The sequence below is a fragment of the Trichosurus vulpecula genome, chromosome 4, assembly GCF_011100635.1.
Source record: "Trichosurus vulpecula isolate mTriVul1 chromosome 4, mTriVul1.pri, whole genome shotgun sequence".
Taxonomy (NCBI): domain Eukaryota; kingdom Metazoa; phylum Chordata; class Mammalia; order Diprotodontia; family Phalangeridae; genus Trichosurus; species Trichosurus vulpecula.
In genome coordinates this window covers 429,891,588-430,024,659 of record NC_050576.1, presented here as the reverse complement: position 1 = coordinate 430,024,659, position 133,072 = coordinate 429,891,588, and the positions used below count along the sequence as shown (strand labels likewise).

The following is a 133,072-nucleotide window of genomic DNA, read 5'->3' as shown; positions in this document are numbered from 1 at the left end:
GAGTTAGTCCAGATGATCTCAAAGGTTGTTTCTCACTCCAATTCCTATGATCCCATATTTGATAATGACAATGGGCATGTCTGCAGTACTTGAATGTTCATGAAACACTTTACGTAGAGTCTCCTCTTTGGGCCTCCCAGCACTCCTGGTGGGGAGGGGTCACCACAGGTGGCAGCTCCAATTTACAGATGAGGAAATGTAGGCTTGGCAAGGACAGAGGCAGAATTTCAAGCTCCCTCTTGTTTTGCCTGCTATAGACAAAAGCCTAAGACCGGCTGCAAAGTGAGAATGGAGAGAGGGAAAGGTATCTTTGTTTGGGAGCAAGGCTTCCTGGAAGAAGCTACATTTGAGTGGTGGGCAAAACTGTACAAAGATGGGGAAGGCCTTCCTCTTTTGGGGAGTGGTGTGAGCCAAAGTGCAGAAGTGAGAAAGTCTCTGGGGATGCCCAAGAGGTAGGGAGTGGTCCAGTTGGACTTAACTATGGCACAGGAGAGCCGTTTGAGCCAACCCCTCATTTATAGGTGAGGAAATGATGCCCAGAGAGAGCACACAGTCCATGTGGAGTTGGGCCTCACACCCAAGGCTCCTGACTCTCAAGGTCAGTGATCTTCCCTCTGCACATACCCTGAGAAGAAATGGCTGCTCACTCTAGGGTCCTCCAAAGCTACCCTTTCCCACTCACTTATTTTTTCTTTTTATATGTAACTCCACAGATGTTTGGAACTCCTTAGTGCAGGGAAATGAAGCCTGGTGAAGGATCCTAACCCAGTTTTGTTGGGTCTTTGCACTTTAATAGCAAGACAAGTATGTTCCCTTTTAAAAACCTTACTTGAAAGCCCCTATGGGAACTGAAGATCCCCTCCTTGGTCCAGAATAAATACAACTGCGACAGCTGAAGCATAATTGTTCCCTTAGTAGTTTCAACTCCTCCTCCAGGCTGATGTGCCAGTGTAGCCAATGAGACTCAAATGTGGCCTATTTTTACTTAGATTTTCAAAGTGTTTGCTGCTGATATAAAACTAGAGGAGGCCACAGGGGAGGAAAGTGAGATCACTTCTAGTCCTTGAAAAAGTTCTAATGAAGTAGATACACAAATAAATAATCACACAAGGAGCACCGGAGACAGCTCTGACTAGCTCAGGAGGGCCAAATATTAAACTTTCGGTGTGAGCATTTACACCTCAGAAGGTGACAAACACTAAAATCAGGACGCGATTTATTGTTCTGTTGGTTGTCTAGACTAAAGAAAAGTGAAGGAGAAAATATTAATGATGTATTGTAGACCAAACCGAAAAAGCGTTGTGTAAGTACAGTCAGTCTTCAGCATTTTCCTCTTTAACTTTTGAGACTTCAAACATTTGTTTGATTTTATTAGTAACTTAATTTTCGCTTTGGTGTTGACAAGCAGGCACATTTGTGGCACACATTTGTGTACAGTGGTCTCCACAACCTGCTAAATGCAGGTGCTTATCTGTCCTCCGAGGGAGCTCAGTCATTGGCCCAAAGCCCCTTTGACAACCTTTGGGGAATCTGAAGATCAGCTAGCCACCATTTCCCTTGCCTTCCTTCCCGAGGCAATAGCACCGGTCCCCAGGTTCAGGCTTCTGTCTCCCTTTCCCCGATGTCTGGTCCTCTACACATAGATAAGAGTCCCACAAAACCCACCAGGCTTTAATGGTTTCAAAGAGGGTGCCCCATTCCCCCTGGAGTCCAATAGACCTGTTTCCATCCTCCTTTCTGATTGTCCTTCATTTTGTGATCCTTTCCTCTCAACAAAGCTGGCTTGATTTGCCATCTTGTTGGGAGCTCCATGTTTCCTCATGTTGACATTTTGATGCTCTGAACCTCTCTGGATCTGTATTAAGACATACAGATAACAAGCATCAGAGACTGGATTTGAATGAATTCCACTTCCCACTCTTCAGTGCTGACACATTTCCTTATGGTGTCCAATTCTTGTCCAAGGGAGTTGGCTGACTGCTCTCTGGTCTTTATGAACTAGTGCAGCATGCTCTGATGACACAATCTCATGTGGACTTCAGAGCATAGGAAGGGCTGTGGATGCCCTTCCATGAGAGCTTCACAAGGGGTATACTCAATCTGACAGAGAGCTTCCTCTAGTTTTCAAAAAATATTTGCATGGTCAGAAAAAAATGATTTAATTTCTCCTGATCTTTGAGACTTAGACAGTATTGCTAATAAGGAGAAATTCCCCATAATGAATTTCCTTTTTTAAATTAAATTTTATTTTTCAAACAAAGAAAAATCTATTTTCCCCCTTATGCCTCATTTTCTGATTTAAAACAAAACCAAACCCCTGCAACAGGCATGCACAGTCAATGGCCACACCCACATAGGTCTTGGTCTGGACGCTGAGCATGGATTACATTTCCCAGAAGACTGTGGATCTAGATGCAAAGTGCTGACATCACCAGGTGAGGACTTTGACTGATGAGGAGTTTTCTGGAAGAAGGGAAGTTTAAAAATCGCAGAATTTGATTGTTAGTAGGGACCTCAATGGCCATTTGATCCAACCTATACATGAAAGGAATCCTCACTATAACATATGCAAGGGGTCATATATGTGTGCTCAAAATAGTGCTCATAGATTTGTAGATTTTGAATCAGAAGAGATTTTAGAAATCACCGGGTCCAGTCCTTTCATTTTACAGATAAAGAAACTGAAGTCCTGAGAAGTTAGCTTTATTGTAGGGTTCAGTACTGTCTGTTTCATGGAGTTCTTCAGAAGTCTTTTCTGTTAGGCTGGTCATCCTATGAAGCTTCTTTACTCAGCTGCATGATCATCAGAATCTTTCTGGGTCTATTGGGGCTTGGTAACACCGCGTCTTTACCGTTTTACCTCTCTCTTTCCAATGAGAGTCAGTGTCTTAATTCTTCTGTTTCTGTCTTATTTCCTACCCCCACTGAATTATGGCCCTTGACAACCCAGCCCTTCACTAGAAGTCTTTAGGCAAAGGCTGGAAGACCATTTCTCAGAGGTGCTGCTGAGGCAATTCCTGTTCATATATGGATTGGACCAGGTGGTTTCTGAGATCTTTACCAACTTTATGATTCTGTAAAATCAATTTATTCATTTCTGACCTTTCCCTCAAATAGTAAGCTCTCATTTCCAATTCCTTCTTAGCTGTCCACCTACATGTTCCGTAATCATTTCACATTCAATGTCATGCCAAATGACACCAAATGGAGAGGTAACTGGGTGTGGTGGGTCGAATGCTGTCCTTGGAGTCAGAAAGAACTAGGTTCAAATCTCACTTCTAAATACTTGCTGGCTATGAGACCCTGGGCAAGTCTCAATGCCCCTAGGCAAATTTCTGTGAGTAAAAGTTGCAAATCAGGTGTTGACTTCCATCAGGAGAAAGCATTTCCTCCCTAGGAGCTGCCTGTACCAATCAAATCAGCAGTCTGGATTAAAAGAAATGTCAAACTCATTCACAAATTCCTCTTATGGCACATAAATGCTTCTCCCTTCCACTTCCCTTTTCCACCCACATCCAGCCAGGCATCATAGGACCATTCGATTTTGGAGCTGGAAGGAGCCTAGTAGTGCTCAAACCCAAAGTTTGTTTTTTTTTGTAAACCTTAATGTAATGTTCTGAAAAATCACATTTCCCCGAGAACTCCTGAGGTTGCATTTAAGATAGCTGCTAAATTCCCTTCATTTCATTAGTTTCAAGATGAGAGGAATCCCAGTTCACACAGATAGGAAGCAGCAGAGCCATCTTTATACCTTACCTGACCAATCAGTAGAGCTCTTCTGGCCAAAGAGGGGTGACCAAGCTTGGCATAGTGGGCATGGAGTCAGGACTTGGAGTCAGGAAGATGGGTTCAAAGCCCACCTCAAACACTTATTAACTGTGTGACCCTGGGCTTTACCTTCTCTTAACCACTTTGGTCCTTGCTTTCAGTTGCAAAATGAAAAGGTTGGATTCAATAGCCTCTCAGATCCCTTCCAGCTCCAAATCTGTGACCCTGACTCATCGTGTTTGATGAAAAATTACAAAGCCAATGGAAACTATTACAGAGGTCATTGCTTTGAGTAGCATTCATTTTATTTTGCCATTTCCTTCTGTTTTCAGAGTGGGCTCAATGGAGCCCCCAGAAAGTCACGCTGCCTCTATTTCCTCCTCCTTAGACCAGAGTCTATTGTTAGCCTATAATTTGGCCCTCTCATTACGGGGCATCCATCATACTCAATGGTCTTCATTCCTACAGGAAACAATGTGTGGTCAGATGGCTTCCTGTTGGCAAGACATTCACCAGGATCTCTCCAAAGAGATAAAATGGAGGGACAATGAAACACATAGGGCTCATGCAAATAAACATGCAGACATGAACACAGATGCTTGTGGAATTCAGGAGGAATTGAGACAGACATTGGTTGTTGTCATTGTTGGTCTGGGGTAGTCTGATTGATGCTTATCACCTCCAGGTTGTGGGGGAAAGTCCCAAGCCCTTGGCTGGTAGAAGTCAAGCTAAGCCTATCATCACCTTGGGGAGATTTTTCCTAGAGCTGTCCTGGGTATAAGAATAGAGATTTTAAGATTTTTGTGCCTGGATGCAGCCATGAAAAACATACCAGGCATTTTTGTGATTTCATGAAAAAAAGTGAGAGACGGGCCTCTACTTATGTCTTTCTCTAATCTTTCATCTTGGTCTGGGGGTGACCCTGGAGGCCCAAAAGCTAGGGGCTGGTCTGGTGGTTCTTACCACTGTTGGAAAGATTTAAAGTATGTGCTCAACAATGATCTGTATACACAAAACTGTAGCCAGTGGTGGGATATTTGCCCTTTTCTCATCCCTCTCTGGACTGAATTACTGGGGAGGGGGAGCATCCATTTCACTAATTAGACAAGCTCTGCACCTATTTTCACATAAATAAATTAATTTCAATGCAGCCTAGTGGACAGAGCACTGGTCTTGCAGCCAGGAAGATCTGGGTTCCAGACCCACATCTGACACATGTTGACTGTATGATCCTGGTTGGATCCCTTAGCTTCTCCAGAAAGACTTCAAACCCAAACTTTGCAGCAAAGGTGTTGACCTGCATTGGGAGAGGGAGTCTCTTCATCTGGAAATTCCTCATACTGAAGGAACTGTAAGTGTGGATCCTATTCCCTCATTTTGACTCATAAAGAAAGCATCGCAGCAACCTCTGCCTCTCTCTAGGTTTCAGTTAGGATTTTTCTTCTGTTGGTTCTCCTTCACTTTTCCACTTGTATGGTTGGAATCTACCACCACCACCACCACCACCACTGCTATCACCACTACCAATATTACTACTACTACCATCACTACCACTACTGTCACTACCACCACTACCACCACTATCAATACTACTACCACCATCACCACCACTACTGGTATTAATACTACTACTACTAGTAGTCATTTGAGTACTACTACTACTACTAGTCAGTTGATGACTACTACTACCATCACTACTGCTATCATCACCATCATCACCACTACATCACTACTACTGTTACTACTACTAACTGGTATAGATAGTACCACCAGTAGCTGTCAACTGTCTCTGGCTATATTTCTACACTCACTACTCTTATTGCTACTATTACTACCACTATTAGCTGACATTTATCACATTCCCTTAAGGTTTTCAAAGTGCTTTACTAGCATTATCCCACCTTAATTCAATTGCACCTTACTTAAGGTTGCCCAGTGCCTGTATTCCTGACCTTTCCCTTTACCCAATCAAAAGCCAACTTCCTTATGTTCCATTATTTCAAGGCCCCAAGACGAGAACTAGGAAATCTAATAAAGTGATTCAGAGGAACTGTATTAGTGACTGATCATGTTGCTTTTCCATGATCATATGTGTATTTTAAAAGTTGCCTTTGATCCTTTAAACCAGGGGTTCTTAACCTTTTATTTGGTGGCCCAGACCCTGTGGGCAGTCTGTAGAAACCTTTGGACTCCTTTTCGGAATCAAAGGTTAGTAAAAATAAAACTGTAGGTTTTTTTCTGCCTAAATTTCGCAAATTCCCCTGAAATCTGTCTATAGATCCTCTGTGGGTTTGGGATCCTGGGTTAAGAAGACTTTTTTTAAACTGAGTTAGTAATTGTGGCAGGGCCAGTGGGGGAGATACTTTGGGGTTGGGGTAATTTTCCAGTATTCCTTTTATTACCACTCAAGAGACAACTATAAGGCCAGCTGTGTGGGGTGGCTACCATTAGGTGGGGGCGGGGCTTTCTTAGGCTTGTACTTGCTGTTAATGACAAGGTGTGGATCCCATTACTGGGGCCAGATGGGAATATTTGAACCTCTGAGGGAGATGATGGGAGAGTTTTTGCCCTTGCTACCCAGCTTCAGCTTTCAAATGGTCACTTCTAAGATCATAGGCTTAGGTCTGGAACCAGAAGGTCACATACAGGTCCTCTAGTTGAAACTCCTCATTTTACAGAGGAGAAAAGTAAGGAGTTTGTTCACATAGAATACCATTGAGTGACTGTTAATCAAACCTGGCTTTGTATAATGGAGAATTTGTGTTTGTATCCTTTAGGGCTCTCTAGGGTAATGCCAGGATAGGCTGGTAGTGATAGACTTTCTCACGTTGGTGTCTAATATCTGACCAACTTTAAGTGCATACCACTTATATATAAGAACCCAGAACCCAAGCTTTTCCTGAGAATAGACTTGAGATTCTTGACTCCTGGTGTTTTTGGAGAGCTGGTCCTAGAATTTACTTGTTAAAAATAAGGCTAAGTTAAGGGATTAAAGGAAACATTTGAAAAAAAGAAATGGCTGACAGGAATGTCTCAGAAACCTGGGTCTGCCATTCCTTTCAAAGTCTGTCGGTTGAATTAGCAAAGCATGGGAAAATCATGTCCATTCCAATGGTCATTGGGGTATTTATTGTCCCTGAATAAGGCACCACTAGGCTATTTCTTTTACAGGTGATTTTCTATGGCATATCCCAGGGAATCAGAATCACAAGATTTCCAAATTGGAAGAGCTCCCAGAGGCCATCCAGGCTGATTGGAATAGGAATTACCACTACGATGTCCCTGAGGACAGATGGCCACTTAGCTGAAGATATCTAGTGAGGGGGAACCCACTCCCTCCCTGGGCAGGCCCTTTGACTAGCTCTGATTGTTAGTAAATTTTTTTCTGTACATAGAAGCAAAATTTGAATCTGAACCATTATTGTTAGTTCTATCTTCTGGGTCAAAACTGTCACATAATTGATTGAGATATGTAGATCCTGCTGTGTCTCTTTCTTTTCTGACTCCAAGGAGGTATTTGACTGAGGCAAAGCAGGTATCGTTTTTTCATGTAAGATGGGGGCAAAACACTCCAGAAGTTTTCTTATCTTGGTTGCTAACTCTGTCATTCCTCAGGGCCATCCTCTCCTTCTCTTTTTACTTCTCGGTTACTAGTCTCACTCATCACTGTGCATACCTTCAATCCTCATGACCTTTCAAATCTCTCCAAAATAGGAATTACACATGAGTTAAAACAAGTTCAATTCTCTCTATGGTCTAAGAGTGAGGTTTCAAGTTCACATCCCTCAGCTGCATACAGCTTACACAACTGATGTGTGAAACAGATTTAAGGGAAATATACAACAAAATAAATAAAATGCAAACAATCTATATAATATTAATTTGTGTTTTGAGTTGTACACCACTGGTCTTGGATACCAGGAGCCCCAAATGAGGTAAAAACTGGATGAACTAGCAACAGAGAAGGCCAATAATCTCTAATACACTAACTCAAAATCCCCTTCCCTACCTTCTACCATACCCCAACAGTAGAGCCACATAGCCTCACCCGTGGATTTGTAATGGAATCCAACTCTACCCCTCCTACAACTCATCATCAAAGTGAAGGAAGAATAATAAGGAGAAGTAAGAATAATAAGAAAAAAAGGAAAAAAAAGGACTGAAATTACCAAGGCTCTCTAGAAAATTTTTAAAAAGTCAATTAAAGACCTTGAGCATAAGCAGATAAACCAACAGGGAAAATTTTGATAACATCAGGGAACACGGCCTCTAGATCAGGTAAAAGAGTCCAGGTATCTATGAAATAATTCTGTAAGTGAAAGGAAAGCTTAGAATAAATACTTGATGAGCCTCATGGCTCTGTGAGTTTCCAAGCATGGAGCCACAGTAGATGCTCCTGAACATTTGAAGAAGAAGAATAACTAACATTTATATAGTGGTTACTATGTGCCAGGTACTGTGCTAAGCACTTTACAATTATCACCTCATTTGATCTTTGCAACAGCTCTTCGAGGTAGGTGCTATTATCCTCATTTTACACTTGAGGAAACTGAGGTAAATAGAGGTTAGGTAACTTTTACCCAGGGTTGCACAGCTGGTGAGTGTCTGAGGCTGGATTTCAACTCAGGTTCTTCCTCCTTCTAGGCCTGGTACTCTAGCCACTGCACCACTAAAAATTGTGAAAGCAGAATTAGTGCCTGTCCAACAAAAAACTGCAAAATAGATAAATTTGCATCCATGGTGACAAGACTCACCGAAGAAACAAAAGAGAGGATAATGGATTGGGAATGCAAATACATGGGATTGGAGTAAAATCTGGAAAAAAGTAATAACATTAAAAGCAAGCATCATCTCTATACAAGCAAAATATATTGATTATAAAGACTGGATACACAGACAACGTAAAGATTATAGGTCTTCAAGATTAACATAAGTTAGAAAAAAGAAAACTTTAATACCACAATGCAAGAAAATAATACAAGAAAACTACACACAACTTCTGTCCATAGAAAACAAAGTCTCAATCAAATGAATCTAAAGTTCACTTCCAGACAACAAACACCAACAAACAAAACCTATGTTTCAAACTCCAAGCCACATAGTGATTAAATGGAACTATTCCCCTGACAAACAACAAATTCTGCAATTGACTGGTCAGTCAGTAAATCGATAAACAATTATTAAGCACATACTATGTGCTGGGTACTGTGCAAAGTACTGGAGATACAAAAAGAGGCAAAAGACAGTCCCTGTCCTCAAGGAGTTCACAATCTAATCAGAGCATGTGTGTGTGTGTGTGTGTGTGTGTGTGTGTGTGTGTGTGCATGCATGCGCACGTGCACATGGTGTATGTGTAGTATGTATGTGTGTGTTGTATATGTGTGTGGTGTGTGTGACATGTATGTGTGTGTATGTATGGTGTGTGTGGCATGTATGTGTGTGTCTATGGTGTGTGTGTATGTGTGTGTGCAAATGAATTACAAAATGGGACATCATAGAAAAGAGTGAAGAGGAGAAATAAGACAGGCGGGAACAGCTGATGTACTGTAGTTAAATTGAAGAATAGCAATGAAAGGAAAACAACTGCTATCATCTCTCAGAAAGATGGGTGAGGGAGAAAACGGAGGGATTGAAAAGAAGGTTAAGAAATGGGAAAATGTTGTTTCAGTGGTGGGAGTGAGGTGCCATTGATGAAAGCTGCCATAAGAAAAGAAAGCTATTCCATAAAGGGGGTTGGCAACCCTACAGTGGGTATACCAGCAGTGATTCAGTACTCAGAAAGACAAGTCACTGTGCCTGAGGAGAAGGGGAATCAGAACTCTTAGGGGGAAAATGGCCCTCAGAGAGGGGGAGGTCATGGGTCTTGGGAAGACATTTCAACACAAATAGGAAAAAATAACTGAGGGAGGGGCAACAGTCAACAATGAACTACAAAATCAGGGAAATGGAAAGATTCCTACCATGCGGCAATAACCTCTGTGAAGTGGTATTTTAATGAATGAGGCACAACAGAAAAAGGGCGATGAGGCAAAATCTATAAGGCAATAACAGAAACTGTTTGGAAGAGAGAACCTGACATAGGTGCCTTAGAAGCTTCAATTTCAAGAGGAATACAGAGACCAAAGAAGATCCAAATAAGTATGAAAGCTATAAATAAAAAAAATAGAGAAAAAAATAATTTTTAAAAGAGGGAAAGAAATATTTAAAAAATAAATACCAACAAACAAAACAAGTTGAAGGGGAGAAGAGGAAAGGGGATTTTACTTGACTAAATTGAAAGGAGAAAAAGAAGATAAGAAATAAATAATGAAATGAAACCCAGCAAGGCAAAGAACTAACAAGTAAAACTCCCAAACTAGGGAAAAATAGGAGGGGAAGGCTTGAGGGTGAGAGGAAGGGAGATATTAGGAATAGGATTGCCTTAAAATAGATTAAGCTAAAATAAACAAAAAGATATAGTATTGTGTTTATAGATGAAAAGGGAGGGAAAAATCCCAATTTTGGAAAAAAATTAGAGGTAAATGGAGAAAAATATAAACCTAATGCACTAAATTCACTTTAAATGTAAATGAATTAAACAATCCAATAAAATTAAAAAAGTTGACAGATCAGATAATAAAACAAAACACCACAATATGTTGCTTACAAAAAACACACTTGAAGAAACCACCTATGCAGCATAAAAATGAGAGACTGGGAAAACTTTACTATGTATCAGGCTAATCCAAGGAAGCTGAAGTTGCAATCATGTCATCAGACAAAAGCAAACATTCACAATATAAAAAGGGATAAACAAGGAAACTATGTTATTCTGAAAGGAACTCTAAATAATTAATATCAATATTTGCCTTCTATTTTCCAAATGTCTTAGCATTTATATTCATAAAGGAAACACTAACTGAACTACAAGAAGACAGTCAGTAACACAATAGTGGCAAGAGATTTTAATGTCCCTCTCTCAGTTTTGAATAAGTCCATCTGAAATATAAATTAAAGGGAAAATATTGAACGCAACTGATTTCAGGAGATTGGTTGGTTGTTGTCCTTTGTTCTTGAAGGGGGTCAAAGTGATATCACTATGCCAGGTTTCAATGTCTCCAGCTGTGGCTGATCAGCCCAATATGAACTTGGAAAGCTCTACCACAGGTTGGGCACAAACAGTCTGTGTGAACATTTGGGGTGGATACTCCAAATCTGGGCATCCTGCATTTTCTTTGAGCTGTTTCAATTCTGTTTTGTTATTCATAGAGCACAGCACTTTCTCTAATGTGGGCACACCATGGTGAGCAGTCCTGTGCCATTGTCTCCCATGTCACACAATCAATTCCAAAGTTTTTGAGAGAGACCTTGAGAGTGTCCTTGTATTGATTCTTTAGACCACCATGTGAACGCTTGCCCTGTATGAGTCCTCCATAAAATAGTCTTTTTGGTAAGCATTTGTTTTGCATTCAAACAATGTGGCCAACACATTGCAGTTGTGTTCTCTGAAGCGGAGCTTGAATGCTTGGCAGTTTAGTTAGACTAAGGACCTCAGCATCTGGTACCTTATCCTTCCAGGTGATCTTCAGAATCTTTCTGAGACAATTCAGATGGAAGCAATTCAGTTCCTGGCATGGTGCTGGTATACTACCCAGGTTTCACAGGCATACAACAATGAAATCAGCACAATGGCTCTGTAGACCTTCAGTTTGGTAGTCAGTCTAATTCCTCTTCTCTCCCATACTTTCCTTTGGAGCCTCCCAAACACTGAGCTAGCTCTGGTAATGCATGTGTCAACTTCATTATCAATGTGTACATCCTTGGAGAGTATACTACCAAGGTAAGTGAACTTATCCACAGCATTCAAAACTTCTCCATTTGCTGTAACTGATATGGATGGTGTGGTGGTGGCTGATGGAGCACCTGTGTTTCCTTGGTGTTGATTGTTAGGCCAAAACAGTAGGCAAATGGTGGACACTAAATAAATGCTTATTCCCTTTACTTTTCCTGTTTTTACTGTCTTCCTTATTGAGTTATTTGCTTGTGCGATAGGTTTTTAGCTGAGTTTTCTCTCCTGAGACCTTTGGCAGTTTTGATGTTTTCCCTTTTATTCCCCCATTGCTTACTCTCTGACTCCTTTCTTTCTGATAGTGGGTCCACTGGGCACTGAATTTCAAAGAGTTGTCTCAGCCTTCCCCAACATTAAATTCTCACTAGCCTTTTAAAGATAACTTTGATCACATAAAAGTGAAAAGCTTCTGCATAGACAAAATTAATTCACCTAGGATAAGCAGAGGAGGTGTCATTTGGGAAAAAAATCTTTGTATCAAATTTTTCTGATAAGAGTTTGGATAATAACTAACAGATATATGCACACACATATACATTTTTATATATGTATGTGTGTGTATATATACCCCAAACCATCCTTCAATAGATGTGTCAAAGGATAGGAACAAATAGTTCTCAAGAGAGGATTCACTAATCATTAGCAACCTCTCGAAAGAATGCTCCAAATCACTGAACAATCTTGAGATTTTATGACACACCCTACATATTGACAAACATGACAAAAATGAGTATAGTAAGTGCTTGAAGGGTTGTGGGAAGATAAGCATTTTAGTGCATTGTTGGTGGAGCTGTGAATCAATACGGCCATTTTGGAATTATGCAATTAAACTGTCCATACTCTTTTATCCAGAGAGCCCATTTCTCAGCCCATACCCAAGAAGGCCATTGAAAAGAAGAAAAACTGCACATATACCAAGATATTTACAGCAGCATTTTGTGTGACAGCAAAGAATTGGAAACAAAATAGATGCCAATTGATTGGAAAATGGCTAAAGAGATTGTGGTATGAGAATGTAATAGAATATTACTGTGCTATAAGAAATTATGTATGTGATGAATACAGAGGAATACATGGAAAGTTCTCCATGACTGATGCAAAGTGAAGTTAGCAGAACCAAGAAAACAATATATCCAATGATTATAACAATGGAAATGAAAATAACAACCACCAAAAATCAAAGTCAATGCTGCAAAATTATCAACAACAATCATGGCTCAAAAAGAAGAGATACAAGAAAACACAGAACTGTGAGATCCCCGAGTGTTGTACACTGCATATATTGCCAGACTTTTTTACGTATTGATCAGTTTTGCTAGTTTTTTTCTTTTTTTCTTTAAGATATCCTGTTATTATTTGGGATGTTTCTCTGCAGGAGTGGGGTGGGGAAGAGAAATATTGGGGGAATTTATGATGATGTGGAAAAAAGCAAACAAAAACCCATAAACACACATATACACACATACGTATATGTGCACATATGTATATATGTGTCATATAATTTAAAAGAGAGTGGAAAAGATTACTTTGGAAATCCATCAACTTGAAAAGCAAAGCAGGCACCCCCTGAGCAGTTGCTGTTTCTGCCAGAGTAACTCCAGTCTTAGCATCATAGACTTGGAGCTGAAAAGGACCTTAGAGGCAGAGGAGTGCAACCTGCTCATTTGACAGATGAAAGAGTTAAGGAATTTGCTCAGTCACAACAGCTAGTCAGTTTCTGAGGCAAGATCTGAAATCAGGTCTTCTTAATCCCCCAAGTCCAGTACTCTACCCAAAATACCACCCAGTTGTCTCCTTCTTTATTGTTTTGATTAGCTGTTGTTTTCTTGAGAGAGTGAAGCAGACCTGGCATTGACCTTGTTTAGCTTGAAGGAGCCCCTCCCTTGCCGTGGGCTGCAAGGTGCGCTTGACCTCTATCATCACTTCTGACCAAGGTCCTGATCTACCATCTGCTTCCCATCAGGCATCTTTTTCTTGGCACTTACTTATCAATCAATCAATATTTATTAAATGCCTGCTGTGTACTAGGAACTGTACTTAGTGCTGGGGATAGAAAAAGAAGTGAAAGACAATCCCTGGCCTTGCAGAGCTTACAATTGAATGGAGGAGCCAACAAGCAAACAACAAATTTACAAAGCAAGGTATATACAGGATAAATAGGAAGTAATTAACAGAGGAAAGGCACTGCAATAAAGAGGGGGCGGGGCAGGTTTCCAATAAAAGAAGGAATTTTAGTCAGGACTTAAAGGAAGCCAGGAAGTCAGTAGGCAGAGTGGAGGATGGAGAGCATTCCAGGCATGAGGGGAATATCCAAAGAAAATACTAATCATAGCTAATAATTGCTGTAACGTTAAGTTTACAAAGAGTTTTACACATTATCTCTGACCCTCACAACAACTCTGGGAGATAGGTGCTATGATTACCTCCATTTTACAGATGGGGAAACTAAGGCAGGAGCAGTTATGTGACTTAGCTAGGGTCTCACAGTTAGAACATGTCTGAGGCAGGATATGAACTCAGGTTTTCCTGACTCTAGGTCTGGTGAGCTTCCTTTGTACTGCCCAGCCTCTCATGACACTTGAGGTCATGTAGTTTTGGGGCTGGAAGGGACCTTTGAGGTTGCCTAACCCCCTCCTTGTACAGGTGATAGTGCTGAGACCCACAGATCTGAACTACCTTGCCTAAGCTCACATAGGTAAGAAGTAACAAAGGAAGGATTTGAAACGAGGTCCTCGAATTCCAGAGCTCTTTCCTCTGTGTTTATGGAGTGCCTGCTGCACACTGAGCTATGCCAGCTGTAATTCTCAGAAGAGGGAATCTGGGCACATAAAAACAGGCACTAAAGGGTGAGCCACCACCCTTGGAAGGCTAGGACAGAATTCCCAAAGTGGGTGTTCTCCATGATTCTCCCTTTTCCCCACCTCCTAACAAGGCTAGTTCTAGCGGTGACTGAGAGTCTCCAGTGCCTAAGGGTAGAGAAGAAAGCTGCTTTCTTCCACTGGTCAAACTGTGGTGGTCACTTGTCTCTCTTTGGGTTTGCAATGGTACCCTCTGGGAGAACTGGGTTTAGGGAACCAGTGATCTCATCAGGATCAGACCTGTAGCTTCCACCACCCTCCTTCTGTCTCCCCCCCAATCTGAGACCATCAAGGCTGCACTCCTTCAAAAGACAAGGTGCTTTCTGGTTTCTATAAGAATAATAAACTGGCCATGCACTTTGACTTCATTACATCAGAAAGTAAATTAAGCCTGGGCTGTTGATTTTGGACTTTTTACAAAAGAGGTAACTTCTCTCATTTCCTGATTACAAATTGCCCCATGGGTTTAGACTCTGCTCCTTAATGTTTTCCCTCACGTTAAGTAAATTATACTCCCACATTTTACTTGTCTATAAGCCTTGCTTTCCCACGTGTTCCTCTCCTCACCTCAAAAAATTCCGTATGTTCTCAATTCACAGCATGTAAATAAAGTTTCTGTTCAAAGTGGATAAAACATAGGTTTGTACAAAGAGGACAAGAGTGCTGCTGGTTCTGTCCATGGTCAGGACTTGCCAACGCTATCCCCAACAAACCTGAAACTCATGCTTGTTTCTGCAGAGCAAGGAGTTTCACACTTTTTTTTGAGGCCAAGGATCTACTATGTGTTAATTTTAAGACAATCATGAACCTTGATTAAGCTTTAAAGATTTAATGAAAAATCAAACCTAGTTCCTAGCCAGTGATCAATATTAGTAATAAAAATGATGACAAGTTGGAGAATAACCAGTGAAGAAGGGCCTGAAGATCATGACATGAAGATCATCTGGGGAAATAAGCAGGAGCCTTAGAGAACACTCAGTCTAATCCTCTACTTTGCAGAAGAAGAAATTTAGAATGAAGGAGGTTGTGACTTGCTCAAGGTTTCATAGGTAGTCAGCTGGCCCAGTGGACAGAACATTGGACCTGGAGTTAGGGTTGTTGTTGTTCTGTTGTTTTAGTTATGTCTGAGTCTTTGTGACCCCATTTTGGGGTTTTCTTGGCACAGATACTGGAGTGGTTTTTCATTTCCTTCCTCATCTCATTTTCCAGATGAAGAAACGGAGGCAAACAGGGTTAAGTGACTTACCCAGGATCACACAGCTAGTAAGTGTCTGAGGCTGGATTTGAACTTAGGAAGATGAGTCTTCCTGATTCCAAGCTCAGTGTTCTGTCCAGTACACCACAGAAAGACTTGTGTTCAGATCGTGCTTCACTCACTAGCTGCATGCCCTAGGGCAGATGACTTTACCTCTGTTTGTCTCAGTTTCCTCATTTATAAAAAAGGTGATAATAACAGCACTTGCCTTCCAGGGTGTTGCGAGGAGAAAATGAGGTAATAATTGTGAAGGGTTTTGCAAACTTTAAAGCTTTGTATAAATGCTAGCTCTTAGCTATTATTATTAAGCATCAGAGACAGGATTCGAACCCAGTTTCTTTGATTCCAGAGTTAATGCTTGTTTGACTCTACCAAGCTATGATGGCTGTCTCCCAGTATCCCATAATTCTTGTGTGAAAGAGGGATTAGATTTATTCTGCTTGACCAAAGAAGGCAAAATCAGGAAGAAGGGCATTTAGGCTTGGTGTATGGGAAATTATTCTTAACAATTGGAGCTAAAAAAAAATTGGAGCTGTCCAATCAGAGCTGTCCCCAAATGGAATGAGCTCCTTTAGGAAGTTGGATTCCCGTGGAAGCTGGATGACCTACAGTAAATTATTCTTCAGGTGGGGATTAGATCAGAGGCCCCTGAGGTTCTTTCCACCTCTAAAATTCTGTGACTTAGTCTCCTGGGGCCTCAGTTTCCTCATTTGTAAAATTCAAGGGTTGGATTAGGTGAGCTCTCCAATGTAGGATTGATCATAGGTTTAGAATTGAAAGGGATCTTTGATGCCATCTCATTCAACCTTCTCATTTTATAGATGAAGAAACAGGCACCGAGACTGACTTTCTCAATGATCATCTTAAGAGATCTAGATGGTGGAGATGTAGCAATTCATCTGTCAGGGTCACTGTCCACATAGAGAGGCTGCTTAAGCTGCCCCATAACAGCTTGGCAGTTCCTTTCCATTTCTATCTTGGTTCTCTTGTTTGTAAAGTGGGGAGGTTGGCCTGTATTGCTAAATTCTGGCGATGTACAGAAAGAAGGAAAATATTCAAAGTCCAAAGCATTTTTGCAAAATCATATAAAGTAAGCAATTTGCAATGGCAAGTCTGATAGGAAGATTTATATCATGCACCAAGGGTAAGCACGGCATATAGCTGCCTAGGAGCCAAGCTCTCCAAACTTTTAATGGACAGGACCTTGGGGGTGTGTAAGGGTGCTCTGCTTCAGCTCTTCACGAAGAGCCATCCACTCAGTGTGGGCAGAATGGGCAGAACTCCCCCTAGATGGTGGCATGTGAGGGGCGCCAGGTGAGAGCTTCCTGCCTCAGAGTATTAAGAGACAACATGGCATAGCAGAGCAGGAAAGACCTGGGTTCTGGAATGCTGATCAGCTTTGGGGTTTGGGGCCATTCATGTCTTGTCTCCAGCCTCACTTTCCCTTTCTGTAAAATGAGTATAATAATATTCCCAGTTCCTTTGTGCCAGTCAGGCATGAGGATGAAAGGAAACATGTACGAGTGTGCAGTGAGAGGAGTAAGTCGTATTACCTGGGTTTGAGTACTGTCTCCATCATTTGTTACCTATGTGACCTTGGGCAAGTGACTCAGCCTCTCTGGTCTCTACCTTCCTAAAAATCAAAATGATTTGGTTGGACTTCATGACCTCTGAGAGCCATTGCAGGGAGTAGGACGTCATGGGGAAGTCCTCATAACCTATTTTTATATTTTTTATAATCCCCATTTTTACTAACTTTAAATGTGTTACAAAATGTCAGTTATTATTATACTTATTATCATTTCCTTCCTCCTCCCCTCTTTCCCTCCCTTCCTCCCTCCCTCCTTCTTTCCTTCCTTCCTTCTCCTCAAGGGATCAGTCAAGTTGCTCAAAATGCCAACATCACTCACTCTCTTTAGTTAAAAGAGTTAAAGATCAGAAAGCACTTGTTAAGATGTAACTGGCATTTGGGTAGGGAAGCTCATTAAGCCTTTATCACTCAAGACTCTCTTAGCTCCATTTAAATTAAGCGTATTAGCTAGCCAAGAGGAACCCTGAGAGGATGAGACAGGTCAGTTTTCATGGTGGGGAGGAGCCTGGGGAATGCTGCCCCAAACAAGGGAGGACTGAGCCCCAAGACACTTACAGGAGTGCAGTAAGCATGGGATTTGTAGTCATAGGACCTGGGTTCAAATCCTAGGTTCGCTGCCTGTCTGATCTTGGGCAAGGGACAGGCCTAGGTAGTTTTCAAAGTTCCATCAGTTCTAGATCATGATCCTCTGGTCCACTTACTTGTCTCTTTCCCTCAATCCTTTCCCTCATGCCTGAACTCCCCTTGTCCAGAGTGATGTTGACCTCTTTGCCAGTCAGTATCTGCCCCTCTGATGCCCAATGGGACCTGAGCCCTGGAAGGTCAATATATTGCTTTTTCCAGGGATTGGTTTAATTGTTTGTTGTAGAATCCTGGAACAAAAAGGAAAAAAAATCCTGCTTTTCCATGATTCTATCCCTGTTCTTAGCAGGACCTAGAAAGTCCTATATAGGGAACAGTTGGCAGGTTGGTCTGGGTGGGCCATGGAGTAGGTAACAAAGAATCCTGTGTAATCGTCCTAGAAAAGTGGGCTGGGTCCAGATTGAAGGAAGTGAAATGCCTAACATGCGTGCCCTTGTCAGGCAACAGAGATTCACAAGAGTGCCTTGAGCCAAGGAGTGGCGGGCGTGGTCAGTGCTTTCAGTGACAGTGACTGATGACTAACTGCAGGGAGACCAGCCTGGAGGTTCCTCTGATAGTCCAGGAGAGGAGTGAGGACACCATGAGCTAGTGTGGCAGCTGATGGTCCGGCTGTAGCCATGGCGATGATTGGCAAGTGACAGGAGGGATCAGCCGGGTGAGAGAGCGCCCAGTGAAGAACGTTTCTGAGCCTGGATGACTCACCCACCTGAAGAATGGGGTTGCTCTTTACAAAAAAAGGGAAATTTAGGAGGATTCATGGGTGGCTGGGAGATGGGGTGGCTGAGATGCCTGGAAAATATGCAGGTGGAGGTGTCCCTCCAGGCTGTGGGTGGTAAATATAATCTGTATAGTTATCTCTAACTAGACCCATGGAGCTGACAAAATCATCAAGAGACAGAATATTGAGAGGAAAGAGGTCCTAGGAAGGAGCCTCGGGAGGCACCCACACAAGGGGGGCAGGGGACATGGAGGATGATCAGGAACGAAGACTGAGTAGTGTTCAGAGGGGTTGGAAGGAAACCTGAAAGGGGCAGTGTCAGGAAAACCAAAGGAGGTGAGATCATCCAGGAGTGTCAAAAATTACAGAGAAGTCAATAAGTGTGAAGACTGGAAAAGGGATTTAGTGATTACAGACAAGGCTGTTGCTGACCATGGAAAGAGCAATTCTCAGAGAGCAGTGTATGTAGATGGAAGCCAGATCTCAAGAAGCTGAGTTGAGCTGTGTGTTGGAGGTGAAGAAGGGGAGGCAATGAGGCAATGGACATGGGCTTCCTTTTCTAGAAATTTGGCTATGAAAAGGAAGAGAGATATAGGAGAACAATTCAAGGAATGAGTCGGGGCAAATGAAGGTTTTTTTTTTTTTTTGCAGTGAGAGATACCTGATTGTGTTGGCAGGCAGTAGAGAAGGAACCATTTTGGGGGGCGGGGAGAGAGAGAGAGAGAGAGAGAGAGAGAGAGAGAGAGAGAGAGAGAGAGAGAGAGAGAGTTCTGAAGAGAGAAAGAGAAAGAGAAACAAGAGAGAGAGAATTTTTGAAAGAGCAAACTCCCAGAGGAAATGGGATTGGTAAGGTGATGGCACACTGGGATACATCATTTCAGTACTAGAGTATAAGAAGAAAGAATGGTGGATGATACTGAGGGAGTTCGAGGTATAGAATTAGGGGTATGAGAGAGTTCACCGCAGATAGCCTCCATCTTCTTGGTAAAGTATGTGGTAGGGTCCTCTAGTGAGAGGGAAGAGATAAAGGAGGGTGTACTGACCTTAGCTTGGTTGGTGCTCAAACTATTGATGGATCTGACTCTGGACCCATAACCCAGAGCCATAATGATAGCGGGTTAAATAGAGCTTTGTCCCAGTATGGTGATATCTACGGAAAGAGCAGGATGGGGCAATCAAAGCCGTACTTAGGGATTCTTTTTTGTTCAGACAAGCACAGGTTGGGGTGGGGCAGTAGAAGGGGTAGGGAAGAAGACCTTGGGGAGAGATTGGACCAATCTACTGTTGTTGTTTGTCCTTTGTTTTTGAAGAGGACCAATGACATCATGGGTGATGTCTTGGACTTGCTCGTGAATGGGGTTTAAATGGGGCAGAATTGCACAAAGTCATCAGCCTCAGTCTCTCTTCCAGAGTTCTAGAAGTCCAGTGGCAGGACAAAAGTCAGGACAACTGGTGATGTCCTGGAATGCAGTGAGATCTTGGAGTCTTCAATGTCCAAACAAACTCTAAGCACTCCACAAGTGACTGCTTAAGAGGCCGTTGGATCAAATTGTTCTCATCTGCCCATTCCACTGGGGCAAGTCTTCATATGCTTGGGGTAGACACTCCCCTAACTCACTGATTGGTTTCAAGCCTGGGCATTACCCTCAACCGGGTTTAACCCATCTGCCATGATGGTTTAACAGAATGTGGCCATTGCCCATGCTACAGCTTCTTGGAGCCATGGATGAGAGGTGGGTGACAGGTGGACACCAAGGTGGATGAGCAGCCCTCCAATCTACTGCTTAATTAATCAGTCAATCATTTATTTAAACAAACAAACAAATATTTATTAAGGACCTGGGGGTATAGAGGCAAAAGTAAGAGGCTTACTTACATTCTGTCAGGTGAGGCAAGAATTCACCTGGGCTGTGGAAAGCTCATCTCTGGGCCCAAAGTGCTAATCACTTTTATTGAGCCGTGAGTGGCAGAGATGTTTGGGGCCTGTACAGTTGTGCTGGGAAGGGGCATTTTCTGCCCCACCTCAGGAATGTTTATCCTTTTTCATTTCATGGACTCAAGGTGGCATCAGTCTGGTGAAGTCTATGGACCCCTTCTTAGAATAATGCCTTACATACATAAAATACAATAGGTAGGATTATGAAGGCAACCAAGTCTATTGAAATACAATGAACAACATATTTTTAAAAAGTTCACAGAGCCCAGGTTAAGAATTCCTGCCTTAGAGTCAGTCAAGAAGCATTGATTAGGCCTCATCTATGTGCCCATTAGAGGCAGCTAGGTGGTGCCATAGTGCATAGAGTGCTGGCTAGGAGTCAGGAAGACTCATTTTGAGTTCAAATCTAGCTTCAGACACTAGCTGTGTGATCCTGGGCAAGTCACTTAAACTTTTTTGCCTCAGTTTCCTCATCTGTAACATTGAGCTGGCAAAGGAATTGGCCAACTGCTCCAATATCTTTGCTGAGAAAACCCCAGTGGGGTCACAAAGTCTGATACAAGTGAAACAACTGAACTACAACAAGTGTGCCCAGTATGGTGTTAAATGCTGGGAATCTAAAGAGAGGCAAAGGGCAGCTCTTGCTCTTAAGGAGCTCATGGTTTTCCAGTAGTCAATGGCCCCTGGCCCCCAAACCAGAGATGTTGGAGGTGGAAGGGAGGGCTTCAATAGTGGGGAGAGGGTTGGTAATAGCTCTCCCCCTTAGCCCCAGGGCACGTGTAAACCTTCTGCAGCAGACCTGGTGTGGGGCAGGTCCCAAGGGAAGATACAGAGCTTGTGGGCTAGTGCCAACCAAGGCTGGGGCCCTCAGTGAGTATCCCACGGTTCCCCTTCTAGCCTCCCCTCCAATATTCCATCCTCCTTTGGCCTCCCCTACTCTGACTGTGGTGTTAATGCCCTTCTTGCTGAAGCTTCTTTTTAGAAGAGCAGAGCCCAGAGAAGCCACGGGGGCCTGGCTCCTCCCTCGTTGTGATAGGGAGCTGAGTCTTTGAGCTTTTAAAGTTTCTTTGGGATCATTCTTAAGTATTGAGTATTTTTTCCCTTTACAAGAAAAAAAAGCCAGACAGAAAGAAGCTCAGAAAGCAGTGGTGTGCCTGGGGCTTGCTGGGAGCTGAGAGGAAGATGAATAATAATGTTTTCCACACCCCAGAAGCCTCTGCCCTCCCAGAAGTTCAGAAACAGGCCAAGCTGTTGCCACTTTTAGAGAAGACTCTCTAGTAGAGTTACCCTTCCATGTCAATATGGATTGCAAGTGTAATTTGAGGATGCTGAGGCTTTGCTTCAAAAGAGCCATGATCCTTTGCTGTGTAACCAGAAGTAGAAGGAGAGCAAGCAGGCCCTTCTCCATTTCACCACCCTGAGAAATGACTCAGTCTCTCCACACTAGTTACAGCTCTGGTCTTACTTACTGACTGATTGGTTAATTGATTGACTTACAAAGATGATGCTTTGATCCCATGGTTGGGAGATCACATTCTGAGAGTTGCTTATTTTTTTCATCAGTAAAGGTATTGAGAAAGGCAGCTTTCCAGCTGGTGGAGGTACAGGCAGTTATTGACTCCAATGGCGTCTGTGTGTTCTGGCAGGGAAACCACCTTTGGGGAAGATCGTTAACTTCTTCAGAGCAAAAGCCCTCTGAGGACAAGGACTTGGCTCCTTGGCTCTCCCGCAGCTGGCACTGAAGAGTCAGGTTGCAGACGACGCTGTGGCTTTGCTATGTTTTGCATCTGACTGGCCATCTCCTTGCCTCAGGAATTCTGGACGAAGGAAAACCTGGTCAGGGAGAAGAGGGAGGTCTATGCACTTATCAGGCTTCTCTGGAATGAGTCTAACTAGAAACACAGTAATCATTCACTCCTTATCTACCTGTAAAGCTGGGTCCAGAGATAACATTGGCATTGGCCAAGTGGGGATGAAAGTCAACAGGGGAGAGGTGGCTCTGCATGTTTGATTTCCAGGTATTTTCTAGGTAGTGTCCTCGTTTGAAGTTGTGTGAGTGGGTGATCAGGTTTACTTTTAACTTTGGAGATTTTAAGGCCAATGAAGTCCATACCTGAAGATAATCGGTTGGTGAAAGTGGGGACATTCAGCTTAGAGAAGAGAAGGCACGGAGAGGGCAAGATGGTGGTCTTCAAGGGGTTGAAGGGCTATCAGGCAGAAGAGATATTAGACTTAATGTGCTTGGCTCTCCAAAAGCAAAACTAAGATCATCTGGGGATGGTTGTAGGGAGGCAGATTCTAGCTCTTCATATACTTCCTGACAATCAGATCTGTCCTAGAGCAAGTGGAGCAGGCTGATATGAAAAGTGGTGTACTTCCCCTCATATATATGCACACATAACACACATAGACATATATTGTGTACATGCATTTCCCTTCTGCTACCAAAAAGAGGTTGAAGTATCACTTGTGTGCTGCCAGTGGCTGTCTTTTGCAAGTATGAGTTGTATTAGATGGACTCTGGGGTCCCTTGCAGCTCTGAGATCATGGGAGATTTTGGCAAGTAACTCATCAAGCAAAAAGCATTTATTAAGCACCTACTGTATGCCAGGCACTATGCTAAGCTCTGTAGATACAAAGAAAAGCAGAAACTGTCTCTGCCTTCAAGGAGCTCACAGTAAAATGGAGAAGAACATGCAAACAACTATGTATAAATAAATAAATACATATGTGTACACACATATATAGTGCATAGATATCACACACATATTAAATACACACATGTAATGCATATTAGATGCAACATGCCTATACATATACTCACATATAACACACATATATACAGGTGCATATTCACATAACGAATATACATATATTACACATATACATACAACATGACACAATATAATATATACACACATAACACATATACATATACTGCACACACATATACAATACGACACACATATAACACACATACATTCCCACATGTATCATGGTACATATATTATTACAATATATAACACATACGATATATGTACACATAAACAATATACATATACTACACATACATAACACATATACATATATGTACACACGTATATGCATGCAAGGGTTTGTGCAATATAACATACATACATACATACATTATATTCACACATGTATCACACACATAAACCTAAAAGAAAATGGGAGGCAATCTGAAAGGAGAAGGCATTATTCAGTGAGGGACCCAGGAAAGGTCCTTGGCAGAAGGTGGGATTGGAGCTGAGTCTTAGAGGGACCCAGGAAAGCTCAGAAACAGCAGAGACAAGGAAGAAGAGCTTTCGAGCTATGGAAGGGGAGATGGATGTGATGTGTGAGGAACAGCAAACATGTGACATTATGGCTGGATCATGGCATGTATGGAGGGAGTGAAGTGTGAGGTGACTTTCTATTGGGTACTGGAGGAAGTTGAGACAGGGAGACCAACCGGCAGGTTATTCCAATAGTCCAGGTGAGACGTGATGAGGGCTTATAGCAGGGTGGTGGCTTTGTGGATGGATGGAAGAAAAGGTCTACAAGACATGTAGGGATAGAAATGCCAAGATTTGGCAAATGACTGGATTGGTAGACGGAGTGAGAAGGAGGGGTCAAGAGGGATGTTGTGGTTGGGAACATGGGGACCTGGGAGCATGATGGTATCTTGGAGAGAGGAGAGAGCTTGGGGTGTGTTGAGCCAAAGCTGTATAGAGGACATAGAGTTCCATGAGGGCAGACCTGTGTCTCGCAAGGCGTCTGTATATCCCTCCTCCATCCCCTCCCCCGTGGTACTGCGGAGACACAGACAAACTTGCCCCATCTGGAAAAGGACAAGGATGGCAAGGCAGATGTGCTGCCCAACTCCAGTAAATGGCAGTCAGAATTCCACCCATCCAGGTTGAGATGTCTCAGAAGCAATTGGTGATACAAGGTGAGAATGTTCAAGGCTGAGGTGAGAGTGATGCCTTGTCAGTGACCTCTTGGAGGAAAGGTTCAGGAGGAAGACTAAGCGTGTCTGCTGAGATTCTGGACTAATTGGAAAAAGGTTAATTGTTGATGCCTTCAGTTATTCATCAGTGTGAGGTGGCCATTCGTTTGATCAGGGTTGAGACCATCTGCCTTCCATGCAGTAATAACAGGGAATTGGTCTTTCATGCATTAACACTTACAGAACTTTGGGACAACCAGACCTTTCTGAATGGGCATGGGCTACTTAAGGGGGTGGTAGTTTCCCCCTCATTGGAGGTCTTCAAGTTGGAAGACCACTTGTAGGGGGGGGGGAACCTTGTAGTGGGGACTGCTTTGGGCTATGATTGGATGAGTCCCTGATCTTATACTCCTAGAGGTAAGTGTTAGAAAAGATCTAAGCATCCATGTAGGGCAATCTGCTCATTTACACATGAGGAAACTGAGGCCACTGTCAGGTAAGTGATTGGAACTTGTTCAAGGTCCTACGTATCAGAGACAGTACTGGAATCCAGTTGTCTGATTTCAGAGTCAGGACTCTTTCCCTCATCCCTGCCATGTTGCCCAGGAATGTAGGCTGAGGTCCTTTCTAGCACTGTGACACTGATTCTCATGACAAGCCCAGGAAAGATGCTCTAAGGCAGAGGTGTCAGACTCACTGCAGGGCACACACATCCCCCAACACTTCTCGGTGCTTCCTGAACCAGATGGAAATGTTATTGTGAAATGTTTAACAAAATAAATTAAAATGCAATAAAATGTAGATAAGGTTAAAATGTGGTTTTTAAGCCAATGTGTTGCAGCAGCAATCTGTTTCTATTTGAATTTGATTCCACTGCTCTCCAGATGTCCTTACCCTCATTTTACCCCAGAGAGCACCAAGGTGCAAAATGCTGTGTGCCATGGACACCTGACTACAAAGTGCTGGGGACAATGTCTAAACCCCGGTCCGTCCTGACTCAGCCCTGGGTCCTTACCACTACACCATGCTGCCTCTCACTAACAGAGCCAATGACTGGTGATCACCAGGCAATCCCAGACCCTTATCCATCCTGTGCTGGACGCCCCCAGGATGGCTCGCTCTTCTCTTCTACAAAACACCTTGGTGGGGCTTGGCCTTGCTGGACTGTTTGCTTAGCTCCCTGCCAAGCTGAATTTCTTCTTTGTGCTGAAGTCATCCCACTGGGGGCAGACTTTGGAGCATCTCTTCTCCCACCCCCTGCCCCTGGGGACATTGACTTTGGCTGAATTCACTGGGCATCTGGCAATATGCTGACCCTGTTTGCTTTTCCATTTCTACTGTTTGCAGGGGTTTCTTGGAACCAGAGCAGCCAGTCCTTATGCAATACCTCTCCCTAGCCCCCTCCAATGTATAAATGAGCAGGAGCCTCGGAACTCGGCCATCTTTCCAGTGATAGACCTGAGGGGGACCATGAGGTCCTTGGTAGCCTTCATCTGCCTAGCTCAGCTTCTGAGCTATACTCCCGCTTGGAGTGCTCCTCCTCCTCCTCCTCCTCCTCCCCCAGTGAGGGACCCAAACTGTGATGACCCAGATGTAGAACAGGCTGCCTTGGCAGCTGTGCAATATGTCAACAGCAACCACAGGCATGGATACAAGTACACTCTGAATCAGATAGACAAAGTGAGAGTGTACCAACGGGTAAGTGACCCATGGTCTGGGGCTTCCAGTGGGAGGCTGCTCTGGGTGGAGAGAAAGCAGAACTGGACTGGGAGTCAGAGCCTTGGGGTGGAATTCTGACTGCCATTTACTGGAGTTGGGCAGCACATCTGCCTTGCCATCCTTGTCCTTTTCCAGATGGGGCAAGTTTGTCTGTGTCTCCGCAGTACCACGGGGGAGGGGATGGAGGAGGGATATACAGACGCCTTGCGAGACACAGGTCTGCCCTCATGGAACTTATAATCTAGCAGGATCGCTGCATTCAGAGATGTAAGGAATCTTACAGCCTTCAGAATGCAGCCCCTCTCATTTTATTACTTATGACATGATTCTGACCCTGCAGAAATTATAGGGAGCTGAGATTCTGATGCCAAATTGAATGTTCGTTGTTTTCCCCCAACATCCAGACTGCTTCTAAAAGATAGATACCATCAGCATGAGATTTAGAGGAGGGAATTTTGCAGGTAAGCTCTCATACATACACACAAAGACACATTATATATGAGGGAACTGAGGTCTGTAGGAGAAGCTGAGTGACTTACCCAAGGTAATGCATGTCTGTCTAGCAAACATCTGGGTCCAAGACTCTATGAACTCTGCCACCACTCAGCTACAAGGGCTTTGGGGAGTTAATTTACTTGTGGGCTGCAAGCTACTTCTTGGAGAGGAAGTTGAGAAAGGCAAGAAGTATAGATAAACATGGGAAGACCAATACATGCTTAGGAAGAAAGAGAAGATGGAGAGAAAGGGAGATGGAAGGAGGAAGAGGCAAAAGAAGAGAGAAGAGGAAGAAAGAGAGACCATTCTACAGAGCTCTCAGACTTTCTGGTCCTCATGTCATTATTTACTGAGAATTTTTAATCTGTAAACCCCCCTAGTAAGTGTTGTATGACCCTTCAGTGAATCATCAAGCATTCTACCTTGGGCACCAAGGATGTAAGTACCAGAACCATCCCTTGAGTTTGCATTCTGTAGGAGAGACAATACAGGCATTTAAGCGTATGCCAAATAAATACAAGGTAAATACAAAGTAAACACAAGTTGGGGGGTGGGATGGGGGAAGGCAGGCTCAAGGTGGGCCTCATGGGAGGCCAAATTTAAACTGAGCTTTTAAGGAAGTGAGGAATTCTTGACCATGAAAGTGAGTGGGGAGAGTGTGCCCGTCATGGCGGACAGCCAGCACCCAGGTCTGGGGCTGGAAGATGTCATGTGGGAAGCACAGTGAGACAGCCTGTGGGATTAGATTGTGAAGGGAGGGCTGGGATAACAAGGCTGAAAAGAGAGATCAGGGCCAGGTTGTAAAGGGCTCGCAGGTTAAAAGGTCATTTTGATTCTCGAAAAGAGCACTCAGCATGAGAAATGGAAATTTTCCCTTTTCGAGGTTCATTTTTAGGCACCACATTTCTCTCTTTCTCAGAGGCGCTACCTAGTCCTTGCCTAACCAGGCAGGTAAATGCTGGGGCAGTGTTAGCCAAGCATGCCTGGTCGTGCTTATTCATCCTCACTGGTTCCTCCTGCAGAGGCCTTTGGGAGAGGTGTATGTGTTGGAGATGGACTTGCTAGAAACTACCTGCCATGTGCTGGACCCAACCCCACTGAAGAACTGCATTGTGAGGCAGGTGATAGAACACGTGAGTATCCGACGTCTGCCACCAGAGTCTGTGGAAGGTGGGGAGGCAGAGAGGAGCCCATCCACTGTCCCCTGGGAAATCTGGGCTCAGTCACCATTCTTACTTACCTGAGGGTCCATTTTGAGACACTCTCTTCCAAGTGCCACCATCACTACAGGGCCTGTGAGGTCACTACTCAGACCTCCTAGACAGCTCTTGTTAGATCTGGCTTCAGGGTGAGGCAGCTTTCAGGGGTTCTCAAAGCTTCACAACACCTAGGCAGTGTTTTTCTAGGTTCTTATTTCAATAATGGATGGGCACCAGGCTACAGAAGTAAACATTGGAGCCTATTCCTCTTATATCTCTTTTCTCTTTCCCCTTTCTCCTTCCCCTAATTCTCTTCCTCTTTCTCCTTCTTGTCCTCCTCTCCCTCCTTCCTCTCTTTCTTCTTCTTCTTCTTCTTCTTCTTCTTCTTCTTCTTCTTCTTCTTCTTCTTCTTCTTCTTCTTCTTCTTCTTCTTCTTCTTCTTCTTCTTCTTCTTCTTCATTTTCCATCTTCTGTTTCTTCTTCTTTTGTTTCTTCGCCTTCCTTTCTTTCTTTGTTCCTTCCTTCCTTCCTCCTTCCTTTACTTTCTTCCTTCCCTTCCTTCCTTCGTTCCTTCCATTCTTTATTCCTTCCTTCCTCCCTCCCTCCCTTCCTTCCTCCCTCCTCTACTTCCTTCCTTCCTCTCTCCCTTCCTCCCTCCCTTCTTTCCTCTCTCCCTTCCTCCCTCCTTCCCTCCCTCCCTTCCTCCCTTCTTCCTTCCATTCTTCCTTCCTCCCTCCTTTACTTCCTTCCTTCCCTTCGTTCCTTCGTTCCTTTGTTCCTTCGTTCCTTCCTTCCTATGTTCCTTCCTCCCTCCCTCCTTCCTTCCATTCTTCCTTCCTTCCTTCCACCCTCCTTTACTTTCTTCCTTTCCTTCCTTCCTTTCCTTCCTTCCTTCCTTCCTTCCTTCCTTCCTTCCTTCCTTCCTTCCTTCCCCATGTTCCTTCCTTCCTTCCTTCCTTCCTTCCTTCCTTCCTTCCTTCCTTCCTTCCTTCCTTCCTTCCTTCCTTCCTTCTTTCCTTCCTTTCTTCCTTCCTCCCTCCTTTACTTCCTTCCTTCCTCCTTTACTTCCTTCCTTCCCTATGTTCCTTCCTTCCTTCCTTCCTTCCTTCCTTCCTTCCTTCCTTCCTTCCTCCCTCCCTTCCTCCTTTCCTCCCTCCCTCCTTTCCTCCCTCCCTCCTTCCCTCCCTCCCTCCTTTCCTCCCTCCCTCCTTCCCTCCCTCCTTCCTTCTTTCCTTCCATCCTTCCTTCCTTCCTTCGTTCCTTCCTCCTTCCTTCCTTCCTTCCTTCCTTCCTCCCTTCCTTCCTCCCTCCTTTACTTCCTTCCTTCCCTTCATTCCTTTGTTCATTCGTTCCTTCCTTTGTTCATTCCTTCCTTCCTCCCTCCCTCCCTCCTTTCCTCCCTCCTTCCTTCCTTCCATCCTTCCTTCCTTCCTTCTCTCCTTCCTTCTTTCCATTCTTCCTTCCTTCCTTCCATCCTTCATCCTTCCTTCTATCTTTCCATCCTTCCTTCCTCCTTTACTTCCTTCCTTCCCTATGTTCCTTCCTTCCTTCCTTCCTTCCTTCCTTTGTTCCTTCCTTCCTCCCTCCCTCCCTCCTTTCCTCCCTCCCTCCTTTCCTCCCTCCCTCCTTTCCTCCCTCCCTCCTTCCCTCCCTCCTTCCTTCTTTCCTTCCATCCTTCCTTCCTTCCTTTGTTCCTTCCTCCTTCCTTCCTTCCTTCCTTCCTTCCTTCCTTCCTTCCTTCCTTCCTCCCTCCTTTACTTCCTTCCTTCCCTTCCTTCCTTTGTTCATTCGTTCCTTCCTTTGTTCATTCCTTCCTTCCTCCCTCCCTCCCTCCTTTCCTCCCTCCTTCCTTCCTTCCATCCTTCCTTCCTTCCTTCTCTCCTTCCTTCTTTCCATTCTTCCTTCCTTCCTTCCATCCTTCATCCTTCCTTCTATCTTTCCATCCTTCCTTCCTCCTTTACTTCCTTCCTTCCCTATGTTCCTTCCTTCCTTCCTTCCTTTGTTCCTTCCTTCCTCCCTCCCTCCCTCCTTTCCTCCCTCCCTCCTTTCCTCCCTCCCTCCTTCCCTCCCTCCTTCCTTCTTTCCTTCCATCCTTCCTTCCTTCCTTTGTTCCTTCCTCCTTCCTTCCTTCCTTCCTCCCTCCTTTACTTCCTTCCTTCCCTTCATTCCTTTGTTCATTCGTTCCTTCCTTTGTTCATTCCTTCCTTCCTCCCTCCCTCCTTTCCTCCCTCCTTCCTTCCTTCCATCCTTCCTTCCTTCCTTCTCTCCTTCCTTCTTTCCATTCTTCCTTCCTTCCTTCCATCCTTCATCCTTCCTTCTATCTTTCCATCCTTCCTTCCTTCCTTCCTTCCTTCCTTCCTTCCTTCCTTCCTTCCCTCCTTCCTTCTGAGATAACAGTGAAATCCTTGGAGTCCTCCCAGCTCCTCTGCTTTTCTCCTTGAGGTAAAGTCTGAGTCTGCCATACTTAAATTTCCTGAAGCTGAAGATTTTCAAACTTTGGCCAATTGTTTGGCAAGTATCCAAAGGCTGAATAACATTCATAAGAAGTAGGAGAAAGAAGAAATACCAAAGTATAACAATGATTTTTAGTTTTATGCAAGAAAGGTCTTATCTTTCCCTAGGCTGTGGAAGGAGACTGTGATGTCAGTGTGCTGAAACTGGACAACCAGTTTGTGGTATCGAATGCCAAGTGTGAGTCCAGTCCAGGTATGGTTCTAGAGACCAGTGATGGAGAATGAGGCCAGAAAATATTTCTGGTAAAGTTGCTTCACTATTAATGAATACAACCCCCAGCCCTTTAAAAAAAACTATGGAAAAAGTCCTGGGATGAGGTCTTTCCGTACTTAAATTTCCTGGAGCTGGAGATTTTCAAACTTTGGCCAATTGTTTGGCAAGTATCCAAAGGCTGAATAACATTCATAAGAAGTAGGAGAAAGAAGAAATACCAAAGTCTAACAATGATTTTTAGTTTTATGCAATTTTAGTTTTCAAAGGCTTTGAAAAATCTTTACATAATGGTAGTGGCTAGAATAAAAGCAGCAGTTCTAACACCAGTTAGTGAAAAGCTGAAATGACGTTATAAAGTCATTGAGCTGCAATGGGATTTCAGAATCCCCTTGTCTCAGAATCCTAGAAAGAGATCTGAGAGATCATTGAGTCCATTCTTCTCGCTTACAGATGAGGAAACTGAGGGCAGAGTCACACAGCTTGGTGTATAAGACTGCTTGATCTGAGTCTTGAAGGGAGCTGAGGATGCTAGGAGGTGGAGGGAAGGGAGGACCCCAAGCACCTCCAAGCTATAACAAGGAGCCCCGGGGAGGTTCTTCACCATTTCAGAACTAACTGGCCAGCATAGAAGAGAACCAAAGGGATGGCTGGCCATGAAGCACAGTTTCTTCTCTTTTCTGATAGACTCAGCGGAAGATGTGCGGAAAGTCTGCCCGAACTGTGCCCTGCTGGTACCCTTGAATGACACCAAGGTGCTTCACGCAGTTGATGCTGCTCTGGCTGCCTTCAATGCCCAGAACCACAGCAGTTATTTCAAACTGCTGGAGATCTCCAGGGCTCAGATTGCAGTAAGATTGGCTGGGTTCCAGTATAGGCTTGGGTGGGGGGCGGGAGCACGACACAGGTATTGGCCAAATCTTGGTGAACACTGACACCTTCTGGTTCTAGTAATAGAGACATTACTATATGTCTACAGTAATATCACAGTGTCTATAATATAGTGTAATATAGTGAAACACAAATGTGATATTTATATATTCTATAAATGTATTATACAAAGTTATGTAAATAATTACCATATTATAATGTAGCATTATTATATATTATACTATGTATAAGATGTCACTGCATGTATGCATGTTTATAGCAGATCTGGGGGGCCTAGAGGAATGAAGAAAGGATGGGGGGGTGACTCAGGTGGGCGCTGGCAGGGAGGAAGGGGCTTCAGTGAGAGAGAGAAAAAGACTTGTGGCAGATAGAGAGCCACAAGGATCTAAGGCACCCAATCCAATCCAATCCAATCCGATCCAGTCCATATTCATTATGCACCTACTTTATGCTAAGTGCTGGGATAGGCACCTTGTTGAGCTGGGTACAGGAGGGCACAAAAGGAGACAATCCTTCCCCTCAGGGAGGAGGCATTCTATGTGTGTGTGTGGGTCACATAGACTATTATTTGAGGAGCATGGAGAGGGTCCCACCAACCGTGGGGATCCTTCTGTTCTGGAAGATGTCTGATTACTTAGGCTGTAAGTCAATCCAGCCAAAGATCCTATATCAACCCCCTCATTATACAGAGGCGGAAACTGAGACCCAGGAGGTAAAAGTCACATGTGGCAAGTGTCCCAAGTGGGAGGCAGACCCAGATCCTCTGACTCCGAGTCAATGCTTTTGCCATTGGGCCTCCCTTCCACCTCTACTTGCTTTCTTAAAGTGTGCGTGGGATTGACTTTTAAATTGTCAGAGTTACTAGTTAGTGATACCTCCCAAATATTTCTGTTATTTTATTAACAGAAATTATTATTATTATTATACCATTATTATAAATGATTATTATGGGTATTTCCTTTTAATAGACAGGCTTAGGACAGGAATTAAGATTTTATTGGTAAAGGAGACCTCTCCTCTCCTCTCCCCTCCCCTCCCTTCCCCTCCTTCCTCCTCTCCCTCTCCTCCTCATTCCCCTCCTTCTCTCTCCTCTCTCTCCTTCTCTCTTCTTTCTCTCTTCTTTCCCCCTTCTCTGTCTGTCAGTCTCTCTATAATCTGTCTTATGCACCTCGTTATTCATATATGTTCTTTCTCATTACATGATGAGCTCTTCAGGAGCAGGGACTGTTTTTTGCCCCTCTTTGTATCCCCAGTGCCTAGTACACAGTAGGTGCTTAATCAATGCTTGTTGTGTATCAGAGGTAGGAGCTTAATCTGCCATTGCACTGCTCAGACTGGCTTTCTGTCCATGGTGCTGTCTGTGTTGCCTCTTCTTTATTACTTATATTATTTGGTGTTAATAATACATTATTAATATTAATTTAATTCTTTAATTCTCTGTGAAACAACACTTGGGTGTCCATCAGTGTTTGTCTTTTCCCCATCATTGCCCAACAGCTTGGCACAGGTGGGTCTTGGGAGATGTGGGCCCAAGTCAGACTAGCTGACTTTGGGCAAGTCACAGCCACCTTGACTCTTAAAGGAAGGATGTGAGACTTAGGCCTCTCTTCTCCCCTTATCAGTCTGCAAAATAAGGCCAGGAAATGGCTTGTCAGGCATTTGTACAGCCCAGAAAAGCCCAGAAAAAGGAAGGGGCTGGTTTTAGCCCCTTTAGCCAAGAATTAGGACTCCCTCCTGGATTCCCTGCCATTCCCTTCTCTACTTTGGCCCACTGTGCAGTGGAAAGAGCTCTGAGCTTGGAATTACTCTTCTGCTCCAAGCCTCAGTTTGCCTGTCTGTGAAATGGGAAGGATAACATTTGCACCCTCAAGGTCATTGCAGGAAGAACCGTGGTTATGGAAGTCATTGTGATGGCTTTGTGGGTGTTTTCATCTCTCTCTGTCACTGCCTTTAGCCTCTCCAGTCTTCTGTCTATGTGGAGTTTGTGGTTGTACCCACTGACTGTGCGCCGAAAGACATGGCTGATCCAGCAGCCTGTAACCTGCTGGCGGACCAGGTAAAGAAAACCCAGTGGGGCTGGCTGGAGCCATGGGCATCCCTAGGCCCAGCCTGAGGCACCATGGCAGCAGTGAAGTACTCCTGCCAGGCTTCAGTATTTCTAGGAGCTGGGATTTCACATTGGTTCCTATTGCTTCTCACCTCCTTCCCCCAAATCATCCCCCAGCAGCCATTTTGCTGATAAGCCCCTTCCATTACCAGGCTGGCTCTTAGGAAACACCCTCAGCCAGTGGATCCCAGAGTCCCGGGGTGGGAAGGGTCCTCTTCCGTGAGGGGAGGGGCGCACTCAGCCCACTGGCTGCCCAAGCCGCTTTGGTGTTTTAGAGAGGATTCTTGTTCCCACTCTAAGCGTGGGAGCCCTTGAAGTCAGAGCTGGCACTTACTACTACATACTCAGCTTTCTCAATTCTAAAATGAGGGGTGTAGACTGACTGACCCTTGAGGTTCCTTTCACCCTTTATGACCCATGGCTTGCCACTTGAACCCTGGGCCTCATTCTGCCTGTTCTGTTGGATGAGGAGGTTGGACCAGCTGTGGTCCCTTTCAGCCCTAGGGCTAAAATCCCAAGGCGTTCCTGCTAGGCCCAGCCAGCTGGGGGTCAGAATTGAGCATTGCCACCCAGAGCACCCAAGGTCCATGGAGACAGGAAAGAGGAAGACAGAAAAGAACAAAACCGTCTCTGATGTTGGCAAAATGGAGGAGACCACTTTTTGCCTCCACCTGGGTATGAAATTGGGGAGGAGTCCCAGGGAGGCTGACAGAGAGACTGGCTTCCTTTCACCAGTGACATCCTTCCTCTTCTTTTGGAAAACAGTACGGCTTCTGCAAGGCAACACTGACTGAGAAAGACGGTGGGGAAGATGTCGCTGCCTCCTGTACCGTCTTTGGAGCCGCGGTATGGACTTTATCTTTCTCCTCACTTGTAACACATTGAGAGTTGCCTTCAGATTCTTCCACATGTTCCTTGCAATGATGAGGATGCAGATTTTGTTAACTTCTCCCTGGAAGGATCTGGGAAATGGGGATGTGATGCAACACCTATCCATGTGCTTATCTCCAGGTTGACCTGGTGTGCTGAGCTCGCTTAAGCTGCTGCTCCTCATACTAGGAACCCAGCTGGCCCAGACACAGACCCCTTTCCTTTGGTGTGACTCTTAATGGTTGACTTCTTCTTCTTTAGCCACAGGGTCACAGGCTTTCACACTTGGGAATCTTAGTGCTGGGTCTGTTGTTTTTTGGAGAGAGTGAGGAGGGTCACACAATGATTGAGTGTCTGTGACCATGATTCATACTCAGGTCTTCCTGACTCCAAGTCTACCACTCGATCTGCAAGGTCATGTAGCAGCCTCTCCTGGAATGTTAGCTTTAGTTTTTGGTGTCTAGAACACCCAGAAGCTTAAACGATTTGCCCAGGAAGGCCAGACCTTCTTGACCATCCATTACAACGCACTGCCTCTCTCATGGGGTTACCATGAAACTTAAAGTAATGCACATGCAGTAATCTGTGCACCTCAAGCCAGCTCCTCCTGGACTTGTTGTCATCGACCCATCTCGACCCATGAAGAAACCCTGATTCTGGTGTTTCTTGACTCCCTTGGGAAGTCAGGTGTCATTTGGGTACCCATTTCCCAGAGGAGAGCTGCCTGGTCATTCATTTTCTAGATGCCCCAGGCTACCCTCCAGGCTTGTTTTAATCACTGACATCTATTTGATGTTTGAGGGAGGGAAGGATCATCCTGGGTTCTGCCCCACATCTGGAATGGCCCCCACAACCAGCATGATCATGGCATGCTTTTATTTTCCAGCCTGGACCCCAACCTGATGGAGCAGGATCCACTGTGGGACCCACTGTGGCTGCCGGACCCACTGAGGCTGCCAGACCTGTAGTGGCTACTGGACCCCCTGTAGTTGCTGGACCTGCCAGACCCCCTGTATTTCCTGCAAAACCCATTTTAAGCCATTTGTCCCATCATGACCTTAGGCATTCCATTGTTGGGGCGGGCTCCTTCGAATCTGCCTCTGGGGAACATGGCCTGGCACCAGGTCCTAAGCCTGGTGTACCAGGTCCTGGACTTGGTGTGCCAGGTCCTGGGCTTGCTGCACCAGCAATCCCTCTGTGTCCAGGAAGGATCAGGTATTTCAAGGTCTAACCTTATTCTCAGTTCTGGAATTAAGCCATTACCTGACAAGTGTTCCTATCTTTATAACTATAGCAGAGGATAGGAAACAGGGCCGCTATTTTGTCAAAGCTGGGGCATGGGGTGGGAGCTCAAGAAGGAAATGTCTTTCTTTGGTATTTCTCCTAACTCAGGATGTGGGTCAAAGAAAAGGAGAATTCCTAAAATCTCCCCTCCCACCACCTTACAAGATAGAAGGGGAGGAAGGAAGGGTCACATGGGATGGGCAAAGCTAGCTGCTCCCACATTCTGGTCAAAGATCCTAGTGCCCTGACTTAACACTCAACAGACACGAGATGGCAGTCACTGTATGCTCTGCCTTCTGGCTTGATCTGTCACAACAAAAAGAAATGTGATTTGAGAGGTGCTATTGCCAACCTTGTGGCTTCCTGTTAAGAAACCTACCTTAATAAACAAAGCTTCTGAAAGGAGGGTGCTTGTTATTATTACTGGACTGTCTGTCTGGGGCTGTAATGGTGAGACCTCTCACCTGGGGCAAAAATGGGAATGGTGGGGGATTTGTGTTGACAGCGAAGAGGACTGGAGGGACTGTAGTAGAGCAGAGGACAGTATACAGTGGGTGGCCTGTCCTCCAGCTATACCAGGGAAAGTAGCATGCAGGAGAAGGATGCCACAGGGATGAGATATTGGGGGGGGTATGGAGAGGTCTGTGGTACTGTCTGGGCTGAAAGAAGGCTGCAAGGTCTCAGCTGGGAAGAAAACATGTATCCCCCTGTGTTGTCACAGGCCTGAGCCAACTCCTTGGTCACTCCGCATTAGTTATAGCTCTTTCTCCATTGTTTTCAGTTATAATACCCCTAAATTGGAAATGAAAAGAAACCCATGTCTAAGCTTGCAAAGAATTGGCTCCATGACGTGGTAGAAAATGACAGTTCCTCTCTTTAATCTGGATTGGTTGATGTCTTGGTACCTATTTTTGGGTCTGAAGCTTGGGGTTCTAGTCCAGCCCTTCCCTCTTATAGGTGTATATTAGGAAGGCAGAATTTATGATTTCAAAGAGAATCTCATATGTGCCTAAAAGGTCCGGAACCACAGGATATAAGGAATTCTCTAGGCAGAAGGCAGGAGAACTAAAGCATGTATTTACACTCCACAGTAACAAGCCCACAAACCAGCATCCCCATTTTGATATTTTCATCAAAAGCTTCCAGGCCCAATAAGTCCGCCTTATAAGAGTAACCAGGAGGCCACAGAGAAGCGAGATGGTATAAGGCAAAATCGTATACATGCTTTCCCTCTACGGTAAGAAGATTACCCACTAGCCTCCAGTCAGCTCTGCTACCGGCAGCTCAGCTTCGGCTGTAGGTGTCTCTGGCTCCAACCGGGAAAGGAAAGGAGGATCTTCAAGCCATCCTCTCCCCTCTTATAGAGTTTTTGACATCATCAAGCGCCGCCTGAACGACCAGGGCCGATTGGTTCTTGACTTGGCCCTTCCCCCTAGCGTAGACCACGTTAACACACTTCCCCTCAGCCAGCCCCACGACTCATCACACAGGAAGCTCTGGTCCTGCCCCGGAAGAGCAAGCCCCAGCGTCCAGGGAAGCTCAACGAGGCAAGTTGAGTCATTCAAAGAAAACAAAGTCCATTCTGGCTACAAGGTGGAGAAGAGCTAATTCTCAGAGATCCAGGGCAATTGGGACCAGGTTGTGAAGGGTTTTCCAAGACCAATCAAAGAGTTTCTATTTGACTTTAGAAGTAATAGGGAGAGGGACAGCTAGGCAGCACAGTGAATAGAGTATGGGCCCTGAAATCAAGAGCACCTGAGTTCAAGGCAAGTGCCTAGCTGTGTGACCCTGGGCAAGTCACTTAAACCTGATGCTTCAAAAAAAGTAATAGGTTACCACTGGCTTTTATTAAAGGATGGGGTCAGATTTAGGCTTTAGAAGTATCAATATGGCAGCTTGGTGGTGGCTGGATTGTGGAGAGAAGAGACCAGAGACAGGAACACCAATTAGATGACTACTCCAATCGTCCAGGTGGGAAGTAATGAGGGTTAAAAGTGTTAGGGTGGTAGCCACGTGGGTGAAGAGAAGTTATTGCGTAGGAGCACATGAATCCTGGGCCTTCTGTTGCCCTTGTGCCCATGGTGCAAATCATGAAGGGAGGAAACAATGGTGGCTGACAGAGCCAACCCAACTGGTCACCATGTTGCTCAGAAATCTGGGGATTTAAAACTTCTCCTTTGCCCTGGGCACCACCTTTAACAGGCCAGGCTGGACAGGAGCTGACCATAGCTAGAGAGTGTTTAGAAGCATTGTGCTTCTTCATTCACTGAAGGATGGCTTCAAGAATTGAGGGCTGTTGGGCTAGATTCTTCCTGAGTTCCCTCCAGCTTTAAGTCCCATGAATCTCTTACTGGGGCCAAATTACCAGGACTCTGAGTCTGCTCTTAAGAAAGCATCTTAACCTGAGGAGGCCAGCGTGCAGCTGAGGTCCAACCTAAACTGGATCATACAGGTTGTCTCAAGGGCTAGGATGGTGGGCAGCCCTCCCTTGCTTCCCAAGCTCAGATTTTCTCTTCCTGGCTCTGCACCTCACCCTGCTGGGAGCCAATTATAATAATACTAATAGTTGGAATTTATCTGGCATGTTTATCACAAAAGTTTACAAAAGCATTTTACTTACTCATTGGAACCTCATAACAACCCTGGGAAGTAGGTGCTATTGTTATAATACCTATTTTACAGATAAAGAAACTGAGTCACAGAGTCATAAGATTCCCAGTAGCATCTGGTCCAGCCTGTACCTTTTCACAACAAGAATCCTTTCCACAGCAGGGTTTACAAGTGGTCATCCAGCCTGTTACGGAATAGTGCATCCCATGAGGGCAACAAACCCACCACCACCCCAGGCAGCCATTCCATTTTTCAATGACTCTGATAATGAAGAATTTTTTCCTGACATTGCATCTAAATCTGACTCTCTGTTGTTCCTCATTCTTGTTTATTAGATTGGGAAACTTAGTTTGACAGAAGCTAAGTGACTTTCCCCAGGTGGAAGACAGGTGGCAGAGGAAAGATTTCAAGCCAGGTCCTCTGCCTCCTTCAGCACTCTCATCACTATAGCATGCTGCTTCCTGCTGCTCATCTCTAGGTTTAAATTGAGTAATATCATGTAACCTTCAACATTTTGGCTTCTTTAATAAAGGAAAGGGACAAGGAATTGACTTTTCATTAATTCATCCATTCATGGAGGATTTACTAAACGGCTAATGTGTGCCCAGCATTGTACAGAATGTTGGGGATATAAGACAAAGATAAATCATTCTTTGACTTGAAGGAGTTTAAGGTCTGTGGTAGAGAGGGAGGTGGGGTCCATGTCCACATTGACATTTAATGAGCCTGTGGTGCATGCCCAGATCACATGTGGGAGATACCAGGTCTCCTGTCTCATGAAAGCAGATCCCCAACATTTCTCCTGTGGATGCCTCCATCTTGGGCAGTCTGGACATAGGGCAAAGCCCCGTAACACTAGTAAATACAAAATATGTGCGGGTCAAAATGGAGCGATCGAGAAAGTACTAACAACTGGGGAACAAGGAAAAGCTTCTGTAGGGGTGACATGAAATCACTTTTGAAGGGAGCAGTTCTGAAGGGGAAGGTGATAGGAGGGTAGATTCCATGCATATGGCATGGCAGCCCATCCATGAGTTTAGGGTCAGAGTCAGAGTCAGAAGTAGAGTCAGAGCTGGCATTAGAGTCAGAATTAGGGTTAGGGTTAGAGCAAGATGGAATATTATGGGTGAGAACTTTCCAGAAGACCTGACTGGCTGAAATAGAATCCATGAAGGGACTAAGGTATATAAAGTATGGCACAATAGACTAGAGCCAGACTGTAAAGACATTTGGAGTCTGCATTTTATCCAAGAGGCAATAGGGAGCCACCACAGCTTCTTGAGTGAGGGAGTGATTTAGTCTGACTTGGGCTTTAAGAATTTCACTTTGTCAGCTGGTCAGGTGGATGAAAGATGGGACTGAGGTGAGATTGGAGAGCAAAGATGAGGTTGCTACAATTGTCCAGGTGAGAGCTAATGAGGGATTGAGCTGGAGTGCTGTCTGTGAGGAGGGATAGAGTGTAGGATCCTAGATTTAAAGCCAGAAGGCATCTCACAGGCCATCTAGTGCACCCCCCCCCCCCATTTTACAGGGGGGGAAACAGGCTTAGAAGGTAAGTGACTTGCTCAATATCACCCAAGTGATCTTGGCAGAACTAAGATTTTTATAAGACTCAGGGACTGATGGCAGAGGCAGGGGGAGCAGGGAGAGGAAGAGGGAAGAGTTGAGGATTGCCCCAAGGGACCTAGACCTCACCCGAAAGCCCTGACCTACTTAAGTGTTGAAAGCCTAGGCCACGTTTGGGTGTCCAGGCACTTTCAGCATTCGTGGTGTGGACACGCCAAATCAATCAAGTTCTCCAGAAGTGTACACCTGCTCTTCCACCTGGCCATGCACTTGGCCAAATATGACTTTGGAGCATATGTGGTGACGAATAGGGAATGGAACAGACCTCCATGAATGGACCATAGGTTTGCTGAGGTTCTGGCCTTCAATAAAATAAATTGTGCTAGAGACCCAGATTAGCCTCAATGTTTACTAGCCTTTGGCTATCTGAGTCCGGAAAGCCTTGCCTAAGCAGGAGAGGGGCAAGATCAAAGCGGAGTGGGTGTCTATTAGTTTTTCTCAGAGAGTTAATGCATAATAACTCATTTGTGTCATGGCTTCACTTGAGAACATCAAACAAGCCTGATGCCAAATTGACTAACCAGAGTCAATGTGTGGAGGGGAACTGACCCTGAACTGGGTGTCAGGAGGCTTGCCTATCATGGCTTGTGTGACCCTGGGCAAGTCACTGACCTTTCTGGGCCTCCTCTAAGGTCCCTTCTAGGTGGGGTGGGGGAGTGAGCAGAGGAAGAGGAAGGGAAGAAGAAGAACAAAGTAAAAAGTGCATGGCAGAGAATAAAAGAACACTTATAAGGAAGCAAAGAAAAGATGGACAGCTCTGAACACAATGAGTAGTATTTATTATATAGGCTTTCTTGAAATGGAAATTTCTTGTTGTAAATTTTGAATCTCTCTTATGTTCTGCTGTGCACATGGCATGCTTTCCCCCACCCCTTTTCTTATTTTGTATTTCAGTTTAAGTATTTAAGTTCATGATGTGTTTCCTTTTCTTTTCTTCTTATGCATTTAAGTTTTTATGTTTATATTTAAAATACATTAAAAAAATAAGATCCCTTCTGGGGCTAGGATCTGGTTACAGGGAATCTTCTGAGGGCATGGCCACAACACAGTTTGATCTGATGGCTTGCTTCCATAGCAGAAATGGGCCCTTCCAATCACACCCAATGTTTTTCCCTTAAATCACTCATGACCTCTCCCTTTGGCTACTGCATTAGCCTCTTCACTGGCCTCCCTGCCTCAAGTCTCACCCCTTTCCAATCCCTCTTCCATGTGGCTGCCAAATTAATTTCCTAAAATACAAGTATGATCATGCCACATTTCTGCTCAAGAAGGTCTAGGCTCAAGCAGAAGTGAGTTCCCCAGCTTTTGGCCCTCTCTCACCAGCTTTCTTCCTCCAGCTCCAATAGCTTCCTGCTCTGTAACCATGACAGAGCAGGCCATCTCCTTCACCAAGGACTTCCTGGCTGGTGGCATCTCCAAGACTGTGGTGGCCCCATCAGAGAGTTAAACAACTATTGCAGCATGCAAGTGAACAAATTGCTTCAGATTAGCAGTACAATGGCATGATGGATGGTGTAGCCCAAATTCCAAGGAAACAAGGGGTTCTTTCCTTCTAGCGGGATCACTTAGCAAATGTCATCAGATATTTCCCCACCCAGGCCCTTAACTTTGCCTTTAAGGATAAGTAAAAGCAGGTGTTTTGGGGAGGAGCAGACAAGCACACATAGTTTGGGAGGTGTTTTGCTGGCAGTCTTGCTTCTGGCAGTGCAGCTGGAGCCACTTCTCTCTCCTTTTTCTACCCCTTGGATTTTACAAGAACCCACTCGTCCGCTGATGTTGGAAAATCTGGCACTGAGAGAATTCAAAGGCCTGGGAGACTGCCTTGTGAAAATCACCAATCTGATGGAATTCGTGGCTTGTATCAAGGTTTCAATGTCTCAGCATGGGGTGTCATCATCCATAGAGCTTACTTACTTTGGAATCTATGATACAGCAAAAGGTGTGCTCCCACATTCGAAGAATACTCATATTCTGATAAGTTGGAAGCTTGCGCAATCAATGACTGCTGTAGCAGCTGTGGTCTCCTATCCCTCTGATACAATAAGGAGGCAAATGATGATGCAGTCTGCGCGAAAAGGAGTTGGTATCATGTACACTGGGACAATTGACTTCTGGAAGAAGACTGCTAAAGATGAAGGTGGCAAAGCTTTCTTCAAGGGTGCCTTGTCCAATGTTCTTAGATGTGCCATCAGTGGCGTGAGTATATGATGAAGTAATTGACACAAAAAGACACAAACTTGGGGCTAGGTGAGTCGTACAGTCTGGCTATAGACTGATTTTAGTGGGGACGATGACAATCTTTTACACAGGTTAATTGCTGAGTCATCCTGACTTCTCAGAAAAGTACAATGAAGTAATGAATTAATATAGCAAAAGTTTTTTGTCTCCTTGTTCCTGGGAATGGACACTATTTTCCCTCAATATTAACCAAATAGAAACATTTCTGTTCTTTTCCATGCGGGTAACAGCTGCAAAGGTGGTTTTTCTCTGCTACATCTTCTTATCCTTAGATAGTGTTTGCCTCGCATAGACCTATCCTCAATTGACCCTGCCTTGCAGAGGTCTAAGAAGCCTAAACACTAACCAGGATATAAGTGGCTCCCCACATCTCCCCCTTTTGATTCTGTAAATTCAAGTGGCTTGAATATAGCTTTCATTATCCTAAGGACACAAGGTAGACAAAAATTTACTATGGCCAAACACAGCGTATAAGGTAGTGTATGGAAAATAGTCAAAAATACATTATTAAATGGGTTAAGTTTTTTGAAAGTATTGCTAATTGTTTTTGCTACCCCCTCTGGATCAATATCAGGAAGAGGGGCGTTTTACTATTTCAGAATTCCAATCAATCCTTCCTTTTTCTTTTGTAGACACCTCACCATCATAGATACATCTGAATTTTTCCCCTTAACCATCACCCCTTTAAGTAAATATGGGAAGGATTGATCAACACATTGATAAATCAAAGGTAGAAGTCCCCTTTATGAATGTAGATACAGAGACTCAAAAGGAATAAAAATGCAATTGTCTCTTTAAGATTCAAAAAGTCCTTTCTTATACAGCTGTATGGCAGGGAGCATTGCCAATGAAGTCCTCTGGTCCTTGGTATTTGTTCCAGTCATCTCCAGGGCAGCATCTCAGCATTTTCTTCTTCTTCTTGTCTTCTTGTAAGAACCAGCTTTCTGTCCATTCACCTATAATAGTGATCTCAGCACAATTTTAAATTATCATTTCTAATCCTTATAACCTTGATCATTTTTACAAACTCAAAATTGGAACCGTAGCCAACTGTCATATTTAAGAAATTTACATCAGGATTTTCAATAGTGGTGGCCGCTTGAACTGTGGCGAAGGGAGCCCGGGGCCGCGGCCTGGGCAGTAGCGGGACCCGCGGCTGCTGCTGCTTCCCTCGTCCGAGCGGGCCTGTGTGTGGCCCAGAGCCTCTGCAGCACCTGGAGCTGAGCGCGGGGCCGGGCCCAGCAGGCCGGCCATGCTGGGCCACCTGCAGAGCCGCAGCTCCCCAGGCTGCCCCGGGTAGCCACCCCCAACGAGAACCACGAGAACGTGCACCCAGACGAGCGCAGCAGCCTCAAGCCCGCCCAGACACGCACCGTGCTGGGTGTGCTGTGGGCCAACGTGCAGGCCCCAGGCCCTGGACACAGCCTGGGCCCGGCGGCCACCTTGGTGCTGCAAAAGTCCAAGAGCCGCAAGGTGGCTGTGCCCCTCCACAATGTCCAGGTCCAGGAGGAGCAGGCTCCCATCCCTCCCTGGAACGCCACCAGCAAGCAGCCGGCTTTTACCATTCACGGGGATGAGCCCGAGGCGGACAATGGCAAGAAGCCCCCCGGCCCTAGGAAGGAGGACTCGGAGGACTCGGTGCTGGGCTTCCACTCAGCCGTGTCCCTGCAGGACGCCAGGAAGCCTCTGGTATCCCTCAACTACCTGATGGACGGCAGCTTTGAATCTCCCCTTACTATGGACATGTCAGTGGTACTGGAACTGGAAGAAAAGCCACCAAATGTCAACGAAGTCCCCGACTGCCATGAAGACATCTATCCGTACCTTAGGGAAATGGAGGTTAAGTGTAAGCCCAAGGTGGGCTACATGAAGAAGCAGCCCGACATTACCAACAGCATGCAAGCCATCCTGGTGGACTGGCTGGTGGAGGTGGGGGAGGAGTATAAGCTCCGGAATGAGACTGTGAACTACACTGATAGGTTCCTGTCCTCCATGTTGGTGCTTTGGGGGAAGCTTCAGCTGGTTGGGACTGCTGCCATGCTCCTGGCCTCAAAGTTTGAAGAGATCTACCCTCCAGAAGTGGCAGAGTTCGTGTACATCACAGATGACATGCACACCAAGAAGCCGGTCCTGAGAATGGAGCACCTGGTGCTCAAAGTGCTGGCCTTCGACCTGGCTGCACCAACACTCAACCAGTTTCTCACTCAGTATTTCCTACATCAGCAGCATGCCAATTCTAAAGTGGAAAGTTTAGCGATATTTCTGGGAGAGCTGAGTTTAATTGATGCTGACCCATACCTGAAATACTTACCATCAGTTACTGCAGGAGCTGCCTTTCGTATAGACCTGTACACGATCACTGGCAAAAGCTGGCCTGAGTCATTAACCCAACAAACAGGATACACCTTGGAAAGTCTTAAACCATGTCTAATGGACCTCCACCAGACCTACCTCAGGGCACCGCAGCATGTGCAGCAGTCTATATGAGAAAAATACAAGACAGCAAAGTACCGTGGTGTATCCCTCATCAACCCTCCAGAGACACTAAACTTAAAGTGAGTGAGAGACTGGGAGCTGTAACTCCAGCCCAAGCTGTGCTGTACAGTTTTTATTGTGGGCCCAGGTTTCTTCACAAAGAATCACTTCACAAAGGACAAGTTGTGGTCTATTACAGATTACGAAGTACTTTTTTTGATTTTTATGATTTTAAATGTAAATCTTTTCTTTGTGCTGCATATTTAGCTGCAGATGTAAGTGGTGTTGTTTATGCATAGTGAGTATTAATCAAGACCGTACTTTAGGATAAGAATTTGGCGGCCTCGATGGTTTGCCTCTAACAAGTGAAAACTGAGGTCAGAACCTGGCTCACTCGCGGGAGTGTTTGGACATGAACGGTGTGGTGCAGGAGAGCCCAGTAGAAGTATTTTCCAGGATAAAGTTTAGAACATTGGCAGCCCTCCCTGTCTTGGCTATTATCTGTTTTCCTAAGATTGGAGTGGCTCGGGAGAGCATCAGCACCTGAACTCACTTGGACAGACTCCTCCATGGCGGGGGGACTTTGGTGTTTGGGTAGAGAATGGTGTTTCTGGAGTGAGTCCCTGCAGGTGGGCTGTGCGTGTGCCATCTGTCAGTGCTGGGGCTCTATCTCACCTGCTGCCCTCGTGGTGTAAGACAGAATGAGATTTTAAACAGAAACCATGTGTAGCGCTTCTTCTTGATGATGCCTGCCACCCGTGGACCCCAACAACCCAGAGGGAGCTGCTGATGGGCAGAAAGGCCTTTCCCAGGCTGGTCCCTACACATGGAAATGCCTAAGCCTTTTTTGCAGGCTTAGTGATGTTGACAAAGCCAAACAGAAGGGAGGAAACTCCAAGTCATCCTTCCTATTACTAATGGATTGGATAGCTAGCAACAAGCAGGACACAGGGCCTGACTACGAATTAGTGTGTGTGAGAGAAACAGGCTCCATTTTTTGGGTAAAGAAATATTCTAAGAGATTAAGTGATGACTCAGAGGCCCCACTCCAGGGAGGTCTCCTGGGCCACAGCTCTATCCGGCTAGACCATGCTGCCTGCCTCTCTGGGCCTTCCCCTCAACTGTCTGCAATCACAAGTAGGTTCAACCTCTCAAATTAATCCAATGACACGAGATATTTTCTAGATATTTTATTTCAAATCAAGAAAAAATACGTGTAAAAATACGCAACAGTCCTAAATGTACTTTCCAATAGTGTATTTTGGAAGCTTTAGTTAGCAGGCTTCTTTTTCTTCTTTCTAATGGCTTTTTTTACTTAAGACTTTGTCCTGTTTGGAGTTGGCCTATATTCTGCAAACAAATAAAATCAAAGCCTAAAACACGCATCTCAGATTATGGACACATATTTGTAGAAGTTTCCTTTAGTAGATGTTCACTCAAGCAAAAATAACATTTAGTGAGAAGAGAAGAGGGTTAGGGTTAGAGGCCTCTGCTCTGCAGGGTGGGAGGCTTGGAAGACAGACTGGTGCTTCTTCCAGGCCTCTCTGAGAAGTGCATCTCTGTGTCAACAGAGCAGGAACAAATCATGGCCTGAGATAATCGCTAGTATTGGCAGACCCCACCTAGACTTCACACTCGACAGAGGAAAATTATTCGCCTTTAAATAATGATGGAAAAATCTTTGGTCAGGGCCACAGGCTACCATATGACTTTACATCAGGCAAGGCTGTCTTCCCCATTCCAAGCACCCTGCTCTGAACCTGTCAGGTACAACAAAGCTCTCTCCTTCTGATCTTCATATGCTTTTGTCATATGGTACACATTTTAAGAAGGCCCAGACAGCCTTTCCTGAACAATTCATTATAATCAGTATGAAAAGGAATCTTTGGCCATCTGCTGAGATTAAAGTGAGGTTTATACTTCTGCCTATGCATTTAAAAACCCTACATTTGGAGAAGAGATATTGAAACATAGTATCAAGAGTTGAATTATCATTTCCATTAACATTAATAACTGTTGAAATAAATCCGAAATCCTTCGGTTACCTTGTTTTGTTTGGATTTTCTCCTGGTTCTAAAATAATGATTTCATCTTCTTCACTATCTGACAGAACTATAGGAGTATCTTTAAGAAACATAAAAAAACACATGTTAAATTAGGCAAAAATGTACAGACAAGATAATGCTATAGTTTCTATCACTAGGTAAACTTAATATATTTTTGTTTTAATAAAAGTGTAATTCAGAATAACTGCAAGCCCCCAAAAGGTTCAGCTGCTGAGTCAATGTCAGTAGATGGCTATCATTAGAGGACACTGGGTGAAGGCCAACTCTACCATGTTGTATTTTATTTCCTGTAAGGGGCTTTATGTACATAGCAGGTCTGAAATAAATGTTTTCTGTATGGATTATTCAAAAGCTGTAATATATAGATTTCATTAAATGGATTACTGAAAAAAAAAGATATTCACATCAGAAGCCAGTGTCTTACACTTTACATTCATCCATTATTAATTTCCTCACCAGGAGGATGAGATGTCACTTAAGGAATTAATAACAGGCTTTGGTGTATACATAAAGACATTAATTAGTTAATTTTTAGTACAATGCATATAGAATCTTAACCTTTTAGTCATGCCATGTTTCTTTGATGGTATTTACAAAATAAACCACAAAACACTCTTCTTTTTAGCATTAGTAATTGTAGCAAAATTTTAGACAAGAAAAGAAAGTATATACTGGGAATACTGGGAAACTCAAAGTGTCTCTTCTTCAGACCTATGCATTTTCTAAATTTGCCTTAGTACCAACTAGCTTAATAAATGTCTTATCTTAAACATCAAATTAGGAGTAACACATTTCACTTAAATCTAAGGGGAAAAAATTCCCGTTTTCTTTCTTATCTGTCTTCACATTCCAAATTTGGCCAGAATTGGACTGAAGGGAGAAAGAAAGCATTTTCTTATTTCAACAACTTTAACATGTATTTTAATTTTTTGCAGTACCAAATAACAAAATAACATTCTCACATTGCTTAAGGACCATTTCCAAAGCAAGCCCTAAGTGGCTCACATGCATTTCCACTCTTGTTCATAAAGGTTTACTAAGTTGGTGCAAAATTCCTTAAGTAAAACAAGTCCCAGAGTATTATAATAAACAAAATTTCTAGTTATTGCAGAATTCTTAGATTTCATAAAGTTTTAGTCAAAAAGGTGTTGTAATGGAATCTCACACTGATAGCAGTAAGAGACTGATAACAGGAAAAATACTACTGCTCCTAGAATCATTTTAAACAAAGGGAACATCTTAAGCTGAGTCTTAAGCAGTTTGCATAAATTTCTGCACATGTTCTAGTTCCAGATAAAAATAATATTAGATTGCCTAGTAAAATAACACAAAAGAGCTCATATCTTATACTGACTACTTGCTCTGATCACAGAAATTTGCTATAGAAGGAAAAGGCAGGGACATGTGACATACCCAATATGATAGGATAAAACATCCCTGCTTTGTTTAAACTCAGATATACTTACAGTTTTTCAATCATGCAGTATCTGTTCCATGACTAAACTCAGGAATAGTCAGGTGGGAAACATTCCTTTCCAAAAGAGCACAATGGGGAAATTGATCCAGGAGGATCCCATCCTAGGTTGAGGCTAAGATTGTCCCCTTGGCTTTTTTCAAATGCAGACCTCCACCTGTTAACAATACAGGATCGTATTCCTTCTGAGTAGCTTGTGGGATTTCTCTCAGATATGGATTTAATGCAGATAACTATGCCCAAATTCAAACTCAAAACAAAATTAGTTATGTTCCCAAGTGCCTTTTACCTTAAACAGCAAGTCTCACTAATCACAGTTTAGAGCCAGATACAGTTGCTTTTACTTCCATGGAGCTGCAATAAGCAATAAAGATTGGGCTTACCAAGCATAGAGGCTTTTCTCCTCTTCCCACAGTTACAGAGTTGGGTTGTGGACTCAGGGGTGACCAAGTCAGGGATTTTGGAAAGGGGATTAAGGACCAGGGAAGCTGTAGAGTCCAGCACCTAAATTTAAGGTCCTAGGAGTCATGGAGGAGGATTCCTGAGGAACCTTTGCTTCCTACTAGAGGTTGCTGGGTTTTGGGAAACTTGGAGCAAAAATTCCAGGTTCTGGTGGTGTGGGAGCAAGGATTTGGGGGCTTGAGAGGAGAGGTTCCTCTGCTTGCCTAGAGGTGTGGGCTTCAGGGTGCTCAGGGGTCCAGGGCTGTTGTCAGTGGGGTATTAGAGGGCCAGGGAGATTACATTGTGTACAAAATGTGTGGTATATAAATAGGATGTTATTTTTGACGATAAAGTTGTTGTAAAGTAGAGGACAGGGATTAGAGCTTTTGTTGTGACTTGTATTTTAATTTTTGCAGTTTCAATGTTATTATAATTTAATTTTTATTGAGATTTTTAGGCAAAAAAACCCTATCAAAATAAAGGGCCTAAAAATAAGAAAAAGCAGCTAGTAAACGAGGCAATTATTTTGAAAGGAGCCAACTCTCTATTGTATATTCGCAGCTGAATCCCTCTTTAAACTTTCCAAGTAGCAAACTTTAGGAAAATGACAGCAAGCTAGAAATATATATCTATTGAGATAATTCCTATTCTTAGAAGTATTTTTGGGGTGGAGCCAAGATGGTGGCAGGAAAGTAGGGACTAGCATGAGCTCCCTTGCTGAGTCCCTCCAAAAACCTATAAAAATGGCTCTGAACCAATTCTAGAACTGCAGAACCCACAAAACAGCAGAGGGAAGCAGAGCTCCAGCCCAGGACAGCCTGGATGGTCTCTGGGTGAGGTCTATCCCACATGGAGCTGGGAGCTAGGAGCTGGGAGTGGAGTGGAGCAGAGCCCAGTGTGAGCAGCGCGGACCAACCAGACCAGGAGCCGGGCGGAGCATGACCTAGCACCCTGAATCAGTGAGCTGCGGCAGTTACCAGACATGTCAACCCACAAACACCAAAGACAGTGGAGAAGGTTAGTGGGAAAAGCTGCGGGACTGGAAAGAGTTCGCGGTTGGGCTACCGGCCTCGGGGGCAGCGGAGGCGGGGCAGCTACAGCTGCAGTTGCTTCCAGCCCCAGGCCCACCTGGTGGGAGGAATTAAGTGGTGGATCAGAGCAGGAGTGCACAGCCTGCTGAAGATTGAAGCCCAGTCCGGGTTGGGGGTTCTTGGGGAAGGAGTAGTGCTGGTGTGGCAGAGCTGGCACATCCCCCTCTCCCCCCAAATGTGGAACATAGAACTCTCTAGTCTACAAGCAGTCATACCCCGCTGAAAAACTCAAGGGTCAAGTTAGTTGGTTGGGAATATGGCCAGGCAGCGAAAACGCACCCAGACTCAGTCTCAGACTTTGGATTCTTTCTTTGGTGACAAAGAAGACCAAAACATACAGACAGAAAAAGTTAACAAAGTCAAAGAGCCTACAACAGAAGCCTCCAAAAGAACATGAACTGGTCCCAGGCCATGGAAGAGCTCAAAAAGGATTTGGAAAAGCAAGTTAGAGAAGTAGAGGAAAAATTGGGAAGACAAATGAGAAGGATGTGAGAAAACTATGAAAAACAAGTCAATGACTTGCTAAAGAAGACCCCCCAAAATGCTGAAACATACACTGAAGAAAACAACACCTTAAAAATAGACTAACTCAAATGGCAAAAGAAAAGCCAATGAGGAGAAGAACTCCCTGAAAGGCAGAATTAGCCAAATGGAAAAGGAGGTCCAAAAGACCACTGAAGAAAATACTACCTTAAAAATGAGATTGGAGCAAGTGGAAGCTAGTGACTTTATGAGAAATCAAGATATTATAAAACAGAACCAAAGGAATGAAAAAATGGAAGACAATGTGAAATATCTCCTTGGAAAAACCACTGACCTGGAAAATAGATGCAGGAGAGATAATTTAAAAATTATTGGACTACCTGAAAGCCATGAGCAAAAAAAGAACCTAGATATCATCTTTCAAGAAATTATCAAGGGGAACTGCCCTGATATTCTAGAGCCACAGGGCAAAATAGAAATTGAAAGAATCCTTCAATCGCCTCCTCAAATAGATCCCAAAAAGAAATCTCCTAGGAATATTGTTGCCAAATTCCAGAGCTCCCAGATTAAGGAGAAAATACTGCAAGTAGCCAGAAAGAAACAATTTGAGTATTGTCGAAACCCAATCAGAATAACCCAAGATCTGGCAGCTTCTACATTAAGAGATCGAAGGGCTTGGAATACGATATTCAGGAGGTCAATGGAGCTAGAATTAAAACCTAGAATCACCTACCCAGCAAAACTGAGTATCATGCTCCAAGGCAAAATATGGACTTTCAATAAAATAGAGGACTTTCAAGCTTTCTCAGTGAAAAGACCAGAGCTGAATAGAAAATTTGACTTTCAAACACAAGAATCAAGAGAAGCATGAAAAGGTAATCAAGAAAAAGAACACGAAAAAGAAATTGCAAGTGACTTACTAAAGTTGAACTGTTTTGTTTACATTCCTACATGGAAAGATGACGTGTCTGATTCATGAGACCTCAGTATTAGGGTAGCTGAAGGGAATATGGATATATATATATATATATATATATATATATATATATATATATATATATATATATGTTTATGTATATATATGTGAATATATGTGTGTATATATATATATATATATATACATATATATATATATATATATACATATATATATATATATATATATATATATAGAGAGAGAGAGAGAGAGAGAGAGAGAGAGAGAGAGAGAGAGAGAGGACACAGGGTGAGTTGAAGATGAAGGGAAGATACCTAAAAGAAATAAAATCAAATTAAGGGATGAGAGAGGAATATATTGAGAAAGGGAGAGATAGAATGGGGTGGATTATCTCGCCTAAAGGTGGCAAGAGGAAGCAGTTCTGTGGGAGGAGGGGAGAGGCAGGTGAGGGGGGAATGAGTGAATCTTGCTCTCATCAGATTTGGCCTGAGGAGGGAATATCATACATACTCAATTGGGTATCTTACTTCACAGGAAAGAAGAGGGAAGAAGATAAAAAAAGGGGGGGATGATGGAGGGGAGGGCAGACAGGGGTGGAGGTAATCAAAAACAAACACTTTTGAAAGGGGACAGGGTCAAAGGAGAAAATTCAATAAAGGGGGATGGGTTGGGAAAGAGCAAAATATAGTGGGTCTTTCACAACATGAGTATTGTGGAAGGGTTATACGTAATGATACACATGTGGCCTGTGTTGAATTGCTTGACTTCTTAGGGAGGGTGGGTGGGAAGGGAGGAGTGGGGAGAATTTGGAACTCAAAGTTTTAAAAACAGATATTCAAAAACAACAAAAAAAGTTTTTGCATGCAACTAGAAAATAAGATACACAGGCAATGGGGTGCAGAAATTTATCTTGCCCTACAAGAAAGGAAGGGAAAAGGGGATGGGAGGGGAGTGGGGTGACAGAAGGGAGGACCGACTGGGGAACAGGGCAACAAGAATATATGCCATCTTGGAGTGGGGGGGAGGGTAGAAATGGGAAGAAAATTTGTAATTCAAACTCTTGTGAAAACCAATGCTGAAAACTAAATATGTTAAATAAATAAATTAAATTTAAAAAAAAAGAAGTATTTTTGTTTCTCAGGAATATAGTAAGTAACTGTCTTTCAGGTAAAATATGTTCAGATTGGTTCTCATTCTCTGCTTTTATTTCTGTTTTGGAAGCTTTAAGCCACTGTTTTCAAACTCAAATGGGAATGAGGGTCACTAAATTGTACATAAAGATCTCTAGCTGTATATTGAAAAACTACTTATTAATTCTATTGATTTATTTAATACCTTTATGTTATTAAATATTTTCTGATTCTATTTATAGGATCATTACTTAAAGTTCTTAATTCCAAAAATTGGGAAATCATAATTGCAATGCCTTGTAGAACACCTTCTAGATTTTTTGAAGTCCTTTTTCCAGTTTTCTATTTATACTAGTCTCATGGTGATTCTTATTCACCACATATGAAACAAAACATCTTTGTATATACTTCTGACATTGAGCTGGAATTCTTAACCCCACCCAAGGAGTCTACAGATAGATTGGAGGGGGATATAGAAAAATATACATCTTTTGTCATTTAAACTGATTTTTCTTCACATTCTTATGTGTATTATTATTTTGAGAAAGGTTTCATGTTTCACCAAATTATCTATGGTTAACAGAATCTGCTAAAGAATTTTTAGGTGCTCTAACTTCTATTGCAGCCCTGGCTCAGTCAGAGACAGGATGACAGAGTGAAAGATCTTAATGGTTCTAATTTTTACTCAAGTAAACTTTACTTCTGTGTTCACTCCCTAAAAACGTTTTGAAAGTGAGAACTTTGAATCTTCCACCCAGTGGTGCCTTGTCCCTTCTCTCCAATACTGGGAAACTCGAAGTGTCTCTTCTTCAGATCTATGCATTTTCTCAATTTGCCTTAGTACCAAGTAGCTTAATAAATGACTTATCTTAAACATCAAATTAGGAGTAACACATTTCACTTAAATCTAAGGGGAAAAGATTCCCGTTTTCTTTCTTATCTCTCTTCATATTCCAAATTTGGCCAGAACTGGGTTGAAGGGAGAAAGAAAGTATCTTCTTATTTCAACAACTTTAACAACAAAAAGAAGAGTCAGATAACACACTCTCTTCACACAGAAACACATAACACAAAACAGATACAGACAGGAAATGACAGGATGCACAAAGAAGCTTTATAGAAATCCACTGCACAAATTAGACATTGCTGGCATTTTTCTTTTCTCGTCTTTCCCTTTCTACTTTGGTAACTCCCAGTGAGCTAGTGTTTGGCTCTCCTTTTGTTGGGAGCTTTTGCCATGCTGTCTTAGATGCAGTAGCTATTTGCTGATAAGCCTGCAATTCCCAATCTAACTGATTTGATCCTTCAATATAGTAACCTGTACCAGTCAGCATTTCAAAAGAAACATTTACTTGAGGGACAAGATTTCAGCGCTCTTGGTCAGTACATAAATTGTAGTAATTCATTTTCTACAACAAATAATGCCCACCTTCTAATGCTGTTTTACCCAGAGTATACAAATCATACAGGCATAATGCCTGAGCAGCAAAAGTGTCAATGATAGGTCACACACAGGGAGTGGTGGGCCCGTATGTTGCAGCTGTATGTTTTAACTCCTTCATGATTTTAAAATCTAAGACTTGATGAATTCTTCTATTCTGGTCTGAGTTATCAGGATTCTCTGTTTCAAGGACAGGGAGTGCTTGTAAAAATTCCAAAGGGACATCACCTCCCCTTTCTACTGCTTTAAGCACTGCCTTTTGCAGTGATGATTTCTTCTTACTATATTGATACATAGGTGGAGCCGTGGGAACATGTGGAGTATGAGGGGGAAGCATTTGAACCTGACAAGCTTGATAGATTCTGTAGGCAATTCCACCCCCATCTTCATCTCTGACTCTGAGTCTTTACCTAGTCCTACTCCAATATCATGCTTAATTGTTCTTTGTTCCATAGTAACTTCTCTTTCTGGAGTAAGATATGTTTTTAAGATGTTCCATATGGAAAAGGCTGACACTGGGAAGTGTTCTGGTCCATCTTCCCTTAATCTTTCACTCATTTGTTTTCCGATAATCTCCCATCTTTCTAAATCAATTGCACCTTCTTGTTTTTGCTCTTCTGCTATGCAAAAATCTCTTTCTGTTACAATTTTTTTTAATACTTGCAGATACAGATCCCTATCCTTAAATTGCATCTGCCTCATATTTAAATCTCTACATTTCTAAATCTCTAAACCTCTACAACCCCCCCCCCCCCAGTAAGCCTAGTGGAGTAATCCTTGTACTTCTCATTTGAATATGCTCTGGAGCCTGTATTGGTAAGATGTCACTTCATCTCCATCAAGTCCCCGACCTGTGGTCCCTGTTCTGAGTGCCAACTGTGCCATCAGTGGCGTGAGTATATGATGAAGTAATTGACACAAAAAGACACAAACTTGGGGCTAGGTGAGTCGTACAGTCTGGCTATAGACTGATTTTAATGGGGGCAATGGCAATCTTTTATACAGGTTAATTGCTGAATCATCCTGACTTCTCAGAAAAGTACAATGAAGTAATGAATTAATATAGAAAGTTTTTTGTCTCCTTGTTCCTGGGAATGAGACACTATTTTCCCTCAATGCTAACCAAATTGAACCATTTCTGTTCTTTCCCATGTGGGTAACAGCTGCAAAGGCAGGTTTTCTCTGCCACACCACATCTTCTTATCCTTAGATAGCATTTGCCTTGCATAGACTTATCCTCATTTGACCCCGCCTTGCAGAGGTCTAAGAGGCCTAAACACTAACCAGGATATATCTGGCTCCCCACACTTAGAGGCACAGGTAGAGCTTTTGTGCTTGTCCTGTATGATGAATTGAGGAAAGTAATCTAAGTACATCCTAAGGAACCAGTGAGTATAGATCATGTAGAATAATTAGCCATACTTAGCATTTTAGACCACTGACCTTCAAGAAATTCCTGTTGTCTTTTTATCCAGGCCAGATCATGTTTGTAGGGGAGCCAGGAAAACTCTTAGGAAAAGGGACTCATTTATTGTGATCTGTTATTCACGCAGTAGAACTAATAATGAACCCGTATATTGATTCTATTGGTTTGGGGGAAATAACAGCTACTGTGGGTCCAAGGGAGCAGATCAGCTTAGACCAGCTAGTTCAAATGCTCTTTTGTAGGACCAGAAATTTGTGTTTAAGTGTTTAAAAAATCTTGTCTCCCATTTGTACTTAAGCACTGTTGACTATATACAGTTGTGATGATCTGTGATGGGCATTCTGCTGCCAAACAACGAATACACAGAAGACTCAACAAAAAAGGTCTAGGCTCATTGTTCTTCCAGGATAAAATCCAAACTCTTCCTTTAGCATTTAAAGCTCTTATATTCTGACTCTAACCTATTTTCAGACTGAATATGCATTAATCCTCTTCATATAAGCTAGTTTTTAGACAAATTGGCATTCTAGGCTTTGAGTGTACAAAAAAAGATTGATAGTCTTGCCCTCAAAAACATATAGGGGTGTGATGGCCAGGAGGACAGGAGAGTCACAGGTATGGGGAGTAGAGTCACAGGGCAATTGATAGGCATATGTTCCTTCCAGAAGTAGTAGCATGGATTTGATTACTGTACAAAGAACGAGAGGTGGAAAGTGGGAGAATGTGCTTGTGGAGGTGTGACAGCCAGATGGCCAGAGAGCATCAGTGGGGTGGAGGGCTCATCAGTGTGATGAACTGTGGGGTGGTAGACTTAGCAGGAATATCAGGATCGAGCAGCCCCGGGTGGGGGCTGGAAGGCCTGCTGGTCTGAGGAGGAGGGAAGAGCATAGCATCATGGCAAGGACATGGTGGGAGAGGATTAGAACAATCCTGTTGGGTGGATGCATTGAAATGATGAAGATGATGGGCCCGACTTCTGATTGCATTGGCATAGGAAGCCTCCAACCCACAGAAAAAAGAGAAAGGGAAATCAGTAGATTTGGGGAGTATGGGTGAGTGGGGGCCCACTTTGATTATGGCAAGAATTTCTGCTTTACAGCGTGAACCTAGGTACAGTCAGGGCAGTGGAGGATACAGAACAGGGTACCTTCATCTCCTTAAATTTGGGACAAAGTTAGCATATGTCACTCTTTGATAATAATAGACACTAATAAAAATAACAGGACACTATAGTCAGTCAGTGAATTAATATTTATTAAGCACCTACTATTCGCTAGGTACTGCACTAGTAAACATAATCACATCACCCTCTAATAATAAGAAGACACTAATAATTATCATCACAAGAACCTATCACCCTCTGATACTAATAGGACACACATTAAAACATATGAGGGGACGGTGTGGGAAATAGAGAGGACACAGGGAAAGGGCCAGACTATGAGTTCATGGCCAGGAACTTGGATCAGATGGCTTGCTTTGACTCCTTGGGTAATCGCTTTGGAAATGGTTGGGAAAACAAAGCTGATTAATCAGTGATCTGAAGGGGAGATTAGTCAGAAATATGAGGTGGAAACAAACTCTGCCCTACCCCCACCTTGCTAAGGTGTGTGTCAATCATTGATTCAGTTATCTTCTGCAGGTTTCAAGGTAACACGATTGTGGCTTCAGTCAGCCCGTTCAACCTGGATTCTGCGGTATAAAAAGGCTTAGAGAGGAAATCGCCATCTACCTTGGCCTCCCCTTGCAGCAGATGGATGCAGCCAGTCTGACAGAATGACCGGAATCTCTCTCTTCCTGGGCCTCTTGGTCCTAGTGCCCAGTTGCTGGAGTGATTCCATCCCTGCTGCTCCCCTCCTCCTTCCCCGCAGCTGTAATGACTCTCAAGTGCTGTCCGTGGCAGGCTTGGCTTTGCAAGGCATCAATGATGACCGGAAGGAAGGTTATGTGTTCAGCCTCAATCGCGTGGCTGATGTCCAAGAACAACATCAGGTAAACGATACTGTTGTTTGGTGGTGGCAGTGATGGTGGTGGGGACAGCAGGGATGTTATTTATCCTCACACACTCTATGTTACAGCCACAGTGACTTGCCTGTCTTCCCTGCATTGGCCATGCATGTCCCACCTCCATGATTTTGCAAGGCTGCTTCACCTGCCTGCCATGCACTCCCTCCTTAACCTTGCCTCTTGGAATCCTTGGCTTTTTTCAAGGCTCAGTTCAGCTGCCCCCTTCAGTAGACAGTAAGCCTTTGAGGATCCCTGTACTGATGAGTATTTCTTCCTTTTGTTGTTGTTGGTCCAGACTTGTGATTTTATTGGTGTGAGGAATTCCCTGGGTAGGAGCCTCCCTTCATCCACACAAATCAGCAAGTCCTAGTCTTAGGAAGTCTCCTAAAGGCACTAAGATTTGAGGACTTGAACCCAGGTCATCCTGGCCATTCAGGTCGGTCATCACTCCTGTCCCTACACCATGCTGCTTTGCAGCTGATGTTCATTTCTCTGCTTCCATGTTGCATCCCAAGCAGAAGGGAAGTTTCTTAAGGGCAGAGTTTGTTACTCCTGCAACGATAACCTACAGCACCTAGCCTGATATCATGCACATAATAGGTTTTTTAACTGAATTGGTCTGTCTGAGACTTACTGCTCCCAGAGGGGAAAACGAGGAGCAGTGAGGGAAATCTTCAAGGCAGCATTTCAGCTGAATGTGAGGAGTGATCCAGAAGTGGAATGAGATACTGAGGAGATAGTGAGTCCCTTTCACTGGAAGGGCTCCAGAAAAGACTGAAAGAGCAATTGTTGGGATGTCCCAGAGGGCCTCCTGTTCAGGTACAGACTAGAGTCAATGACCCTGGAGGTCTCAGGCAGCTCTGAAGTGTCAGATTCCTTTGGGGCAGGTTCTGAATCTATCTGGGATGCTTCAGCATTATAACAGACACTCTGTGAAATGGATTCAAGTTGCTGAAGCTTCCTGAAGAAACCTGGGAGAAGGCTTTGCTCATCTCCATGGACAACCTGAGCTGACTTAGCTATACAATGGCCAGCATCAAATTAGCTGTGAAATTTTTGTAGCCCAGTATAAAGAGAGGTAAGCTTTGTTTTGCCCAGTCCATTCACCTGCCAGCATTTATTTATCACCTTCAATGTGCCAACTGAAATGCAAAGATAAAATTGAAATAGTATCTGTCCTCAAGGAGCTTACATTCTAATTGAAGGAAACAACACATATATGTATATAAATAAATGGAGACAGAATGACTACAAGGTAATGTGGATGAGGAGACTAGTGGGAAGGGATTGCAGAAGTGGAGGGGGGAAAATCAGGAAGCCTTGATATAGAAGGTGGTGTTTGAGGTGAGTTTTGAAGGAAACCAGTTGACCTAAGATATGAATAGAATCACCAATCATTTGATAACATAACTCTCAAATAATATTAATGTTTTGAAGGTCAAATGTTGACCCTCTCCCCTCCTGTCCAATTTGCTCCCCTTCCTCTCCTCCTCCCTCATCATACCCATCCAAGCTAGAAAAGTTTCAAGGACAGGGCTGGTATGGACTCTGGTATGGTCTGCCTGTGGGCCAGCACAATGAATAAATGAATATGAACATGAATGAAATGAATATGAACAAACATTTATTAGGTACCTAGTATTTGCTGGGCATGGTGAGAGTTTCTGGGGATTCACAAGTGTGAGGTTAATAAGGAATAAGATCTTCCCTGTCTATCAATAGACCTCATGTGGAGCCCATTAAGGGAAACTTGCTTGTTTGTAGGAAGGCTTTACATACCTTTTGTTAATTTCCAATTAGGCACTAAGCCCGAAGAGTATATATTCTGAGACATGAGCTTTTGCTTTGGGGGCTTGCTTGTGAGAAAGATGTTGTGATTCCCTGGTCGAGATTCTGAGTGGCCATATGTTCAGAGTTTTCTGACTCCTCAGAGGTAAAGGCTCTCTCGATTCAATGGTGGATGTAAAGCTTTGATTCAGGCAGCAGAGTCCTGTCTGCTGGTCTTTTTTTCTCTTCTCTGTATTTTTTTCTGTTTAATTAAAGAAGATTGTTGACCCCTGGCACAGCTGTCTTTCCTTAGTAAAGCAGATGGAAGACCGTGCACTAGCAGCCATCCTGGATATGCCAGTGTGGATGTTGTTACAGCAAGCAAAAGTCAAACAGTCCCTGCCTTTAAGGAGCTTATATTCTGTAAATGAATTGGGTGATGCTCCTTCCCAGCTTGGCCCCAGGGTGATGGATATTTTGGTCAGGTGACTACAACTCTCAAAGATCATCTACTAAGTTGTAGAGTGGCTGTGAACTGTGTCAGTGGAGGGGAGATGCCCAAAGATCAAATCAGGTATGCTTGAGGGAGATGGAGGATTATTGTGGGACTGACCTCAGTGTCCATCTGCTTCAACCCAGACCTGTGCTGACATCCCTTTTGCAACATCCCCCACAAATGATTCTCTGTCTGAAGAATACAAAGCAGGGAGAATGGCAGCAAAGAACAGATCCAGAATGAAGGAGAAACCAGCACCTACCAAGAAAGCCCAGTCTGCCCCGGGAAGATCTAATTATGAAGAAGCTTTTCCTGACACCAAGCCCAAATGGGACTCTCTTCAACTTGCACCTGTTGGTCTTGGTTCTGCTCTCTGAAGCCAAGCAGAATAAGTCAAATCCCCTTTCCATGTGATAGACCTTTAGGTACCTGAAGACACTTATAATTCCCATTCTGAATCTTCTCTTGTCTAGGTTAAACATCTCCAATTCCATTGCTCAGAGGATGTTGCCATCTGGCCTGCACAGGTTCTGATGAAAAATTGAGACCTTATCTGACACCCCAGGGAGAGGGAGCCTCAGTGGAGCAACTAAGGAATGGGATATATCTGAAAGGCACCCTAAATCCAGCAGAAACGAAAGAGAGGTCTATACTTTGGTTATGAGGTGGAAATAAATTCCCAATTCGGTGGGTTCCTTTATAATTTTGATGCTGGAGGGTAAAGCCCAGCCACTTATCATAGGGGTCTCATACAGGCATAGTGTATCTTTCAAGGCCTTTCCGCCTTTCATGGTCTGTGGAAGCTCAAAGCCGCAGATGTGAGGATGCCCTACTTTTTGCAAATTCCTTATTTAATTCCTTTGTTCATTCAACAAACATTTATTAAGCACCAACTGTGTGCAAAGAATCACATTGGACACATATTGAAAACAAAAAGGCACAGTTCCTGCCTTCATGGGGTTTCCAATCTAAGGTATTTGGAGGAGGAAAATAATACGTACTCGGAGTAACAGAAGACAAAGCAAGGACTAATAGGAGCAAAGAAAGATCCAGAGAATCCTACTGGTACCTAAGGGGAGAGAGAACACTCACTTTTAGGAACAGGAATCATGCAAGTTTCATGGAGGATGTAGTACTTGAGCTAGGTTGTAAAATAGAATGTAAGCTCCTTGAGGGCAGAGACTGCTGTGTCCTCAGCACCTAATACAGTGTCTGGCTCATAGTGAGCACTTGCTAATTGGCTTATTGATTAAGTCTAGTCTTTAAGCAAGAGAAGAATTAAGGTAAGGGTAAGGAGGAAGTGCCACACAGAGGGAAGGGCCTGTGTGAAGGCAGGAGATGTCAAGTTCAACTTGGGAAACAGCTAGGAGTCCCCAGCATCGCTGTTGCTAGCATTTATGTTTCACTTTAAGGTTTGCAAACCTTACGTAAATTTTCTCATTTACATATCATATAATAATGATGGTGATGATATAGCATTTTAAGATTTGCATAATGCTTTACATATGTTAATCTCATTTGACAACCATAGAGCACATGAGAAAAAGTAGTGTGAGATGAGGCTAGAAAGGCAGTTTCAGCCTCTAACACTCCTCCTTGGCTTAATCGGGGTAGGCCGCTTGGGTGGGAAACCTTTATTCTTGGGAAATGGCGGTCAATGACAGTGTTGCCTCCTTACGGAACGTGGCTGGAGGGAGCCTTTCATTTGTATCCCATTCCTTGGCTGCTCCACTGAATGAAGCCTGTAAAGCATCCCTCTTCCTCCCCAGGCCCCACCATCTCTTCTGATCCTAGCACCATATTACCTGCCGGGGGTGGGCCACGCAGGAAGCAGCTCTTTTTCTCCATCTCCTCTGCACAGACAGGTTCAAGCTCCATGTACTATTTGACCCTGGATGTATTAGAGACAGACTGCCATGTGCTCAGCCGGAAAAGATGGAAGGATTGTGCCACCAGGATCCTGCATGAAACAGTAAGTGTTTATTCTCAATGTATTCAGAGAGAGAAGGGGGGGCATCCAAAGGAAAATGATTCTCTGAGTTTTATTTTAAAGCCATGTGCTCTAGCAGAAAGAACACTGAGTTGGGTGAGCTCTACCACTCACTTGCTATGTGGCCTTGGATAAGGCACTTTCTCTGGCTCTCAGTTTTCTCGTCTGTAGACTGGGGGTGGGTGGGTGGGGGGTGAACTGGATGGGCTCTGTAAATATGGGAATGCTTCAATCAGTATTTCCCTTCTCACTTAGATGCATGCCAATGGATATCCCATTGTTCCACAGTATATTCAATGCTCATTCCATGTTACCGAGAAATATTCCATACTGATTTCTTTGGGTGTGGAGAAAAATCTCCTTACAGATCTTGCCTTCTCATTATATCCCCCATTAGCATGTGTGAAGCCTCTTGGGATAGAACTGTGGAATGAGGCATGGCTCCATCTTGTTTTCTCTGCAACTATAGTAATGCTCTTCCTTATCTCATTGAATATTTTCTCCTAATTTGATCCTAGGTTTACGGCCAGTGCAAAGCCATATTTTACACTAACTTGCCAAAAAGAATTCTACACCTGCCTGTCTATAATTGCACTGTTCGCCCAGGTAAGATGCTTTTTCGTCATCTGTTGTATTTGTTTTCAAGTTTTATTTTTTTACCCTACAAATCATTTCCTGAAAAACAAAAACAAATTCCTCCTTCCCAATGCTCTGTCTTCCATTTAGCTGCCTAACCATGTTACTCCTCTATTCAACAAACTCCAGTGATTTCCTTTTACTTGCTGGATCAAACCTAAAATCCTGCTTAACTCTGAAAGACCTTCATAACCTGGCACTTTCCTACCTTTTCTGTCTTCCCACACCTCCCTGTGACACTGGCCTCTCTACTGCTCCTGGCACAGGATACTTCTAATTTCATGCCTGGCTCTTTCTCCCTCCTCATCTCTGGCTTCCAGCTTCCCTGGTTTCCTTCTTCTCCCTTTCTGAAAGAAGGCTTTTGGGTTCTCCTGGATCTTAGTACCTTCCCCCTGAGATTATCTTCAATTCATTCTGTATGTCTTTTTTTGTGTATGGTTGTTTACATGTTGCCTTGAAGGTAAGAGCCTTGAGATGAGGGACAACACTCTTCCTTTGTATTTCTAGGGCTTATCATGGTGCCTGGCACGTAGTAGGCACTTAATAAATGCTTGTTGACTTGATTTGAACCAGAGGACTTGTCTAACTCAAAGGAAGATTCCTCAGTCCAGCAGATCAAAGGTTCATGATCACCCCCTGCTACCCTATTGTGACTGACAAACCTAGAACATTCTCATTATTTTTAACATTCCTCTCCCATGGCTCCTCACCTCTGCACAAAGAGGAAAGAAATAGCTTTTGTCATCTGCTCTCTGAGACTCAGAGCTGTGCTTATATACTGAATCGTTTTATCTTTGGTCATTGGTTGATTGTTGTCCTCCATTCTTGAAGAGAACCCAAATGGCATCAAGGCTTGGTGAAGGAAGGAATGATAACATGGACCATAATCCCAATAGTCTGCATAGGTATAGTGCTATGCTTGCACACCTGTCATGGCTAAGGAGAATTAGCTTTGCTCTTAGGAGCAAAGGGTAAAGATTGTGAGTCTTCCCTTCTCCAGGTTCTTCAACCAGTCATGTTATGACACCCAACGCCATGCCCTTTGCTATGGTAGCTGTCCTCTTCTGGATGTTCTCCCACTTACTGACCTCCTTCCTAAACTGCCATGCTCAGAAATGTCCACAGTACTGCAGCTGAGGGGTGAGGAGGGCAGAGTACAGAGGGACTATAGCTTCTCTCTTCCTGGGATCAAAGCCCTCCTCATGTGGTCACAGAGGGCATTTTCCTTTCTGATCTTGCTACTTCACACTGCTGACTATACCAAGCTCCCAGGCCATGAAATTCCTTAGATTTCCTGCCCTGCCTAGAACTGCTGATTAACCATGCCTTCCTACCCCTCTATGTCCTTGTAAAATTGACTTTTTAAACCCAAATGTTAAACTTTTTGTTGCTCTCCACTGAATGTCATCTTACTTAGTTTAGCCAAATGCTCCAGGCTGTCAAGTTGCTCTTGGATCCTGACCGTCATCCACCAAACTGGCCATCCCTCCGAGCTTTGGCGCATCTGAAAAATTGGACAAGCACTCCTTCTTTGCTTTTGCTTACATCTCTGACCAAAAACTTATCTGCATCTTTATTGGATCCCTCAGTAGACTATAAGCTCCCTGAGGGCAAGTGTAGCCTTTGCATCCACATTATCTGGGGAGCAGGAGCTGGGGCCTTCAACTGCAAAGTTCTGCAGATTGTGGTTTTGCACATACTAGAAACTTAACATATTTCTTGAATTGGAAAAAAGACATTAGTGTGTTGAAAATTCCCTGGCTACATGATATAGTACAACATGATGTGTGACTCCATGATTTTGAAATCACAAAAAGCTTATCTTTTCCCTATTTGTTAAAAAAATCAGTTTCTAGAAGGAAGATAGTTAGAATGTGCCCTGATTGCCCCTCACCCAGCAGCACTGACAACTCAGATCCTCAGGTTTCTCGAGCTGTTAGTGAATCTCTGGAAAAAATCAACAAGGAGGTTGCAGTGGGGAAGAAGTTTTATCTCTTCCAAGTCACCCGAGCTTCTTCTCAGGTAAGTGCCCTTTATCTACTATTCGAAGTGCCCTTTATCTATTATTCTAAGGTTAGAGGGAAGAGAGAGGTCTCTGTCTTTGCGCCCTGGGGTCATTTATTATCTCTGTAGTTTGTATGTGCAGTCTTGCTTTATGGATTAGCTTGTGGGGGTCTACTTAATTCAATGACCCCATACTCACTAGCCTTTCTCTAACAGTACAGCAAAATAGTTACACAACCACCAAATGGCAAAGCCACCCCAAGGGACCTGGGGAGCTCATCTAGGCTTTGCCTCCAGAAGGAGGAAGTCTACTTGAATGGCCTCTAAGGGGTCTTGTAGGTGTCCAATTTCATGAGGATTCCAGGCATGAGTCAAATGTCCCCTAGGAGGTGCTCCAGTGTGATGGAGCAGTGTTTCTCACAGGCAGATCTTTTGAAGGAGTAACAGATTTCAGAACTGTGGAGAACCTGGGAGGGCAGTGAGCTCTATCTCAGAGGTCACAGACTGAATAGATGGCAAAGCCAGGATTTGAACCCAGGTCTTCTGATGGTTTCTTCTATACCACAATGCCTTTAGTTCCACTGACATTCTTTCTTCTCCCCTTCTTCCTCCTCTCCATCTTACTTCCTCTGTACATTTTCCCTTTCCCGTTCTCTTTTCCTCTTCCTCCCCCCAGTGGGTGTTTGGCCCTGCCTACTTGGTGGAATACTTAGTCACTGAGGCACCTTGCACCAAATCCCTGCCTGACTCTGAAGAATGTTTGCAGCCACCTGCTGACTCCAAGGTAAGTTCCTTCCCAGGCACTCTGGATCTTTTCCTGTATGAAGTTTAATGAACAATTGTCTTAGTCAAGAAAAATAATCACCTTTTTAATGACTTGGAGCCCTCTGGGAATTTACATTGTCTGCTGGGATGGCCTGCACGATCTAAGAGATAATGGAGTCTAGGAAACAAACTTTTATGAAGTGTTTACTATGTGCCAGACTCTATGCTCTATGTTAAAAATACAAATATAAACAGAATGAAAAATAGTCCCTGCCCTCAAGGAACTTACACTCTAATGGGGAAAGACAACACATCAAAAGGTCAGGGTGGGAGAAAAGGAAGGTGCCAGGGTCAGGGCATGGTAGAGAAAGTCAGAGAGGAGAGTATGGTGTAGCCTCCAGAGCACTGGAATCATGACTGGTGTGGGCACCCTTCTTGGGAAGGACCAGCCAATCAAAGGAAGAGGCCTAAGTGGGGGAGGGTACGTCCAGTGGGGGAGCTTCAGGGATGTAGTGAGCTTCCAGGGTGGAGAGTTTCTGGGACAAGTCTAGAAGGAGATTCAAGAGAGTAGCTTGGAGAAAAAGGAAGACCATCAATCCATGCAAGGGTAGGGATGTGCTAGTAGGACCAGACAAGAGCCATCCCCATTCTCCCCCACTGTGGGCACAATCCTCCCTAATGCTGGCCTTTTTTTCCTCTTTTTCAGCCTGTAGGGATCTGCAAAGGTTCTCTGAGTAGCATTGGAGAAATCAAGCACGTTTCTGGGAACTGTGAATTCTTCCAAAGCCAGGTATTTTTCAGTCCAGTTGTTTGTGTCTTCCCCAAACAGTGGGGAGATGGCCATCTACCCTCCCCTGCTCCTTGCTCGTCACATCCATCCCCTTTCCCCCTTCCTTCTTTGCTTAAGCTCTCACTGAGCTGAAGGGGAGACAGTTCTGGCTGCCCCCCCCCCAGATAAAACCCCTGCCACTCATCTAGGTAGACAGTAGATGCCCTGCCCCTGCTGTTCTTAGCAGAAGGAACACTAGGCTAGTCCATTTGTACTAATCCTGGCACTGCCATCTCTTAACTTGGGCAGGCCACTTAATCTCTCAAAGTCTCAGTTTCCTTTTGGGTGAGATTGAGATCTAAGTCCCTACTCACCCTCCCTCCCTGCCCAGCAGGACACAGTCTGAGCAAGGGCTCAGGTAAGGCCTGTTAAAACACTGTCCAACAGCTGCTGTTTGCAGGACACTTGACCTCTAACAGCCCTGTGCTGAAGGGATCAGGAGCATGTGGGTCTGGGGGGCTCCGGAATGAGGATTTTCCTCATATAAGGAATTCTGGGGGAGGAAACTCCCTTCAACAAGACAGATCAGCCCGTGCGTGCCGCTCACTGTCCAGGAGTGTCCTGACTCTACTAGTGGCTGAGGCCACTGAGACGTTTAGAGCCTTGCCCAAGGACATGAAGTCAGTATGTGTCAGACCCAGATTATTCTAATGATGAACTTGGCTCTCTGTCCATGACACCACAAATACCTTTAGGATATTGGTGCCCCCATTTTACAGATGAAGAAATTGAGAGATTAAGTGAGTGACTTGACCATGGTCACATAGCTAGTAAGTGTCACAGGCAGAATTGGAACCCAGGGCTCTCCTGACTCCATGTTTAGCCCATCAGGCACTGACTACAGCACTCAGTACCCTGACAAGTCATTCATTTTTAGAGTATTATATTATAGGTTTGCTAGATTCTTTACATGGACTATCTCTTTTGCTTCTCTCAATTACCTTGGGAGAGAGGTTTATGCTGTGAGAGCTGTCTGTCATTCATGTCTCTCAGGAAGGGATGTGCAGAGTTGGCCTGTTGGGTACCCCTCAGCTTAGAGACAGTCACCCTCCCTTTCTTCATACATTTGGGATGTGAAGAAACTCTTTTTATCTTTCAGTTTTCAAAGGTTTTTTTCTGGAAGACCTGAGAGCATCCTCTTGAAGTCTTCCTTTAAAAGAGAGCTAAGTAGCTTAGTGGAGGGCAGTGAGTTCTGGGATGCTCAGGAGCAACCTACTAGTGAAATAACAGTGAGCTGTGTGTGTTACTCTGCAGCCAACACCGGCCCCTGGGAGCCAACCCCCCGAACACCAGGATCCACAGCAGCTGCCCCTCCCTGCCACTGCTGCGCCCCTAGAAGAGAGGCCTAAAGGATCTGTCCAGTTTTTGTCTGAGTTGGTTGATGAGAACGAAAAGAAACCCTTTGTGGACTTCCCTGTGCATATCGACTTGACTACTGAGCCCCAGGGAGAAGTCCTCCACCTCCCATCCCGCTTCATGTTGGAGAAAGAGGAGATGCCAATTGTCCTTCCTTTCCCCAAAAGGTCAAGATCCAATGAGTGTCCAGGACCAGCTGAGAATTCTGATCCCCTGATTCTCCCACCATGAAAGTCACACACATGCATGCACATGTGCACACACACACACACACACACACACACACACACCACACACTTGGTGGACATCTGGTGCCATGGATTGGGGTGGAGAGATGGAGAAGAAAGATAGAGAGTATCTAGCATTCCACAATTCCATCTTGGCTATAATAAAGTTTGTCCTTTTTTTGCCTCTCCTTAATCTGAGATTATTTTGGTAAACTTTCTGGTCATGATGAATTAACATGAAAAATACTTAATGAGTGTGTCCACTAATTTCAGAGAGTTATAGTGGAGAGTGGAGTGTGGAATACAAAGAAATATAAGACATGGTCCCTGATCTCAATGAATTTATAGTCTAGCAGGGAGGCACTCAATGCTACTTCTATGAACCAGTGATATTTTCACTGGGGATGTTCCCTCCAGTGGTTCTTTTCAGAACCTACCCACATCCTTTCATCTTGTATTACTCTAGTCAATGCCCTCCTATCTAAACTCAGTAGAGGGCCTCCATGCTTGCAGGCCTTCTTCCAAGGATCTTGACATCACCTGGGTACCATGTTGTGCCTTTTGGTTAATGCTCTTCCTTATTTCATTGAATCTTTTCTCCTAATCGTGCATTGCGTTCACAAAGCTCTTTGTAATACTTCCTACAGCTCCTTGCTGGTAATGTGCTTCTGTCCATTTACACCTGCCATAGAACTCTCCATTGCCCTTTGGTTGAATGATGACTATAATTCTTTCGAGCAGAAGTTACAGCCATACAACATCATTGGAAGAATATTAGTGTCCATAGGAAAGGGCTTTGTTTCAGGGAGAAGCAACAGGGATCGTTAAAAAAGTTGAGAAATTCCCAAATGCAATCCATTTGGGAAAGGGAGGTACAGATAACAGCCAGTCAAGTCAATGAGCATTTATTACATCCTTACTATGCACCTAGGCACTGTGCTAAATGCTTGGGATACAAAGAAAGGCAAAAACATGGTCCCCCGCTCAAGGAGATGACAGTCCAGCTGGAGAGGTGATGTGCCAAGAACTACGTACAAATAAGCTACAGACAAGAGAAAAAGGAGACAAGCAGTAGAAGGGAGGTACTATATTGGGAAAGTTTCCTGTAGAAGGTGAGACTTTAGCTGAGGAAGAGAGAGATAAAATAAATGCTTAAATAAAAAAAAAGAAAGGCATGAAGTCAGGGGGGAGTATTGTGTGAGAGGAATGAGCAGTTCAGCATAGCTGGATTGTAGAGTGGGGGCGGGGAGTCAAAGGTAAGAAGACTGGAAAGATAGGGAGGGGCTGAGTTGGGAAGAGCTTTCGAAGACAAACAGGGCAGCTTGCATTTGATCCTGGAAGTAATAGCTGACTGAGGTGATGAAACGTATGAATGTGAAAAGTTAACTACTCATATAAGGGAAGAAGAGTGGAGAGTTCAGGGGATGCCTCAAAGTGGTAGCCAACTCCTCGAATGTGCCAACAGAATGGTCAGTGACAGAGTGTCTGAAGAGGAGATGGAGGCAGGCACTGGATCAGCTCCTGAAGACCTGAGGGTAGAGGAGGGATCTGAGCTGAAACTCAGGGGAGATCCTGTGCAGCAATGCACTCACACAGTCAGACATGAACTCAAGTACTAATCAAATCCCATCTGAGCCCTGCAAACAATGGAAGAGGCCAAGAACCCACTGGCCATCGATCTCCCTGTTAATTACATAGGCACAACACATAAAACACTGCCCCAGCCAAGACTGTTTGACAGTTGTTTGGTTGATAATGTAACAAGTGCCACCCTTGACACTCCAGGGATGATGTAAACAGTCTTTCCCCCAAAACTTTAGTCTCCTATTGCCAAATTGCCTGCTAGATGTTTCAAACTGGATGTTCCAGGGACTTTTCAAATTCAACATGTCTAAAATGAAACTCATGATCTTCCCCAAGGCCTCCTCCCCTCCTGTCAAACTTTCCTATTTCTGTCCAAAACACCACAATCATTCCTGTCTCCCAAGTCTGTAACCTCAGCATTTCCCTGGAATATTTGCTCTTCTTTCAATCAGTGTGAAGTCTGGTTGTCTCTATCTTTATTCTCCTCACATAACTACCCTCTTCGTCCTGGTCCTTACTGATTCTTGTCTCAATGATTGCATCAGCTTCCTATGGTCTCCCCATGTCAAGCTTCTACTCACTCCAGCCCATCCTCTGGCAGCTCCAGTGCCTTCCTTCCCAAACTACCTTGTATTTAATGACATGATGTACTTGCATTTACTGACTTTATGTTTATGCTGCATGCACTTTTAATGTTGCTTATTGCCTCCTTCAATAACATACAACCTTCTGATGAACAGAGAGTTTCATTATTTGTATTTGGATCCCCGATGCCCAATGTAGTGTCATGACATCCAGAAAGACTTTCATTAATACCTGTTAATTGACTGATGATGAGGGGTATTTGGAGGTAATCATAATTAGGTAAATGTTGCTGGAACCCAGGTCTTCCTGATGCTGAGGGTGACTTTCTATCCATGACTTCATATTCTTTCTCTAAAGCTTTTAAGACTGCTTCACACAATGAACGATTTAGTACTTCTTTGTGTATAATACTTAGTACTTCTTTGTGTATAATTCCAAATTGCTTTCCAGAATGGTTGAACCCATTCTCAGGTTCACTAACTATGCATCACTGTTTCTGTTTTCCCACATCTTTCCCTCAATCCCAACATTTATCATCTTTTTTGTTATTTGTTGCCACTCTCTCTCTTTCTCTCTCTCTCTCTCTCTCTCTCTCTCTCTCTCTCTCTCTCTGAGGCAGAACCCTAGAATGGCTTTAAACTCCATTTCCCTATAACTAACAATTTGGAGCATTTTTTTTCTTCATATGACTATATGACAGCTACATATGACTATAGACAGCTTGGGTTTCTTCTCTTAAGAACTGACTGCTCATATCCTTAGATATCACATCATTTGAGCAATAGCTCCTATTAATGAGTCATTTCCTCATATATCTTAGAAATAAGACATTGTCAGAGAAATTTGCTGCAGAGATTTTGTTCCTAGTTAATCAATTTCCTTTTATTCTTAGCTTTATTGGATTCAGTTGTGCCAATATTATGCCATAATATTATGTAATCAAAATAGTCTCCATTGTCTTCTGTGATCCCTTCTATCTCTCATGAAATTTTTTTAAACTAAAGATCTAATAGGTAATTTCTTCCTTGTTTTCTTTGTGTCTTTTATATCTAGGTCATGTATCCATTTGAAACTTATTTTGGTATAAGGTACAAGATGTTGGTCTAAATCTAATTTCTTCTAAATTGCTTTTCGATCTACCTAGCAGTTTTTTTTGTTTATCCAAGAGTGAGTCCTTATCTAAGTAGCTGGGATCTTTGAACTTTTTTTAAACTTCAGAGAACTAGATTTGTTTCCCTATGCTGGTTAGCTAATAATCTATTCCACTGATCGATCTATTTTTTGTTGTTCAGTCATGTCTGACTTTTCATGACCCCATTCAGGGTTTTCTTGGCAAAGATACTGGGGTGGTTTGCTATTTCCTCCTTTAGCTCATTTTACAGATGAGAAACTGAGGCAAACAGGGTTAAGTGACTTGCCCAAGGTCACACAGCTAGTAAGTGTCTGATACTGGATTTGAACTCAGGAAGAGGAGTATTCCTAATGCCAGGCTTGGAGCTCTGTCCACTGTACCACCTAGCTGTCTGACTATTTTATTAACCAGTACCAAAATATTTTGGGATTACTGCTTTGAAGTACAGTTTAAGATCCCGCACTGTTAGGTATTTTTGTTCTACTTTTTTCATTATTTTCGTTGAGATTCTTTACATCTTGACCTCACTATGAATTTTGATATTTCTTCTAGTTCTCTAAAGCAATTTGTTCATAGTTTGATTAGCGTGGCATTGAATAAGATAAGTAACATTGACATTTTTATTATATTGACTCATCCCACCCATGAGCAGTTAATATTTGCCCCATTATTTCGGCCGGTATTTCTATAAACAGTGGTTTGTAGTTGTATTTATAGAGTTCTTGTGGGGATCTTGGCAGGTATTTTATGCCTCCAGTAGTAATTTTAAATGGAACTCCTCTCTTTTCTTTTTGGTTGTCGTTGGAATTACGTGGAAATGCTGATGTTTTGTGTGGGTTTATTTTATATCCTGCAAGTTTACTGAAGCTATTTATTATTTAATTAATTTTAATTGTCTCTTTAGGGTTCTGGTGCTTCAGCAGCACAGCAATCATTAAGCTTATCACCTGGGAAACAGGTGCCACCTCCCACCCCAAGCCCAAGGGCAGCTTCTCCAACAGCATTCGAAGGCACTTTGCTTGCTATTTGCCTTGCCAATAGCAATGGCTATTTATGAGTCTCCCGTAAAATATAAGACAGAGGATTAAGCAAAGCTTTAGGGATAGATGACCTTTGTGTTTTATTGCCAGGGCTAGGAGACAGAGGAAGAAGAGGAGGAGTGGAGGAAAAGGAGGAGGAAGAGGAGGAGGAGGAGGAGGAAGAGGGGGAGAAAGAAGAGGAGGAGGAGGAAAAGACGGAGATAGAAGAGGAGAAGGAGGAGGAGGAAGAGGGAGAGGAAGAAGAGGAGGAGTAGGAGCAAGAGGGGGAGAAAGAAGAGCAGGAGGAAGAAGGGAAGGAGGAGGAGAAGGAAGAGAAGGAGGAAGAAAAGGAAGAGGACGAGGAAGAAGAGGAGAAGGAAGAGTAGGAAGTCGTGTTTGAGTTCTCATCTTAAGCCTATTCAAATAACTTTTCTTAGAACAAGAATTGTCCTTGACAGGATGCCTAGTTCTATATCATAAAGCAGGTCATTGAACACACCTACCTCAAGTGCCAGCTGTTTAGCTTGGCATGGAAAGCCCTTCAACAACTGACTCCGGTAGCTCTCAAGGTTTAAATAGCATTCTAGCCAAACTGCCTTCTTTGCTGCTGCCCATCTCCTCTCCCTGGCTTCGCAGAGGCTGAACCTCATGCCTGGAATTCCCTCTCCCTCATCTCTACCGCTTAGCATCTTTAGCTTTTTTCAAGGTTTAGCTCATGGGTCAACCCCAATGGTGAGGTTATGCCAGACTGTGTGCCAGACACCGCGGCAAGCCCTTCATAGATGGCTCATCTGATCAATACGGCAATACTGAGTACATCCTATTATTAGTCCCATTTTACAGATGAGGAAACTGAGGCAAACAGAGGTTGAGTGACTTGCCCAGGATCACACAGCTAGTAAGTGTCTGAGGCTGGATTTGAACTCAGGTCTCCCTGACTCCAGGTCCTCTTCACTGCGGTGCTCCCTACCCTCTGTATTTTCCTTAGCTGTTAGTACCTTCCTCAAATAATGCGTCCTTACTTCAATGTGTGTGTGGCAATGCCAATCAAATCCGAGCCCTTTGAAGGCAGACTCTTTGTCTCATCTTTGAACCCCTCATTCCCAGCACATGGTAAGACCTCCATAATTGGTGGCTGAATTGAATTGGATCAGATACCTCTGCCTCTCTCCTACTTCAGGACCCTCTCTAATCAAGTTCTTACACTTCTCCCTATCACAGGCACCAAAAAGTGCACGACTGTCCCAGCTTTAATGTGATAAAGCAGAATCCAAGCACCTCATTGAGAGGGCTGGGGACATCTCCTGAGCCCTGCATCCACCCAGATCTTACAGCTTTGGACACTCATCAGGTTGATCAGACCCTCTGGTGACTCTCAAAGGCTGGCTACAGATCACCAGTGTGCCATGAAATTTGGGATGTTATTTTAATTCAGATAAAAAATCTAAACAATTTCACTTAATATTTTACTTTCCCAACGTATGCCACAAGCACAGTAGTCATAAATAATACTTACGTATTGCACATACACACAAACATAAACATGTATCAGGCCCAGCCGTCACAAGGGCTTCCACAAACACAACAAACGGTTCACGTGAAAGGGTAGCAGTGCACGCGTGAACTCCCAGCTCTCTGTGGTGTTGCCAATGCTGATGGTCATGCCATGAGCAGATAAGATCTGAGAAGCCCGCTGTGCCCTCTACACTCATGTTTATCCTATAAGGGGCCCTGTGAGTGAGCAGATCCAGTTGCTTAATGATTTTTGTTTTGCTTTTTTAAGATTCCCTCTCTAACACTATCTACGACAAGTGTATAAATTAAAGCCATGAAATAATTTCACCCGAACACTGACAATGGGTCTCCATTTTTGCCTCCAAAAATAACTAATCATTTACTAGCTCTCCACAATCTTAACCAGGGGTCAAAGTGATATCCAAGATTATATAACTGAAATGTACAAAAGTGTCCCTTTTATAGGAATCCACCGGATTTGTTTTTAATTCTAAGAGAGGGTCTCATAAATTCCGCTGGACACCCCCGCACTGATGAGTCTCCACTTTTGCTTCCAAAATAACTAATCATTTACTGGCTCTCCCCTATCTTAACCAGGGTTCAAGGTGACATCTGGATTATGCAACTGAAATGTACAAAAGTGTCCCTTTTGGTAGGAATCCACTGGATTTGTTTTTGTTGTAAGAGATTGTCATATAAATTCTGCCTGACATCTCTTGCCCGTGTGGCCCATAGCAAGAGGAGGGTTTCCATGCTTTGACACGATGCGGGCGCCAGTGATCCTGCTGCTCCTCCTGGCCTCAGCAGTGCCTTCATTCTCATTGAGTCCTGCAGACTGTGAGGCAGCTGGGCCCAAGGCTGTGGAAGTCCTGAATCTGATCAACGAAAGGCGAAGGGAAGGCTACCAATTCCAGCTGTTGAGGGTTGCCGATGCCCACACTGATGTTCACGAAGAGGTGAGGAATGGTCCTAAAGACAAAGCAGAGAAAGCTGGGAACTGAGCCGTTCTCAGTTATGCATCCTGGAGGGTGGTGTGTGTGTGTGTGTGTGTGTCTGTGTGTGTGTCTGTGTCTGTGTGTCTGTGTGTGTGTGTCTGTGTGTCTGTGTGTCTGTGTGTGTGTGTCTGTGTGTGTGTGTGTCTGTGTGTGTGTGTGTCTGTGTGTCTGTGTGTGTGTCTGTGTGTCTGTCTGTGTGTGTCTGTGTGTGTGTCTGCGTGTGTGTGTATCTGTGTCTGTGTGTGTGTCTGTGTGTCTGTGTCTGTGTCTGTGTGTGTGTGTCTGTGTCTGTGTGTGTGTCTGTGTGTCTGTGTCTGTGTGTGTGTGTGTGTGTGTGTCTGTGTGTGTGTGTGTGTCTGTGTGTCTGTGTGTCTGTGTGTGTGGGGAGGGTGGAAGAGTGGCTTTGACCACTGAGTAACACCATTTCTTCCAATTCAGTTACTTGAGGAATGGTGATTGCATTTAGCCTAGTAAAGGGGCGCAAAGACCGGACCCACTGGCCCCAGCCTCGTTGATACAGAGGACTTCTAGGTGAGGAAACTGAGTCACCCAGAAAGGTCACGATGGAACGCAAAGAATATCTTGGTAGTGCCATTGCCCGTGGTGTCAGACCTAGTTGCCTTCTCACATTATCTAGATTCAGATCATTGTAGTCATGAGTTCTGTGGGCTCAGTTTCTTGGCCTTCCATCACTTTCTACAAACAAGGAGCTGATAGCTCTCAAGCTAGAACATACCTCAGAAGCCTTTTACATCAACTCCTTCATTTTACAGGTGGGGAAACTGAGGCCCAGAGAGCTCTTTCCATGTTTCTCTGAGTTCTTCACATTTGCTTTTTCCTAATGGTGCAGAAATATTACGTTATATTCATTGTCTCTAATTGATTGTTTCTTGTGCTTTGCTACTGTAAAAAGTACAGCTGAGAAGATTTGGTTAAGTGTGGGGCCTTTATTCTGTCCTTGACCTTTATGTATATGCTCTGATGGGATGGCTAGATCAAAGGGCAGGGATGATTTAGTAACTTTTCGGCTTTCAAATCATTGTTTGTTATCAACATTTGTTTAAATATTAGTCAATCAATGTTTATTGCAGGTCAGCATTTATACTAGTAAAATAATATTTGTGTAGTATTTTAAGGTTTATGTTGTAGACGTAATTTCCTTTGTGCCTCATAATAATTATCCCTAGAAGGGTATTGGTGTTGGCTAATGGTATTATGATCCTGATTTTCTGGATGAGGGAATGGAGGCTCAGAGAAAATAAATTATTTGTCAGAATCAAATAGATAGTAAGTGTAAAAAATGTGGCTCAAACTCAGGTCTTTCTCCCTCTAAATCTAGTTCTCTTTACATGATACCAGGGGTTCTTAACCTGGGGTGACAGGACCCCACCTCACCCTCCACCACCTCCACGGATACATCTTTTTTTCCTTTAAATATTTTTATTTGTTTTTCTTTATTTTTAGATTACAACACTCAGTTCCACAAGTTTTTGAGTTCCAAATTTTCTCCCCCTCCCCCTCCTCTTCTCTTCCCCCCAAGACAGCATGTAATCCAATATAGGTTCTACATATACCTTCACATTAAACTTATTTACACAATAATGAAGTTGTAAAGAAGAATTATAACCAATGGAATGAATTATGAGAAAGAAGAAACAAAACCAAAAAAGAAGGAAAAAAGAGAGCAAATAGTTTGCCTCAATCTGCATTCAGACTCCATAATTCTTTCTCTGGATGTGCATAGCTTTTTCCATCATGAGTCCTTTGGAGCTGTCTTTGAACCTTGCATTGCTGATAAGAGCCAAGTCTATCAAAGTTAATCATCACAAATACTGTGTGTCTGTAACCGTGTATAATGTTCTCCTGGTTCTGCTGCCCTCACTCAGTATCAGCAGTATCAGATCATGTCTTTCCAGGTTACTATGAATTCCATCTGCTCCTCATTTCTTATAGCACAATAATATTCCATTACCTCCATATATCACACCTTGTTTAGCCATTCCCCGATTGATGGGCATCCCCTCAATTTCCAATTCTCTGCCCCCACAAAAGAGCTGCTATAAATATTTTTATAAATATTTATATATATATAATATATAATATTATATATATATATAATATAAATAAATATAAATATAAAAAGGAAATAAATATCCCTTTCCCACTTGTGTCATCTCTTTGGGATACAGACCTAGAAGTGATATCGCTAGGTTAAAGGGTACGCACATTTTTATAGCTCTTTGGGCATAGTTCCAAATTGCTCTCCAGAATGGCTGGATCAGTTCACAACTCCATCAACAACGCAACAGTGCTCCTATTTTCCCATATCTTCTCCAACATTTATGATTTTCTTGTTTTATCATGTTAGCCAGTCTGACAGGAGAGATGTGGTGCATAAGAGTTGTTTTGATTTGCATTTCTCTAATCAATAGTGATTTAGAGCATTTTTTTCATATGACTAAAGATATCTTTAATTTCTTCCTCTGAAAACTGTCTGTTCATATCCTTTGACTATTTATCAATTAGGGAATGACTGGTATTCCTATAAATTTGATTCACATGCATACATCTTGGAGTCTGTGAATTTGGGTGGAAGATAAATGACATGTTTATTTTCATTAATCTTTGGTTTCTTTTGTAATCCTAAGACTTTCATGCATTTAAGATCTCAATTTTAAGAAGGGTTCCATAAGAAAGGACTCACCAGGCTGCTAAAGAGGTGCATGACTAAAAAGGGGAGGAATTCCTCCCCTATATAGTGCTGATTTGAAGGAAAGGCCTTGGCATCTAGAGGTTTGGGTGGAGGCCTGGGGGTGGCCCAAGTTCAGGCCCAGGCAGGCCCTGGGAAAGTGTGATGGAGCAAAACCCCACGATAAGCCACTGACTCCCTCATTGCATCTTGTGCAGTTCTCCCTTTATTTTGGAGGAGGAGTTCTTAACCTGGGGTCCTCAGAGCCCCTGAAGATTTTAGGGAGTCTGTGAACTCAGAGGGGAGAAATGGCATCTTTATTTTCACTAACTTCTAGCAAATGTAATCTTTTCTTTAATTATGAATGTGGGCATTAAGCAGCATCCTGAAAAGGCCTCCATCAGGCTACCAACGGGTCCATGACACAAACATGGTTAAGAACCCTATGGTAGAATCTTTTCTAAGGCTCTGGCACAAAGGAGCACAAAGGAGTGAATCTGAGAAGGCACACGGCCCCCAGGAGTAAGAAACTGGGTAGCAGACATGAGTTTTCTCCCATTATCACAAAGTGAGCCTCGTTTTCTTTAACAGTAAAATGGCCATAATCCTACTTTACTACCCATCGCCCAAGGTTATTTGTAGGGAAGGTTTCTGTAATCTTTAACAGTCCTATATAGCAGGTTGTACACAATAGATTTGCAGTTTCATGTGCAATCATTTTTTTTATTGTACCATGTTATGGAAATGCTTGTTTTATTCCATAAATTGAAAGTGAAATAAAAAAATTAAAACTCTATATAAATATCAGTGATTTTCCAGGAGAATATAAACTCCTTGAGGGAAGGGATTTTTAAAATCATCTGTAGAGCCCCAGTGTCTTGAATAATACTTGGTACACAGTAAGCACTTAATAAGTGCTTGTTGATTGACTGTCTCCCCTAATAAAATGCAAGCTTCTTGAGTACAGGGACTGTTTGATTTTTGTCTTTGTTTCTCTAGTACCTAGCACATCCTCTGGCATACAGTATACACTAGGTGCTTGATAAATGCTTATTGATTGATTAATTGTCTCCTCTGATAAAATATAAGCTTCTTCAGGGCAAGGACTATTTCAGTCTCTTGTCTTTTTATTCCCAGTGCTTTTTCTACTGTCTAGCACATAGTAGGCACTTAATAAATGCTTGTGGGATTGGATCCAATTGAATTTGTTAAAAGGTGCACTTTCTCATCTCTCCTCAGGAATCTGCAGTTGTCCACTATTTGGTCCTGGATGTGATAGAATCAGATTGCTCTGTCCTGTCTAGGAAACCTGTGGAGGATTGCCAATCAAAAGATGACAGATGGGTCACTGAAATTGTAAGTAGACAAGGTTGATACTTATCATCCTCACCTTTTGAGGGCACTCAAACATTCCCTGGCAGTCTCTTTTGCCTAATAATGTATGAGAACAACAGAGAAAAAAGCCCTGGTGATCCCTCTGGTCCTTCTTCTTTGTCTCCCCATGGGTTGGATGGAAAGTCCTCCATTCAACATGGGGCAATCAGCTCCTAGACCTTCCACCATGTCAAGCTCCTAGAGGGAAGAGGGAGAAAGAAGTAGCAGTCCCAGGTCCCAGGTCCCAGGTACCAGGTCCCTCCATTTCAGCCACAGCCTGGATTCCACTGGCCTAAGAGCTTCTGAGGCTGCCCACCTTGCCCCAAGCACCCCACGGTCCACAAGTCTTAGTGCCAAGACTATCCTCTGTCACTTGGGAAGTCCATCATGTAATGATTTCAACCATAGATTCATAAGGGAGGACCATGGTCCTCTTCTCAAGGCTGCATTCAAGGGTATCCTGGAGCCAGCTCCCAGCTTGGGAAAGCCCATTGTTAAATATCCAGGGGAATCATTTACACCTTGGAAATTGACAAATGCTACAAATCAGGTATTGATTGATTGTTTTGATTGTCTAGACTTTAAAGAAGTGATGGAGAAAATGTTAATAATGTTGTTTAAACTTAGAAGTGTGTTTTTGGAGACCTAGTTGTTAAATATTTATGAGCACACCCCTCACTGTGTACACCCATCAACACAAGTTCATTCCTTTAAATTTGAAATTTTATTTTCAGAAAGAAAAACAGTTGTGTTCAGGCTAAACTTCCTTTTGAAAATGTTTGAGGCTGCAGCTTGTACCTTCTGTGTGACTCCTTATAACCAGTGATGTTTAACAACTAGCTCTACCCCACCTCCAAATATACACAGGACACACTTTTAAATTTAGGCTGACTTATTAACATTTTCTGCATCATTTTCTTAAGTCTAGATAATTAATGAAACAATAAATTAAGCCTTGATTTGTAGGGATTTCTGAGGTAAATGCTCACAATGAAAATTTAACAATCAGATCTCAACATCCAGTTCAAACTGGCTCCCTCACACACCCTGTCCAGAGGCAGCTGGATGGCTCAGTCAGGAAGGCAGCTGGGCCTAGATACAGGAAGCCCTGAATTCAAATTCAGCCTCAGACACTTACTAGCTGAGTGACCTCGATTAAGGCAATTAACTACTGTTTGCCTCAGTTTCCAGTGATGATAATAACATCCACCTCTCAGGATTATTGTGAAGATCAAAGAAGATTGCATTTTTAAGGTGCTTAGCACAGTTCTGTGCACATAGTAGGTGCTTAATAAATAAACCATTGTTCCCTCCCTCCCTAATAGCTCTCAAGAAATCTTTCAGGTTTGTAGTAACCTTGGGAGATCTGTTCCGACCTCACAGGAAGTTTAGATGTAGTAATAGCTGTCGTGTGTTTTATATATTTTGTCTCACTTGATCCTCACAACAACCTGGAAGATATGGGGCTACTGTTTTCCCCATTTTACAGATGAGGAAACTGAGGCTGAGTCCAGGGTTGCCCAGCTAAGGAAGGCATAGAAGAGAGCCCTAATGGGGCCATTTTGACTTAAAGCCTAACCAGGGAAGTGACTCCTTTCCAGGGTCACAGGGAGCACCCTATCTTTGCCTCTAATCCTGAAGAAGGCAGGACACCCAAGGAAACAAATAGTGATTTTTTCCTTCTTCCAGGTCATTGGGAGATGCAAAGTGGTGGCTGTCACCCACCCAAATACCTCTTGTGAGCCGGAGCTGACTAAGGTGTTTGAGTTCAACTGCACAACAAGCTCCGGTATGTGCTGGGGGCTCCCTGGTGTGCAGGGGGTGGATGGGATTCAGTGTGATCTCAGGCTTCCCCCTGATCTCCATGCTCTGGATGGAGAAGGAAGAGGGGAATGAACCTCTCCCACAAAGAAAAGCTCGGATGGAGGAAAAGCTGAATGAATGACTAGACAAACTACACACACACACACAGACACAGACACAGACACACACACACACACACAGACATACACACACATGCACAAGCACCTTCACTAAAAAGATAAAAACCAACCCCAAACTTGCTGCTGGATTCCTTCAAGTCAGAAAATCTTCTCTAACTGAGATTCAGTTAACAAAAATTGGATAGCTAGCCAACAATTTGCATTAAAGACAATAGGTTAAAGGCTGGCTAGAAAGTCCAGTCTCCTCACCTTAAAGGTGAGGAAATGAGGCCCACAGAGATTCCATGACATAGTCAGACAGCCAGCATAGATCACAGAGAGGATTCAAACCCAGACCTTCCTGTTTCCAAGTCCAGTGCTCTATCCACCACACCCCCTGCCTCTCCATTATAGGATCCTCCTTTCACTTTCTCTTCTGGTCAGGCACAACCAGGTTCATGGTCATTCTCTTCCCATCACAAGTCTAGGAAAAGCCACGGCAGCCAACACATATGTTGTATACGTAGATATGAGTATTGTCTTTTTTAAACTAACAAGATGCTTCTGAACTCATTTTTAAATTTCCCTGTGATTATCTGTAAATTACAAAGGCATGTTCTTCCAGGAGGTGATGACCTGATGGCACCACAAGATCATGAGGAGGCCCTGTTTCTTTCCTAGGAGCTCCCACTTTCTGTTTCAGATAGGCTTCTTGGGACCACTCTGGGCAGGGCTTAGTCTATTCTCACCAGTGGCTCTCACAGCCAGGAACCTAACCATCCCTCCAACAACCTCCTGGCTCCCAGGAGCCAGTGGGGTCCTGTGCTCTCAAAGTCTCCCATTGGCCTGCTCCTCCAGATTCCAACTCTGTTTGTCTTCACTCTTCAGCTGTCTCCTCTGAAAGCACTGGGGTCACTCTTTGAGACCCTTTCTATGTCTTTCATGCTTTCTTTGAAATCTAGTCATGAAAACTGGACACACTAATAAGGACCATCGACCAATCAATAAGCATTTATTGAGTGCTTTCTGTGTTCCAGGCCCTTGGGCACAAAGACAAAAGTGAAACAGTACCTGCCTCAGGGAGCTTACAACCTATCTAGGACAAAAGTGCATATAGGAGTATGTACAAAATAGACGCAACGTGATTTATGGGCAGGATCAGAAAAGGCCTCGTAGAAGATGTGCTGTTTGATCTGAGTCTTGAAGAACCTAGAGATACTAAGGAAGGGAGGGCATACCAGGCATGGGGAACAGTGAGTACAAAGGCATGGAGGAGGGAGGCAAAATGTCATGCAGGAGCAGCAGTAAGGAGGCCAGTTTGGCTGGATCATCGAGAATGGCAAGTGCACGGTGTAATGATTTTAGAAAAGTGTTTTGGGGCCAGGTTGTGAAGAACTTTGAATGCCACAGGAATTTGTATTTGATCCTAGAGATAATAGGAAAGCACCAGAGTTTATTGGTGAGGGGAGCAGAATAGTTAGCTTATGCTTTAGGAGAGGAGAGTCCTGAGGAGGCCACGGAAGTGAGCCAGAGAGGGAGGGGGACTGACGGAGAGAGCAGCACAATGGACAGCTCCTGGCCTTTGTCTGATGGCATCTTCTAATACAGTTCAGATTTGTGATTGTTGGGTTAAGAGAAAGGAGGCTGTGAGTCAAAATCACCAAGATGCAGGGGCGGAGGGGAGGGGGGAAGAGAGAGACAGAGACAGGGAGAGAGACAGAGAGAGAGACACAGAGAAACAGAGAGAGACAGAGACAGAGAGACACAGAGAGAGAGACAGAGAGACAGAGAGAGAGACAAAGGCAGAGACAGAGAGGGACAGTCGGACAGAGACAGACAGGCAGACAAACAGAGATATGGAAAGAGACAGAGAGTGACAGAGAAAGAGAGACAGAGGTTAGAGATGTTGGGTGCCAGGCGCAGGATCCCTGAAAAATAGGTTCAGCAGTGGACATAGCTCTGCGTGTTTCCACGGACTTTCAGAGTGGAATCTAATACCAGGAAATGTCATTGTTCAGAGTGATCATCCAGCGGTGGCCTTTGCAAAGCAGGAGGGGCCAGAGACCTTGGATGATGTGAAGAGCCACTCTAGTTCCTTCCACTGGGTCAGCCCAGGTTTCTGGGTTAGGGAATGGCAGGAGTCTGTGTCCTATTGGCTTCTTCACAGTCGTGTAAGATTGCTGTTTCTGACTTAACGGTGACTTAACACTCCCAGTTACCTGAGTGAGACCATCCTCTTCCCCCTCCCTTGGGTTTAGCTCTTGTGATAGAAACTGTAGGCACCTAGACGTGCAAGGGGGTACATTTAGACCATTCAATGACCATTTGGTAAATATTACCCTTGATTCCATCTTTGCTGTTGGAGGTATTGCCTCTCCCTCCTGCCCCCAAGCCCTCCCTGACACTGACATCATCCTCACCCTCTTCTTAATCTCAGAATTCAGGAAGACTTGAGTTCAAATCTACCCTTAGACAATTACTAGCTGTGTGACCCTAGGCACGTCACTTAACCTCAATCTGCCTCAGTTTTCTCAACTGTAAAATGGGTCTGATAATAGCATCTATGTCCCAGAGTGGTTGTGAGGATCAAATAGGTAATTGCAAAGCATTCCACACAGTTCCTGGCACACAGCAGGTGCTGCATAAATGCTTCCCCCTTTAATCTACTGGCCGCTTTCCTGATGCCAATGAACACGTCCTTGCCTGCCTCATCTTTAGACCCTGACTCGATCCAGTCATCCCTGCTGGTTGTCACGCTGTGCCTCTGCTCCCCTTATGCGTTAAGCTCCTTGGAAAGGCTGTCTGTAATCACTGCCTCTCTTCTCCTCTGCCTCTCTTCTCAGCCCTGCAGTCTGGCTCCAGATCTCATGATTCAGCTGAAGTGGATGTCTCCAAAGTTTGCACATGATCTCTTGCTTGCCAAACCAATGACCTTTTCCATCCTCATTCATCTTGACCTCTCTGCAGTCATGGACACTCCCCTCTTGGATACTCACTCCTCTAGGCTTTCATGAGACTGCTCTCTCTCCTGGTTCTGCTCCTACCTCTCTGATCACTCCTCCATGTCTTTGCAGAATCTTCTTCCACGTCATGCCTGCAAACTTTGGGTGTCCCCCAAGACTCTATTCTAGCCTCTCTTTTTTCTCCCTCTATAATGTCTAAGTTGGTAAAATCATTAGCTTGCACAAGTTCAATGATCATATCTATGCAGATGATTCCCCAAATTTATAGATTCAGCTCTCCTGAGTTGCCCAAATATGATCTACCTTTTGGACATCTCAGGTTGGATGTCCCATAGGCATCTCACATGCAATGTGTCCAAAACAGGCTTCTAAGCCAAACCTTCCTCTCTTCTAAATTTTCTTACCACTGTTGAAGGCACTTGCTTGCCTTCAGGGTGTCATGGGAGAGGCACACACATCTCACTATGGCTGTCCTACCCAGTGGAGAATTCAAAAATGATTATCTATTGTTTTTATATCACCTGTATGTATCTATCCCTCTCTTCCGCCTGGAGAACCACCCCTAATTACAAAAAATAAAGGTTGAGAAAGTAAGTGAAATTAACAACCAGATCGATCTATACATGCTGCTCTCCACCTGCTTAGGGGCTCCCCTACTTCTGCAAAGAAGAGAGGGAGGTGTTTTTCATACTTTTTTTCAGGACCAAGCTTGGTTATTCTATAATTCCATTTCTATTTTTGTGGTTATTCTTTCTATTTACATTGTTGGGCTCCTTCTTATTTTCACAGTTTCTTCCGCACTGTCTGACCCCGCAGCTGGGCCTGTGATTATTGACTACTTTGAAAATCCAGAACAATATAAGCAGCAGGCAGAGAAAGCCCTCAAGCAGTACCAGGAGGGTGATGCCAATACCACCTCTTTCCAGGTGGTCAAAGTCGAGAGAGCTATAGAAGTGGTGAGTCTGCAAGGAGCCTCTGAATAAAACTCCGGTGTTGAGAGGGACCAAAGGGTAGGGTGCAAAATCGGTAGATGTAATATCTTCTATGTAGGTGTGGCCTGCTAGAAGAATACAGATGACACAAAGCTGGGAGAAAAATCTAAAATGCTGGTTAACAGTCAGAATCCCAAAAGATAGACAGGCTAGGAATATGGGTGCAGATACAATGAGATGAAATATAATAGGGTTACATGGGAGAGACTTGGATTTAAAAAATTAACTTCAAAAGTACAAGATGGTAGCAGGGAGCAGAGAAAGATCAAGGCTAAAAATTCTATAGAATAGATATGGGGGGCAGCTAGGTGGCCCAGTGAGTAGAGCACAGGCCTTGGAGTCAGGAGGACCTGAATTCAAATCCAGCCTCAGATACTTGACACACTAGCTGTGTGACCTTGGGCATGTCACTTAACCCCAATTGCCCTGCCTTCCCCTCTCCAAAAAAAAAAAAGAATAGATATGGGATCCCAGTGGACCACAAGATCAATGTGGGCTACCATTGCTACATTGGAGCCCCTCCCATTAAATTAATTTTAGGATGTATTCAGAGAGTGTCCAGGACAAAGCAGTATTACTGATCTCTCTGTCCTCTGCCCTGGGCACATTTGGAGCACTGGGTTTAGGAAGCTGGAGCATGTCTGAGTAAGGACGAGGAAATCGAGGACAAAGATGGGTTGAAGGAGCTGGGGATGTTTAGTTTGGAGAAGAGAAAGCTCAAGGGATATATGAGAGCTGTTTCTAAAAGCGCGAATGGCTGCCACACTCAGCAGCAATAAGTGGGGCCCGGAAAAGGAGGCTTCTTAATCATTTAAATGTGTAAAAGTGGGATGGGCTCTCCTTACTCAAAGGCTTCAAGTAGAGGCGGATGACCAATTGTTGGAGATCTTGGAGAAGGGATCCTTGGTTAGGGATGGGCTGGCTGAATAGCCACGAAGGTCCCAGACCAGCCCTGGGTGAGCTCTCAGGAATGTACCTTTAAATTGGGACCCGGTGCAGGCATTCAGTCAGTCAAGAAGCATTGGGCAGTTCACATGAAGGAATTACCTTATTGGCAAACATTTTAATGCCGAGAACCAAGGAAGAGGAGGGGGATCTGGAAAGGGAAGAGGACGGAGCCAGGGGTCCATGTGGCCCCGCATTCCGAAGAGACACGGGTGTGTCTGTAATTTATGGGTCCTAGATACGGATTTGAAGGATGGGTTACTAAGCCACCTCGGTTTGCTTTCCTGGAGCTCACGCGGTGTCTCCCTTTTAGAGGGGAGGAGAAAGAACGGCTTTGTACCTGGATTTCAGCATAATGAACCACTCTGCAGAAGCCCCGCCTCCGCCCCCGCCCCCGCCTCATCACTTCTTCGGGCTACTCGACCAGCCTCCGCCTCCGCCTCCGCCTCCTCACTTTTTCTGGAGCTGTCCGGTAAGTGGATGAGAAGTCTTTACACCGGAAGAGAAGGGGACCTCCAGCTCTGCCCCTCCCTCTTCCTTCCCATTTCCCAGTTACTCAGAAACAATTTGCTTTTCTAAATTGTGTCAACGGTCTGTCTTGGTGGGAGTAGAACTCTTTTGTTGTCATCGCAAAAGGGAACTCCCAGGTGAGGAAGTTCCCTTCGCCGACGCAGGTCAGCCTTTTCTCTGCCACTTACATTTCAAAAGAGCTGCCTAATGCCTTGGGAAGAACAATGACTTGCCAGGGTCACACAGTCAATATGTGTCAGGGGTGAAACTCGAACCCAGATCTGTCTTCCATGGTGCCTCTCATTTGCATATAGTATGTACTTGTTGGATTGAGAATGCAAGTGTGTTTGCATGTATGTGTACGCACAGGTGGGATGCACGGGTGTGCACTCTGTGGTGGTGTGTGCGCACGTGTGTTCTTGTGGGAGTGCTGTAGATGACCATGTTTTTATGCATGTCTCTGGCCTTGCTCGAATGTGTGTGTGTGTGTGTGTGTGTGTGTGTGTGTGTGTGTGAGAGAGAGAGAGAGAGAGAGAGAGAGAGAGAGAGAGAGAGGCGTGGGGCATGAGAAAGGAAGGAGAGAGAGAGGCAGAGAAGAGGAGAGAGGGAGAGACAGAGACAGAGATAGAGAGACAGAGACAGACACAAAGAGAGAGACAGAGAGGAGGAAGAGAGAGAGGGAGAGATCTATTTGCCTGACATCAGTTAACCCATCGTCAAAAATTTATTAAGCACCCACTATGTGCCAGGCACTGTGCTGGGAGCTGAGGATACACAGACAAAAATAGAGCAGTCCCTGCCCTCACAGAGCTTTGATTTTATTGGGGAGACATGTACATCTTAAAGTGCATATATATGAATAAATGTACGTATGTGAGTGCGTCTATGATGTGTGTGTGTGTGTGTGTGTGTATATGTGTGTGTGTGTGTGTGTGTGTGTGTGTGTGTGTGTCTTTAGGGATGGATTGAGGTAATGTAGTGAATACAGCACCAGAAAGGGAGTCAAGACCGCCTGAGTTTGAATCCCACTTCAGACTCTCATAAGCTGTGTGACCCTGGGCAAGTCACTTAACTGGTTTGCCTCAGTTTCCTCATTTATAAAATGGAGATGATGATAATCACACCTACCTCTTTGGGTTGTTGTGAGCTTCAAATGAGATAATTTTGTAAAATGCTATACAGAACTTAAAACAATATATGCATGTGTATATATACATATACACACATGTATATACATATACACATATATACATATACACACATAAAATAAGATTACACACATATTATACATATAATGTACATAACATAAATCTATTCATATCCATCTGAGTTATATCATTTTGATATCATCGATACCCAATGCCATCAATCGAGACCTTGTGACTGCAGCTGATTCTGCTTCCTTGCTCTGGGAAGCTTTTCTTGGTGCACAGTTAGGACACCACATCTTGTTTCTAGAGCACTCTAGTTTCACAGATTTGTTCCCCAAAGTTCTGATTCTCAGTTTCCGCCTTTGAGGTGAGCAGCCAGGAATACCAGTCAGCTGCTACTTGGAAGCCTACTCAACTACCTGTGTGCCCAAGACCTCTGCTATATTTGTTCAGGGAGTTCTGCTTTCCTGGAGGGGAGCAGGGGCCAGAGGAAGGTCAAGTAGGAGCAGAGAAGGCACTGACTCAGGACCACTGACCCCTTTCTGGTAACATGCAGCCCTAATGAGAGAGGACTTAGAGGCACCCAAGAGAGCTGATGTATAGTCCCATATAGTCCCAATATAGCCATGTATAGTCCCAGCCATTGAAGGAAAAGGAACCTCTTCAGGGGCCTTCCTCCCTGGGCCACAACCAGCCAGAGGAAGCAACCAAGTTCCCCACTGCCTCTTCACCCTGGCTGGTGGCCAACACAGTTCCAGTCTTCCATGTGGGAAAACTGAATCATGAGACGGTCGTTGAGTCTTTTTGGTTCTGCCTCAGTGGTCAGGCAGGCAATAGGCATTAATTAAGCACTTACTATATGCCAGGCACTGAGTATAACACTGGTGAAGAAGCAAAAGAAAGTCCCTGCCCTGGAAAAGCTTCCATTTTAATTGGAAGACAACATACCAGTGAGGGTAGAGAGGAAGGGGCAGCCCTCTCCATGCCTAAGCTCAGTGCCTAGTGTAACCCTGGGCTATGGCTGATTTCTCAGAGGAGCCAGAAGAGCCCTGACCAGACTTATTCTGGCTCCCCTCAGATTCCCATGCTGACCCCAACCCTGCCCCAGGCTCCCCTAGCTCCTGGACTCCTTGGGGGTGCCATTCTAGCTTGAGAACTAGAAACAAAAAGCATGGATAACACACCTGTTGGGTACTAGCCATGGTGCTAAGCTAAATGCTTATTGAAACACAGGACTAGAACATGTTCAAAGCTCCATTTTCCCCAGGCTGGTGGCTGGTTCCCCTCAGGCTCCCCGTTGTCAGCACACTGTCCCTCGCTTTGCTTCATTTAATGTAGCTACCCTCACTTTTCTGTAGATGGCTTCTTCCCTAGACCTTTCCCTGTAGAATGGAAGCTCCTCAAGGGCAGAACTTGTTAGATTTTTGTCTTTGTGTATGTATATATGTTATGCGCCAAAGAATGGAAACTCCCTGAAGGTAGGGGTTGTTTCATTTTGATCTTTGTATCTCCAATGCCTAACACAAAGTAATGCTTGTTACATTGAACTGAAGGGCAAAGAGCTGGAAAGGGACTTCACTTGACCAGTCCCCTCCTTATTTTACAGATGATTGAAAATGCAACCCAAGGTCACTCAGCCAACTAAAGGCAGAGATGGGGATGGAACCCTGACCTCCCCTATCTTCCATCCCCTGCCACCTTCCCATCTATTCAGGTGTTCTTACCAATACCAAGGACCACCCACTTAGAGCAGGAAGAGACCTTGGAAGCCACCCAATTGAGTCCCTTCACTTTATAAGACACTGAGGGACAAAAGGGCAATGTGACTTACCGAGGGTCATGCAGCTAACACATCTCACTGTCAGTGAGATTACCTTGTGTTTCTAGGCTGTGATCATCTCAGATCACTGGACAAAAGTCAGATTGCCATGTATATACCCACTCACACTCTCACACCCACTCACACACTTACATGTCATCACACACACACACTCACACTCTCACACACACTCACACTTTCATAGTACAGTCACACACTCTCACATATACTCACACACTCATATACACACTCTCATAAACACCTGTTCTCTCTCACATACACTCACACATTCACAATACTCACACATTCATACACTCAAACACACTCATTCCCCCTACTCATCCACACATACTTATATTCACTCTCATAGTACACTCACAAATACTCTCACATTCACACTCTCACAGATACTTGCATTCACACACACACTCACACACATATACATCCACACACAGTCTCCTGCCAGCAGACACCTACCCAAGACTCATCCCCAAAGTCATAGGTTTCCTCTCGTTTGCAGGTCTTTGGATTTTGTCGGGCAAAATTTGTATATAATGTGGAGAATTCTGACTTGAACAACCCAGATGATCTGACTGTAAACTGTGAAATTTTCAATGAGGAGGTAAGTACCTTGCCTTAAATTGTCTTTGTCCAAGACAGGATCATGCCAGTAGGATTTTAATGCACTTCTCAGACCCCAGTCTCCTTCTGTGTCCATTACTGGAAAGATGGGATGGTGCCAAGGTGGAGCACCTTGAGAGGCAGACAAAGGTGTTAGAACTTGACTCAGGAGGTAATAGGGAGCCAATGAAAATTGGTGAGCAGGGGTGGGACATGACCAGAATTAAACACAACAAGAATTAATTTAGCAACAACTCTGAATGACTGATTGGACAAGGGAGAGAGAGGAGATGGCAAGACCTTGTGGGAGGCCAATGGAGGATGCATATTAGTGGGTGGTAGGGGGATAGTCACGAAGAGGTGAAGGGGGTCCTATGATCCTAGATCTAGAGATGGAAGGAGCCTCAGGGGTCACCTAGAGTGGCCACCCCTTTATTTTGTAGATGAAGGAATTGAGGCCCAGAGACATTAAGTGTCCAGTAGGTAGCAGAGCATGGATTCCCCACCAGATTCTCTGTCTCCATCTCCAGGGTCAGTTCCACCACCTCTGGTGGAATGGACAGGACATGGTGACTGTTTGGAAGTGAGACAGAGAGGAGAGGGTGTGGATAGTGGGGCCATTGACAGAAAGGGTGAAGGATAGCAGGGCTGGTGGAGGCTGAGGCCCCTTACCTGCCATCCATGTGGGAAGGTTAGCCTGGAGCTCAGAGAGAGGTCAGGACTGGAGATGCAGCTTTGGGGGATGTCTGCATGAGGGAGCTTGTGGAAGTGGCTTTCTTTTTTCTGGACATTCCTGTGATCTGTCTGGCATTTTGTTGTCCATCTTCCTTTCCTGGGAGAGGCACCCACTGAGTTCTCCCAAACTAGGCCATCCTTGGCCTCTGTTTCTTGAAGGAGCCAACCTTCATTTTCCTGTCACCATTTTAATAGGATCACAATAACTCCAAAACCTTTCCAATGAACACAGGAGCTTGGGCCTGCTGCTTCTCTCTGGGCCTCAGGTTCAGTCTCTGTGAAAGGTGGAATTGGATGAAGTCATCCAGAAGGATTCTTCCAGTTCTCAATCCAAATCTTCAGCTAATGGATCCTTCACCCAAGGGCTCGACTATTTCTAGAGCTTTACAACCAACTAGCATTTATTAACCACTTACTGTTTGCCAGGCACTGTAGTAAGTCCTGGAAATATAGGGAAAGAGCAAAAACAGCCCTTTCCCTCAAGGAGAACATCCTAAGCGGGGAGGAGGAAGCATTGGTGTTTCCCATATATGATTTCTAAAAGTTTGGGTTTTCACTAATCAATTTTATTTTTTGCTACATAGTGGGGAATCCCAAACTTAATATGCAAATTTATGCAAAAAGACAAAAATAATATGCAAACTGGTATTTTTATTTTTGAACTAATGCTGCTAGTACTTAAAAAATACTCTTGCCATGGTCGGACACTAGAGGTATGTGAGGGGCAACTCCCTAGAAAATGCCCTTGGCCTAGGAGAGGCATCTAAATGTGCTCAGGGGAAGGGAATGAGGCATCTCTATCCTGGTGACCTCATGGTTCCCACCTCATGGAGTTTTAAGGGTTCTGAGTTCTGATGGGAACCAAGGTATAGACCAGTGCCTGACTTCTCCCTTTGCATTATGGGACTGAGCATCCTCCCTTCACACACTCTATATTCCAACCAAATCAGCCCACTAGCTGGTCTTGGGGGTCAACATTGACCTCCTGTCCCCCACACCTGGAATGCTTTCTATTCTTACTTCCACCCATCCTTCAAGGCTGAGCAGGAGTGATCTCCTACATGAGGCCTCTCCTGATTCCTGGCAATTTCCCTCACTCTTCTTTCATGTATAAGTTGGACTAGATGGCCATTGATGTCCTGAGAGTCTGGGAAATGCTTATTGAATTAAAGGGAATGGAATAGAGTTGAAATGATCATCTCTGTGTCCTTTCCTACTAGGACTCCAGAAATTTCAGCAGTGGAAGATGGCACCATTGGCATCATCGTCATTTTGGTAGGCATGGGCACCATCCTCCTAGAGGCCCACATCCAGCACATGGACCTTTGGATCATGGATTCCGAGGGCATCCTCACCATCACCATTCACATGAGAACAGAGGGCCACCTCCAACCCACCCACCTTTGGAAGAGAGAGAGCCTAAAGGGGGGCCACAGGAGGGACTCCTTTCTAGTCCTGATAATTCTCCTGTCAGAGATGAACCAGATCTACCTCATCCTCAAGGAACCCATCCCCCAGTTGGCCATGGTGATCACCATAGGCATGGTCCCCAAAAGCCATGTCCTGCTGGCCCCGGTCCACATAAGCATGGTCCTCATGGTCCTCATGGTCCTCATGGTCCTCACGGTCCTCATGGTCCTCACGGTCCTCATGGTCCTCATGGTCCTCATGGTCGTGGTCCTCATGGTCGTGGTCCTCATGGTCATGGTCATCATCGTCATGGTCCCCATCACCATGGTCCCCATGGCCGTGGTCCATGTAGGCATGGGCCTCCACCTGGAGACTTAGAAGAACAAGATGTTCACAGACTTCCTCCATTGAAGAAGGGTGAAGTCCTTCCTTTGCCTGAAATCAGCCTTCCTGGTCAATGTAATTGTCCACACTCAAGAAACCGACATCCTCCAAAGCCAGAATTTCAGCCCTTCCCACAGACATCTTCAGAGTCTTGTCCAGGGAACCTCAAGTATGAATATCCACAACTTTTGCCATTTTTTGGAAAATAAAGATTTAAAGTGATCATCTGATTTCACAATGGAAAAAGCCACAAGATTTGTGTGCCAAAGCTGAGTCAGAAATAAAAGAGAATCAGTGTAAAATTCTAGTATTGTGATTTCCTTTTTGATACTCTCAGTGATGCGAAAAGGAGGGAGACCGGAAAGAGTCCTAGACTTGGTGGTGGAAGGATTTACAGAAATACCTCCTCTGACACTAGCTATGTGTAAATTATTTAGGTGAATTATTTAGGACCATAGGACTATAGCAGGAGTGTCCAGTGGCCATGTCCAACCACCTCATTTTATAACTGAGGAAGCTGTGATGTTAAAAAAGTTAGAGAGATATAGTTTCTGGGCAATTAATAGTTTTATTAATCATGCTAGTATATAATTAATGAAAGGGGTCAGTGGCTCTTTCAAATGGTAAAAACCTCTCAAGGAGCCCACTCAAGGCTTATATGCCCTTCGAAGAAGGGGTATTCCTGAGAGTGGCAACTCTGATTGGTTGAAAATTAATTCGAATGAATATTCTAATGAGAGGCGGACCTATTCTAATGAAGGGATGTGACTCTGATCACTCTTGCTCCCAGACCATCCCCAGCCCTGAGCAATTTAGACAGAATATCAAGCTCTCCTTAGAACTAAGTAGAACACAAGGCTGGAAATCAGCTTCGATTCAATTCTTTGTAAAGTTCTGTTAGTTGAGTGGGATAACAGTTCCAAGATTTCACCTCACCATCTGCCCAGACCTTCAGAGAACTAAGCTTTGACTCAGTTTCAATATGAGAAAGGGAAAAAATCCTGGATCCCCCCAATATTGACAGTCGGTTATTTAATAATCATTTCTCTGGGGAAGATTGTGACTTTCCCAAGGTTCCATAAGTAGTAAATGTCAGAGGAGGGATTTGAACCCAGGTCCTCTGACTTGGGAGTCAGTACTTTTTCCATCATACCCACTCAGTTTCCTTATCTGGATGAAGTCCCTTCCATAGCTCCAAAGCCTGTGACCTTGGTTAGGTATCTGAGGTTCCATTGCCAGCACTTGCCTAATCTCTGGGCCTCTGCTCAGGTTTGATAATATCCAAGACTCATGGGATCACAGGATCTAGTCCAATCTCCTCATTTCCTGAGGCTCAGTGATTTAAATGTCCTGCCCCAGGTCTCACACAGGCGATGAGTTAACAGAGCTGGGATTTTATACTCTGTCCTCTGAATATGAATTGATTGCACTTTTCTGGGCACATTACTAACCCCAACCAGCCCAACCTGAGCCAATGGCAATAGGGAGCCAACGAAGATTTTTTTGAGCAAAGAAGTGACATTCTAAATGCATGTATTAGCTACACGAATCTAATTGCAGTTGATTAGGTGGCTTGGAGGGCAAAGAAGCCAGAAACAATGAGACAAGTTAGGGGAATCCCACCGCTTCAAAGTGATGGCAGCAAGAAGGAAAGGGGGTAGAAGTAAGAGAGATGGTGAAGAAGGAAGTGATAAGACTTAAGGACCATCTGTGTGGTTGATGAGGGAGAGGGAGGACTCCAAGGTAGTTCAGGTTTTAAGCTGAAGCACCACGGAGTATGGTGGTACCATTAACAATAATACAGAAGTCAAGAAGGTGAATGGGTTTAGGGGTAAAGAGGACAAATCTTGTCTTAGATTAGCCAAGGTGGAGGTGATACTAGGACATTCATGTGGAAGCGTACAACAGGGAGATGGGCAGAGACATAACTAGGGTGGGGTGCCTGGGACTTTCATCGAATCATTAATCTCAAAGTGGAAGGGGCCTTATTGATATTAGGATCATAGATCTAGTGATGACAATATAATAATAAGAGCTAACATTTATATAGCACCTACTGTATGCCAGGCATTGTAAATGCTTTACAAATAGGATCTCATTTGATCCTCAGAACAACTGTGAGAGGCTAGTGTGGCTGTTATTCCCATTTCACAGTCCAGGAAACTGAGGCAAAGAGAGGGTAAGTGGCATGCCCAGGGTTATATAGCTAATAAACATCTGAGACTGGATTTGAATATTTGAGGCTGGACTTGAACTCAGGTCTTCCTAAGGCAGCTAGGTCATGCAGTGGATAGAGTGCTGGACTTGGAGTCAGGAAAACCTGAGCTCAAATCTAGCCTCAATTTCCTTATCTATAAAATGAGCCGGAGAAGGAAATGGCAAACCACTTCAGTGTCTTTGCCAGGAAAACCCCAAGTGGGGTCATAAAGAGTCAATACAACAACAACATCTTGACTCAGGCCCAGCACTTGAATTCGATGGTCTCCGGTCCAGCTCGAGGTCTAGGACTCCACGATTCTAAATAACTTCATCTCCCCAGGCTTCAGTTTCCTCATCTGTAAAATCCACATCATCCAGCTTTGGCCCTTGAGTCTATGACACGTGATTCTATGATTCATTCAGCGCCAATGCAGAGAATGACGCGGAGAGAGGAAAAGTGAGAGACAAGGAAACCATTGCAATGGTCCAGGTGAAGGTGACCTGAGGGGGTGGCAGTAGGTGCGGCAAGGAGAGGCTGAGGGGGAAAGATGTGACCAGAGAGAGCTGACGACTGAATGGATGGGGGAATCACACACGGGTTCAAAGGATGCAGGGAAAAAACATGAGGTTTGGGGTGCAGAAGAGCTAGGAGTCCAGCCCAGCTCAGCAGCTTCCGAACAATGTCTGCCACCTCCCTGGGCCTCAGTTTCTTTATCTGTAAACTGAAGGGTTTGAACTAGATGTCCTCTAAGGCCTCTCTTCCAGGTCTATACCTGTATAACTAAGAAAGGGTTGTGCTGGGTAAATTCTAGAATCCTTTCCAGTTGTAAACCCTGAGATCCTGTGACTTCCATGACGATGGGGCTGTTCTGACATCTTCTGACTGGAGCTGGGGTAGAAAATGAAACTTTCCTGGTCTTTGAGCATAAGAAGAGGCAGTGGGAGGGAGAGGGAGTTCAGGTTCGGCCTGAACTCATTTGGAGAGTAGCTGCTTTAGTCATATGGAGAATTAGTTGTTAATTTGTTTCAGTCAAGTCCAACGCTTCATTACCTCATTTGGTTTTTTTTTTTGGCAGTGATACTGGTGGTTTGCTATTTCCTTCTTCAGTTCATTTTAAAGGTGAAGAAACTGAGGCAAACAGGGTGAAGTAATTTGCCAGCATCACATGGCTAGATGTTTCCGAGGCCAAATTTGAATTTAAGAAGATGAATGAGTCTTCCTTACTCCAGGCCCAGCACTCTATCCACTGCACCACCTAGCTGCCATGGATGGAAAAAGTAATAAGATGGCTTGGTAGTCCTAGCTACTTGTGAATATCCACATGAACCCTCAGACTCTTTTGGCTTGTAGATGGGAAACCCATTTAGCTTGTTGGCAGTTTCCTCATCCTGGGAACTAATTTGGCCCTGAACCAACCCAGAAGCTTACTTCTGGATTGGGGCAGCCATAATGGGTTCTGCTCTTTTCTTTAGCAAGCCCCTACCATGGACAAGGCAGCTGTGGCATTCTGGATAGAGAGATGACTTTAGAGCCAGGAAGATCTAGGTTTACCTCTTGCCTCTGACAGTGGCTATACAACTATGAAGAGGTTATCTAACCTCCTAATAATCTATTCTAGGCAATTTCCTAAGGATGTAGAGAAGGTGCCTTTCCCAATGTCTAACCCTATCAGAACCCAACAGTGCCACCTGCATTGGTGGAGGGAGTTTCCCTGTCTGAGAGACCCCTATACCAGTGAAAGATTGGCTTCCTAACATTATGTGCAAGGCCTGAGGGACAAAAGGCAGAAACAAAAATAGCTCCTGCTCTCAAGGAGTTTACATTCTATTGGGAGAATATAAGACAAATAAAGACAAGGTAATTTGAGGAGAGAAACAAGAAATGGCATCTCAGATGAGCTTTGAAGATTAAGAACTTGAAAGGTGACATTGAGGAAGGGGTGAATTCTAGGTAGAGGGGATGACTTACCCCAGGCTGGAGCTACAATGTTGGATTCAGTGAAAAGTACAGTTTGGGTGGAACAGGAAGTGTGAAGAATGTCATTAGAAACAAGGGCTGGAAAGGTCAGCAGAAGCCAGATTGTGGAAGGGCTGCACACCCAAGTTGCTCAATTGGTGGCTTGTCCTAGAGACAACAGGAAGCCACCAAAGAGTACTTGAGCGAAGAACAATATGTAGTATGTATTAGAAAGAAGATTTTTTTGGCAAAACGAGAAAGGTGGGGGAAAGACACAAAGAGAGACAGAGAGAGAGGAGATAAAGAGGAGAAAGAGCGAAGAGTGGGGGGGGGGGGGAGAGAGAGAGAGAGAGAGAGAGAGAGAGAGAGAGAGAGAGAGAGAGAGAGAGAGAGAGAGAGAGAAAGAGAGAGAGAGAGAGAGAGAGAGAGAAAGTGCTTACTTTGTTGAATTTGTTAACTAGATTTGTAAACTAAATTTTAAAGGAAGAAAGTGAGATCAGAGCAGGGATGATGACGAAATGGGCAAGCAAGTAGGGTTGCAGTGACATGAGGTTGTGATGAGGATGGAGAATGTGTTTAGGAGGAGGAGGCACAAGAAAAGACAGAAGGCAGGAGCTTATGGAGAGATAAAGAAATTTCATTCTATTGGACCATAGAAATTTAACACCTGCAGGTGATAATGATATTAAGGCTAAGCCTTTCTAGTAATCGATGACAACTTGAAACTAAGAGATGCCCATTAATTGAAGAGTGGCTGAACAGTTCTCATATTTCATATTTCAATGTAATGCAATATTGTTATTTTGTTTAAAAATGACAAAAGGGAGGATTTCAGAGAAATATGGTAATACTTGTACGACTTGATAATACAAATGAAATGAGAATAAAGAGAACAATTGTACAATAACAACATTATAAAGATAAAACTTTCAAAAACTTAAGAATTCTGATTTATGTAATGACCAACTGTTAAAGCAATCAGCAAATGAGAAGATCTCCCCAACTCTTTGGCCATTTGAATAGGCTTCAGGTGAGGCTCCAGGTGGGGCCCGTGAAGGGAGGTCTGATTATATCTTCCCTCCCAAGTAGGCCCAAAACCCCTAGTGGGCGCCTGGGTTCTGGTCACTCAGAGCCAATAGTGGGTGCCTGGGTTCTGGTCACTCAGAGCCAATAGTGGGCGCCTGGGTTCTGGTCACTCAGATGTCGTTCTAGTCGATTGGATGACGTCTAACAACTATATGAAAAGAGAGAACGCAGCTTGGAGATAGAGAAATGGTGGAGGCAGGAGAAGGAGGAGAGGTAGAAGCAGCAGCAGCAGTGGTGGCAGCAGCAGAAGTCGAAGAAGAAGAAGTAGCTGAAGCAGCAGGCACTGCTGAGAGCAGGACTGACCCGCCTGCAGATAGGAGAGTGCTGAGCAAGGGCTGGAGGCCAGTGGGTAATCTTCTTACTGGAGGACCCTAGCATTGGGGGGAAGCACGATTATGATTTGGCTTACTGTCATAATATTTTTCTGTAACCTCCTGCTTACTACTGTGAGGCGGACTTGTTGGGCCTGGAAGCTTTTGGGCAGGATATCGAGTTGGGGACATCAGTCCGTGGGTCTGTTCCTTTGGAGCTTGAATAAATGCTTTAATTCCTCTGCCTTCTACTTAGAGAATTCCTTATATCCTGAGATTCTGAACCATTCAGGCATTTGTATGATTTTCTTTGAAGTCATGAATTCTGCCTTCATGTTACACCAACCATGACTCATCATCATGGTTTATTATCAGAAAATTGATCATGATTCAAGCTACCTACCTCCTGGCATAGAAGTGATGTACTAAAAATGTGGAATAAAACATATGTTTTTGGACATGGCTAAGGTAGGAACTCATTTTGATTGACTAGTTCATCAGAAAATAAGCATTTATTATATACCCATTATATAGTAGGTACTTTGCTAAACACTGGGTAAAAAAATTCAAAAAATGGTCTCTGCCCTCAAGGATCTTAAAATTTAATTGGGAAGACAACATGCAAACAACTAGTATAAACAAGATATCTATCTGTCTGTTTGTCTATCTAAATATATATGAAAAATTGAGGGTAATCTCAGAGGGAAGATGCTATGATTAATAAGAACTGGGAAAGGCTGCTTGCAGAAGGTGTACTTTAGCTGAGACTTGAAGGAATCCAGGGAAGATAGGAGTCAGAGATGAGGAGAGAGAGCATTATAGTCATTGCAAACAGCCAGTGAAAATGTCAAGAATCTGTTCATAAGGAGTCTTGATCGAGAAACATGAAGAAGCCAGTGTCACTGGATCACAGAGTACATGGAGGGAAGCCTGACAAGATAGGAAAAAAATCAGGTAATGAAGGACTTCAAAAGTCAAACAAAGGATTTTATATTTATTCCTGGGGGTAATTGGGAGCCACTGGAATTTATTGAACAGGGGAGTGCTATAGTTAGATGTACATTTTAGGAAGTTCAATTTCGTAGCTCTAACAAATATTACTATGAATATTAATTCTGAGTCTTTTTCTTTCCTTTTTTTTCCAAAGGGAAGATGGGAGGCAGGAGCTGGGGATGGGGTAAGAAAGAAAGAAAAAAGAAAGAAAGAAGGCAGGAAGAAAGTTGAAACACTGATGGGAGGAGTGAAAGAAACATTTAAGAAAGAAAGGAAGGAAAGAAAAGAGATACATCAAAGAAAGGGGAAAAAAGAAAGGAAAGAAGAAAGTATTGAGATCCTTTTTGTTTGTTTTTTGTTTTTCTTTTTGGTTAGATTATCTAACCAAAAAAAAGGCCCAGGATTATCTAGGTCTGAGGGGTAAATTGAGGTCCCTTGCTATTATAGTTTTACTATTTCCTCATATAACTCATAAATTTTCCCTTAAAAATTTAGATGTTATGCTATTTGGAATATATGTGTTTAGTACTGATATTAATTTATTGTCTATGGTACCTTCTGGCAAAACATAATTTTCCTGTTCATCTCTTATAACTACGTCTATTCTACTTTTACTTTGAGATTAGGATCACTTCCTCTGTCATTTTTTTTTAACTTTAACTGAAGCATAACTAGATTCTTCTCTGGCACCTTATTTTAAATTTCTGTGTACTTTTCTGTCTCAAGTGTTGTTTTTTCTAAACAATATATTTTGAATTACTGTTCTAAACCATTTTACTATCCTCTTCCATTTTATGAATAAGTTCATCCCATTCACATTAAGGGTAATGATTGTTAATTGTGCATTTTCTTCTATTGCTAGTGCTATTCTCTTAAATTTTCCTTCTCTTTTTTTCCTGCCCCCTCTTTAAGCATCTATTTTGCTTCTGACAATAGACTCCCTTAATCTACCCTCCCTCTTATCTCATACCTTTTCCCGTGATCCCTTTCCCTCCCATTTCCCTGTTGGCTAAGATGTATTTCTCTCTCTCTCTGTCTCTCTCTCTCTCTGTCTCTTTGTGCACATTCTTCCCTCCTTCAACCAGCCCAGGTGAGAGTGATGTTCAAGTGTCTCCCACTCCCTGCTCCCACTACTCCATCTCCTTTTTTGTATAAATATTTCTTAGCATACCCCATTTACATAAGATACTTTCCTTCATTCTCTCCCCTTTCTCCCTCTCCTCATGCATTCCTCTTCTCCAACATTTCCATTTTCCTTTTGATATCATCCAAACATACCAGAATTACACCCAAGTACTCTGTCTAATTAGACTCTTTTTATGATCTCTGGTGACGATAAAGTTCTGAGGGGCTCCATGTATCATCTCCACAAATAAGAATGTAAACAATTTAATACCATTTAGTCCTTTATGATTGCTCGCTCATATTTACCTACACTTCTTATGCTTCTTTTGAGTCATGTGTCTGAATGTCAGATTTTCTGCTCAGATCTGGCTTTTTCATCGGTAATTCTTAGAAATCCTCTATTTCATTAAAGATTTTTTCTCTTATAGGATTATACTCAGCTTTGCTGGATAGGTCAATCTTGACTGTAATCCTAGATTCTTTGCCTTTTGGAATATCATATTCCAATCCATTCTTCAAAATGGCAGCTGCTTAATTTTTGCTTTATCCTTTGCAAGTTGTTGATTGTGACTCCTCAGCTCTTGAATTCTTTCTTTCTGGTTGCTTGTAGTGTTTATTCCTTGACATAGGAGCCCTGGATTTTTGGCTATAATATTCCCTGGATTTTGGATTTTGGGGTTTCTTTCAGGTGGTAATTCAGGGGAATTATTTCAATTTTATTTTCCCTCTGGTTCTAAGAGATCTGGGCAGTTTTGTTTTATAATTTTTGAAACATGAGATCTAGGCTCCTTTTTTTAACTTCGTTCCTGACTTTCAGGTAGTCCCATGATTTTTAAATTATTTCTCCTCAATCTGTTTTCCAGGTCTTTCCTATGAGAGATTTCACAGTTTCCTCTATATTTCTCATTTTTTGACTTTGTTTTATTATTTTTAAAATTTTTCACGGAGTTATTAGCTTCTGTTTGGCCAATTCCAGTTTTCAAGGAGTTATTTTCTTCATTAAGGTTTTGTACCTCTTTTCCCAAGCTGTTCTTTTTTCATGTTTTTCTTCCTTAGCTCTTGCTCCCCCCCCCCATTTTTTCTTCTACCACTTTAATTTTGTTTTAAAAATAATTTTTAGCTCTTTCTTGAACTCTTCTAGGATACTCTGCTTTGTAGATGTTTCTGAGTTATTCTCTTCTTCTAGGTTTGTGTCTTGAATTTCCATGTTGCCATAATAGCTCTTAATGGTGATATTTTATTTTTGTTCTAGCCTCACCTCTTGACTTTGGGCTTCATGTTAGTGTGAGGCTCTGCATAATTCTTGGAGGGATGTCTGGTCTATGCTTCTGTACTTTTACATTCTTATGGTGTTTTTGCAGCTCAGGCCAGGGGCTTGAAAGCTTTCAGAAATTCCCAAATGGGGTGATACAGAGGATGGTGTGTTCACTGACCTGCTTGTCTGAGCTCTGCAAATTCCTGACCCAGGCTTGGTCTGCCAGCTTGTCCTTGGTTGTGAGTTCCAGTGGATTGCTGCTGGACTCAGTCACTATTAGCCTGCTGGAAGACTCTGCAGGTTCAGAGACTGAACTGCTAACTCCCCTTTGGTCAGGGACTCCTGCCTTAGTTATTACAATGCAGGTTTATCAGGAGTCAGAGCTGCCAGATGACACCTATTTCTGTATCCAGCACTAGTTCAGAGATAGTCATAACCTTGGATCTTTCTGCTGGGGGGTTTCATGCCCCTGTGCTCCGTCTCACCCCTTTTCTAGTCCCTGAGTGGTAGAGTGATCTACTCCTGGTCAATGTCCATAGAACTCTCTCTTCCTTAGTCACCCAGGGCTGGAAAAATGACTCATTATGACTTTTTCTTGACTTCCCCAAAACAGAATTGGTCTCATGCATTTTCTAGATAGTTGTGGAGAAGAGAGTGGAAAGCTAGGTTCTAGTGCTTCGCATTCCACCATTTTGACTCCCAGCAGTTCCATTTCCACAGTCCTTTTCTTCACCATTCAGTAAGACAGAAACAGAGAATACAAACATTCCTGTGTGCATGATCCCAGGACTGGTTCCACATTGGTCAGTACCCTATTACATGTTTACTAATGATTCCTTACAATAGGTTCTAGAATTTTGCCGAGAATCAACATCAAACTCCCTGTCCTAGAGTTTGTAGAAATCAGTTTCTCATGTTTACCATTCTCTCCAGTACTGTCTGTCCTCCCCAACTCTCCATGATCTTTCAAGGACCACTGAACAATTCCACCTGCTGCATAGACCTGAACAGGTTGTGATGTCACAGAGTCTCAGAACCTCATAGATAGAAAGGGAAGGCACCTAAGGGCCATATAGTTCAGCCTATGCCTGAGCAACAAAAATAATAATGAGCATCTGTATAATTCCTTAAGGTTTATAAAGCACTCTCCCTACATTAACTCATTTAATTCTCACATAGCTCTAGGAGGTATGGGCTATAAGTATCATCATCCCCAATTTGCAGATGAGATAACTGAGGAATCTTGCCTAAAACATTCTTTTTTTTTGGCAGGGCAATTGAGATTAAGTGACTTGCCCAAGGTCACACAGCGTGTCAAGTGTCTGAGGCCAGATTTGAACTCAGGCCCTCCTGACTCCAGGGCTGATGCTCTACTCACTGCACCACCTAGCTACCCCTAAAATATTCTTGATGAGTAGTCATTCAGCCTCTTCTGGAGAGTGCCAGTGAGGAGGAATCTAACCCCCAAGGCAGACATTTCCAATTTGGAACATCTGTAGAAGAGATAGAAATAAAGGTAGATAGATAGAGCATTATAGTTCTTTTATAGATGATAAGACTAAGATTCAGAGGGGTTTAGTGATTTACTCATGGTCACATAGCTAGCGTCAGCAGCAGTATTTGAACCCAGGTATCCCCTGACTTCAGGTTCAGTTCTCATTCCACTATACCTGTTGTCTTGTAGGGAATGTCAACCTGATTCTGTTGGAGTAAATATCTCTTGCTGTTCAAAGGCATAAAAAGAGAAAATGAGCACCCTGGCTCACATATGACTCAAGATTCTGCTTACTTCCATTTTCCAATCCCAGGAGATTCAGCAACTCAATGGGTTACTTATTAATTGTTAATGGGTTTTTTTGTTGTTGTTTTGTATTTTCTTCCTACACTTGGAGTTTAAGAAACCTGATTACTGCAGGGTGGTGGTGGTGGTGGCGGTGGTGGTGGATTTTAGCAAACAGATGGAAATTTTGGGGGAAGGAGTTTAGTTAATAGGTAATCCATTAAATTGGTATACCTCATCTCTCCCCCAAACTAAGCACACCATCCCCCCATTTCCCAGACCTCAGAAATATTCCATCACAATGACCAATGGCAGAAGGTAGGGGCTGGGTCTGAAGGTGTATAGGATAGGCACAGAAGAAGTAGTGGATTGTAGATGCTTCTACAGCCAAGCTAAGCTAGTGACTAAATGGGAAGAGTGGAGGCTTAGCAGGATCTCACTGTTTTATTATCTCATGGGAGTTTTCAAGACTGGTCTGCTCTGGACTGGGGTAGGGAAGGAAGGTCAGCTCTGTCTCAGTGAGGAGCCAGTGAGTTGGTTTCTTCAATGTGTTCATCTGGTGTCCCTTTAGAGGCTACATCACAGTATATCTGACTTTTGGGGGAGAAGAGGGCACCCTAGGTAGGAGCAGTAGCCCTAGGCCCAGTGGCAGGCTGGGATTGAGGGGCAGAGGTTTCCCACAACGGGCTTGTGGAAAGAATAGGCCTTTGATGGGGACAGAGAAGACAGTGCTTGTGCCTTAAGTGCTGCTGACCTTGTGTTTGCAATCCTGGTGACATTGGTTAGCCCTCCAGGTTGTATTCTCCACATTATCAAACTTTTATGAGGCCCAGACCCGAGGGGTTAGGAAAGAAAGCTGGGTTGAATATATGGATCCTAGGCAGGGGAAAATGCTGTAGGTAAGGATGTGGACAGCAGGGTGGACAAGGAAGGGGCCAGAGCCAGATCAGCAGTCCTTGTGGGAGGGCTATGCCTTTCTGGGAGGTCATGCCTCCACCTCCTGCTGACCTTCATTTCCTTGATGTTTGGCCCTCCCAAGCTAGTTAACCTTTATGGGGATGGAGTGGCCAGGTAGCACCTGGAAGGGCCTGGAGACTTCATCCCTGCTTAGCAGCTATCATGAGTCATGCCATCAGAGGTTGCCACTATGGAAGGGGGATCCTTCTATAACCCCCAAGGTGGACCAAATTGAGCCAAGTTGGCTGGAAGCCCAGAGGCCTGAGTCTTACTTGCTATTATGACCCTCATCTTGGGCCTCTAGAAAAGGATGGGGCTGGACCAGTGAGCCTCTAAGGCCCATTCCGTGAGATTTGGGATCTATTTAACTCTGTCCCAGGTCAGCATCCGTTTCAGTAAGAGTTCAATGAACCTGCCTGTGTGACCTTGGACAAATCACTTCCTGTCTCTGGTGCCTCAATTTCCTCTTTTGTAAGACTGAGAACAGGCACTAGGCGATCCCCAAGGTCCCCTCCATCTTGGATATGAGATCTAGGGGACAGAGTGTGACTTCAAGATCTCTTTTCATCCCCTCCCCCAGTAGTATCCATCTGTTCATTAAAAGGGCTGATTTTCCACCACTGAAAGTACTAAGACTTCTTGGGTGTCAAATATGAGGGAAAAAGGGTTTGCAAAATTCAATCCAAATCACCTCTTTTGACCCTCACAATAATGCGATGAAGTAGACCCTCAGCACCAGTGTCTAAGGAAGGACTGAAGTTCAAGACGCTAAACTCAACATCTTAAGCAGGTCAGTTTAAACCAGAAGTAGCCAAATGGCCCCGGAGTGGGGGGAGGAGGGGGAACTCTCCCAGAACCAGCCACAGGTCACCCTGGACTCACTCTTTCATGCCTCTGGGAGGTGTCTGCTTCCTCCTCTCCCGAACTAAAGGGGATGTTTATGTTGTTTGTCCCAGATGCCCAAATGCCCAATGACGTCTTTCCCCGGTCTCACCCTGCCCCCTTCGCCTCCAGGGCCTGCAGTATGGAGGGGGCAGCAGCAGCAAGAATGGATCTTTCTGTCTCCCTTGTGTCCCTTCTTATAGTGAAGCTCCTCAGTGCTGCCTGAGGTGTCCTCTGCGGGAGGATATACTCCAGGTGACTAGTTCATGGGCAGCTCTGCTATGCCCCAGTGGCAAGTGTGGCTGACCTGGGGCTACACACTGGGGAGGTCCCACCTCTGAGATGGCTTTCTTTTATTCCCTCCTAAGTCAATGACCTCCTAGGTCACTGAACCAGAACATTCCCAAAGCTGCCAAGATGTTTTTCCAAGAGGCTTTCTGGGAACTGGCCCCAACTTAGTGGGGAGTTAGCAGAGCCCGGTCCCTGAGGCAGGACAACAACCTCTGTGTTGCAATGATTTCATCATAAACTGTTTGGCTAAACTGAGGGTGGGGGGTGGAGCTGGCAGGGAGTGGGTGGGGGTGTTCATGCTCTCTGAATACGGCAAACTGTGCAGCACCAGGAATCTAGCCATGCCATCTGAGCAGAGCAACGAGGCTACTCTTTTGTGGTGATTAAAAAAAAAGCCAACAGAAAAGACCAGTGGAAGAAGCAGAGGTAGAGAAAGACACACAGAGAGAACGGGAGAAGAAAGAAGATTGGGGTTGGAGAGGATTTAGAGTCAGTCTTTGGAGCCTGGTGACAGCTCCCTCGGCAGCCAGAGAGGTGGTAAGCAGCTCAGAATGAAGCTAGCTGTGGTCCTTCTGCTTGTGACCAGCCAGCTGAATGTCCAGGTTGAGTCCCAGGGGAAGGATGTTGCCTGCGAAGATAATGATGTCTTCCAAGCTGTGGATGTAGCACTGACGAACTACAATAACCAAAAGTCATCTGGCCCCCAGTTTGCCTTGTACCGAATAATGACAGCCTCGTTGACGGTGAGTGACCTTTGTGGCCACTTCCTGGGCTCTGTTTGCTGATTGTCCTGTGCTGGTAAGACAATGCCCAGGGACTCAGTTAATGTCCCTCTGTGGCACCTCCATGCCATAGTGCTCCTCCAATGTCCAACCCACCCATGGCCTCCACACCCACTCTGTTTTCTGTTTTGGGCATTACCATCCTTGGGGCACCCAAGTTTAGAAGCTGGGAGTACCCTTTAGCTCCTTCTCTCTCTCTCCCTCCACATAGGTAAGCTGTTGCTAAGTCTTCTTGATTTCGCCTCCATTTCTTGGATCCATCTCTTTCTTTCCACTGGCTACCAGCCTCTCAGACTGACTGTTGTCAAAATTGGAATCCTGACTTTCATTTGCTCTCCTCTCCTGTCCGTCCTCTACCCTGCTACCAAAATTACTTTTTTCTTTTAAAAATATTTTATTGTACTACTTTGTACTTTTAAAAGTAACCGTGGCTCACACTGAAGTAATGGTTTACAATTTGCAAAGTGCTTTTCTTATTTATTTTTTTACTTTATTTTATTTTTAGTTTTCAACATTCACTTCCGTAAGATTTTGAGTTCTAAATTTTCTCCACCTCCTTCCTCTCCTCACTCCCCAATATGGCATGCAATCTGATATAGGCTCTACATATACATTCATATTAAACATATTTTCACATTAGCCATGTTGTAAAGAAGAATTCTAACCAATGGGAGGAACTATGAGAAAGAAGAAACAAAAAAGACAGAAAATAGTATGCTTCCATGTGCATTCAGACTCCCAAGTTCTTTTTCTGGATGTGGATAGCACTTTCCGTCATGATTCTTTTGGAGTTGTCTGAGATCCTTGCATTGCTGAAAAGAGCTAAGTCTATCAAAGTTAGTCTTTGCATAATGTTGCTGTTATCATGTATAATGTTCTCCTGGTTCTGCTCACTTCACTCAGCATCGGTTCATGTAAGTCTTTCCAGGTTTTTCTGAAGTCCACCTGCTCATCATTTCTTATCTTCTACAAAAATTCTGGTCTGCAAACACAGGTCTGATCATGGCACTTCCTACCTGAAAGAGTTTTACTACCTTCTACTTGCCTCTAGGATGAAATAGAAACTCTTCTGACTGGCATGAAAGCCTCCTCACAATCTAGCTCCAGCCTACCTTTCCAAGTAGATTGAATATTATTCATTTTTCTACCCTCAGTGGTCTAGCCAAACTGTCCTAGTTGGCTGTTTACCTGAGCTTGGCATATCATATGTTTAATTGGGAATTTAAATTTGTCCTTTTTCTAGTTTTTCTTTTAATTTGCATGCCCAATTCATCGATCTGCTCTTTCTCTCTTTTATTGGTGTACGCAGTTACAGACATCATTTTTCCAAGCACTTCTTTGGCTGCGTCTCACAGATTTGGGGATGTTGGCTTATTGTTGTCATTCTCTTTAATGAAATTGATTGTTTCTATGATTTATTCTTTGACTATTCTTTACACTTTTCTTGAAAAATGTAAGAAGGCTTGTTGTGACAGATTCATGTTTCTCTATCCCAATAGGTACTTGCCATATTTTATAAAATGTCTAGATAAGAGCTGGAAGGAATCTTTGAGGGCATCTATTTCAAAGTCTCTTCCATGTGATGCATGACCCAAAGAGGGGAGGTGACTTTCCCAAAGTCACACAGAGGCAAGATTGGAACCCAGTTCCTTTGACTCAAGGTCAATTCAATTACGAACAAAACAACAAAAAACTTTTAAGAATCTCTTATGTGTAAAGCATTGCCCAAGTACTGGGGATTCAAATAAAAAACCAACAATCCTTGGCCTTGCCGAGATTGTATTTTTCTAGAGAAGCAATTCAGATGCCTTTCACATCTCTTCCTTGGGGCCAAGCTTTATCATTTGAATTTATCAATGCTCAGTTTCAATTGTTTTGTTGTTTAATAATTTTTTTGGTATAAAAATACTTCCTGACCTTGTTTCCATTAGGTTAGATGATGTTAGTTAACTGAATGAAAAAGGAAGAAGCTTCTGAACTAATCTCATAAAAAGAAAAGCAGCTCAACTTAGTCACGCCAATTTCATGTACCCCAGGATGTAGTTTTCTTGGACAAATATGAACATGATGTCAGAGGAGAAACAACTAATGGCTGCTGTGAGCTTCTTCAGGATAGCAAAACCGTGAGTCAACTCAATTAAAAAACAAAGAGCTAAATCATGGTTTTGGCACTACCTTTCCTTATGAGCATACCTCAGGTGTGTCTACCAGCTTTTAGTTGCCAGTCCATTGTCATAGCATCTATAGGTAAATCCTTGGCTAGCCATTGTTTGACAAGTCATGCGCTAAGGGATGGAACCAAATTGATGCTTCATTCGTGTTGGCAAAGGGACAGAACCAGTGATTTGTCCCATGTCATGCAGCCAGACTGTGGGAAAGTTACACTCGAGTTACAGAGTCACAGCTTGTTAGGACTGAAAGGGGACATAGGGACATCTAGAGTCACTCTATCATTTAGAGATGAAACTGATGTCTGGGAGAGGGGAAGATTGTTTCTTGACGCCACAGAACTAAAAAAGGGATAGTGTGGATGTTGGAATCCTGATGGAGTCCTGATTCTCTGTCCAAGGTCTTCTCATCACTCCAGATAGCTTTTTAAAAAGACATTAAAATATTTTTAGAATGTACCCCCCTCCCCAATGCTTTATCAGAGACTACATCTTCATAGTCACCCAAATGACTGAGACATGGAGAGAATCCGAGGTCCTACTTTGTTTATCAATCACTGATTTATTTTTTTAATTAAAAATTATTTTTCTAAATGGCAAATACTTCATTTCTTTCCTTCTCATTTCTCTCACTACTAGAGGAAAAATAAAAAGAAAAACAAGCCAAATAATAGCATGAGACTTTTCAATCAAATGTGATCAGGGGAATTGATTGCAGAGGCAGGATTCATAAGGTGGTGGCTTAGGGACTACAAATGAGGGAGCATGTTGTAACGAAATGAGTGCTGTGCTGTGACTGAGGAGTACTGGAGTTCCAGACATTGATCAAATAATCCCTTTTCTTTTCTGGACCTCAGCTCCCCACCTACTAAATGAGATGGTTGAATTACCTGATTTCTAATTCAGTTAAACCAACTTTTATTAGGTGGTTACTGTGGGCCAGGGACTGTGCAAGGTGAGGGGGATCCAAAGTCAGAAATTAAAGGGGCCCTGCTCTCCAGGACCTTATATTACATTGAGGGGAAACGATGTGGGGACAGGTAAGCACAACACAAGAAGAACCAAGGAGAGTAGTGTATTGAGGGATTGGCATGAAGGTCTCCTGTTCCATGAATCTAAGACCAGCCAAGACCCTGAACCAGACTATTCAATCAGACTTGCAGCAGATGTGTGGTGAGACCCTCCTAACGAAGCTCTGGGATTGGGGGCTCTCCCACCTTTGGCCTTTTGTTCCACCCCAACACATTGTCCATTTGACATTTTCTTTAGGACTCCAGTGAGAACACCTTTGCAATAACCTATGAAGTCCGAGAGAGCAACTGCATGATCGAAACAGGCAAAAACTGGAAAGAATGTAGCTACAAAGATTCTGCAAATCGGGTAAAATTGTTTTACTCTCTATTCATCTTCTTTTCCCTTTGCAATTTACACTTTGGTGAGAGAAGGGAAGAAAACTCTTCTGCTTGGTCTTACAGGACTCAACAGAAGGAGGACTGACTCAAAAAGTATTCTGGTGTCTATTTTCAAAGTTAAATGGATGTTTTTCTCTGTGATCAAATGAATATGATGGCTTTTGCTTTATGCCATGACTTTAGGCAGGGATGAAGGGTAAGTGATGAAGGAGTCCATGATGTGGAAGGCAGGATATTGAGTCTAATCTCAGGCCGGGAAATTGGTGGCTGCTGCTGAAAGGCCTGATGAGGGCACTAGCTTCTTTCCCTTGCTGAGAATATCTGTAATACTTAGAGCAAAGCCAGAAAGTAGGACTTGGGACTAGATTTCTTGCTGGCCTACTATATCGTGGTTCAATGGTGGCACAGTGGATAGAGTGGCAGGCCTGGAGTCAGGAAGACTCATCTTCCTGAGTTCAAATCCAGCCTCAGACGCTTGCTGTATGACTCCAGGCAAGTCTTTTAACCCCGTTTGTCTCAGTTTCCTCATGTGTAAAATGAGCTGGAGAAGGAAATGGCAAACCACTTAAGTATGATGTTTTTAGTCTTGCATTTCAATACTTGGAGGATCCCTAATTCCATTCATGTGGGTCCTCTCCCCACTAATTTCCTAGAAGGTCTTGAGTGACTGAGCTTGAAAAATGAATCACTTTGTGGCCAATCTAAGCATCAACAGATAAGGAGGATGATAGACTATCAGTCCAGCAAAACCACAAGTCTATCACTGGGTCTCTATTTGCCATCTTAGCAAGCTTTGCCAGAGGCTGAGTCCCACTGGCATATGTATAAGAACCCCAAATTACTAAGCCATTAGTAATCTTAAGATCCAACGGAGAAGCAAGAGGAGAGTCTAACAGGTACAGTCCTAAGGTAGCCCATATCTGGTAAAGGAGAAATACTTCCACAGCTGGGAAGAATCATGCTCAGGAATTCACCATTTATAGTAGGTTTCATTTAATGCCTCCCCATGATAGATCAGGACAAGTCCGGTTCAAGGCTCCATTGTACATCCTTGACTTAAGTCAGTTATCATCTCTATACAGATGAGTCCCAGTTCCAGTCTCTCCTCCGAGCTACAGTCCTGTATCACTGATTACCTATTGGACATTTCGAGCTGGTTTTCCCACCTCAGACTCAGCATGTCTTTAAACCAAACTCATCAGCTCTTCCTTAGAGCCTTCCTTATTTCTGTCTAAGACATCAGTCTCCGGGCTTTATAACTTTGGCATTATCCTTCACTCCTCATTGATCCCGGCCCAAGTTGCCAGACCTTGTTTCTCACTCTCCAACATCTTTTCCATCTGATCCCTCATCTCTGCTCACTCGGTTGCCCCCTTCATTCAGAGCTTCCTTATTTCTGGCCTAAATGATACTTCTTAATTGGCCATCCTGCCTGAAGGCTCTCACCACTCCAGTTCATCTGATACATTGCTTTCAGTCATCTTCCTTAAGTCCAAATGTGACCATGTCACTCCCTCATTCAAGACATAGACAGAAGATTCTTCTCAATTAAGTGGGTTTCTGAATCTGTGGCTGAAGATTCATGGTCCCTTCTTTGTGTTTAGGAGCAGGGAGAATGCACGGCCATAGTGAAGAGTCAGAATGGAAAAGAATTCAACATCATTGAACAGAATTGCCACATCATTCCAGGTATGTGATTAGCCCAACTATTCCACACAGGGCCAATATCACTCTTCCTTATGTGGTTCTACACTAGTGGAGTGCATAGAGGCAACTAGGTGGAACAATGGATAGAGCGCTAGACCTGGAGTCAGGAAGACTCAACATCCTGAGTTCAAATCTGGCCTCAGATACTTACTAGCTGTGTGACCTTGGACAAGTCACTTTATCCTGTTTGCTTCAGTTTCTTCATTTGTAAAATGAGTTAGAGAAGGAAATGGCAAACTACTCCAGTATCTGCCAAGAAAACCCCAAATGTGGTTGTGAAGAGTACAACATGACTGAATGACTGCACAACAACATTGCTACGCACTATGCTAAGTGCTGGAGAAACAAAGAAAGCAAAAGAAGGTCCATGTTATTAAGGAGCTCACAGACTAATGGGAGAGATAATGTGAAAATAAATAAGTGCAAATAAGCTATATGTAGGATAAACTTCAAATAATTAACAAAGGGAAGTAACAAGAATTAAGAGGAAAAGGGAAAGACTTTCTGTAGAAGGTGAAATTTTAGCCGGGACTTGCAGGAATCTAGGGAAGCCAGGAGAGAGAGAGGAGAAGGGAGAATATGCCAGGCACAGGGGACAGCCAGTGGAAATGCCAGAGCTAGCTAGATCAAGATGGCAAAGACATAGGAAACACTTTTGCCCAGATCACCCAGCACACCTTTGTACCATTTAGAAAATGCACCAGATCAAATTCAGATCAGGAAAGTCAAGAAAGTATTACAGTAAATCATTTTTCAGCCCAGAAAAGCTTAGACAAACAGAAAAGTCTGCAGACACTGGAGCTGAATCTGGCCAGCAGCAAAGTCGGGCAGCAGCAGCAAGAAGCATTCCAGCACCCGGAACTGAAAGGGAGCTGATACAAAGCACCAGGGCAAAAAGCACTGGGACAGAGAGAAATCCCAGAGGATCCATCAATTTCCACTGGGAACAAGTACAGGTGACATCTGGCAACTGTCAATCATCACCCAGAACTGGGTCGCAGATGCGGAACAAAGATTAGTGGTCATAGGCAAGTAAGCAGAGCCCTTTCTGTGTAGAAAACAGTAATTTTCAGAAACTTAGTTGTGTGGCTCTAAGCCCAGAAGCAGAGCAGGGATTTAGTTCTAACCGTTAGCCCTGAGCATAAACCTGCATCGAAATAACTAAGGCAGAAGACCAAGACCAAAGGGGAGCCCCCAGTTCATTCATTCTGGATCTCCAGAACCTCTCAGTGGGTCGAGTCCAGCAGCAGTCCATTGAAACTCAGTGAATTTAAGTTTGGGATGTATGGGTGTTCAAGGGGGACTAGCACCTCTGGTGTGAGGCCTTGCCAAGCCCTTTTTAGGGCTGATCACCCACCTTTGGTATCCACCTGGCACTCAACTTTCACCTGTGGCTCCAAGAAGCTGTAGCATGCTCAGTGGCCACACCCAATACACATTCCCAGCAGATGGACTTGAAGGTAACCAAATGGGCCACAAACATGTTGGCAAGCTGGGGAAGGGTGTCTACCCCAAGCATGTTGGGCTTTATTTCTTCCCCCAATAAGGCAGCTTCTAATTTTATTTATTATTCATTTTTTCTTTTTTTTTTGTTAATCTCTTCTTCGATTTTCAGGATTTCTATTGTTTGTGTTCAATTGGGTTTTTAATAAAATGTTAAATTTCTAGAATTTTATTTAATTGCATGCCCAATTTGTTAATCTATGTCTCCCTTTTATTGATGAAAGTGTTTAAAGAAAAAAAAATCCCCCAAGTACTGTTTTTATTGTACCTTGCAATTTTGGTATATTATCTCATTATTGTCATTATCTTTAATGAAGTTATTGATTGTTTATATAATTTTTGACCCACTCAATCTTTAGGATTATTATTTAATCTCCAATTGGTTTTTAATCTTTGCCTCAAAGGTCCTTTATTAAATATATTTTTATTATATATGGCCTATCAGCGGTGAAAATAATATTTTTGCTTTTCTGCATTTGTTTGTGAAGTTTTTATGTACTAATATATGGACAATTTTTTTTGTGAAAGTGCCATGAACAACTGAGAGATAATTATACTCTTTTCTATTTCTATTCAACATTCTCCAGAGGTTTATTATACCTAAATTTTCTGAAATTCAGTTCAGGGTCTTCATTTCTTTTTTGTTTAATTTTGGTTAGATTTATCTAGCTTCATGAAAAGCAAATTGAGGTCCCAAACTATTATAGTTTTGCTCTCTATTTCTTCCTATAACTCACTTAATTTATTCTTTAAAATGTAATTGCTGTGCCATTTGGTGCATGTATTTTTAGTATTGATTAGTATTTATTAATTATTATTATTTAGTATTCATTATCTATTATGTCTTTGAGCAAAAATGCAGTTTCCTTGTTTATCTCTTTTAATTAGGTCTACTTTTGCTATTACTTGGCCCAAAATCATGATGGCTTCTCTGCTTTTTTACTTCAAGTGAAGCATAAAAGAATCTTCTCCAGACTATTAATTTAACTTTATTTATATTATTTCTATTGCAAATGTTTTTTTTTTGTAAACAACACATTATTGGTTCTAGTTTTTAATTTATTCTGCTATCCTTTTCCATTTTTAAATCAGTTGATGCCATTCACACTCATAGTTATGATCATTAATTTTATACTTCCTTCTATCCTATTCTCTTATTTTTTCCTTCTCATTTTCTATCTCCTTTTTCAGAATTTCTTTTGCTAACAATTACTCCCTCCCTTAATTTACCATCTCTCCTATTTTCCCACTTTCCCTTAACCCTTTTCCTTCCTGTTTCTCTGTTGGATGAAATGCATTTCTGTACCCAACTCTCATCTCTCATTCTCTCTCTCTCTCTCTCTCTCTCTCTCTCTCTCTCTCTCTCTCTCTCTCTCTCTCTTCTTTCCTTCTTTGGCCAGCTAAGATGAGAGTGATGTTTAAACATCTCCCACTCCTCATTACTACTCCATTGCTCTCAGTTCCATACAACCCTCTTTTACTTATTGATGTTAGTTAATATTAAATTTCTACTTTGGTCTGTGCTTCTAAGAGATCTGGGCAGTTTTAAGATTTCTTGAAATACGTCTTTTTTATTCATGGCTTTCAGGTGGTGTAATGATTCTTAAATTATCTCTTCTTAATCTCTTTTTCAGTTCACTTGTTTTTGCTATGAGATACTTTACCTTTTCTGCTATGTTTTCAGTTTTTTAAAACTTTGTTTTAGTATTTCTTTGTATCTCCTGGAGCTATTAGCTTCTATTTTATCAATTCTAATTTTCAGGGAGTTTTTTTTCCATTGGTCACATTTCATATTTCTTATTCCAAGCTATTAACTGTCTTTCCGTATTTTTCTTCAATAGGCCTCATTTATTTTCCCATTTTCCCCTTTAGCACTGTCATTTGGTTTTAAAAATAATTTTTAGCTCTTTTTAAAAACTCTTGTCTTATGTCTTCTAGGAATTCTGGTTGGACTTGCATCCAAGCTATATTCTTCTTTGAAGCTTTGCTTGTATACATTTTGGAATCAGTCTTCTTTTGATTCCCTTTTGCCATAAAACCTCTTTATGGTGTGATTCTCTCTTTTTTATTTTGCTCATTATTCCAATACACTTTCTGACTATGAACTTTATTTTGGCGCAAGGATCTGTACACTTCTGGGGGGCCAAGAATGAGATAAGTTTTTTTTTTTGGTGTGCGGGTCCCTCTTCTTCTTTCTTGGGGCTTTTGAGGGTTGTGCTCTTTCAAGATCTTATAGATGGTTCAGACTGAGAACCTTCAGTCTTTCAGTGTTCACAGAATAGTATGAACCAGGGCACTTTAAAAAATTGCCCTTGCTCTGCAAGTTTCAGGACCAGATTTAGGACTAAACAACATGCCTGTGATCTTGTTCCTGGATGGAAGTTCTAGTAGTTCCAGTAGACTACTGCTAGACTCAGCCACTGCCATCAACTAGGAAACTCAGCAAGTTCAGAGGGACAGAAATGAGGAGTCCCTTTTAGTCTGGGATTCCTGCCCTGATTATTCTTTTACAGACTCTTCTGGAGGCTAGAATTTAGTCTGTGCTCTGCTCCTGGGGTAAGAGCCTGCCACTACTCCTCTCTACCACCCCTAGGCACAGATCCCCTATTCAGTCTTCCTAGGATCTGTGATAGGATAACCAGACCTGGATAGAGAATGACATATCTGCCAATTGGTACCTGCTCCCTCATTTTTAACTAGTTTGTGAAGTCCCTGGGACTTCTTTCTGTCCCTGTACCTTCTGCCCGAGTCTTCATAGTCTCGGTCCTCTTTCAGTCCCTAGTTACTAGGATGTTCTATATGCTATGTTCCTGGCCAGATCCACAAACCTTTTTATCTCTCTAGGCTGACCTGGGCTGTGGTTTTTTCATTTTTTATTTCCCAGTTGGAACTTGCTTTGGTACTCTTTCTAGATCTTTGTGGAGAAAGTGTGTTGGAGGAGTCAGGATGCAGTATCTTCCTGGTACTCCACCATCTTAACTACCCTTTTTTGACTGACTCCTGACTGTTAATTATACCTCTTCCCATGTGTCTGAAAGCCAGAAGCTGACAGTGGTTTCTTACTAACTTTGTTAAGGTTAAGTCTCTTGTATTTCTCTCCTCTTTCAATAAAGCTCATGACATAGCGGTGGAAGTTCATAGCTCATGCCTTGGATGTTTCAATCTCATATCAACCAACAATTCAGATTTGGAAGCAATTTTGGAACATGCTCTTCAATCTTTCAATGAAAAATCTAAGCACGAGCACCTCTTTGCCCTTAAAGAAGTTGTGAGTGCCTCGAGACAGGTTTGGATGTTGTTTACTTCTTCACTTCATACAGTTTTTATGCATATATTTTAATAAAATATTTCATTAAAATTAATGATAAGTGGATAGTAAATTAACAATGAAATATTTTATAATTTATGTGTGTGAATATATACACACAACATACACATGTATATGTGTACACACATGCATATATCTGTATTATATTAATTGTGAAACTGATATATGCTCTAGATAAAATATGTACCTGTAAGTCTATACATAAAATATGTGATATGTGTCTAAACATGTAATCTGCGCCCTTAAATGGAGGGGCAGCATAACATAGTGAATATACAGCCAGGATTGGTGCTAGAACAATTTGAGTTTGAGTCCTGCCCCTGACTCATCCTGACTGGGTGAGTCACTTAACTTCTCAGTGACTCAGGCAAGTCCCTAAGGTAGAGAGAAGGGGCTGATCTGTATGTTCTTTAACAACCTATGCCTAGACTGGTAGAAGAGTAGGATGTTGATTGAGTCAATCAATCAACTCACTCCACTCCAACTTAAAGTAAGCTAGAAGGTACCTATACCTTAGGTTTTGTGTTTGTGTAGATATCAATAGGATAAGGATATGTATATATACACACGTATATATATGCACATGTCTACAAATGTATGTGCATGTGTAACAATGTTATACAAATTTAATATTTCAATAATATGCTAATTTAATATTTTAATAATATCTAAATTTAAGATTTTCAAAGCATTTTATGTATGTTATCTCATTCAGTCCTCACAGCTACCCGGGGATGTAAGTGCTATTATTACCCCCATTTGGGGCATATGAGGAAAGGGAGGCTGAGAGAGTCTAAGTGACTGGACCAGGGTCACACAGCTGCTAAGTATCTTAGGAGGCAAAATTTGAACTCAGGTCCTCCTGATTTCAAGTCCCATCTTCTATTCACTGAGCCACCTTTTAAAGATCTTGGAGGTTGTCTCCATGTCATAGATGCATGGATCGCTGCATTTCCCTTTCATGTCTTAAAAGAAAAACCACTTCAGGGGTATTTGTAAGCAGCCACCTACCCTGTGGTATCCCCGGTACCTAGCTCAGTACCTACCTCCTAGTAGACACTTAACAACGTATTTGTTGATTGATTTCACCAAGAACCGGGCAGAAAGGCATTCTTTGCTTTGATACAGACAAGGAGATGAAAATCAAATGTGAGGTTCATGGAACCAAGTGATTTTTGGAGGCCTGTCCGCACCTTGGGTGTGGTGGCGACAATGCCTTCTTTGAACGTGTTTCAGGAAAGAGAAGAGAGAGAGATAATCATTTGAGAAGTTTCAAGGCAACCTCCTGCCGAGAAACAGTGGAAAATTTGCAGAGGGCCCCCCTGCTTGGGTCTAGGTGGAGCTGAATGGTCTCCATCTCTGGCCCTTTAGTCTCTGAGATTCCAGGATTTTGTGAAAGGCTCACTGGCCTTATGAGTAAGTGACAGTGTGGGCAGGGGCAAAGACACAGCACTCGAGTGCTGAAGTTTCCTTCACAGGGGTAGGCTTACGCTGTCCCAATTGCCCAACAAGAGCCCAGAGATGCTTCAAATATCAATTTTGTCTTTATACTAAAGAATCAAAGAGCAGGATATCCAGGAGGGACCTCAGCAGCCAAGAAGTCCAACCCATATACAAAGGGAGTCCCCATTGTAGTGTATCCTGTAGGTGGTCTTTGAATTTCTGTTTATATTGATTAATTGACTTATTTATCAATTCAGCGTGTCTTCACTGGATCCTCAAATGTCCACAATGCAGCAGGGTTATAATAAGGTACCTGGCACACAGTAGGAGCTTGGTAAATGCATGTTGGCTGCCTGACTTTTCTCAAGATGACCTTCTGAAACAGAAGGTACAAGAGGTATTGTCCCTAGAATCCTTTTGTATGTACTGGATCCTTGGGCAGTCAGGAGGGTGAAGTCTATGGATCCTTTCTCAGAAGGGATCTCATCCTTTATGTAAAGGCATAAAGTCAAATGCACAGAATTACAAAGAAACCAGTTACATTGAAACACAGTTGTAAAAATGTTTTTTTAAAAAAAGTTTACAGACCCTTGGGTTAGCAGCTTCTGCTACAATATAAAGAAGGAGACAGACTCGGTCGGAGGCCAAGTAGCTTGGAACATGCTAACTCAGGCCATGCAAACTAGACCCATGAGTTGTACCAGGTCTCCTGACTCTATGGCCAGGGCCACTTCCCCTAACTCTGACCCAGAGAGACTCTCTCTGATGAATGCTATTCGAATCCTAGTCAATGAGCTATCACAGGGTAGTCAGGACTCTTGTTGCTTCCTCCCTCCTTCCCCACCCCATCTCAAGCAGGTGAGACCCAAGTCACAAAGTGTCAACTCCCTAAGACAAAGTAACAAGAATGACCATCAGCTGTGTTGTGTGCTGGGATGCTCTATCGCTTGCTAGCTGTGTGACTCTGGGCCAGTGACTTAACCTCTCTGGGCCTCAGTTGTCTCATATGTAAAATGAAAAGGGAGGATTAGATGACTATAAAGGCTCCCTCCTGCTCCGAGCTTTGACCCTGTGATTAAAGTAAGTGAGGGCCAGTGAGTTGTTTTCATCCCCAGTTGCTGGGAAGGGAGAACTTCCAGGTCCTTCTTCTGCTGCAAGTTCATGGAATACTCCATTTCAGCCTTGATCCCATCCCTCCTCTGCCCAAAATCCTTCTCAAGCTTCCTGCTACATCTGGAATGCAATCCAGCCTCCCAGACTTGCCAGCCTTGTCTCACATCACCCCCTTTGCCCACATATCCTGTGTACCAGTCAAAGTGCCAGCCTTGTCTCACATCACCCCCTTTGCCCACATATCCTGTGTACCAGTCAAAGTGCCAGCCTTGTCTCACATCACCCCCTTCGCCCACATATCCTGTGTACCAGTCAAAGTGCCAGCCTTGTCTCACATCACTCCCTTCGCCCACATATCCTGTGTACCAGTCAAAGTGTCAGCCTTGTCTCACATCACCCCCTTCGCCCACATATCCTGTGTACCAGTCAAAGTGCCAGCCTTGTCTCACATCACCCCCTTCGCTCACATATCCTGTGTACCAGTCAAAGTGCCTGTCCAACTGGCCCCCTTCTTGCTTCAAGTGCTAAATTCTCTCACTTCCAAGTCCTTGTTCACCCTGATCCCTGGCTCTGGAATTCCTTTCCCTCCCCGAATCCTCCCTAGACTTCAAGCTTTGAGACCCGGTTCAAATGCCTCTTCCTCCATGGAGCTTTTCCCCATTCTCTGTCCTTCCTCTCCCCTCCCCCATCACGTACTTTTAGAATCTCTTATCCTGCCCTATTTACTTTTCCAATGATTGGTGCAAGGGCTGTGTCCCCTTGACTAAAGTGCTAGGCCATGAGGGCAGGGATGGTGACATTGCTTTGTGTATCTCCTGGTGCATCACCAGTACTATGCATATAACAGGCATTTAAGAGAGACAGTGTCGCCTAGTAAAGAGAGAGTCAGCCATGGAGTGCCTATAGCACTTGAAGGTTTAAGTGATTCATCCAGGATGACAGCCAGTAATGGTGAGAGTCAGGACTTGAACCCATCTTCCTGACTTCATGGAGTAGGTGCCCAGCTGCACTGCGCAGAGGTTTTCTTTGCTCCTTACCAATGAATTCAGAGGTCTAGTCCAGAAAAAAGAGAGGGTAGTGGAAAGAGCACTGGCTTGAATCTCAGGAGGCCTGGGTTCAAATCCTGACACTCATAAACTGCATGGCCATGGGCAAATAGTTTACCTCTCTGTGCCTCTGTTTCCCCATCCACAAGATGGGAATGCTAACTGGCAGCACCTTCCACACAGGGTCATTGTGAGGAAAGTGTTTTGTGAACTGAGGTGTTTTGTAGAAATCTGAGTAATTAGTCTAATAGATAGGATGCAATACAAATCCAGTAACAAACAATTCAGCTTAAATTCATCCTAGATTCAAGGCTCCTTCATTATGGAACTCAGCTGAATAACACAATTTCCTTTCAAATTACTCTTATTGTAGGTAGTCAATGGGTGGAACTATAAGGTCCAGTATTCAATCATGCAGACTGATTGCTTAAAGAAGGAAGATGAACAATTAAGTCCCAAGTGCAAGCCTATGCCTCAGGGGGTAAGTGATGCTAACACGAACTCTTCCAAAAGAATCTTCTGGGTCACTGCAGCCCAAAATGCACCGTAGGTGTCCTTCGAATATTTGTTCAACTCAAGGGGTTTATAGGATTGGGAACTGTCCAGCTATGTGCTGTGTATCACATCCCTGGCTGCTACCATTACCCCGGGAGCTGGTAGCCAAGGGGACAAACAGATTATTTTATCTTTATTATAACTCAAAGTGCTTGTAGGCCACAGTTGGATCTTCCTACTTGGATCACTTTTCTCTATGTAAGTGGTTCTCAAAGTGTGGTCTGGAAACCCTTACAGGACAGAGAACAGGGGTCCCATGAATTCAATCAAAGCTTGAGGGCTTTGAGAGGAGATACTGGGAGCTAGTGAAGGAGGATGGATCTACCTAGGAAAGGAGCGGGGAGAGGGAGAGAGGGAGGAAGGGAGAGAGGAAGTAAGAGAGGGAGGGAGGAGGGAACAAGGGAGAGAAACAGGAAGGGAGAGAGGAAGTAAGGGGGCGGGAGGAGGGAAGAAGGGAGAGAGGAAGGAAGAGAGAGAGGGAAGGAGGGAGGAGAGGGAGAGAGGGAGGAAGGAAGAGAGGGAGGGAGGAGGGAAGAAGGGAGAGAAGAAGGAAGAGAGAGAAGAAGGAGGGAGAGAGGAAGCAAGGGAGGGAGGGAGGAGGGAGGAAGGGAGAGAGGAAGGAAGAGAGAGAGGGAAGGAGGGAGGAGAGGGAGAGAGGGAGGAAGGAAGAAGAGAGGGAGGGAGGAGGGAAGAAGGGAGAGAAGAAGGAAGAGAGAGAAGAAGGAAGGGAGAGAGGAAGCAAGGGAGGGAGGGAGGAGGGAGGAAGGGAGAGAGGAAGGAAGAGAGAGAGAGAAGGAGGGAGGAAAGGGAGAGAAGGAGGAAGGGAAAGAGGGAGGAAGGGAGAGAGGGACAAAGATATGTTTATTTGAGTCAGTACTTGTCTCTTTCTAAAACACTTGTTCCAAAGGTGAAACTTGGATTTGAACCACAGAATACATTCTTCTGTGAGGCAGCTTCTAGCTCCAATAAATAAGGATCACAATGTAGGAGCTTCATCATGGGGACCCTCCTCTCTTTCTCTTTTTCTCCCTCTATTTTTCTGTCTGTCTGTCTCTGTCTTTGTATCTCTCTTCTCCCCTTTCCCCCTCTCTCCTCCCCTCTCCACTCTTTTATTTTCTTCACTTTTTCTCTTCTCTGTCTCTGTCTGTCTCTCTTTCTCTTCTCACTCTCCTTTCTCTCTCTCTCTTTTCTCTCTCTTCTCACTCCTCTCTCTCTCTCTATTTCTCTGTCTCTGTCTCTGTCTCCTCTTCTCTCTCTCTCCCCTCCCTTCCCCTGGAGTCTTTTAAGAATCCCTGACATTGAAGAGTATAAGCTAAAACCCATCTTGAATCATTCAGATGCATTATGATCTTTCAAGATTTCTTCTAGTCCTAAGATCTATAAAAGTGATTCAGGGTTTATGTCTCATTAGCAGTACAGTGAACAGAAAGAAGGATCTGGAAGTAGAGGGACCTAGGTTCAAATCCTGATTTCTTCCACTTATTTCCTGACTGACCTCAGTCAAGTCACCCAGTTGACCACTTTGAGTATTTGTTTTCTCACCTGTAACATACAGGAGTTGGCCCAGATGATCTCAAGGGTCTCTTCTGGTTCCAAATCGATGAACTTTTGGGGCCTCAGTTCCTTTCTCTGTAAAACAAGGGGATTGGACTAGATGATGTCTGAGGTCACTTCTAGGTCTGAGTCATGGATATCTGATCAGTCTCCCAGATTGGTTTTCTATTACTCGGCTTCATCTTTTTTCATCCTGGGGTGGAGCCCTCAGCTTTTTCTCAACACTGTAGAGACTCAAGGACAGTTAATTTTGGTGCCAAGTTTTCCTGGGCTCATCCCTGGATGGACCCAGCAGAGAAATACTGTTCTCTTTGTCAAGCTTTCTCTTTCCTTCTTTCCTACCAGGAGATAAGTGTCTGCAGTGATTTCACCCATGTAGACCCCCAAATGAAAATCAATATCCTCTCACAGACTTGTGATCCAGGTAAATGACAGCCCTATTGAAAGTCAACAATCCAGGCTTTATCCGTTAGGTCTTTTATAAGGGGAGGAGGCCTCGAAATGACATAGGCACCTTCAAGACAAAAGCATATGTGACTTCTGAAATGGAGGAAGAATAAACCCCAGGATGCTAACCAATAGCTGGCCTCTGACTCTAGGACAGTCTGTGGCTCTCATGTTCTCGCAAAGGAGACACTATCACCCAGGAAGGCCCATATCCCAAAGCAAGCTCTGGAGCCTCCTGAGCCTGCAGGCCAGCCAAGAGCCTTTGTGAGAGCAATGGACAGCTGAGCAGCAATGCTTTGCCCTCAGCAGAACACAGGGAAAAGCACTGGATGTGGAGGCAGAGCATCTGGGTTTGAATTCCATCTTTGTCATTTGCTACCTCTGTGACCTTGAACAAATCTCTTCAGTTTCTCCATCTGCAAAATGAGGGTTAGACTGGATCAACTCTCAGCTACTTGCCTCCCATCTTTAATTTCATGGTTTAAAGTTCCTAGTTGCCTGAACACTTGCAATTTTACCATTAGAGATTTATTTCTTTAGCTTAATTGTTGGGTCTTTCTACCAGATCCTCCTTTAAAATCCAGATGCTTCTGGGAGGACCAATAAATCAATTCACTATAAGATATGGACAAATCAAATTAACAAGCATTTATTTACAATCTCCAACTCATAGTGTCTCAGAGTTGGGAGGGAGCTCAGAGATGTCTAGTCCAGCTCATCCAGGGCCCAAGCAAGAGCATCCCTCCACAACATCCCTGACCAGGGGGACATCTATAAAGGCCCTACTATGTGCCAAGCATGGTTCTGGGGATCACAAACAGACATGGAGGGAGTAGGGTTTACATACATGGAGGGGTGGGTAGAAGAAAAGTGCAGCTAGGGCTGGTGGGAGGCCCCCTCCCAGACAAACTTGACAAGTTTGCTAATCAGGAAGTTCTAGTCTACCCCACTGGGTTTCAGTGCTCATCAAATGCTTGTACTAATCAGAAGCCTCCTATTTTAAACTGAATTTTTGCCTTCCAGGGAATGACTCAGCATCTTCTGTGACCCAAAAGATGTCCGTCTACAGCCCAGAGCTGAATGAGTCTTTGAGACAGTCCCTGGAAAAAATTAACTCCGAGAGTAAAAATGGCTTCTATTTCAAGATGAGCAGCGTTCTGAAAGCAGAATCCCTGGTTTGTGAAGGGATCTTTTGGCATCACCAGGCTTGTGTGTTGTGGCTAGCTGTCACCTCCGGATTTTATCATGGATTTAGGTCCTAAAGCTCTGATTTGATTCTACTGGATTCAAAGAGATGCCTTTTGCTGTTATGGCTCTCGTTTTGCCATGGGCATTCAGGGGCTCTCTTACATTCATGGGGGGGCAGTCAATGTCATTTTTTCCTTTGCCCCTTCTTGTATCCATCATCTACAACATGAGGAGGTTGGACCAGGTGACCTCCCTTCCTGGTGTAAATCTAGTTTCCAAGGATCAAGTCTCAGCCTATGAGCCCCAAAGTCAGGACTCCTGTCTGTGGTTATCCATGTCCACTCTGGGTTGAAGGGAGTAGGTGTTAGCATTCGTAAGAATTCCAGAATGATACCACCTCCCCTGCTCCCATGCTGTACTCCCCAGACTGGCTGGCACAGGAAACTTGCTTCGAGCCAACTCCACAGACATACATTAAGTGCCTACACCATGAAAGTGATTGTACTTGGTGCCAGGGTATGAGAAACAAACAAAGATGGCAGGTCTGGGTCCCTGCCCTCACAGAGCTTCTACATTCTATAAGGGGTGAGGGGATTCCACAGAGGAGGAAATACAAAATAAATCCTAGAGTTCCAGTAGATGGGAAGTAAGAGTGTTAACAATCGGGGGGATCAGAAAAGGCCTCATGGGGTCCAGGGCAGCTGGGCAGCGCTTTGAGAGGAGCCCAGCATCCTGCACCACAGAGGTGATGAGGACGGGGATGCTTCCAAGTGATTTACTACAACACTGACATTACTTTCCTCATACAAATATGAAGTCATCGACCAAACGAAGGCAGATACTCCTCTCCCCAACTCACCCAAAGACATGTTTCAGACATGACACTTTCACCCCTAGGCATCTTCTCCTTGTCCCTGTGGTCATGAGGTTAGTTCACCCAAACATGAGGTCTGCACATCAAATGCTGATAACGATTCATGATGGCTGCCATTGACATAATGTTTAAGGTTTGCAAGCACATTAAACTATTGTCTCACTGGATCTTCACAGCAGCCCTGCGAAGCAGATGCTTTCATCATCCCCATTTTACAGATGAGAAGTCAGAGGCCGACAAAGGTTGATTGACTTGCCCAGGGTCTAGGAAGTGTTTGAGGTTGGATTTAACTCAGTGCAAATCCAGGTCCAATGGTCTATTCACTGGGCCACTGAACTGCCATAATTTTTATACACATATTTCATATATGTATATATACACACACATATACAGATGTATATTTCATATATGTGTGTATAACATCTTATAACTATATACATACATATGTGTGTATCTATATATACCTGTACCCATACATACATGAATACACACACACACATATATGCATATAATTTTCCTCCCTCACCCAAGTCTCTTTTGGTTAGTGGATAATTTTCTACTTAAGACACTGCCTTAGAAATCCTAGGAGTAAGATACTTACAATGAAAGCAGAAACATGAACCACTTCCTGTTGACTTTGTAGGTAGGATCTGGACCCAAATATTCCATAGAATTTCTTATTGGAGAAACGGAATGCTCCAAAGAGAAAGACAAATATTCTGAAGACTGTGCATTTAAGGAACGTGGGGTAAGTTACTAGGGGATCAATTATCTATGATCTGAGGGAGGCCAGAGTCCATGATCCAAGGGTCTTCACTCAGGGTCAGAGGTTCTTAATCTAGGGTCCATAAATTTGTTTTAAAAATATTTTAATAACACTATTTCAATATAATCTGCATTTAATTTTATGCATTTAAAGACATCATTCCAAGAAGGAGTCGATAGGCTTCACCAGACTGACAAAAGGGTCCAGGACACATAAAAGGTTCTGAACACTCTGGTCTTGACCATAGTACCACCATAAGAAAGTTAATTCAAGCCTTTTACTTGTCTGGTGATATAGTGAAAATCAGTGATACAATGGAAATTTAATCCAATCCAATCCAACCAATATCAGGGTATCTACTATGCTCCAGACACTTGGTGCTGAGGATTCAGAGACCAAGAACAAAAAAGCCATCCCTGCCCTCAAGGAGCTGCCACTTTCCAGAGGTGATACATGGACAGAGACAAGTAAATAGCAGATAATTTGTGAAGGGGTGGGACAGAGGAGCACAAGAGCTGGGGCACCAAGGACATCTAGAAAGAGCCAAGATCTGGTCCCGGCTCTGCCGCTAATTCCCTATGACCTTGGGCATATTGCTTTATCTCCATGGGCCCTAGCACCCTCATCTATAAATGAAGGCATCAGCCCTGATGGTCTCTGCGGCTCCTTTTCTCTTCCTAGAATCCTATTTGCATGCAGTAAGTTATAGATAAGAAGCTAACATCACATACCAGAGTGTGTCCAAAGGGTTATGGGACATGTTGGCCTAGTGTGGAGGATGCTGAAGAAGTTTGGGTCTAGCCGACAGATGTCTCATTTCACTTTTGTTTTTCCACACAGGACGTTCTGAAATGCATAGCGAATGTTTCTGTAGATGATGTGGGGACATTTAATCCTATGATTCACTGCAAGGAACCGACACAGGTATGGAGTCCTGCCTTTCTCTGTCTAGTTCACAAATCCTGAAGGACCATGTGCTGGTATGAACAGGAATGTGTCATGAAATGAGTGAGAGTGACCTTTCTCATCCATGGGAAGCCAAATTTCAACTTGGGTGCTTCCAAGGGATGATTAGAAGGGAGATCAACTCAGTCACCTTGTACTGGTCCACACCCCACAACATGCAGACACAGATAAGCACACATACCCCGCTGTTAGGCAAGCCACTTTCTCTCCAGACTCCCCAACAATTTAAGGTCTATCTGTGTATCTGTGAACTGCATGCGTACAAATATGCGTTTCTGAAGAAATTATGTTTCTGTCATTGAATTTGTCCTGTATTCCAGTACAATAAGATTATTCCCTTTCTAGATATCTCTGTAATTATCTCTCTCTCTCTGTCTCTCTCTGTCTTTCTATCTCTCTCTGTCTCTCTCTTTCTCATCCATTCAGTCCATGAAACCCAACCCATTGATACCTTTTGGTTTAATTCAATACTAGGTGGAGAGTTTTTATTTATCAGGGGCCATTGTAAGCCCCTCAAGGTTTTTGAGTTATGGAATGACATAGATTAATCAAAGAAGCATCTATTATGCACCGACTGTTTTCCAGGTACTCCTCTAGGTGCTGATATACAAATACAGCAAGTCAGACCCGTACCTTGGGAACATTATTTGAGCACGTGATACATGCCAAATATTTGGAGGATAGAGGAAAAAGACTGGAGGTGGGGGATGGCTGGATAGCTCAGTGGCTAGAGTGCTGATCTTTGATTCAGAAAGAGCTTAGTTCAAACCATGCCTCAGAAACTTGATACTTTTGTAACCCTGAGTCCAACTCTTGGCACTTCAGTTTCCTTATCTATAATGAAAGGGATGGACTCAGTGGCCTCTAGGTTCCTATTAAGCTTTAACTCTATGATCCTATGAGACCAATTAGAAAACTATGGGGCCTGAATGATGAGGGTGACCCTAGGAGTGGAGTTAAGTGGATGGGTATTTGAGGACTTGGAAACTGACTGATGTGTGGGGTTGAGGGGTAGGAGAAAACACCAGAGACTATCAGGAGATAAGGATGATTCCCAGGTTTTGAACTTGGCTTATTGGGAGGCTACTGATGCCCTCAACAGAAGAAAAGGGTCAGGTTCATTCTATTTTGGACATACTTGGTTTCAGGTGCCACCAGCAGATGCAGGTAGAGATACTGAGCAGACAGTGGAAGAGGCAAGCCTGGGGAGAGAGGGAGAGGAAGAGAAAGAGGGAGAGAGAGAGAGAGAGAGAGAGAGAGAGAGAGAGAGAGAGAGAGAGAGAGAGAGTGAGAGTGAGAGAGAGAGAGAGAGAGAGAGAAGAGAGAGAGAGAGAGAGAGAGAGAGAGGAGAGAGAGAGAGAGAGAGAGAGAGAGAGAGAGAGATCATGGCCAGATAGATTGAGACAATCACTGGACACATGGATGTCGATGAGGTCACAACCAGAAAGTTAACGCAGAAGAAGAGGGCTCAGCATTGAGGCTGGGTTGTACCTGTACTTAAGGAGCAGGAGCTAGGTGATGAAAACCAGTAAAAAAAGAAAACAGGAAGTGTCCTGAAGGAGAACAAGGAAGATGAGGAATGAGAAAAGACCATGATATTTAGCAGTTAAGAGGTCACTGGCAAACTTTGAGAGATCTGGTGGTGAGAGAGAGATCAAAAGTAAGAAGGAAGGAACAATTGATGGGCCAACTCCTGAAGGGGATGGGGAAATGGTAAGAAGAAGGTTTAGAACTTGCAAGGGGAAAGGTCACTGCATCCTGGAGCAAATGAAGACAAAATGAGACTGAATTTTGAGGGGGAGAGTAAAGAAGATGAGCTAACTCATGACATACGCCTTTGATTTTCTCAGTGAATTAGGAGACAAGGTCATTTCATAAGAAAGAGGATAATGAGACTGCCCGTGAAGAGAACCAAAGGAGAGAGGAGTTTTGGATGAGCCAACGTAGGGTGTGAGATGGTCAATTAGAGACTAATAAAAATTACTGTGCAACAGTGAGGTCCCAGTCAAAGTTAGATTACATTACTCAAGCATCCTAAGAGTAGGAGCACAGAAGGTAGACAGTGAGGGGTGCCCAGCATTAAGCATTGACAGGGCATGAATAATTGAAGGGGCAAGGGTTTCAAGGGTAGAGTACAGTGTCTTCTTGGATTCATTAACTATCAGGTCAACACTGTGATAGGACAAAAGTGAGGCCTGGATAGGAGTAGTGGATTTGGAAAATGGGTGGCAGGTTGTGGTGAGGACAGAGAGAATATTTAGGATGAGTGGGATCCTGAGAGAACAACAGGGCAGGAGATTGTGATCAGACTGGGAAATTTCAGAATTCAAGATCAGGGAGGTGGGATTGTTTGGGATATAGACAAGGTCTCAGATATGTCTTCCCTTGTGGGTGCCTTGGGAAGAGGAGAGATGTAGCATGACCATGAATAAATCACTTTACTAATAAGGAAAGAGAGTCCCAGAGAGGGAGAAAAAATCTACCTCACAGGGATTGCTTTGTAAACCTTAGAGTGCCACATAAATATAAACCACTATAATCAGAATTTTAGATGTCTCCTTTCACAGATAAAAAACTTTTAAGTTTCAGCTAGTATTTTCTTTTAAATTAAATTTTATTTTTTTAACGTGCATTAATGTTTTTTCCTTCTTACCTGCCTCCATTGGGGGGAAAAAGAAAAGAGAAACCTCGGAACAAGTACACATAATTAAGTGAAACAAAGTCCCACGTTGGGAATTGTGTCCAATCATGTCCAAATCTATCTCGTTCTATTTCTTGAATCCAACACCTACCTCTCTGTCAGAAGGCAGTAGAGTTCTTGATGGTTCTTCATTGCACTCATCAGTTCTTGAGTCTTTCAGAGTTGTTTGTATTTCCAAAATTGTTAGTTTTGTATAAATTCTTTTCCTGGTTCTGCTCACTTCCCCATGCATTGCTTCATCAGGTCTCTCAAAGCATCTTCTTTGCCACCTCCCCAAAGAATTCTAGTCAATCCACATTCCATATTGGTTCACACATTCCCCAGTTGATGGGCACTCTCGTAGCTTTGAGTACTTTACCACCATGAAAAGAAGTGTCATAAATATAAATATTTTGGTATATGTTGGTCCTGCTTCTCTTTCTTGGATCTCTTTGGAGTCTGGCAGTGGAATTGTTAGCCCCAAATGGTCTTATTAACAACAATGATCATTATGGTCATCATCATCATAGCTCACATTTACATAGTCCCTCGAAATTTGCTGACTACCTTATGGCATTATTACTTCTGCTAAGGATTGTAAAGCACTTTATGTATATTATTTCATTTGATTGACCCTGGGAGGTAGGTGCTTAGTATTACCTTCATTATACAAATTATGGAACTGAGGCTGGGAGTCGTTGGATGATTTACCCAGGAGGACACAACTAGTAAATTTCTGAGGTGGGATTCGAACCCCGGTTTTCTTAACTCCAAGCCAAATTATCTATCCATTATACCAAACCACTTCACAATCCATTCATTCTACAAATCAATCTGATAGCCAACACAGAGGGCAAAGACAACCACTTAGCTTCCCTTTTACCCATACCCTTATTTAAGTATCTAAAACTTGGCAAATCCTGGCTTCCTTGGGAGAGGAATGAACCTGGCCAAGCCTGTGCATTTTGCCTGTGCAGGGACACTGTCGTCATTGTTGAAATGCATTTGTCTGTCCTTCTCTTTAGATGCTTATGAAAAGGCCTCCAGGTTTTTCGCCCTTTCGAGCAGCAGCAATAGCTCCAAGTGAGCCCCAGACTTCTGATATGCCGGAAGAGGAAGAACAAGCCCCAGGAAAAGAACAAGGGCTTACTCGTAGCTTTGGTCACAGGCACAGGAAGGAACATGACTCTGGCCATGGGAACAGAGACCACCCTGGCCTTGGCCTTGGGCATAAACATGGGCATGGTCACAGTCAAGCACATGGCTACTGGCACAAACACAAGCATGGTGAAGGCCATCAGAAACATGAAAAAAAAGAGAAGAAAAGTCAGGGGAGTTGGACAAATGAGTATCTGGACAGCCCAACTGAAGAGAATTCTCCTTCCAAGACACAAAAGGAGACACAAGGCCCACCACCCCCCCTTAGCTCATTGCTGCAAGGGGTCGCTCCTCCTCCTTCTGATTTACAAGATTTAGATCTCCTTGATCTTAACCCAACAAATCCTCCATCTGAGCCTACAACTGAGGAGAAAAAGGAGAAGGCAGGGGAGGTAGAGGACACAGAGGACGACTGGATCCCAGACATTCCTGTCCAGCCAAAGAGCTCTTTGTTTACTTTGTTACTTGATTTTCCAGAACCACTTGCGGCCAAATGCCCTGGACGCCCATGGAAACCAATTGATGTGATAGACCCAGTCAGGGAAGAGAGCCCACATGTGGTGGGCTTTGAGCTCTCTGATGCTCTTTAAGATGGGAATAAATTATTCTCCTCCTGGCCCTTCAGCATCCTACTGCCCAGGCATAATGGACTATGCCAGGAAACCTCAGAATAGCTTAGAACAAAGGTTGAGACTCAGCATGGAGGCTGGGAGTCTCAATGAACTAGCGAAAAGTTGTTTTGCAAAGAGCAAATCTCTCCTCATTCCTTCAGGCAAGTGAGTTCTCTCAGCAAGGTGGAAGATGGAGAAAGTGGATTTGTTTTGAGGCCATTTTCAGCTGAAGTTTCTAGCAACAGATATCAAGGAGGAAGGATATTTCTTGCTTGGGAGGATAATTAATTGTTATCTTTAATTATCCATGTAAACTAACTTTCACCTGTGCACAAGTGTCAAAGAACAAAAAGTAAATGGGAACTAAGGATATGCCTGGCACATAATTAATTGGTGCTTAATTAATGCTTGTTGATTGATTGATAGAAGTATGATTATCAAAGAAACTTTTTGTGATTGCAGAGACTGGAGCAGTATTTGATGGAAAGGCAGGGCCAAAGAGTAGAGGGTGCAGAAGGAACCCTTTGGACCTCTTCTCTGGATCCACCTCCCAAAACATCCTTAGCTTTCGGCAATGGAACAATATTTTTTCTGTTCTGTTGCTGTTGCAATGCACTCTAGCTAGCCTGTGACTGATTCTTAAAACTGCCCCATTTTCTTTCTCTACTTTTGCATGGGGAAGCATGGACTAACTTATGGTTGTTTGGTGAAGCTCTAACTTCAAATGGCTTATTCTACTCTATCTCTATCCTGTCTCTACTTTGGCTCATTATCTTTACTTTGATTCATTAGAGCAGGGGAAAAATCCTACTCAGTCCCCTGGAAAATAACTCATGCTATACTTAATTGGGAATAAACCAATCAGCTTAATCACATTTTACTGTTCTTACAAGGACACTTAAGGCCTTGTATATATCAGAACCAACACCAAAGGAAAGATCCATAGTAGATATACTAATCGAGGATAGAAGCCTCTTGACATTAACTCAGTGGAAAGGTTTGCAGCTCCCAAATTCCCTAAGTCATCAGGCAGAGGGGAATGCAAGTGATTGACATTGACCTCATCGAAAGGAGCAGCAACTCACTACTCTGCAGGAGTGAAATAAAGTTAAATCATGATTCTCTGACCTCTGGTTAATTCATTGTGATCTTCCCTCAATCCCATTTGCAAATTTCAGCATATTCACACGGACTAAGGCCCATATGCCTTTTACTAGAGTACCCCTCTCCAGCTGAGGGATGTTTTCACTCCCCTTCATGAAGACCAGAGACCTTCCTGGAGACAGCAGACTTCTTATGGGTGTGAGTAAATGAGTCAAATAAGAGTGAGTAAATGAGTTATGAGTAAACGAGCACATGCTGGTATACTTAAAGTTTCACCAGGGACCGTAAAGATCCTCCCTCTCCCCTTTTTAAAAGAAAAGTCTAGTACTAAGTGAAGAATGGGAATGTTTTATTATTTGTTGTTACAGTTGGGATCATCAGGAAACAAAAGAATTTTCTCTGTTTGTGTCCATCAATCTTTCACTATAATGATGTTTCTAACCACAGAAGAAAGAAGAAAAGTAGGAAATAGACAATCATATATTTAGACCTTAATGGGGGACACTTACTGAACCCCCACATCCTACAGAAGAATGAACTGAGGCCTAATGATATGCCATGATAAATGATAAAATATGATGCTTGTAACATACCTTCTGGCTGCACTATCCCAGATCCCATCTACACTGGCAGTTGGGTCCCCAGAGTGTGGCTGATGCTTCTAGTATCCTCAGAGTTCTAGGGATAAGTCTCTGTTACAGCCTCTCATCTGGTGTGGTCCCAATGGATTATCAAACAACCAAACTTAATTAACTATTAAATGGTGCTATTCACTAAGCAGATATAGCAAAGACAGTAATAGAATTCTCCACCTCCTCTTCCCTCCCTCCCCACCCCCTACATTGGGAACACATTCTTTCCTTGCAAACACAAAGTTGTTGAGGGTGGGCTCAGCCTTTAAGAGTTCACATGGCAAAAGGGTGAATTCATAGTTCTGGATTATTAGAAGTCCTTTTCTTCTTTCTTGGTCCTCACAAAGTTCCCTTTAGCTTCAGCTCTCATTTAGGTAGTAAGAGTCGGTGCCTTTGGGGAATCCTGAAGGTGCTTTTCCTGGGTGTTTCTGGTTTCATCTTGGCTCCAAATGCAGACATTGCTATCATCTGCTGCCACTGGTTTTGACAGAAAGACGATGGGAATGGGGAATGACAGATCTTCCATCCTTTAGAAGTCCACAAAGTCTGTGTGTGTGTGTGTGTGTGTGAGAGTATGTGAATGTGTGTGAGAGTATGTGAATGTGTGTGTGAGTGTGTGTGTGTGTGTGTGTGTGTGTGTCTGTGAGAGAGAGAGAGAGAGAGAGAGAGAGAGAGAGTGTGTGTGAGTGAGTGTACTGGAGGGTGACACTGCCTGTGGGCTGACTCCCTCCCACTTGCTTCCCTCTAGTCGAGGTGCAAGGTTCTGCATCCCCTAGGTGCTCCCAAGGACTTGCCCCAGGCAGTAAATAGCACAGCCAGGGTTTCATTCTGTGCCTAGCACCTCAGTCCCCTCATTCCTACTGTTGGATTTCCAGTTATACCTTGGGATAAAAGGTAGAAGCATAATTACTTTAAACGAATAGAATAAACCATTACTTTGGAGTGCAAGAGTGACATTTTCCGAAGCAAATTTCCTTTGGTACCTCAATTGGGCTCATTGATAGAGGTGCTTGTCCCGTTGGTAAAGATCACAATCATCCACAGGCTTGTCCTGTTTAATTTTTACCTGTTTCCTTCCACAAATCATCCTGATTGCTGATGCTCCTCTCCAAAATTCATCTTTCTTTGGTTCCTAGGTCCCCATGCATAGCTTGCTCTCATGAATCTCCAAAGAGACTAATGATTAAATTTGCCCAAATGTAAGTGATAGGACATTCAGTTCCCATAAACACACTCAAGGAAACAAATGTCTAGCAGACAACAGGTAACTTTATTTTCCTCCACAGAAAAATTCAGGAAGCACAGTGGAATGACCAGAAGGACATAAAGAGATAAAGGAAAGGAATAAAGTGCTCCCAATTACTCCTCTCACAAAAGATATGGAATTGAAATTACTAACAGGGCAAGACTTTGAAATTCTGGTGAAATCTCTCCCTTTAACAGGGTCCAAGACAGTCCCCTTAAAGACTCATGCTTGCCTTGAAATTCTCAAATTTTGTGATTAT

At 43.6% G+C, this 133,072-nt stretch overlaps 5 protein-coding genes across 5 annotated transcripts; all 5 read left to right on the top strand.

Moving 5' to 3' along the window:
- Positions 1–17,763: 17,763 nt before the first annotated feature.
- On the top strand, positions 17,764–36,239 carry AHSG (alpha 2-HS glycoprotein). The gene is made up of 8 exons (XM_036756697.1): positions 17,764–17,780; positions 25,893–26,243; positions 27,782–27,892; positions 30,580–30,664; positions 31,370–31,533; positions 33,528–33,629; positions 34,446–34,526; positions 35,437–36,239. Exons 1-8 carry the CDS (start codon positions 17,772–17,774, stop codon positions 35,779–35,781), a joined length of 1,248 nt encoding a protein of 415 aa, XP_036612592.1. The 5' UTR covers positions 17,764–17,771; the 3' UTR covers positions 35,782–36,239.
- Positions 36,240–42,068: 5,829 nt separating this feature from the next.
- On the top strand, positions 42,069–44,867 carry LOC118847381 (cyclin-A2-like). The gene is given in 2 exon segments (XM_036755827.1): positions 42,069–42,266; positions 43,554–44,867. Coding segments are annotated over 2 exon segments (1,512 nt in total).
- Positions 44,868–56,930: 12,063 nt separating this feature from the next.
- FETUB (fetuin B) lies at positions 56,931–67,542 on the top strand. The gene is made up of 7 exons (XM_036756437.1): positions 56,931–57,264; positions 61,404–61,514; positions 62,051–62,138; positions 64,018–64,190; positions 64,849–64,956; positions 65,644–65,727; positions 67,021–67,542. Exons 1-7 carry the CDS (start codon positions 57,049–57,051, stop codon positions 67,351–67,353), a joined length of 1,113 nt encoding a protein of 370 aa, XP_036612332.1. The 5' UTR covers positions 56,931–57,048; the 3' UTR covers positions 67,354–67,542.
- A 6,305-nt stretch (positions 67,543–73,847) lies between these two features.
- HRG (histidine rich glycoprotein) lies at positions 73,848–91,999 on the top strand. Its single transcript, XM_036754013.1, is given in 8 exon segments — positions 73,848–74,140; positions 78,108–78,224; positions 79,932–80,031; positions 83,917–84,083; positions 85,378–85,536; positions 89,065–89,166; positions 91,121–91,885; positions 91,887–91,999. Coding segments are annotated over 8 exon segments (1,632 nt in total). The 5' UTR covers positions 73,848–73,948; the 3' UTR covers positions 91,917–91,999.
- A 12,806-nt stretch (positions 92,000–104,805) lies between these two features.
- Positions 104,806–130,958, top strand: KNG1 (kininogen 1). The gene is made up of 10 exons (XM_036753724.1): positions 104,806–105,273; positions 108,750–108,860; positions 110,497–110,581; positions 115,216–115,388; positions 119,406–119,513; positions 121,487–121,565; positions 122,612–122,763; positions 124,294–124,398; positions 125,257–125,340; positions 129,088–130,958. The coding sequence occupies exons 1-10, from the start codon at positions 105,082–105,084 to the stop codon at positions 129,808–129,810; spliced, it is 1,812 nt and encodes a 603-aa protein (XP_036609619.1). The 5' UTR covers positions 104,806–105,081; the 3' UTR covers positions 129,811–130,958.
- Positions 130,959–133,072: the final 2,114 nt, after the last annotated feature.

What these genes read in the sequence shown, in the direction of transcription:
- AHSG (XM_036756697.1), top strand. An exon ending in AAGTGAGAGTGTACCAACGG is followed by an intron (nt 26,244 to 27,781) that starts GTAAGTGACCCA and finishes TTCCTCCTGCAG; the next exon opens with AGGCCTTTGGGAGAGGTGTA. An exon ending in TCTCCAGGGCTCAGATTGCA is followed by an intron (nt 31,534 to 33,527) that starts GTAAGATTGGCT and finishes CACTGCCTTTAG; the next exon opens with CCTCTCCAGTCTTCTGTCTA.
- FETUB (XM_036756437.1), top strand. Translation starts at nt 57,049, where the DNA reads ATGACCGGAATCTCTCTCTTCCTGGGCCTCTTGGTCCTAGTGCCCAGT. An exon ending in CCAGGATCCTGCATGAAACA is followed by an intron (nt 61,515 to 62,050) that starts GTAAGTGTTTAT and finishes ATTTGATCCTAG; the next exon opens with GTTTACGGCCAGTGCAAAGC. An exon ending in AGCCACCTGCTGACTCCAAG is followed by an intron (nt 64,957 to 65,643) that starts GTAAGTTCCTTC and finishes CCTCTTTTTCAG; the next exon opens with CCTGTAGGGATCTGCAAAGG.
- KNG1 (XM_036753724.1), top strand. Translation starts at nt 105,082, where the DNA reads ATGAAGCTAGCTGTGGTCCTTCTGCTTGTGACCAGCCAGCTGAATGTC. An exon ending in GAATTGCCACATCATTCCAG is followed by an intron (nt 110,582 to 115,215) that starts GTATGTGATTAG and finishes CTTTCAATAAAG; the next exon opens with CTCATGACATAGCGGTGGAA. An exon ending in TTCTGAAAGCAGAATCCCTG is followed by an intron (nt 122,764 to 124,293) that starts GTTTGTGAAGGG and finishes TTGACTTTGTAG; the next exon opens with GTAGGATCTGGACCCAAATA.